The sequence below is a fragment of the Tachypleus tridentatus genome, chromosome 7, assembly GCF_004210375.1.
Source record: "Tachypleus tridentatus isolate NWPU-2018 chromosome 7, ASM421037v1, whole genome shotgun sequence".
Lineage (NCBI taxonomy): Eukaryota > Metazoa > Arthropoda > Merostomata > Xiphosura > Limulidae > Tachypleus > Tachypleus tridentatus.
In genome coordinates, this window is record NC_134831.1 from 32,618,001 (window position 1) to 32,719,189 (window position 101,189).

General features: G+C 31.5%; 1 protein-coding gene and 1 long non-coding RNA gene across 5 annotated transcripts; one reads left to right on the forward strand and one right to left on the reverse strand.

Annotated features, from left to right (window-relative positions):
• Positions 1 to 4,258: 4,258 nt before the first annotated feature.
• Positions 4,259 to 29,311, forward strand: LOC143255384 (uncharacterized). 2 transcript variants are annotated; one of them, XR_013030582.1, is made up of 2 exons: positions 4,259 to 4,350; positions 7,203 to 29,311. It is a non-coding gene; the product is annotated as an uncharacterized LOC143255384 (long non-coding RNA). The 2 variants fall into 2 exon arrangements; XR_013030581.1 differs by having other exon boundaries at positions 4,273 to 4,350; positions 6,294 to 29,311.
• A 13,658-nt stretch (positions 29,312 to 42,969) lies between these two features.
• On the reverse strand, positions 42,970 to 100,220 carry LOC143255383 (ubiquitin carboxyl-terminal hydrolase 25-like). 3 transcript variants are annotated; one of them, XM_076510953.1, is made up of 22 exons: positions 100,074 to 100,220; positions 93,789 to 93,885; positions 91,648 to 91,829; positions 90,710 to 90,875; positions 77,102 to 77,188; positions 71,927 to 72,073; positions 70,379 to 70,470; positions 69,300 to 69,391; positions 67,682 to 67,827; positions 66,842 to 66,969; positions 64,575 to 64,670; positions 63,864 to 64,007; positions 62,330 to 62,526; positions 61,416 to 61,486; positions 59,548 to 59,776; positions 53,178 to 53,384; positions 52,126 to 52,280; positions 49,009 to 49,190; positions 47,858 to 48,022; positions 46,840 to 46,969; positions 46,306 to 46,501; positions 42,970 to 44,184 (listed from the first exon to the last, which is right to left on the reverse strand). In XM_076510953.1, the coding sequence occupies exons 2-22, from the start codon at positions 93,828 to 93,830 to the stop codon at positions 44,006 to 44,008; spliced, it is 3,033 nt and encodes a 1,010-aa protein (XP_076367068.1). In that variant the 5' UTR covers positions 93,831 to 93,885; positions 100,074 to 100,220; the 3' UTR covers positions 42,970 to 44,005. The 3 variants fall into 3 exon arrangements, with proteins under 3 accessions (XP_076367068.1, XP_076367067.1, XP_076367069.1); XM_076510952.1 differs by having other exon boundaries at positions 99,852 to 100,156; XM_076510954.1 differs by lacking the exons at positions 77,102 to 77,188; positions 90,710 to 90,875; positions 91,648 to 91,829; positions 93,789 to 93,885; positions 100,074 to 100,220 and adding an exon at positions 76,277 to 76,396.
• Between the last annotated feature and the right edge of the window lie 969 nt (positions 100,221 to 101,189).

Sequence of the window (101,189 nt, forward strand, 5' to 3'; positions counted from 1 at the left end):
CCAAAACATACCCTCTTGCATTTCTCTCTCTTTCTCTCGCTCTCTTTTTGATTTTTTTTACAAAATTTACAATGTATTATATAAGTTACCAGCTTGGTAACAAACAAAAGTTAATAAATGTCACAAAAATTTCAACATTTTCCTTTTACAATAATTATAACAATAATAATAATAATTTTTACAACTTACAAGATTGTTACATACTTAGTAACAAATACAAAACAAATAAATCAAATTTCAACATTTTCCTTTTACGATAATTATAATAATAATAATAGTAAATTTATTTTACAACTTACAAAATTGTTACATGGTTAGTAACAAATACAAAACGAATAAATCAAACAAATTTCAACATTTTCCTTTTACAATAATTATAACAATAATAATACTAATTTTTTTCTACAACTTACAAGATTGTTACATACGTAATAACAAACACAAAATAAATAATCAAACTAATTGCAACATATTTTTTTCAATATATCAGTAATAATACATTTATTACCATTTACTGCTCCCGCATTTAATAATAAATTCTTAAATTCCCAATTTAAATAATTTTTAGGAAAATATTTCTTTCTTATATATTCATAATTTTTACAATATAAAATTATGTGATCTTGCATTCCTTAGCAACGCTGGCGGCCGCGCACGCGATGTACGACAACTCTTATGCTAGCCTGCTGCAAATACGCTGAACTTGGTGTCTAAATAAAAGTTCGTTTTACGACCATGTTGTGACTTTCAGATATATGTGTTTGGTTTAAATTTAATCTACAAATGTTTATTGTTGTTTATAACAAAAGAAATTATTTGTTGCGTATGTACTATATATACAGGCAACCGATAAAAACGCCGATCACTGGAATAAGTTGTGCGGCTGCTCGTAGCGCATGGAGCGCAATTTTTCAGATCAACCCCTCTTTGTGTTGTTTTGCCGCGAAGAAAACCGGAACGTGTTGACCTGAATTGATGTTAACCAATCAGAGCACAGATTTGCGATCACGTGAATGTTTGTTGTTTCTTTCTGCATATCTCGACAAAAACATAAACAAAGAATCACAGAAAGTCTACATTCGAAAACAATGTGCGGCCGCGAGATAAGCCTGAATTATCTATACTAATCTGTTCTCAAATCCTATCTGTGAACACGACACTCTTTTTGTCATAACTTTTTTATTATTTAATATTTTTTTAAATTTAAAAAGTATTATTGTTCTTACATCAATGGCTTTAAAATTGACACATTTTTCATGAAATATTTTGACCCCCCATTGCTACATTCCTATCTTTCCACAGGGACATAAATTAGATTTTTCCATAAATTCTTGATTGATATTCTGGAAAAACCCCATGATTTGTTAAAATTCGATTTATATAAAAATCTCCTTTACATCTATAAAAATTTACTTTATTAAAATATTTATCTAGAGACCTATTCTAGAGACCACTTAATGATAATTCACCCATGGAAAGTGATAATTAAGAATTTCATTTATAGCTTCATTTCAATTTTTGGTGATATTCTCATCTTTATCTCTTATTTCATTAATTTGTAAATATTCTTCTTTTTACGATAGTTTTAAACGGTGTACCAAAAATATTATTACCAGTAATACTTGTAATATAATTTCTTAAAGCTTCTTTCTCAGTGAAAATAATTAATCTTTTATATTTTGCTTGCTGTTTCTTGTATTCCAATTCATAATACTGTCTTAAATTAACGTCTTTAGTCTTTTGAAATCTTCTCCTTAAAGCTCTTACTTTACTCCTGAAGATCTTTAGCTTGGTGTTCCACCAATATGCTTGTTTATATCCAAAATTCTTTATATTATTCTTATTCCTTAAATTGTTTAAACAAATTTCTTTACCTTTATTTGTAATTTTTATTAAATAATTTTCAATATTATCTTTGTGGAGTATCTCGTCTTTAATCTCATTTATATATTCTCTTATTTCTACTTTCAGATCCAACCGATTGAGTCTATTTATATTTATAAATTCATTATTATTTATTTCTATATTAAAATTTGAAAATTTTAATTCTATCATATTGTGATCATTATTAGTAATTTGATCTGTAACTTCAAAATGAATATCAAATTCATTATTATACTTTATCATTGCCAAGTCAATCCAACTTTCCCCTCTAATTGAGGAGAAAGTTGGTATCGAGTCCAAATTATTAAGTAATATAATTTCATTTAAATCCATAAAGTTAGTAACTGAAAACCCCCTATCATTAAGTGGCCTCTGGGGCCAAGCTTTTGACTTAGCATTGAAATCATCTAAAATTAAAATAATTTCATTATTATACTTCGTGATAAAATTTTGTAACATATTAAGGTCATCATCAATGACTCCAGACGGGGAGCAGTAAATACTAATCACAATCATAACAAAATTTTCATAAGTAATTCTAACACCAACTAAATTCTTTGTACAACATAAAACATAATAATTAATGTTTTTATTATTAATGATAATCCCTGCCTTAGGGACATCACAACAAAAACAATTCTCATACTTTCAGAAAAATGAGTTATATTTTCCTCAAAATAATACGGTTCATTTATGGAAATAATATCCATATTTCTTTGTAGGATATCTTGGTTTAACTGCAGATTGGCTGCTCGGGCCACTGCCAAATTAATATGAGTCACAAAAAGAAAAGAATTTATAACACTAGCCATAATCAGTACGTGAAATTAATCGATCCATTTCTTTAAGATAAATCCTGCATTTAAGATTCTTACAAGAATGATTCACATCAAATTGCATATAAATTTTTATTATGATTATAACAATTTGTACAAAATATTGATTTTTCACAATCTTTGTATTGATGTCCACATTTTAAAAAGGTAGTAATATATTTATAATATTTTGCAAAATGCCCAAATTTTCCACGATTATAACAAATTGTGGGTCTTACGCATTCTTTGAATTCATATCTTCCCCAATTTAATTTTATTAACTTCTGACAATTTTTTATATTTATGCGGTTCAATTGTAACAATATAATTGAAACCTCTGAATGTTTTAAATTTCTTATTAACAATAATTACATCATTTTCTTCAAATATTTCTGAATTTTGTTCCTTAATACCAAATTCTTGATCCCTCATATCGTCACCTACATTATAAATAATAATTTGTGGATGTCTCTTTTAAGGTATATTTACATTAAAGTTTTCTTCCAAGTCTTTTACTTTTAATAGTGCATTTTTAAGTAAATGAATCTTCTTTCTTTCTACTTCCACCAAAATGCCACCTTTAGCTATAGTTCTTACTGTATTTACCCCTATTTTCAATTCTTTGGGTTTAACCAAACTTTGTACTTTTCTTTTAATTTCGCCTCCCGCTAGTACAGCGGTATGTCTTCGGATTTACAACGCTAAAATCAGGGGTTCGATTCCCCTCGGTGGGCTGAGCAGATAGCCCGATGTGGCTTTGCTATTAGATAAAACAGAAACAGAAACATTCTTTTAGTTTCCATAGACGTCATACTCTTTTTGGGTATGATGGTGAGTACACTTCTTTTGCTACTTTTGTTTCTTTCTCTGCTTCTTGTTCTTATCATTTTCCCTTCACTCTGCAGTTTTACTTTCATCCTTGTAACTTCTGCAAAAGTAGGCATTCTCTTCTATATTTTTCTTGTTCTGAATTTTCCCCAAGTAGATGAGAAATCACATTTTATTGCATAATAACGACTCTCACTGTCTGTCATTTTCTTTTTTAATGTCTTAAAAGTCTTTTTCCAACTTTTCAGTAATCATTGTTTTTACGAATTCAACTTGATTTTTAAGAACACAATCTAATAGTTCACTAATATCTGAAAGATTGCTAATCTCCTTCTGTTCTAAGATTTCCTCTCCTTAAGATAAAAATGCTATTATTTTCTGTTTTATCAAGCATGGTTAGTGATGTAATAGACATTTAACACAGTGAATTTTATTATTATCCACAATGTCAAACCCAGTTAACTGTGTACTGTGACGTTTACATATGTGAATATTTTTTTCTAAATTGTTAAATCTACTTAATGGTGTGAAACACTTAATAAGGTTTGCTCTTACACTATCAAACTAAATATTATTACAGAATATTATTTAAGGTTAAAGTATGTTATTTTCTGAACTGTTAATTTTATATTATTACTTTTTAGGCATTGATCATCGCCTTTACTTCAAGTTTTGTTGATGAAATATTCTATTCAGTTTTCATTTCACCAGATGGGTCACTGAATGGATTTCTGAACTTGACTCTGTCAGATTTCAATATCAGTGACTTTTCTGTTGATATGAATATCGTTTCTGAAACCTACACCAGTGTGGAATACTGCAAGTAGGTGTTAATTTTTGCTTTATTGTTTCAAAGTAACAGAGTATAGAAAACAATGTAGTGTCTCTTTAACCCTACTGACATGAGATATCAGTGTGGTGTCTGTTTAACCCTACTCACATAGCACATCAGTGTGGTGTCTGTTTAACCCTACTCACATTTCACATCAGTGTGGTGTCTCTTTAACCCTACTGACATGGGATTTCAAAGTGCACAAATCACAGCCAAAATTTACATAGATTCAAACATTAATCCTACTGACATGGGATATGAAACTGCACAAGTTACAACCATTTTACATAGATTCAGACTTTAACCCTATTGACATGGGATATCAAATTGTGCAAGGTACAACCATTTTATTGAGTTAGTTTCAAAGTTATCATCCATGAAAGCATTTTCCATCACTGCAACAACACTTTGACCACAATGAACCAGATGCAAGGCAACTGAATGCAACATGATATATTTGGTATGTGTAAGTGGATGGCAATGATGCCTAGCATGCATAGATAGATGGGTACAGATGATGTCTCTCATGTTAAATGTATGGGTGGAAATGATGTTTGGCAAGTGCAAATATAATGCTGTAGATGATATCTTGCATGTGTAGATATATGGGTGGATCAGTAAAGGGTTAATTAAACTACTTTATATTAATCAATACATATTAAACTTGGTATGAAAAGATACTTTATAACTTAGAAAATGAATATTTAAATATGTTCTCAGTCTGTACTTCTCTGCACAATTTGGTGATGCTCTGACTTTTCATTTATAAGTTTTTTATTATCTTCTCTTGTGAGGGCTTCAGATTGTTCAACCAATTAGAAACATATATAGTAGATAATGACAACCCAGAATATAAAATTTCAACCCAAATGACAAACCCTTCTATTATCTTGTGTTTTTCAAGAAATATGTGTAACTCTCTTTTATATTGCTGTTAGACAATTGGTTGTATTTGTACAACTAATAAAAAGAGTGTATTCTATGCATAAATCGGGAAAGTTTCTTTTTGTTTCGGCAGCCAAAGTCAACACTTCATAAAGCTAGCCTGATGGGTTGAAACAAAAAATGTTGCTTTAAGGAGTAAAGAATTTGATTTTTGTTTTTTTATAAACCTAATTGTAGGTTAGTTAGAAATTACAGTAGTTTTAGAATTCTATTCAAGTGCATTATGCAATATTATTTAATATTGCAATATTTATTTAATATTGCATAATTATTCATAGTACTAAACAGAAATTTTATTATCCTTCTATAAACATAAAAAATAATCACAAGAGATTTCATAGTATTCACCATTGGTTTCATTTTTTTATTCTAACAGAAGTAACATATGAACAAAACTTTAATGTATTTTTCTTTAAGGAAGATGGAAAGATTGTTTCTAGATTGTGTTTTATGTGCAGTAAAAAAGTTATACATCTTCAAGACAGAGAACTTTACTGACTTCATCTTCAGCAACATTTGAATCAACTACAACTACTATTTTAATGACTGTATTTCAGGATTGATACACAAATATTGTTTAAATAAAACACAACAGAACTTGAAGAGTGAACCCTTTGATGATGTTATTTCTTTTTTGCTGGTACAAATCTATTAAAATTTCCCAGACATCAGAGCCACAAAATTCCAACAAAATCTTCTCACCCATTAGGATTTCAAAGGAACTGTTTTGGAAGGAAACTATAGAATTAATTACTAACAATTAGATATAGCTAACAAACTTGCATATTGCTGTTCATATAAAAGCACAAAATGTACTTAGTTGTTTATGTTAGAAAGTTAAATTTTTTTAAAAATTTGACTGAGTACAGATAACAGTTTTAAGGTAAAGTTGAAATTTTATAAAATGCAAAACGTCCACAATAAAATAAGTTGTTTAAAGTGCTGGCTTCTATTTTAAGGTCATTTTATTTCATGGTTTCTTCATTTAGGTACCAAGACTATAGAGAACCCCCAACAGCAAACAGCAAATACGAATATAAGTCGATCTATTGGCAGCTTGCTACAACTTGCTTGGTTTTCGTTTTTCTTTTTGTGATTGGAAACAGTTTTTCAAATTATAGATCTTATTTTTGATTAAACTTAATAACATTTACAGTTCATTTTTAGTTTATATTAAAATAAATCAATTTACAGTAGCTTTCACTTTAGGACATAAAATATAACCTTCTTTCTTCAAAAGATAAAATATTTTTAAATGCTAATTGTAGAACTAACATGAGACTTTATTTAACCAAAGTTTTCAAAACAAATATAAAGTGTGAATAGCTTTTATTAAATCATCTTTTTTGAGGAAGCTAAACATATGTTTCAGTGTACATAAACCCACAGAACCAGTTGAGAAATGCTGAATTAAATTAACTTCAAGGGAGTTGGAAACCGTTTAATATTTACTGCGACTGAAAATGTATAAACTTTATAACTGTGTTCAGTGTTTTTAATGAAACAACTTAAATAGGCTATAATGGGTAATACATTTTAATACAGCCAGGACAATCCTAGAATGTTTTTAAAAGCTTCAGTAACATTTACTAAGTTATCCTTCACAAAATGGATAGATTAACCATTTTTGTTATAAAACTATCCTTTTTTTATTCCCCAATTCTAAAAGTGTTAGATTTTTTTGTGGCTTCTGTTCATCCAGTATAATGTTTTTCTAATTGTGTAGCAGTGATACTGTTCTGAATGACTGTATGTGCTCAATAGTAATTTAAGATATATTCACAGTTTAATCTTTGTTCATAAAGTTTTATAATCTGTACTGGTTAAACAGTGTTATGTAAAAGGATTATGTTTTAAAAACTGCTCCAGTGAAACTTATGTTTTTACTTTTTTTTTAGTGTCTTGTATTTGTCATCATATCTTTAATTTCTTGGTTGATCCCTGACATTCCAAAGTCTGTGTAACTACAGATCAAGCATGAAAATCACATCATCAGTGGTATGATTATTGAACATAAACTAAGAAGAGCGAAGTATCTTGGTATTGTTGGAAGCAGAGAAACTTCACAAATTTGGAACATTGGTAATATTTCAAAATGCAATCAAAATTTGAATAAGGCAAAGTTTTTTATTTTGTTTAAGAGGTGAGTGAACAGGTTGATAATAACACCAAATCAAATATCTATGGTCAATTAAGTCCAACAGAGAAAACAGTGTCCATACATTTACGTGCCACAAGAACAAGTAAGTTTTAAACTTTGCCAAAGTCTATCTAGAAGTTTCCTAAAAATAAAGATCTGAAGGTAAATACCAGATACTCTTCAAAACCAGTCACCAGATTTTGTACTTTAATAATGCATTTGATTAGATTTATAATAGATTAAGCTATGTATAGTATAGTTTTATTAAGTTCTAAAAACACACACTGATATATCAAAAAACTTTATGCCTGATGTAAATACATTTTTCATTTAATTAGAAACAAAAAAACATTTTATAGGACAGAATAAATCTCTGGGCACAAGAACAAGAAGTTATGAATCTTATTTTGATAGAAAATAAAAAAGACAATGTACAGAATATTTTTTACTATTATAAAGAGAAGAAATTATTTGTCTTAAAGTTGTGAGAATGTTATGTTCATTGTTTTTAACCAAACTTCTACCTATTTTTCAGTAAATCTTATCTGTGTATTTGAGGCAGTACTCAAACTGCACTATTTATACTGATGTGCTTAGTTTTCTACTGGCCCAACGTGGCCCGGTATCTAGAAAAACTGGATAGAAGTAGATGTTAAAGAGAAATGGGCCAGTCAGTTTTGAATATCAGCAAGAGCTCGCCGACACTGCAGCTAAATCTATCTGCTCTGGCACTATCACCACTGTGCCTATTTTATACATGGACTATGGTCCTGTATTCAAGACTGGGCTCTGTGCCAGCTGGCAGTCGACTTGAAGTGAACAATGAGAGAACAAGCTTTTCCAAATAAAACCCTATGTTGGACTTTGGCCGTCTTGCTTCTGTAAGGTTCGGAAGGAGGAAGTTGTGCTGACTAGACAACGCATTGGTCACAGTTTTTTAACTCATCGTTTTCTTTTATCTGGAACTGACGCACCGATGTGTAGTTTGTGTAACACTCAGATTGCAGTAAGCCACATTTCACTTTCCAGCCGTTGTTACGACTCTCAACGACGGCACCATTTTAAACATGTTCTGTCCTAAGGTTTGTTCATGATATTGGACAGTGTTATTGGTGATGGTGACACTGTCCACCTTGGTAAAGTTTTTAGTTTTTTAAAGGCCATTAATCTTTTTAATGTCATTTAAGTTTTTTAATTTATACATTAAACCTTTTTAATGTGGTTCCCTTTTAAGAGTCACAATCTCTCTAGTTCAATTTGAAATTAGAAAATGGCCGTAACATTAAATAACTCGACACCAGGACTGGAAAGGCCAACTTCAGGTGACTGACGGTGGTTTTTGTACTTACCTGTTAGTCTTCCTGGCAGGTTATGATAATTACCATTTTGCTACAGAAAGCTCTTTACGACTTTTCTTACTGTAGTTTTTCTCTTAACTAGATGTATACGTTGGTTTTATGCTATTTATGTTTTAACTCTATTTTGTTTTACCTTCATTTCCTTTTATGGATTTTACTACATTTACTTTAATTTTTCCTTTTTACCGGACGTTTGTCGCAGATAGCCTAGCTGCTTTATGCCATAAAACACTAAATCAACCAACCAATCACTGAGATATAAAAATTTCTAGATCTTAACACATGAATTATAGTAGTCAAATGCCTAGAAACCAATGAAAATATTGTAAAGAGGGTGAGGTTGTCGGTGTCTTGATCAAAAGTTTCATTTCAGATTCATTTTAGTTAAGAGCCTTTAGTGTGATGAAGAGTAATGATGGAATTGGTGTGACATTCTTGTTGTAAAAGAACAAATATTTAACCATTGACTTTGATTCTACTGTATTAAATTCACTTGTCTGGAAATTAGAAGTCACTTTGTATTGAGGTATCAAACACTGTCATGCATGTCAAGTTTCCACATTTCATCTAATTTAACACTATGAAAGTGGTTATTTCATATTAAGGCATGTGCCAAAACTTGAAATGAGTAAACTTAAGTGCATTATCTTTAACATTTAAATAAAGTGTTAAGAAAATAGTGGATAGTAATGAAGCAATGACATTTATGATGCTCCAGGCTAACAAAATGAAGAATATGGTGTCCATATTTTAAATATTGGGTGAATTAGATTTTGTATTTTAATGAATTGAACCTGAGAAGGTCTTGTATGGCTAAAAAGTCTTTCCATTTATTAGATCAAAATTGGGGGCTGAATACCTAAGACTTTAGTGTTACTGTTCACATTACTGACTGCCTTGCTCAATCAACTTTACTATAAGTATGCCACAGACAATTCACCTTGACTTTCATTACTGATCCACACATTGTAATGTGTGTTTTAGTTAAAGGTACAAGAAATACTGTGGTAAAGGAGTTTAACTTGATTATCTTCTAGATGACAGTGAAACTGTCAAAAGAGGTCCATCGGGCTTTATTATCAATATCACTTGATACAAATGATAGTTCAACTGTTTTAACTTTTATAATTCACACTTCACATTTGACATGACATTTTTATTTCTTCAGTATACCTGTGGATTGTTTTGCTAGCAATACTTAAGTGCATTATAGATCAGTTGGTAAATAATCACGTGATTGGCTGTACTAGGCAAGTCGTTATATACATGACTTACTAAGAATTAGTTTTTATTACAAAATTAGCAATCTGCTATCTTTGTAACATGTCTTAAATTTTTGAAAGCTGTGATGATAAACATATTGCAAATACAAATCACTTAAGATGGGTATTGTAAATAGCAATTTTGCATAAATTGGTTTCATAGTGTGTAGAAAAGATAAGGCACTAATAATAAACACATTTGTTTCTCAAATACTGTGTAGACTCAACCAGTTAATCTTATTGATCTAGTTTATAGAATGCCATGTCAACAATTAATGTTGGAATAACTTCTGTCATCAGGTATTTAATGCACCCCTTCCCCCTTTCATATTTCTAATTAAAAATAGGTCATTATCTCAACCCAGTAACCACAAGTGTTTCTTCAAAGGCTCCAATATTTTTATATGTTTATTTATGAATATATATATGACACTCGTAATAGTAATGGCCCTTTCACTGGTTTATAAAGTTCATGAAAATATTTAACTTAAGGTTTTGATTGAAAGTTAAATGTGTGCTACATTAATCTGGTTTCCTACCAGTTGAAAAGGGAGTATATTTTAAACTTTTGTAATTTTGTATTCTTAATTTATGATTTTGTGGCAAAAGTGACTGGTAACATGAGGTTTCTTGTGCATATGTTACTTGGTTTGTTCAACAAACCAGGTCTGGATATCCATGGCATGTATTTAAAAAAAATGAATATTATAACTTTCTCTAAATTTTATCTTGGCACAGACTGATGTTTTCTGCTCCCTCAGTGGGGCAGTGATACATCTACATGCCTTATAATGCTAGAAATCAGGTTTTGATACCCACAGTGGGCAGAGCACAGATAGTCCATCATGTAGCTTTGTGCTTAAATCTAAACATATCCTTTCTTCCTAAGTTATTTTGACTTAAACTTTAAATTTGGGAAAATAATATACAGCATTAGATTCTGATGGGGACAGTGGAGATGAGTTATTTGAAACCAAAAGCATATAAATAAATGCAGCAGTACTGAAATAAACTTTGTATGTGTTACTTGTGTATACATGTGACCTAATACTTCAGTATTAGGTTGTGCTTCTCAAGGAATAAAAACAAAGCTGTTGACTGGATAGCAGCACATATATCATAAAGTTGCATTTAATACAATATTTAAACATATATTAAATATCTTTTGCATATGATTACAAAACTTTATTCAAATTTAATGTGAAATAAACTTTTTATTTTGCAAGACAAATCATAGCTAGTTAATTAAGACATGTGTAACTAGAGGTCTTACAAAACTAATTGGATATGTGTATGAGGTATAAGTATTACAGTTTCAAATACTTTACTAAGTTCATGTGATTGTCAGATTGATTCATGTGGTAAAATGACAAGTTGTAAGTGATTTCTGATTTTTGTTTGCAAAGTTTATTTCGTACTGAAAATTGTCCAGAATGGCTCAATGGGCATCTAAAAATATGCATAAACCCATAGCTTTGGGGGAAGAGGGCTAGGTAGCTTTCAAAACTCCAGCTAATATATATATTTCAGTGAAATGTTTACTGAAAACTCACCCATGTTTATCCTCAGTTTATTTTTCCAAAACTGTTCTCTTATAAACTTTTGTGTGTACATGTAGCTACATGGTACAATTTATAAAATGTAAATCATACTGAACATACTGTATTAGCTCAAACATAAGTTGTTTTTTTCTGAAAGCATATAAGAACTAAACTTTCCGTAATTGTTGTCTGCTGTCTGAGGCACCTTTTGAGCATGTGATCAATGGGCTTTTGTTAGGTCTTTAATGTTGTTTTTCATGTTAAAACATGCTAATGTTACTGTTGGCCTCAGTTGCAGAAAAATGTATTACATTGTTTGTGATGCCTATTTTTAAGACTGTGTTGATTAAAATTGATCGTGGAGGAAGCATCCGTCAGGTTTGTGATATCCCTAGTTTGTGGTTTCCATGTATTTGTAGGTGAGAAAGAAGTTTTCATAATTAACTATAGTTCAATTTGAATACAGTTATCTATTGATCTTTTTAAAATCCAGGTTTAATCATAGGTGGTGTACCCAAGTCACTAGCTGAAAGTGTATAGTTAGAATAAAGAACTGTCTCTGAGACTTGAGATTTAAAACACAAACAATGCTTTAATTCAGTACATTTAAGATACTTGGCTACATCAAGATTACCAAAGATATAATTGAAAGTTTTGCTGTTAAAATTATAAATTCTTCAGTCTGACCAGATAATGTTTCCTCAACTAAACTTTTAGTAGCATCCATCAAGTTTCTTAACATAACCAATAAGTTATCAATTAATATATTAAGTGAAATTTTCAGGCATAACTTTCTTTAATACTAATCACTTGGCATCCAATTCCTAACAATGTAATTTGACTGAAAGCAACAGTACAAGCTACTTGTATGGAACTTGAGTGTAAGATGTTTAATTTCTGGTAATATAGATTTAAAATCACTTTTTTCATTGTGTGTGTGTTTGGCTCAGGCAGTTTCAACACCAGCAGATTGGTATCATGAACCAGAATGCTGACTTTTAGGTCAAAGACATGTTTTGTACAGATTTCTTTAATATTTTTATTATTTTTCAAATAATGTACACACGTACAAGCAAGTACATCTGTCTTAATTGAGTGAATTATGTTGATTCTTGTAATTCGTAGAACTAAAGACTAAAGCTAGTTCAATGCTTGGTTATAATTGAAGATAGTAAATTAGCTGCAGCCTACTTGCATGTGTTTCTCTTCATCCGCTTTGGAATTCTAGTTTGTAAATTTCTTGTTAATTTATTTTGTGGAATTTGTTTTCAGTCTAATAAAGCTAAATTTTCTCAGTTTTCTCTGCTATAGAGGCATTGGTTTATAGATAAACAGTTGATTGTTGATACTGCCTGAAATGTATCTTTGTTTATACTTGACTTTTCTTACTTGGTCAGGTATTGTTGCCTAACTTCATATGAATTCATTAGATATGAACAACTTTTCATATTTCAGGTATGTATGTAATACATAGAATATTATAAAATTATTTATTTCTTCTTTGATAGATTGTGTAGGCAGAGTATTCATGATGAAACTTTGTAGAATGGATGGCAACTGCCTGTTGTGGAGAAACAAGTGTAGGGGACAATGTTTCAAGTCTTCTGCCTTTCAAAACATCATCCTCTACACTTGTGTCTCCACAACAGACAGTTGCCCTGCCATTCTAGAAAGTTTAAACATATTTATTTCTTGATCTATTTGATAGTAATATAAAATGCGAGGACCATTGGGCAGCACATAATTCAAACCTCACTATATTTTTGTTTCTAATCAACCAAAACGAACATCAGCCTAAAGCTCACTGCATGTGTGTACACTTGTATACAAATCTATGAGTAAATTTTTCTAATGCATCATAGCATATTTGCTGAAACTTTGAGGTATATGTGGTTTATATAGTTATTATATTTATCTGATGTTTAATTAGTTAATCAGCATATTGAAGCTCTTGTGTGTGTCATTGAAACTACAAAAGTTTAGTTTGTATGGAAATGTGTGATTGATTATGTGAAAAGCATTCTTTAGATTGGAAAACAAACTAAAATGTCAAATTATAAGAAAACCAAGAGAAGCACCTTATATTCCACCCGGGCCCACAGAAAATGAGAATGAGTTATTTGATGGTGTACCACGGAGAATTAATTTTACTAGATATGAAGAGATTCCTGTGAAACTGAGTGGTAGTAATGCTCCTAGGCCAGTTAACAACTTTGAAGATGTGGGTTTTCGAGAAACCATCACGAAAAACATAAATAAACATACAGTAAACCAACACCAGTGCAGAAATACGCTATGCTCATCATTAAAGCAAAACATGACTCGATGGCTTGTGTTCAGACGGGTTCTGGAAAGACGGTATGTAAATCAAAATGATTTTAACTTCCTTCTGCTCTGTAAAGCAAGTAGTCCAAAGTTATACAGTTGAAATATGACATTTAATATTAAAATATGTTCATAGAAACTGATAGAAATATTCAGTGTTTGACAAATATTTTTAAATTGCTTTCAAAAATGAAAATTTCTTTCCTTTGACAGTTTGTTCTGAAAATACTGGGGATGTACTGATTAAAAAAAAAAAAGTCCAGCTGCTGGTTTACCATCTCCACGAGGGTCAAAGGCCATATCTTTACCTTTTTTGCTTCACATTCAAACTTTCATTGAACTATTAATTTATACCTACTTTATATCAATAAATTTGGTATCAAACTTTAGGTTATACTTGAAACTACTGATATTAATAAGCTGTAACATAAAATAAGAACCATCTATTTTTTCTGTTTAATGAGGTATTGCTAATGTACTGATTCAAACACAGTGACCCTACCCACCTCTTTCCATTTTTGGAAACACTCCCATACATACTTGTGTCTGACATGTGAATAACCAGTCAAAAGTTCAGAATGTTCTTAGTGGCTCTCTGAGCCATATTCAAGTATTACAGCCTCATCTCATTCTTTTGATACAAAACTTCAAGCTGGTTAGTTGAGTCTCTAATTTGGTCAACTTCATATTTTTTAAGACCAAAATATACCAAATTCTATGGTATAGATATAGTAATTTGTGATATTTTGGTTTTCAAATATATATGTGTACATCTGTGTTTTTAATTTTTTAGGTTTTATATATATATATATATTTTTTTTAATTTTTAAAAAAGTGGCAACAAGGATGCCATATCCTTGTTGCCACACTTGGCTGATTGTTGGATTTTGTTGAACATGGAAAGGTGTGTTTAATTATCTTGAATAACTTTTTCTATAATGTTATGTTTAAAAACTCTCATTAGTGTGTTCCAAAGATATTTAATATTTTTGTCTCAGAAAATGTTAGTCTTATGGATATAATTCACAAAAATATAAATTTCTAAGATTACTAAAAACATTTAATTTTTGTATGTGTCACAGTAATTTATTTTGGGGTTACTTATGTTTAACATTGTATAATAATTTTTTTTATGGTTATCCCTACATTGTGTTGACCAAGATTTTTTTAATAACCCTTTAAAATGTGGTGATTGGTATAACAAAACCTTTGACCTTATATTAATGGAAAATGGTAACTCATTAGTTACTGACTGTAACATGCACTTGCATGGGACTTGTGGGACAGTTTAGTGTCAACTTGAATTTTTGGTCAGTTAATTATTTATTGCACAATATAAACTTCTAGATAATGATTTGCTATGCTATTATGCATTGACCTACTTAACTGTTCATCTGATAGTTTTTGTACATAGACCATAATAGGGCACATTATTAGAGATGGAGCAATGGTAAATTAAAATATTAAAACTAATATAAATAGTTAGTGTTTTTCCCACTGTGTACAGAAAACTTGCATACTGTCCTTAAACTAATTTATGTATGTGTTCAAGAAATGTAACACTTTCCTTTACCTCAGAGCAAAATATGACCCTGGAATTAATAAAGTTGATAACCATAAACCAAAACTTGTTCTTGTTAATAAAGTACCAAAACAGATGTGGGGAAAGCTAGTGAGGGGCTTATAAATAATAGAAAAGCATTAGTATCAAAGTTGAATGTAGCTACCAAATGCCTCAAAATATGCTGTGTTTCACAACTTTACAGTGTGATGAAGTTGTGCAAGAAAGGGAGGTTAAAAGAAGGAAAATCTCAGGTTTCAGACAATATATTTATGATTTTGTAAATTTCAGAAAATTGAGAATCTTAGGTAAAACATGCAGCTACTTAAATTTTACTTTTTTTACATCAACTTCAATAATTCACTGATTCCAATCTGTTTGAACTTAAAATAAGCCTCAGTTGAAAGCAAAATCTATAGATTTATTACTCAGTTTTATACACTGAATAACTGTATTCACATATGCTGAAAACACTGCACAACAAAGTTTTTGCTTCTTGAACACTGTTGAGTGTTCTTTATAGATTTTTGGCTGCTGATCATGAAAATCACATCCAAATTTGCCCATTATGTACTGTTTCATCAAAATCTTCAATTTCACCAGGACATTGCTACAATGGAAAAACGATATCAGGGCAAGTGGAATCTGTCAATGCTTGCTGACTACTGTCGAATACTGCAACGTGACGCACCAGACATTGAATACAAACAAAAATCAGGAGCAAAACACTTTTAATTATGTTGAACTTAATAGCATATTAAAAACATAAATGCAGTTAAATACGTTATTGCCGGTAAACTGTCTATTTCTCAGAGTTCCTACGTGATGAAGCAAAACCAAAACTATATATGTGCATACCAAACAGGTACCTGTCACAATCAGCAAAAACTTTTCAGGAAGCAAAACTTTTCAAAAAATTGTTGTGCAGTGAAATTTAATAGTCTGTACCTAACTGTATTCACATATGCTGAAAATTTAATAGTCTCTACCATTTTGATAGATATTAGAATGGAATAAAATCAAATTATGGGCAAAAGTTTCAGTTTTTTGCTTACTCTATCTGAAACAAATGGTTGTAAAAGATCAAAAGAACTTTTAATATCTCATCATATAAGATATTTTGGAGGAAAGTTTGAGGAGATATATTAAGTTTTTCAAAGCTTAATGTTATTTTGCTCCCTGTAGTAGTAGTAGTAATAATAAAAAGGTACCAAGCTGACAAGGTTAGTTATTTACTTCTTTCAGTTAACAGTTATTCTATTATTTTGACAGGAGGCTTTTTCTCAAGTCCGTTATCTGATTTTAGATGAAGCTGACAGAATGTTAGACATGGGTTTTATGCCTTCTGTGAAAAAAATGGTGAACGATCCTTCCATGACAGTAAAATTGAAGCATCAGACTCTCATGTTTAGCACTACATTCCCTGAAGAAATACAGCGACTAGCAGCAGAGTTTCTTAAGCCAGATTATTTATTTTTAGCAGTTGGTGTTGTTGGCTCTGCTAATATGGATGTCAAACAGAATTTCTACCAAGTCCAGCAATATGAGAAGAGGCAGAAACTCATAGAAATATTAAACAAATCAGGTATTAGGAAAGGCTTGTTATTGCTCAAATTGCTTTGAATTAGGTTTTTAATATTGGAAATTATTGCAGTTTGCTACAAATGCAACAAAGAGGGACACATGAGTAGAGATTGTCCAAAAAGTAGTGGATCAAGACTGAATGAAGAAAAAGGTAAATTGGTTTATATAATGTTTTGAGAATTAGCATTTTTCTAAAATAGAAGGATTAGTCAATGGAAAGTTGCCCATGATACATACAAATGAGTGTTACTGTGACAGATTTTGTTGGAGTTGGTAATTCTCTCTTGAAATCAAATGATTGCTTGTGCTTACTGTTTAACAATGTAAAACAAAAAGTGAAAAGCAATTTAAATATAAAAATGTTTGCCTCTATATCTATTGGAAAAATACTTGGTCCAAAGGGAAAATTGGCCAAAGGTTACAGGTATTAAGTAAAATTCATGTGAGAGAACCAGAATAAAATATAGGTTTGCAGATGTTAACTTTAACTTCTTGCACACAGATAAATGGATGAAACTGTGATGTAAGACAGCTAACAGAATATTAACAACAAGCAACAGATAAAATGTTTTTGCTGTTGATTTTAGACTTTTTGATACATTCTCTTAAGTGTTTAATGGTATGCTAAAAAAAGAATACTCAGAGAGACCTATTTATACAGACAAACCAAAATCTAGATGAAGTTCCAACATAAGTTATTAGATCAGGTTACCAAAATATTGGCATTCATATGGACAATATGGCTTTGGAGATGATGACATTTGTGTGCTACCAGGCTCGAGCTGATTTTCACCTAAAAATCTTGTTTGGAGGAACTGTAATGGAGCATAACAACATGATGATAGCCCTTCTTCACTTGGAGGATGATGCATCCTCCATGCTCAGTATCTACTTTCAAGCACTTGTACTCAAAATTACTACATTATTTTCCTCTGAACCAAAAAGTTAACTCTTCAGTTTTATTGTATTGTGATGTACATTTAGTTGAAATATCTTTCGGTATGATTGCTTATGTGTTTTTACAACTTACTCTCTATATCTCTTCTGTAATCTAGATGAACTTTTGTGGGTACAAGTTTAAATTTTAAACATGTTAGTTTTGTGTTTCAACAGCTGAAATTATTTTGAAATGGTTAAATACCTACCCCCTCCACTCTCTCTGTCTCGGTGTTTGGGTATATGTTTTTCCCTGGAGGGTCAGGTTCTTCTTGACCACTTCCTCCTCCCTGTATTTATATTGGTCTTACAGTAATATAATTTGGACTGAATATTATTTTGGTCCTTTTCAGGGCAATGTCCATGTATTTTGGTACATTTATAGTTATTATTTTGTCATAACAGCATAATGTCAAGTTTGTTGGTGGAACTTTATTTATTTATTTTTTAATTTTATTTTTATTATTATTATTTTTTATTAATTTATGTTATTTTTACTTATTTATTTTCATTTTTTTGTTTAAAATACAAATTTATTGGGGAGAGATGTTTAGGACTAACTTCATCATGTATGAGGTACCTATCTAATTCGCATAGTAATTCATATTTCATCCAATTCTTATCAAAGTACATTATTGTACTATGTAGGAGTCTATCTAGTATGTTTGGTATGTTCGAATATTTATGTTTGAATTTTGATGATGTTGTTCTTGGAACTCTATCTATATGCTGTTGTAAGGAGTGTGTTTTGGATTGTTTGTAGTTTGGTTTCAATTATTTTATTGCTTACAGTTATCCATGCTGGAGCTGCATAATCTATTACAGGTCTAATATATGTTTTATAGATTTTTAGTATGTTATCTGTAGATGCTCCACTGTTTTTACCAGTTAGACTCCTAGCATAGTTAGTTCTTCACTAGATTTTATTCTTAATTTCCTTAATATGATTGATCCAAGTTAATTTAAAATCATAGGTTAGACCTAAAAATTTTGCCAATGAGGCAGTCTGAAGTAGTGTGCCATTCATATATAATTCTGGCTGTTGTTTTTTGTTTTGTCAATTTCGTAAAGATTACGAGTTGTGTTTTTGCTGTGTTTATTTTTATTTTTGACAATATTCGCTTATTCTATTTAGTTGCAGTTGTATGTTAGTGGCTGCTACTATTGGTATTGCAATACTTTTCCAGACTGCCACATCATCTGCAAACTGTGAAGAGAATCCATGATTTGGATCCTTCAATGGTAAATTAAACGTTTACTTACATGATGAATAGTATAAAGCTAACTACCCCTCCCTGAGGGACACCAGCCTCTGGAGTAAAGTACTCAGGAAAGGTACCCTCAACATTCACTCTACACTTTCTATTTTCCAAAAAGTTGGACAGCCAGCAAATAATTACAATCATTCAGAACCTTAAACCATCATGCCATACAATGTCGAATGCTTTCTCGATATCAAGGAAGCTAGCAACAGTACATTCTTTATTATTGAAGCTGTTTATTATAGTTTTGGTTAATCTAATTAAATGATCTGTTGTTTGTCTAAATTTCCTAAATCAAGTTTGTTCTTTTGGTGATTTTGATGTTATCTCAAAAAGTGTGGAGAGAGTATTACTGATTATTCTTTCGAGAATTTTGCCTATACAGCTGGTCAGGCTGATTAGATGGTAACTATTAGGTTTATTTGCTGGCTTTCCTTCTTTATGGTACATTAATATATTAGCAAGCTTCCAAGAAACTGGGATGTATCCTGAGGACAAATATAGATTAAAAAGTGAACTTAGGTGGTCAAACAATTTTGGAGTGCCCTTTTTTAGAAGGATGGCTTGTATTTCATCTTCACCTGGAGATTTGTTTTTTGTATTTTTATTGCTTCGAGTAGTTCTTGTAATGATATTTCTTTAGTTAGTATCGTGTTTTCATAGTTTGTGACAGGTCTTGTGAGTGTCTCAGTTATGTTTATTGGGAAAATTGGTTCAAATTGTATTTTATTGTTTAGTATATGGATGGTGATTCTTTTGTAGAAATGTGAATTAATATCTGGATTAGAGTGAGTTTTAAATGTATTTTGTAGTTGAGCTTTAAAAGCTTCAGCTTTTTCTTTATTTGTATATGCTATTGTATTATTTTGTTCAAGTGCAGGATATTTCTTAGTGACTGTATTATCATTGACAAGTCTTTTAAGGTGTGTCCAGAATTTTTTCAGGTCAGTTTTATCATTTAGTTTTGAGCAGAAGTTGTCCCATTTATCTTGTTTTTGTTGTTTTATTTGTGTTCTGATATGATTTCTTATATTATTTATTTGCATTTTTGTTTCTCTGTCTCTTGTTATCATATACAGTCTTCTTAATTGTCTTCATTTTTTGATTAGGGTGATTATTTCTGTGTTGCGTTTCCATGTATTATTTGTTATTTTATGTTGTTTTGGTATTGTTTACTTAGCTGCTATCTGTAGGCACTGCGTGCCTATAACTATAGAGTTTTGGTTGTGGGAAAAGATGTTATTGAGTAATGCTATGTCTAGTTGTTTATTAGGTGAACACTATATTCCTGCTACAGTTACTTTTGTTTTGTTTCTTTGCAGAATATCCACTGTAACATGTTTGTTGTTACTGCTCAATTTAATTTCTATAACTGATAATTCTCTTTTGTAAAGCAGCATAATGCCTCTATTTTCATCATCATTGTTTATTCTGTCTTTCCTTATTATTGTGTAATTTGGTATTTTAAATCTATTATTATTGTATATTAGAGTTTCACTTATTATTATAATGTGGGGGTTAGTTTCTTGTATGAGGTCTTCGATCTCGTGTTTCTTGGAAGCTATTGCACCTTGGATGTTGATATATACAACTGTGAATGTTATTTTGTAAGCATGTATCCGGTAACTATTGTTATTATATATGGAATATGAGGTGTGATGTGTTTTTTTTCAAAATACTGACTAGCATATTGATACAGTTGGAAGTTTGATTTGGTTCTGTGTACTTTGTTATAAATTCTTTACATATGTTTATGATTATGGTGGTCATAAGACTTCTTTTATCAGGTGTGTCAGCATTTGTTTCTTGGAGTGTGGTGCTAATTTCTTGTGGTTTTTGTGTTTGTGTTAAGGTGTTTTCTTGAGTAATAATAATCTGTTCCTGCTGTTTTTGAGATATGTTTCCTGTTAGCTTTTGTGCATACGTGGTTTTAGTTGTTTTGTTCAATTTTGTTGTTATATCTGTCTTTGTTGTGTATTTGTACTTGATTGTTTCTGTTCTGGTGAATCTGTTTTTATCTGATATATTTGTTGTTTTATATGTTTATATTTATCTCATCCTTTGTAGTTGGCTGTGTGGGTTTGTCCACAGTTACAACATTTGGGTGTTTCTTTTTCCCTTTTACACTGGGAGATATGGGGTTCCCCACCACAACCGCAGCACCTCGGTGTCGCTAAGCATGCAGCAGAGATGTGTCCATATCTCTGGCAATTGTAGCATTGTGTTACTACTATTGCCAGAGTTTTTAGCTGTTCTACTTGATATCTTTGAAACCATAGCATTATTCCATTATTGATGAGGTTTAATGTGTTGTAACTGTCATCATTGTCTATTTGTATAAGATTTGTGGGTGCTTGTGGTTTTTTAGAAATTACCTGTTTTATATTTGTATGTGGTATGTTTTGTTCATCTAATGCTTGGGTGATAGTGTCAATGTTTATTTTAATTTTGAATGTTATCAGTTGTTTTATCAACATCCAAGGTGTTCGATATGTCTCCTATTGCATTTATTTTGTTAAGTGTTATTTATTTATTACCTCAGTAATAGTTGCTACTTCTGCTTCTTCTTCATTATTTTCAGTCGAATTAGTAAGTTCAATAATTTTTCTTTTCAGTTTTCCTTTTTTTTTTTCTCTAGTTTTAATTACAGAACTTAATTCAGTTTTTGCTACATTACATAGAGCTAACAAGGGTGAACTTGTTACATTACTTAATGTTTGGCCACCAAAAAGACTAGACAATTTTGCTGCAGTTTCCCACTGTTTTGTGGGTGATTTCCTCCACTGATGAAGTTGCAGTCTCTTCTGTATATGTGCATAAGTAAGGAAATAAAAGTTATTTGTTCTTTAGAATTCAAGGAGCCCACTTATATACAATTTTCTATTAAAAACTTGCCAAGATCAAAAATATGTTCGCTTCCTCTCCCTCTTGCCAACAAACTCCACTGTGAGATGCCAGACTCAATAGCCTTTTATAAGCTTTAATGGAATGCTGATAACCAATAGAAAGAGCAGATTTTGCAGTTAGTCTCTCTATGTTAGAAGGAAAGTAAGTAATAGATTACTTCTCAAATGACAAGTGAATTGCAACTTCATGTTTGGTGTGGAAATTGGGGTCCTAGTGCTTGGGTATTGTTTCTCACCTTGTACATATTAATTTGACATGGTTAAGTTGCATTTGGTTTTACTTTCACATTTTATTTGTGTATTATTCATGTTTTAGAACTCATATTTGAAAAGTATAATTCTTTTACTTTTACCTGTGGTTGACTTGCTTGTGAACACTTTTATACAAAAAAAAAGTGTGCATCATTTTCAGGGCAGCAAACATCTTTGGTGCTGTTTCTCATTTTCTGGGTTGAAGTGGTCTAGCATAAATTATTTGTTGTCTTCCTTGGTTTCTTATCTTTTCAACCTTTTCCTCTTTTTCAGTCCTGGAAGTTACTCATTTACCATCTCTCCAGTTCCAGCTTCACAATCATTTCCTATCTGCCCTATCACTCCATATGTTGGGATTTTTCCTTGTCTTGTAGGTGACTACCCTGTGATGTTTTGTACCAGTTAGCACTTGTCTTTCTTCATCAGTAATTTGTCACTGTTTTCAGCTGACATCACTTTAGATCATAAACCACAGCTTTTCCCTTCTCTTTTCCTCTTCTCACATACCTTCTTTACCTTTAGCATCTTCAGAGTGCAGAGTCAGATCTCTTGGCCAGGAAAATGATTGAGAGAGTGTATATTCCTGCTCTAGATTATTACTGTCACCTTTTTGTGCTCCTCAAGAACACCAGTGTCTGGTTAGCAACTTGTCTCTCAACTGGTTTATAGTTGTTCTGTGGTTCTAGATGGAGGGTTTCTTTTCATCCATTCTGTGAGTGATCAAGGTTGATGTCTTTTCACATACTTTAATTGCATTTCCCACTCCAGATATTTTCTTCTTTTTGTCCACTGAAATTGTCTTTCAGTTGCAGTTCCATTATTGCATGGACAGTTGGTTTTTACTTATCCTTTCTTATGCTTATTCCTTTTTCAATTCCATCCTCTTTCTACCAGAGACTGGACTGGCTAGTCAAGCTTTGAAAGTTGTGTCTACCCAGTGTTTGGTGCATTTTTCTCAACTGTCATCTCAGTCAGTCTCCATCTTGACTGCTTTCCCTGTGAGTGATAGAAGATGTGGTTACTCAGATTTGTGCTTCTTGTTCACAGCCTGCATACTAGGTTATTTCTCTTTTGGAGACTAGCTTCTTGCAAGTTGCTTATTCCTTTGTGCTTCATACACATGTACCTCCTTACCTCCTTCAGTGGCAATGTAACTCGAGTGGAATCTTTAGCATTTGTTGTCCTGTGTGTGTATCTCCTCCTTTCTCTTCTTGAGGATTTATCCTGGTGGCATGATAATGCCAACACCACATTAATCATCCCTTTGTTTTCTTACCCCCTCTAATAACTGGATCTCCACCTTTCCAGACACCTCCTCTATTGGAGTGAGCCACATTTCTGATTTGAAAAACAACAACAAAACTTCTGGCATGTTGTTTCTAGAGAGTCCTCCACATCAACATCTATGAGATACATGCAGTTTCTTCATCATTTTCTCAATTCTTATCTCTTCTTGTGAATCATTTGTACATCTACTCTGAAAATTCTGTAGTTATTTCTTACATCAACTATTAGGACTTTGTTTCCACATGTTGGACTTGCTGTTTTTGATTTATTCCCATTGATATTTGCCATATGCTTATGGCATATTAACTCTCTTGGCTGGACCAGATTCTTTCCAAAGGGTGGTTTCTCCTTTTTAGGTGTTTGTAAGGTTTGCTGTGTCTCTCATGGAAGCTTTTGCTACTCCTCTCAACACCAGACTTTTTTTCTTGAGCTCTGACACTTGAAGCTGTTAGCCAGAACTGGTCTCATCATTTTCTATATACCTTTCTCACCTCTCTATTGCTCCAACTTCACACATCTTTTTCATCTGGATAATTAATTATTAACACTCACTTGATGTCATCAAGGGTTTTTTTTATATATAGCTGAAAATGAAGCTCAGTTGTTCGTTTACCATTTGTCTTAATCAACAGGATTACATTCCCCCTAATAATACGTTAAAGTAAATTATCAACATCACTATTATTTTGCTGATACAGGAAGTGAAATATCTCCAAGTATAATGACAACTAATAAAAATATGTTAAAGTGCACTTTACTGGAAAATAATATTAATAACAAACTACAGGAGCAACCCTATCACACAAATTCATCAGGTCATAAACCTGATATAATACACACTGGCTTCATTTCTATTAAGACTTCTTGAACTCGCACGTTCAGTTGAACCCACAGTTGAAAGGTAAGCATGTTTGATGTGACAGGAATTTAAATCTGCAACCCTCAGACTGTGATTCAAGTGTCCTGTCTATCTGACCATGCTGGACTAAATAATTTAAGGATATATCAGTAAATCAAAATGGTAAGCTATGCAAATTTCAAATTCTTACTTATAATTATGTTTAGCTCATGTTTCCATCTTAATGTAAATTTTAGTAGCTTACTGTTTGTGTTAGTAATATAGAACATGATATAGAAAAGTTATATCTTACAACCTTTGTTATGTTACTTTTCAAAATTTAGAAGTTAAAACTGATTGGCCAAAAAATAAAAGTGAACTAAAAACTAAATTTATTAACATAGACTCTCCATAAAATTGTGTAATTCATTTTTGTGTACAACACGGTAGGCGGTTGTGGCACAAGCCAAAGAGCAAACAATTTATGAAAGCTAATTTGTACTCATCACTAAATGTTATCATTTTAAAGTACAAGGAAAAACATATAAGTATGACACACAAAAGAATTTCATATTTTATAAAATTAATTGAAAAACTTCAGTTTTCTCTTCCAGATTATCTAATGACTCAGTTCATAATAAAGAAATTTATTTTCAAAAAGTATAAATTTAACTTATGTTTTTTTTTTCAGTAATTCTGATGTAGAGTAAATCATGCAGAAGGGAAACTAAATACATATTATGTTAAAAAATATATCGGGAAATCATTTTTTTTCACATGCCAAATGCATAAGATTCTCCTGTATTATTACTAAATCTTTTCTGCTTGAAAATAAAATCCACAATTTGAGCACGTTGGCCTGGGTTAAAGAAATCTTTCCTCGCTGGAACATTAAATCTTTAACAAGACCAGTAAAAATAACTTTTACACATATGAACAGAATATTTTTAAAACTACAATTTGAGAGCTGAGTTCGTTGGCAGCGGATGATTACCCAGCCGAGTATTTACATCAACATTACAGTTTAAGAAAAAAAGTCATGTATCATACAGCCATGTAGCCACATTTATTCACAGTCAAAATCATACAGCCATGCTGCCACATCTGTTCACAGTTGAAAGCAGTAGCTAATTCCTTGAAGGAATTGAATAAGATCCCTTTCTTGATATTTATTAACCATACGTTGGACTCTCTGATTTACAGTCTTGCACTTTTCCTTCTTCCTTGGCAGTTCATGCCCTGCAATAATTTGCTTCAGAAGATTTAGATTCATTTGGTATTCTTTTTTTCAGATGTTCAATCAATACGAAGAGGTTGGGGGCTTGGATGCCACCCTTCTATTATACTGTTCGTGTGTCCGAGGCCTCGGACTGTCCTTTCGCGCACGTTACAGAGACGAATCGGGAAGGGTGGGTTTCTCTGCCCACCTGCACGTCGTCAGTAAGGTCTACTGATCCAGGTGTTCTTGAAATAGTTCACCAGATCTGGTGCTCTCTCCCCTACTACTCAATGAAAGTCACTGTTGGCAATTAATGTTTCAAAACTTGCGACATCATCATCATCAACGTTCATCGACGTGGCACGGATGGTGAATAGTTGATGAAACAGTGTTGGTGCAGTGTTGAAGGTACTGTCAAAGCTCCAGTCAGATGAGTTGTAGAGAACTTGCAACAATGTCCTAGTGCTGAATATGAGTAGCCGATTGGCACCTGGCCCCAAGTCATGTAATATAAACAGTTCTCCTGTTTCGAGGTGAGTGAAGCGTTCAGGTAGGACCGTGGTTTTCAGGGAATCAGGCTGTTGTGGAAATATTCTTTCACTTATTTTTTTTTTGTAATAATTTCAGGTTATGGTACACAATTTTTTATTTATCTTTGGGGAATTTCTAATTTGCAAGAAAATTCAGTGAAACATTTATGTTTTTAAAAAGTGAAAATTTTCTGTCTTTTTCCATATGTGATTTTTTTTAAATGTCCTCTGTGTATTATGCATGTTTCCACTTCACTTTTCCACCTGGTGTGTAATTCAGTTTACAATCCGTGTTTTATTGAATTGACCATATATTTTGGCAATTGACAATAAAAAGCCTCTCAGTACTTTGAAAAGAATTTTCTTTGCAATATTATATACAGAAGTTGTTGAGTGGAAGCCAAATGTCACCTGTAACTTGATCTCCTCCTCTGCCCCTACTACTGTCGTGATGGTGTTTCATCTTCTGGTTCTTCTGATAGTTACCAGTTTTTTCAACATAATTTTCACTTTCTTATCAGTACTTTTTCTATTAACTATATATATATATATATATATATATATTCAGTCTTTAGCTATTGGCTGTAACATACTCGTATCCTGACTTACGATTTTGAAAGAGATGTATAATACAGTTGTAATCTGTACCTGATTTAAACAGTAAAGGATGACATTGGGATTATTCATTGGATTACATAGTCTTTCAAACTGCTTCCAGAAATTTCTCATGACGAATCTTTTGAATGTTATGGAAATGAAACTTTATAATTTTCTTGGAAGTTTTATGGTTAAAAGTTACATCATAACTTTATAACAAGATGTGGTACAGATGGACCCATGGCAGTGGAACTAGGTATAAAGAGAAATCAAAACATTTGTAATACAAAATTGTAGATTGGGAAGATGCAAATTTGTGATTACAGAAAGGTATAACAGTAATGCAGGTGCTGGGTGTAAGCCACCTTGGTTCACTTAGTGTTGAATAATATAGATTTGAAATGTAGTTGGGTGAAAATGTACCCTTAGTGGTAAATATTGGCTATGTAAAACCTTTGGATAATATTCTTAACCCAAACCTAAACTTGACATATTTGTGTTTTCAAAATGTTCCTAATAGGTCACAGATGACTACTGATTGGTCTTAATTTTGTTTTTTGCAGTTACAGCATTAGTCTTGTTTGATTTCTACCAGGACTGATCTTATTTTTTTCATCATGTTTACCCACCTTTCTTGGATTCTGGCCTTCATTCAAGACATTCTTTATCATATCCTCTTAGTGGTGCTACCTGGCTGGCTTAATCTTCGTTCCACTTTCTGTGCACCTGACAACACAACTATCTCTTCCCATGCAAATTGCACTCTCTTTCTCTTACTTCAAGCTCACATCACTTATTTCACAGGATAGTGTTTCTTTTCTTTTTTTACCTTTATGTTCAGGATTTCTTCACTCCATTGCCTGTTGAACTGGCCTTCCTAATCTGGTAGCCTTTTCATGTCTTTCTTGAACCTTCTCCCAATGCTTGTGGAAGTGGTTTGTCTTTCTCTATCTATCCATTTTTTTCATCTTCCACATGATTATCTTACTCTCAACCACCTATTTTTTACCTGTCTGTTAAATTATGGATCATCTGTCTCCATCATTTCCAGATATTTTGTGATTATGTAATTTTGATACTGCATGGTGTTTTCTTAGTTCTCTTCACCTATGTTTTCTCATTTTTGTAGTTTCTGTCTTTGACTCTACATTCTCTGGGATTCCTATTCATCCAGGGTCACAATGAACAATCTGGTTTATGAGGTGTGGGGATGCCATATATTTGTGGTGTGCATGAATTGGTTTTGTGTAGGTAGGAATGAAGTGTTTGTGAAATTGTGTTGGTTTTTTTAACTTTTAGTAGTATTTTCTTCAGTTGAATTTCGTGTGTCTTTGTAAGATTTATGTCTTGGTTTAACTTTGTTAGTGTTTGATAGGATGTTCTTCATTTTTTGGATGTATTCATTCCTGTTCATTATGACTACAGTGTTTCCTTTATCTGCTTTTAGAATATTTGTTTTTGTCTTGTTTTAGGTTTTTAATGGAATTAATGTCTCTTTTTCTAAGATTGTTTTTTAACTTTAAATTAAAAACCAATACAAAGGAACACCTTTATACTTATATTAAAAATAATATAAAATTATATATTCAAGCATCTAAGCATGCCCTCTACATTCCAACACTCAGTTACACAACCCCTTTCAAACATGTGGTCAGCTTCCGGTCAGTTACCTCTTTCTTTGTGAACCTGACGATGACCGAAGAAGGTCGAAACATTGTTCGCTCCTCTACATAAAAAATTCTCAACCCAAACAAGCCGTTTTTACATATATATTTTTCTCTACAAGTGGGTTTTCTTGACATCACTGAGTCAGAATACCTCAGTAATAAGTAGAACTTCAAGCATCAACTGATTCTATTTGGTGACATTCGTCCACACCATCTGAACAAAAAATTACCATACCTAGATTTAATAATACCAGTATGTAGAACTATAAGAATTTACTGTTTTTCTTAATGAACTGTGTGTTTATCATCTGAACAAAGAATTAACACTACTAGATTCATCAATTGGACTTTCCTGAGAAAAAACTTGAGTTATGATTACTGCATCACACTTATGTAATGTTATGTTATTTATCAGTTTATTCTTTTGCATTCTGCTGATAAATTAGCATACTGTGTTTTATATGATTATCCTTGTTTTATGTTATTTTTAAGATGCATGTATAAATTCTCATTAAGATACTGAACAAACCTGACCTAACACGTGAACATGAGTAAATACGGTGGCTGTGATATATTTGTTTCTCATGTAGTGAGAGCGAATTATTATAACATCTTCTAATTTCAATATAAAAACTGGTAATATCCATTTCTTTTAACTTTTCTGCATTCAAAATTATGTTATCAGTGTTAATTGATAAACTTAAAATGTATTGTTGAATGAATTTAATAAAGTTATGTTTTACATCTTTTTATGATGTATCCAGCATATTTTACACCAAGGTTCTGATAACAGGCATATCAAACTGTAGCAATGGAATAAAACTTACTCAATTTAAAACCTCTTACTACAGTTCACACAAAACTAAAGTGCAAGTTAAACTTGAAATGATGAATTGACTCTGGTTCTTGGATTTTATTCATTATTGAAATCACATCACAATCAATTGTAAAGATAAATATCTATTGGCAATACTGTTTAGTAAATGTTATGATTCAACAACCCCACGGATCCAACTGTGGTAATATAGATGTTGGGATGTTTCAATAAGGATAGAAGTTCTGTACCAGAAACCATAAATATATATATTTTACTGACATTTGACCTTTTAATAAGATTGTTTGTACTGTTCTCAAGCTTGAAAACAGTTGGTTTACAATATAACAGATCATGAACAGTTTCTGATAGTTCATTCAAGAGGAGATGAAGAAAGGGAAGATATTGTCTAATGGGTAACTGAGAAACAAATAAAAAGAATGAAAGGTGAAATCCTGGGACCTACTTATTTTCTGATTCCACATTTGTTGCTAGAGTTTATACTACACTTTGATAGTGTTCAAATAATTTCATTATCTCAAATATTCTAATAGAAAAATGTCAATATTTTCTCAGTTGTAAGATATCTGTTTGTTTTACTTGCTTGTGACTGATAAACTGTGGTATCCTATTTGCCTATATGAATTTACAAAGGATTTTATCTGATGCCAAAAATCAAAAGGCAAGAAATATGGCTCCTAACTTTTAGGCCTTGTTCCATATTTCTGGAAGTTAATTTTATCTTCATCACATATCAAATATCTTGACCTAATGATAATATTACTTCAAAAATGCACCTGTTTTAAAATTCATTTTGAAAGAAAAAAATTCACAAAACATTTTACATGTTAGTTTCATAATGTGAGCTTCAACAATAAAAAGTTGTCAGATTGTACTGGTGAAAAAATAAAATGAGTTTTCATGCTTCAGACTCCAAGCCCAATATCAACATAGATGATTGGTATAATATAACAAACTACTGGATATGATTTTTACATTCTACTGTGCTCTACTACATATTAAATATTAAAAACGTTTTACACAGAAGACAGTAAAATAAATGGTAAAACAAATAAAAGAAGCACGTAATTTCATTGCACACGTTTTCTATTGAGTGGAGAAAAAAAATCTAAGGTCAATATAATACTGGCACTCTAGACTGGGACACAGTAGACATGGGGATGGATCATGTTAAATACCATTTACAATGGTGGTCCAAAGAGCCAATACAATTTTTATAGCAATATTTCCCTATGATTAATCAAAGCAAGTAAATTCCAGATAACTGCCTACATGCTAAAACATAAGAATTAACAATATTTTCTGAAGATGCCCACCATAAATTACACTAAAAACTATTCATCCTTTTGTAAATTTTTCAATTGTCAGAAATCATGCCTCCTGTATGTTGTTAAATAATACAAAACAGTCACCCTTCAAATACATTTAGTAAAATTATACATTTTTTTTAAACCATCAATAACAGTGCTGGTCTTGAAATAAATATAAAACTATAATTGTGTTAACAGGCTAAGTCATATTACCTAATGTAAACAGGTTCATTTTCACTACAAGTTATAGAATTAACAGAAATACAGGCTTTTAGTTTGTTAAGACCTATTGTTTTAAAGTTTATCATATTACTTTTGTTATTTTAATGTTTAGTCATGCATTATATGTATACACAGACATGTTCTTGCCCTGGGGAAATATTATTATATAGGGAAACAAAAGTTTTACTGAATAAGATAACTATGTTAACAATTTCCTCAGAATTAGTTTTTAACTGATGTCTTGCTTGTAACTGATATATACTTGTACAAAACGTTTCTTTCCATATTTAACTTAAAAACAAACTCACTATTATTATTTTATCCATTTACCTGGAACAAGACAGCTGTCACCTGGTGTACATTAATAAATACAATAGATTCTTATTCAGTCTTTTTTAATTTTGAAATCAGTGTATCTTAAATATTCAGATATATGGTAATTCTGATTATAGCTGTAGGCAAATAAAAAAATCTGAAAAATAATAAAGCTCAACTGAAATTCATGAGAAAAAACAAACTTTAAACTACAAAAGTTAACACCTTAAGTCATGATACAACCACTCCTCCTAAACATTTACCTCTTTCAAAATTTCTCTGTAGGACAACACAAATTACAAATATGTTGTTTCTGCTTTATAAGAAGTAGAAATACAACATTAAAATCTCTTTGCCAGATTTTACAGAAGTATACTGTTACACAAGATATAACACAGAAACTGAAATTAACACTTCCATAACTGGTTTGTATATTCAACATGAACTTGTAACCATCATGTAACTAGGAATATATATGCACCATAACAGTGATAGTACCTAATGTGGCTTCACAAGACTTGGCATACAGTTTGCAAATCCTTTGTAGATAAAAGAATTGGAATTTTCGATTATGTATTTTTATTAACATTTTTCCATAAGTATATGGAGTAAGATGGTTGACTGGTCCAAATGCAAAGTAATTTTCATGTTAAAAATATTTTTGTCATCTGAAACTTTTCAAACTTTATTTGCAAAATCTCTGAAATTTTCTAAATCAATGTGAAATGAATTGTTTTCAGAGACATTTTGTATTACCTCTATTATTTTCTCTACCATGACACTATACTGGGTTGATGGACTTAACTTACCTTCATATAAAGTTAAGAAATAAACCTCAATTACATTTTTTTTTCTGGAATGATATAAAGTTGTAATGAAATACTACAACTGTTTATTTTCAATATCTTATAGCTTGTAACAAGTATACATCTACTGATACATAATTTTATTGTTTATTGCCCCTTGAATGGTATAATGTACAATCTAGTATGGGTGATTTTTCTGTGGATTTCTATTTTGAATTGTGTATCAGTTCTAGTAATTTAGGACTCAGCACATGAAACAAAACAAAAACTCAACATATTAAGAAACCAAATAAACACAGCCACAAAACTATATTCACCTGATAAAATTAATGATGAAATCAACAAAATAAAACAGCACTTCATCAACAAATTTCCTCAAAAAACTGTTAAAAAATTATACTCACACACCTAGACCAACAACAAACAAACAATAGTAAATTCCAAGATACAACAGACTACAAAACCCTATACTGCTGCATATGATATGTTTCCAACATCAGCAAAAAAAATAACCAACATTTGAGTGAAAACATATAAAAAAAAACAACATTCCAGTAAACACCAAATTTATTCAAAAACTAAGTTCAAAACTAAAGTCCATACGATGTAAAAACTACACTGACAAACTCAACACCTACATAATTTACAAAATACAATGAAGCAACTGCCATGACTTCTATATTGGAGAAACAAACAGAAAAATGGAAACCAGATTCAAAGAACAAATCACACATTTTTGAACACTGCAAATCAAATAAACACAACATAACCATAGAAAACCCCATATACTAAGTAAGGAAACAAATGCAAATTCAAAGAAGCCCTACTTATACAGCAACTAAAACCAGTATAAAGGAACACCTTTATACCTACACTAATTAATAACCTAACATCCACCTGTAATGCCCCCTACAATCCAGTAACCATTTATACTCTCGTCCCTAAAACGTGTCTGTCAACGGTCACATTCAAACTTTCTCTTTCTTGAACTGAAGATGATTAAAGAAAATATAGTACTGAACACCAGAGAGAACTCTTGGAAATATCTGAAGAAGAGGATGTGATAGGTGAGTGTTGAAAGAAGAGGCTGATTGTTTATTTTGTGGTCTGTAATCAAATCAGATTGAAAGCTTTAAAAATTATGCATTACCTCAATGACAACAATGTTATACCAAGTAATTTAAGTTAAATTTCATATTTTCCCAGAGGTGGTGAAGAAGTTAGAGATAAGAGAATGCCAAGAAAGACAATGACTCAATTATCACAAATGAAGAAAATTTTTTTAATACTGCCTTATAAAATTAAAAATTTGAAATTATTATTACACTATTAAAATATGGATTATTTGCTACATTTTTAAGCTATACTTATTGCTATACCATGAAAAAATGTAGTTTAATTACATTTAATTGTAATTTACTAACATCTTGTGACATGCAAAGTAAAAAATGTCAGTGGAGAGATGGTTAGCTAATAAGAAAAGCTCTTTACTAAAAAATGATAGCACTGCCACTATATTTTAAATTGTTAAAATGTGAGGAAAAAACAGAACATAAACTATGATCATTTAATAATAGGTGGACTAAAAAGTTATTGTTATTAGATACTGATAATCAAACTAATTAAATATTTTAAAAAGCTGTATCTGTTTTTGTCAACACACGATAGTTACAAGTTATAATTTTCCAATACTGAAAATATATTTCTGATACATACATATACTTCTCTCACATTAGCTATTCTCGTTCAGTGCTGTTCATTTGCATATAATGCATGGGACAAGCCTTTTGCCCCTCCTCCTTTTCATATTGAAGTTGCATGATTCCAATATGTGTCTCATGAAAGCCATCATGCGTAGCCTCTTCACCAATAGGAGAATGATATGCTCACATGATGCATGTGATTCTCTCTTCAGTCCTCTAATAAACCACCACTTTGAAATTTGGCAGATGTCAGCACTAGAGAAAAGTGGAGAGGAAGGGTAGGAAGTTGTAATTACTCATCAGAAACACATTTTCAGTGTAGGAAAATTATAACTTCGGATACATTACATACCTCCTCTCACAAAATAAGTTAGAATCCATATTAAAATTAAAAAGGGATCAGTGCAAGCATATGATGTATACCCCTGAAAATGAGAGATTTAAAGACAAGAAGAGGAGAAGCACACCATTTCTGAGTCACGTATACTCTTCACCCATGTGTGAAATGTGTAAGATATAAGGGTGGAAATTAAGAAGAGCACATCCAAGTAAGACAGAACGTTGTAGGAAGGTAATCCTAACCAGCAGAAGATATTGTAACTTAATCCTACAATGATAAAAGTGGTTATAGCACAGTGGACCGTTCTCATTAAGCCCACTACCTCCAAATCCTTCTTGTGGGGTACAGACATTTATGCAAGGGTAAGGAGAGGATCATATCATCTTCATCTCAAACCCAAGAACTGGGAGAGTGAAAACCATTCTGATTTTTGGGTACGACACAAAGATTAGCTCTGAGCTATCAGTCCAAATACTTGACATCTGGTATCAAAAGGATGTCTCTTTCATGTAATCAACTCCTCCAACTGTGAAACAGAATGGGGCCATCCAAATGGCAATAACATCCCTGTAAAAGAGAGGACAAGGGATAGTCTGGAACAATCCCACTTTTCACTGCTGTTACCCACAACACAGATGGAGGAAATCAAGTCAGGAAGATAAACAACCTGAAACCTGTGTGAAAACTTATGTTGACTGATTCACTCTAAATCCAAAACCTGTTCACAGAGTACAGACATCCACACTAGGATAAAAAGATGGTTCCCAATTAAAAGAGGTGAACTACATTTTGACTTCTCACTCGATTGTATGGATTATTGCAAAATTGGTGGCTATTATATCATCAACACCTGCAAAGTACCACCTACCTACTCTGAAACTGAATGGTTATTGTGTGAAGCTTGTTCAGCAGGGTGCCTCAAGGGTCCACCACCCTAGTAACTTGGAACTGAAATGATTAAAGGAGGGTGAGAATGCATTGGAGAGTCCAGAGGAATTTATCACAAGAAACAGTGCAATGAGTGACCACTAAACATTACTTTCAAAAACAGACCATAATGAGTTATTCACTCTAGGCATGTATAGCAATCTTCTTCTGCTTTACCCATGCAGTCTATGGGTGATACAATCTGAGACAGACATGTTTATGAAGCAAAATACTGCAAAGATATTCACTTTCAAGCAATAATGTGGAACCCTATCTCCACAGTGAGCATGCACAACCATTCCAGCAACTTGGAACTGGAATGTGGCAATGAATCCCATACTCCGCTTGAAGAAAGGAGGGTGACAATACATCAGATAGTCCAGAGAAATGTTATCACAAGAAACATTGTGATGGGTGACCACAAAACCTTATTTTCAAAAACAGACCTTAACGAGTTATTCCCTCTAGGCATGGACAACAATCTCCTTCTGATTTACTCACACAGTCCATGGGTAGTGCCAGTCCAAGCAAAATTCCTCAAAGTTATTCACGTTTAAACAATCTTGTGTAACACCACATCTTTGCAGTCAGTATGCAAAGCATGGAAGATAAAGTGCAAGTTGACATGGCTGTACAATGTGGATTTAGAGTCAAGAATATCTTGTCAGGCATCACTCACCACAGAGTGGAATCCATGTGATAAAAAGTAAATAAATAAATAAATAAAGTATGAATAAACACTTACCAGCTAGAGTTGCACCAAAGACTGAATAACAGCCACAAGTGGTACACAAGACTCCAGTGAAGAGGAAACCATGATATGATAAAGATAGTGAGAGATGAACCTGTACAGGTAATGGTTCATATGTCAGATTGCATATTCTCCTCCACTGAACAATGCAGATGAAAACCAATGGAAAAAGTGAGGTGTCAAATTGAGAGAACAATGTCTGGGAGGAAGAAGGTAGGGAAGAATAGGCCAACCAAACCATAGGGTGGACCCAACTGGTAAGAGTAGAGGGTGAAAGATATGAAGGGCAGAGGATTGTCAGAGGATAAAGAAGTGGAAAGTGTTCCCTGCAAGTTAGTAGTGTAGGCTATATAAGAATGAAGAACCTTGACCAGACACAGAAACACATTTGAATCTTGGTCAAAAACAAAGATGGGAATAGGAGAAAAGAAAAAACGTTCCTCCTAAGCTGCCAAAGTCTTTGAGAGAAAGAAACAATCTGAATAAAGGAGAATATGGGTAAGTTGATAAAGGATAAGTGAAACTTCAATGGTAAACAAATCTGATCTTTAGCATCCACAGGATAGGAGAAAAAAGAAATATGACTTAAAGGAAAAATTAAACACGGAAAATGAGAAAAAATGGGTTAAACAGGGGTAAAGGAAATTTGAACTACATTAATGTCCCAATCTGGAAGGGTAAGATGTCTGGGAGGGTGATGCATCTAGAAAGAAAGCATAACAATGTTAAGAATAGGGAAAGTAAAAGTCCTACAGTATGGGAAAAACAAAAGGTATGGGATAAATATGAACATAGAATCAGATTGAAAAAATAAAATTAAGGCAAAGAATAACTACTTCATGAGAAAAACAAAATCAAACATACAGCAATAAACAAACAAAAGAGCATGTCTGAGCTCAAATACTGCTGACCAAGGAATGATAATACAGTAGATGATTGCAGAGGAAGTCACATGCATCACATGATTATATCATACCCTTGCTAGTGAAGAGTTCATGCATGATGACCAACAAGAGATACATGTTGGAATCTTGCACTTCCAATAGTGGGAGAAAGAGGAGTGGAAGGCTTGTGGAATGGATAAAGAAAAGGTTTTTATATAGAGGGTACCACTGAACAAGAACAGTTTTGTAAGAAGGTAAATATGATACCAGAATATAATTATCCATCATACAACCACATCAACAGATGAAAAACATATGAGTAACTGTAGCATTGGCTGTGTTTAATTTTTATCAGATTTATCATAAAACATATTTTGGAATTTGTTTTTCAAATACTAAAATGTAAACATTATAATTAATTTCAAAATTGTCTCAAATGCATTACAAAATGATATTAATCTAACATATTCAATTACATTCCTATCTTCCAGCCTTACCACAAATAGTACCTTTAGTAACCTTTAAATTGTTATCTTCCAAAGTTTGAAATATTCCACTTCAAAAGGGATCTGGTATCATCGTATTTTAGAAATTAAGTTTTGAGCATTGCTCACTGACTTACTTTGTAATCAATTCCTTCAGAGCAGTTAAACACAACACACCAAACTGCAAATGACTTGGCTAAATATTTTACAGTTTCTGTTTTCCCAGTCCCTGCAGGGCCAGTAGCTGCTCCCCTAAGTTTAATTCAAGAACACCCATCATACAGAAGTAGCAGCAATCTTTTGCAGAGACAAAAATGTAAAATGTGGTTTCGTTAGTTATCTTATATCACTTATATCATTTTCAGTAGATTATGGGTACATCACTTTGAATACCCTTTATAACTTATTACAGTGTAATTAACAGGTTAACTTAAGAAAATCACATATATATTATAATACTTTAACTTCTGATTTACAAACTAACAAAGAAAAATAAAATGCATTATATTAGTAACAAAAAATAAAGATTTTGGATTAATAATAATTTATTTCAATGTCATATCTGTTTTATCAATTGGTTATCTTGTTAGTTGTATGACATATCTGCCACTCATAATGCAAACCATTTATCTGCATACTTTTGATAAGACATGTTGTTCAGACTGGTTACAAGTTTACATTTGGTGTCATATTACTTGATTAAAATTATTTAAAGGTGCATTTTCAACAAGTTGTAAGGCAAGTTAATTCAAAAAAAAACACACACACACACACAGAAGACTATTATACACATTTAAATGTTGGTTAGAAAGGCCTGTTATTACAGAAGAACAAACAACCTAATCTGGACTTTTATTTTTTGATTTTAATTATGCTACAGTGTTTTGGCAGACTTTAATATAAATAAGAAAGCATCTGGAGGAACGTATCTATTACTGATTCTATAACAAAATTATATATCACAGTGAATGAGACCCTAAGGAAGTACATTTGACTCTAGTATCTAGCAAAGGGGGACTGCATATTAAATAAGTATCTATATTTAGCACTTACACTAAAGGAGAAGAAAAGCTAAACAAGATCCTTACAGTGAGTGGAGTGTTCCACCAGACAAGGAAAAGAACCAAGATATTCATAGCTGTAATTATACTCATATGTTGAAATCCTAACAATACAGTTATCAGCATACACATCCAAGTAGTATCTCAATTGTTTCAACCACTCGAAACTGTCATTCCTGGTGACCTCAAGAAAATATGGATATTATTTAATTTTTTTTTACACGTGTTATACCTGCTGAATCATTTAAATTACAAAACAATTTCCAAGGACAAAAGCTGGGAAGGCAGAACAAGCAACATTTTAGATGGATTATCCATATCCTAAGCTAAAAGAAATGGCCTTTAAAATCTGGATTCCTACACCAGTGTTTAATTTTTTTGTACATAATACATACTGAATTATTTAAATTACAAGGTAATTTTCAATACTCCTCATAAAATATACCATGAAGTTTGCACAGCTAATTGTTTTTATTCTTTCTTAATATTTATTTCAAGCATGCATTGCAAATTTAAAAGTATAATAGTTTCCAGTAATTTTACTTCCTAATGTAAAAGGTTTTCTAAAATAATAAGACTTTAATTTGGTCATGGTATTTGTTAAATTCTGTTACATAATCTATATTACTATTTTGTATGTTAAAAACTGAATAAAAAAAAGCTATATCACAATCAACAATTCAACCCTCAGTAATCCAATATTAATATACTAGTTTTAAATAAATAATATTAATACTAAACAATTTTATTTTAAAGTAGGGTACATAATTTGATGTTAACAAAAATAATACACGTAATACTAATTTTTTTTAATGACTAGAACAAATCAATACACAAAGTGCAGGCTTCAATAATATTTTTTGTTTCTCACATATGCTTAAGACAACTAGAAAAATGTTCAAATTTGTATAAAAAGCCTACTAAACTATCTTAAATGATCAGGAATTTAAAGAATTGAAAAACTGTTTTTAAAGAGTGGGTACGAGACTACAGAAAATGGTGGAACAATAAAGATATGTTCATTATCCCTTATTTTTATAATCCTGAATATTATTTACATATTGATTACTGACTCCAAACAACACACAAATTTCAAGGGAACATCTCATCACATTTTTCATGATGCCTTAAACCTTGTGTACGACCACTACTTTAATCAACCAAATCTTTATAAAAGATTTATAAAATGCTTTATATACACACAAGGTTATTGACAGATAAAATATATTTTCCACAGGTGTGATTCAAGACTTTTATGAATATGTGTACATGGAGTTAGGATAAAATTGTTTTCTGTTGAAAATCTGTCATTCTATTAATTATGAAAACTTCTGACAATAATAATGCATCTTGTCAAACTATGTTCTAAAATAAATAAACCAGCTTGTGTGGAGTTATGATTAAAAAGGGACAATTATTTCAAGCACTGAATACAACTGCAATACACGAGTATACTGAACATTTGTATACATGTATGACTTGTTTTAATACATTATTTTAAAACAAGTAGACTATGTGCTGTTTGTTTACTGTTGAAAGTTATTGCTTACTGTAAATAATCTGGCCCACATACATAAAAACCTGACATTAGAGCACTTGTCCAATACACAAAAGATCTCGAGTCCAACTCTGAGCTTTGTTTGTTTGTTTTAAATTTCACACAAAGCTATTCGAGGACTATATGTGCTAGCCGTCCCTAATTTAACAGTGTAAGGCATGAAGGAAGGCAGCCAGTCATCACCACCCACCGCCAACTCTTGGGCTACTCTTTTACCAACGAATAGTGGGATTGAATACCATTGAATAGTAGCATGTTTGGTGCAACCAGGATTCCAACCCGTGACCCTCGGATTACGAGTCGAATGCCTTAACACAGCTGGTCATGCCGGGCCCCAACTCTGAGCTAAAGAAATACAAAAAACCAAAAAAAAAACTTGGATTATCACAGCCTTTTAATGTGCTGACAACCCCATTTATGTCAAGAAGTTTGGTCACCTCTTATAACCTTGTCTTTAATACATTCTTTAGTCCTATATATAATGTTATGTTCTACCATGTGCATAAATCTTTGCTTTTCCCACAGCTTAACACTTTCATTATACAAGGACTCAATATCAGCTTTTATCACACTCGATGGTTCATTGTTTCACTTAAATATTTAGCTTTATGGGCAAGATAATCAAGTAAAACATCCAACAATTTTTGTAGTTATTGGTTGGTGATTCATCACTGAGTAATGAAAACTTATTATTCTGGATATTTTCCAATGTTTTATTCTCCAGTTTTTGTTTTTTTTATATTCCATATTTCATCTTATACAAAACAGCAGTACAAAATATTAAATGTATTTGATAAAGAGACTTGAAGTTAGATGTTAAAACTTTCAACACATACATCAAAACTGGAACAGCTGTAAATAGTTGTGAACTGTTTTGAAAGTACCTTAAATAGCACACACTGAAAAAACTATGATAATTAGGTTTTCCGGTTAGATTACACATGAACTGTTAAGTGATATGTTAATAATTATTGATAGGTTAATATGACACAATATAAAATACAGTATGTATATATATTATTCATATATATTATACTGCAACATATTCTTTACAGCCAAATGAAGGGAATCAGCCTAAAACATTGAAACCTAGAAAAACAACAACTAGTGGAACAACACTCATTCAAGCAAATAAATCACAACACAATAGTCCTACCACCAGACAGCATACCATCACCTAATCATTCATTTGTTCACCTTTAGCTAAAAAAAAGTATTTCTTTCTGTCTGCATTCTGCATTCTCACAAAATCTTCTATTTTCTTTGTGTTCTGGCTAATCAATTACTTCAACAAACTGTTGCAGACTTGAAATGCTCTCCAAACAGTGTTAAGTACACCCTAGATTGTGAAACTGAGACAGGTTAATTTGGAAAATAGATAAGAAATAGGCAGAACACCTGAACTCAATAACAGAAATGTTATTATTTTTGTATATGCAGACTTTGAAATAGAAGGAAAACTGCCAGTGATCTCAAACATTGTATAAACAACCATGTACTAAATGACAGAAAAGTGTCCAATCTACAGTATCAAAAAGACTGCATCAGTTTAAAAGAAAAACATTAGTTCGATCTTCAAATATCGTCAGGAGACTGAAATGTGTTAAAAGGTACAAAAACTGGGCTGTGGATCATTGGTAAAAGATGTTGTGGACAAATGAGTCACAGTTGAACTTTTGATATTTACCTGAATACATAACATATACCATAAAACATATGAGATGTAGTGTGATTGTGTGAGGGTATTCTTATATTAAAATAAAAGATATTTGCAAAATAGTAGGAATAATGAGCCAACACAAGTACCATCAGATCTGTCACGGTATACCCAGTAGCTTTGGTAAAGGATTCCAATAGCGAGAAGATAATGACCCCAAACACTCATCCTACCTATGAAGAAATTGCTTAGCTAAGACAGAAGCTGCTGTAATCATACAATTAATGCAATGATTCCCACACAGCCACAATATCTATCCCATTGAACAAATCTTGGATTTGAAAGATCAAAAATATCACAAATCAAAATTTACTTTCCAAGAAACATTATGGGAGATTATTAGAGACATTTGGAGTAAAATTACAAAAGACACTTTTATTAATTATCTTGTAACAATGCTTAAAAGTCTGTCTGCAGTTATTAGAGCAAAATGGAAAAACATAGACTGTTTGCTGAATTCAAGCACTCCACACCAGAGAACATATCAGTATTACTACAAGTCAGACTATGTGATAAAATTAATACAGACAAGACAATGTATCAATCTTACTACAGGTCAGGGAGGGTGTCAGAATCAATACAGACCAGTGAATGTGTCATTATTACTTCAGGTCAGAGAATGTGTTAGAATCAATATAGACCAGAGAATGTATATATATTACTACAGGCCAAAGAATATGTCAGAATCAATACAGAACAGAAAATGTATCAGTGTTACTACAGATCAAGGAATATGTTAAAATCAATACAGAACAGAGAATGTATCAGAATTAATGCACGTTAGAAAATGTGTTAGAATCGCTATAAACTAGACAAAGTGTCAGTATTACTACAGGTCAGAGAATTCATTAGAATTAATACATATCAAAGAATGTATCAGTATTACTACAGGTCAGAGAATACTTCACAATTAATACGGACCAGAGAATATATCAGTATCACTACACATCAAAGAATATGTTAGAATCAATACAGACCAGAGAATGTATAAATATTACTACAGGTCAGAGATTATATGTTAGAACCAATACAGTACAGAGAAAGTATCAGTATATATATATGTCAGAGAATATGTTAGAATCAATACAGACTGGAGAATGTGTCAGCATCACTAGATGTCTATAACCCATTCCTACTATCATTTGGAAATTGTTGTTTTTTAATATTATTTTTACTTTATTTAACAATAAAAATTATTAGAAGGTTAATTATTAGAAATCTGTAAAAGCTTAAATCATATCTAATTTAATTTAATTAACCTGAATAAGTCATCGTATGATAACAACATAAAATAAAACTAAACATGTATGATTTCTATATATTAAGAAGTTGTGTTGTGACAATTGAATAAAAGTAGATTTTTTCCATCATCTGCAGAAGTTATCTTATGATGAGTATAAAATAAAAACACACACGACTTATTTATGTTTCCGAATTAGTTGTCTCATGATAACTATGGAATAAAAAATGACTGAGAACCTCATCATCCATGTCCAAAGTTTTATTTATTTCTATTTATAAGGCAAAAAAATGTTTTAAATAGCATTTGTTTTATTTCATTTTTAACACCAAGCATTTATTGTACAATGTATGGATACTAGACTAAGGGCAATAGAACTCAGTAGTGCTACATGTAATGGGTTAAATACTATTGAAATAACAGATAAGAATATTACATTCAAGAACTTTTACTGATATAACTTTACTTTCTGTGCTTTGTAATGCTAAGATTTGGTCTTCATTAATAGTCATAACATGTTATTTTCCTATAAGTAACCTTCATTATTGAATATATCCATGACTCGCTGTTTATATTTTGTTTCTTTTTAATTTGGCTGACACTAAGTCCTTTATTAAAAATTCATATAGCATTTAATACTGTGATCTTCCTTTTTAAAGGTGAAAAGTTTTTTCTTAATCAGTTCACACAAGCACAAAAGTCTTTTTGGTGTATCTGTCAACATTTAACGCTGGAAAGAGTTTATCTTTTAAATCAAATCCAACCCACTGGTTAGCAGAAGGAACTACTAACACTGTTAAAGGTTACTATTCACTGATAACTATTTTAATGCACTGATTGCTATCATAGCTTACACACTTGTCACTCACAGTATTGTCTTTCATCAACAACAAAGTCACATCAAAGAGCGAATAAACGAAGAATAAAACATTTATTGATTTAAAACCTCTGCTTTATATCTATGTAACTGCATACTCAAATAATCCTAACAAAAATCTAATTCAGTTGATGATGTAAAATGTTAAAGTTTTAAAAATAAAGGCTGTTTACTTTATTACAAGATCTCTACATAAGCAGCCATGCTTTACTTTGTCCCAAAAAGAGATAGGTGACTGTTGCTTTCTTTACAATTGATAATCCACTTTTCACTAATTGCTCACAAATGATCTTAAGCCTAGATGCTGCCTTCATTCTTGCTTTATTAAGTTCATTGAGAAACAGCCACTCATCTATACAAACATTTTTTGCACCACAGAATCATATATTTCTAACCAACTGTGTGTCATTTGCCTCTCAGAGCAGTTTCTAAGTGTCCCCTTTCAACAGCTAATTTCATAGCAGAATGGAATTCTGCCTCTAGGTCATGCAGCCGAGGTATTGGTGCTGTAGCTCGTAAACTCTGTTCGTCACTAGGATCCAAAAGTTTTCCCAAAAAATCCTGAAGTTGTTGCTGTTTTTCATCTGTTACAAAAATATTCTAATTAATAAACTTACTGTAACACTACAATTAAACAAAGGTGCCACTGTTGTTATAGCAATATTTGTAAAGTATTGTTGTTAAATTACTTTTTTCATTCAAAACAAACTTTAGCTTTCCATTTAACATTTGTTTCTGTTTGAATACTTCTGAATGAAGAGAATTCAACACTTGACAGTCAATCACAACTCTTGATTAATTTATTACATAAAATAAATCAATTATAGCACAACCACCATTCACAGAGTTTTTCAAAATCTCCAAACGTCAGTTTGTGTTAGCAAACACAGCTACACAATAAGCTTTAGGTGCTGCACTCAGTAAAACAAGAAGCAAGCATGTCTGACATGCATGCAAAAACTTAGATAAAAACTATAACTTTATCAGCTAATTCATGAATAAAAACATAAAACTAAAAACAGTCAACTAAACATATTTCCAGGAATTTTGCAACAACAATAAATAATAATAAATACTATTTATTTTTCTTATTGTATAACCTAAATACTGTCTGAAGGATTTATAACAAATTACATGCAACTTGGTTGAGTACTTTTTTTACTGTTAAAGCTAAAAACAAAAAGGAAGTGTCAGTGTGATATTATCTAGGTCTTCCCTTGCAACTTGGTTGAGTACTTTTTTTACTGTTAAAGCTAAAAACAAAAAGGAAGTGTCAGTGTGATATTATCTAGGTCTTCCCTTGCAACTTGATTGAGTACTTTTTTTACTGTTAAAGCTAAAACCAAAAAGGAAGTGTCAGTGTGATATTATCTAGGTCTTCCCTCTTTATTTTATTTACCATCCTCCTCAGAAGTATGAAATTTAATGCAAATTATTTATAATAATGTAGATATTACTGAGCAAAAGTCTAACCTTCACACCCTTCAGTCTTACAGAGCTACAATATAGAAACTCAGATCCCAATTGCCACACCCACCTGTTATATCCTCTCTTTCACAAATTATCAAGTCCTCTCTGATGTCTAATACTATATTTATAACCAAGAGAAAACCAAAGTTTAATTTATCAAATGACATATTATATTACATTGTTTTCTGAACAGAGTGCCCTATTTTGAAAACTTCTCCTGCACTATTTGCACTGACAAGCTTAGCTAAATTTTATAGGCTCTTACCAGATAGTTATAGAACCAGAAAAGTTATGATAGTTATAAGATATTATTCTGTGTTCTTAGGAGCACTGTTTATTTAAATAAAAATTTGTTAGTGTACTACTACCATTGGTATAAAAAAAAGTTTAACCTCCATTGACAATAAACAATAAAAAAACCAAAACATGTGTAAGTACCATATTTCTGGTTTTTTAACATATATTCATTCTTTATTATTATAAAAGTTAAAGACATACAAATTAGAAACTTATTATGATAGATAAAGTTAGGTTAGGTAAAATAATGAAAAATAATCATTTTTCATCAATTTTGCTCACAAACAACTTCTACATAAATAATTCAAAACAATTTGGGACATACATTTACCAAATGATTTAAAATATTTGTGATAGTCAGACACAGGTCAAAGAGCAATAAAACAATACAATTTAAGTACAAACAAATGCAGATTGTTAAGATTAATTATTAGGATAAACAACTATTGCTTCCTGTTACAATTTCCAAACACCTTAAAAAGAACAAAATGGTAATTTAGATATATTTCCTATTTTTCTATCGTGGCTACAAGGATATTCATATGGATCACGTCCATATAGAGTTAGGATAATGGACGTAATAGATAAAATACAAAATTTTACTAAAAAAATTTGATATTTATTTATAAGATTTTTGAAATTATGCAAATAGAATTTGACAATTGTCAGGTGAAGAAATATATTTTCCATCTGAACATGAAAATCAATTTGCACTCAACACAGTTAACAATCTGAATCTACGTATTCCTTGACAAATTTTCAGTAAAAATACCAAATTAAAAAATCTTATTTTTATTTTGTAGTAAAAAGTCATAATGTCTACCAGAAGCTCAACAGCTTTTGTTAAATGCTCTGAACATATTAAAAGTTATAATATGGAAACTAATAATTTACTTTGAGGGTAAAAACTCAGTAAAAAATTTAGATAGTTGACTTACCCTGGATGTCTTCTCCAAGTTTAGAACACCAAAACCCTCTAATTTCTTCTGCTGCAGCTTTATCTTCTTGGTAAGAAGAATCCATTGTGAGAAAAGCCATGCTTGGAACCAAACAGTCATTCAACAACACCAAAGCATCAGAAGCAACTTTCAGGTCATCTGACCCAAACTGAGACGCTGCCACTTTATTTAAGTTCTGTAAAAAATTAAATAAAATGTACCTGACTAAGCAACTGCATTTTATATCACACTTGCAGTATCCCACTGAAATACTACAAGTGCAGTGAGAACAACAAAATTATTACTCAATTTCCTAGGGAACAATTCTTTTTTTTGTGTAGGCTACTACTGACTTGCATTAATTTTGTACACAATAAAAAATTATTACTAATTCATCATATAACATGATTCATCTAATCTATAGCCTTTTCTTTCTTCTCTCAAATACATACTGTGTAATACAGTTTATTTATAAATCTTACAACAGAAAAAAAGTGAGATTAGCATTCAATTACAATATACAATGTGGTTTACCAACAAACACTGACGACGATAATAGGCTAGTAGTCGCTGCTCCAGCCCACGATTTTTGTCCAATTTTTTTCCAGCCAATTTCTCATTGAGATTGCAAGCATTTGTTAGATAAGGTAATGCTTCCTGGTATCTAAAACACAAGGACAAACCTCATTATGCTTTTAAATGGAAAATAATGACGTTAGGCTTAGTATGCATATACACTTACATAATTAAAATACTTCACGGAGAACAGCTGATGTAGATTTAGGAGGGTGTTGTTTGGTTAACATTGGTTTCATTAATTTTGAACTGCAGGAAAGAGGAAAGTTGCTCAATCAGTGGCACCCACCACCAGAAAAAATTTACTCCTTGCTGAACAGCAAGGGTGAGTATCACTTTTATAGAACATACAGCTAAAAGTGCAAATTACATTTGGTACTACCATGCATTGGATTCCAAGTCTAATAACTTAACTATTAGGTTATGTTCAGGTCATTTTAAAATCAAAAAGTTATAGAAAATATTTTGATTTAGACATTTTAAATTGAAGACAGTGCTTCCATGTTATTCCAAATAACATCACCGTAACTGTGTATTGTATCTATGGTACAGGATTAGTATACAACCAAATTCAACCTTCATTTGAAAATATCAAAAACAGTTAAACCTAAAGATAAGGGAATTTATAACAAGATATCTATCACAGATACTAATTATACAAAATACTTTTAATAATATTTACAAGACATTGTATTTTAAAGATAGCCCAAGAAAAAGAATACTATACACAAGTATTAAAAGTGTATTTTCAATAAAAAAACCTGTATCAGTTCTAACATTTACACAGATTTTGTTATAACAGAACATTTGCTTCAATTTAATTTTCTAGTACCAGCTTCATCTACATATAATGACCACCAATACAATTTAAACTTCCGAAATGTGTGTGAAGGTGGAAAATATAATATATTACTTTCAGTTTCACAAATAATAAACAAGGTTTGAATATGAGTATAAATAAACAAATTATTATTACCTTTCATTGTGGAATCTCTCTACCCCACTAACAAACAGAGTTACCAATTTACGAAAGTTGCTGTAGTCCCTATGCCAAGTCTGGTACGTTTTGTCCTGCCCCTCCATTAGATTACTCTTCAACTTTCTCAGAACATTAATGGCAACTTTTCTGAGCTGGCTCCCTCTTTGAACAAGATCAAACAACATAATTTTTTTCAAAGATTAAATAGGTGAATCAATCATAGAAAAAAAAAAAAAAGTCAAAAAAGATGTTTTATAATGATTAGTATGACATTTTTCAATTTACTTCCAGCAAACAATTGTAATATATGATTTCTGTTTCATGCTTCTCCACCATGTGACTAAAAAAATTATTGAAACACATTAACTGGATAAAAGAAAAAAATCTATCCAAGTGTTTAAAATCATTTAGGTATCACAGACTGAAAAGGAAGTAAGAAAAAAAAACGCATTTTATTTATCTTGCTACAAATAGAGAATATATAATTTAATTCTATGGTTGGCAACTTAAGTGACATTTTACAGTCTCAATGAAAGGATATGACTTACTCTAAACTACTTCAAAACATTTAAAAGGTGCTTCTTATGAAGACATTACTTGTTACAAAACTATGGTTACATTTTTTAAAATGCACCTGCAGCATTCCAAGAAGTATTATTACAGAGTATGTCTTTCTGTGACCATGCATTCATTTTATCTAAAGTATAACTCTAAACCAGAAATAAGACATTCTGTTCCAAAATTAGTTAGTACCTACATATACATCTACATGTGTATTATCAAAACTTTCAGATGCATATTTAGGATGGTAAATACCATGTTTTAATTCACATATGTTCATGTTATCCATGCAATGTTACAAATTGTTTACTGTCAAACTTAACACATCACACATACTAAGTGATTAATCTAAGGAGACCAAAATATTTCAATAGCAATTCATCATCTCTTTCCTTACTACAGAGTATAAAAAAACAAAAGTCACACACAACAACTCAAACACATCTTTCAGTCACAGAAAATAATTATTAACAAAAAACTTATCACAGAAATAATAAACAATTACCCCACCAGAGAAGTTTGTTTAATTTTCTGAAAATTGTTTTCCAATAAAGATGGCATTATACCCACCATGTTACCAGTCATACCTAGCATCTGATTCAAGCTCTCTCTCAGAGAACTGTTCTAACAGCACCAAGTGGATGAACGGATCAAGATCAGCTCCGTTTAGTAGCATGTAAACACCAATATGCTGTAGACGAGGGTCTTCTGTCTGGGATCCATCTAGTTTCACAAGCCTCTGCAACCTGAAAAGTTCTAGTTGCACAGCCTACATAAAAATAAAGTTTTAAAACATTACTTCTTGCTAGCTTATGCTCTGCCTAGTTAAAAATCCTTAAAGTCTACTTTTATGCTTTTAACTACATTTCATTTCACTATTCTAGAGGAACAACTGAAAAACAGAATTTCAGATATGACTTCCTTTGCTATTTAAATTCATCACCCAAAACTTTTGATTAAAAAGAGTCAATGCTTTAACAGATATTTGTCACTGCTGTGGGTTTAACTAATTCAATAATTGTATTGTGTAAATAGCCTTGAACAGTCATTCCTGAAAGAGAAAAACCAGAGCTGAAATGAAATACGATTAAAAAATAGCATAGTGTCAAATGCATGAGGAACAATTAAAGATAGAAAAATGTGTCAAAAATATATTTGAAATTTAAAGTGATGTTTTGTATCACACTTAAACTGACTTAACGAGCTTTCCCACTTACAATGTATGATATATACCAAACTTTAGGTTAAAGTTTCCTTTTTCATCATTCTCACTTTTTCACTATGGTATAGAAACAATTCATGATCATATTTGTCCTTTACTGAGCTGCAGAACAAGACATCTTCTGTGTCTTGTTGTAGTTTCTTCACGCAACTAAAATACTAATCATCATCCAGAAAATATCAGGACCCTATAGTCTTATTTTATAGCTAATCGTGCCTCTAGAATACATTATGCACTGCAAAACATCTTCTGAATCATGTGTCATGGATTACAGTTAATTGTTTCTAACTGGCCTTTACCTCATCTAGTTGTGATTCAGAGTACAGTAGCTATAGTGAAAGACTTTTATCTAATCTCCATCTTAAAATATACTAAAAAACAAATTCACTGTTCCACCTATCTGAAGACCAATAAAGAGCAGGGCCTATAACACCAGCAACTGGTAGACTTTTTAAATAAAGAACCTATGCTGCAAGACCCATTCTAGTTCACTGTTCATTTAGTCCTATACTGGAATACAAGGTTATCTGAGTCTCTGAATGTTGCATCTGTATTCTTGGAATACAGTATCTACATTTGTATTCTCAAGACAGCTGGTAAGGATATTAAAACTTTAATTAAAATAAAGTACTAAACAATGTTTAGATATTATCTTCTTAGATAAACCTGAAGATGACCTAAGAAAGTTGAAATGTTGTCTGTTCTTTATTTTAATTGAAGTTTTAATACCCATACTAGCCATCTTGAGAATACACTTTTACTTCAAATGGGTTTCTTGTTACCACCCATATCTACATTACATGGCATCTGAGTCATGCTTCATCTAGACCTGTTCTTGAGATTGGTAGTGTGTTATGCAGCAATAAAATCAGCTGCAGTAAAACTATTGTTAACAGGAATTATACTTTAGATAGTTTTTACCTTCTGTATCTCAGACTGCGGTAGTCCAAACTATTACATATTGTCATTGGATGTGCTCCACCAAATTTTAAGGCAATCAGTTAAGAAATATTGGGATATAACATCTCTAATTCTGATTGACTTTCTTCCTTTTCTTTTTAACCATCACAAAAAAAGTACAGAAAATTTATTGGATATAAAAACATATTTAACTTTCATAAATTTGCTTTAAATTTTGTACACTGATAGATTTTTATATTAAATAATTAGGTGTCAAACGGATCCAAATAAAAGCCGAATGTGCATAGGTATTTAAAAAAACAAACGTTTTGCTCACAACTATGCAAAAAGTAATATGTAAAAATATCAAAAGTAAAGTACACTGTTTTAATTTTTTGTCATTCAAATTAAAGAAAGCTGATTTAGAGCAGCAAAACTATAAGGTGAAACCACTTGCATAGGTATTTAAAAAAACAAATGTTTTGCTCACAACTATGCAAAAAGTAATATGTAAAAATATCAAAAGTAAAGTACACTGTTTTAATTTTTTGTCATTCAAATTAAAGAAAGCTGATTTAGAGCAGCAAAACTATAAGGTGAAACCACTTGCAGATACATAAGTATTGGTTAGACCAAGCAAATCAGATTAGCAGTTTAAGTTCAAGTTTTCAAAAGAATCATATGGGCAGACAGTTACCACTGATTATTCACTGGCAACTTTTTAGCCCAAATGTTAGGAAATTATCCAAATTAAAAATCATTTAGCATCATGTCATATTAACTTAAACAATTAGCATAAATAATAATACTTGATGAGGTTGTACCAAAAAGTATTGGTTAGGCAAAGCAAACTAGACTAACAGTTTCTAGTTCAAGTTTTCAAAAGAATACACGTGGACAGTTGTCACTGATTATTTATTGGCAACTTTTCAGCACAAATTTAGTAAATTTTATGAAATTATCCTAATAAAAGAGAATTTAGCATCATGAGATATATATTAGCTTAAGCAATTAGCATAAATAATGATGCTTGAAATGGCTGTACCAATTGTACATGGGTGTTGACAAAAAACTATTAATCTAGATTCCATGGCATAACTATAAAAGAAGTTATTAACATTGTTTCAGAGTGGAAAAACTACCACAATATATCTTAAACAATGTGATTGGTTCTGTAAAATATAGGTCTGTTCTGAATAACAGGGTTACAATCCTAGAGTGAATGTTAGTTACTATCAACTGTCACTTTCTTACTTGCTGTGGCTTGTTGGTGCATATTGACAAAAAGTCATCACGTTATCACAAACTCCTAAAGCGTAAAAAAAAAGAAAGAAAAAAAAAGAGCCAAAACAATTGAACCTGTAACTTATAGGAATGAAATTAAATTTGTTGGCCATACTTATAGCACTGATAAGAATTTAACAACAAATTCATTCACTAGATACCAATATTTTGTTTTACCACCATAATGCCCCAAGTTGAGCAAAATACTTACAATACTAAACATTTTTTGAGTCATAATTCATTTAGTTCTGCTTCAGGAACAAAATATTTACAATGAAAAACATTTATTAGACCTTACCTCATCCAATCCTGCTTCTGGTCCCTTGGTTGATATAGTGCCAGCTACTTGCTGGACCTTAGCAATAGTAGCTTTATGGACTTGGTAAGCATGCTCAGCTTGGAGAGAGTTATGCTCAATATGTCCCTGAACAATTCTACTTCCAATGTTTTTTCCTGTCAAAATATTAAATTAAAAACTACTAAAATTTACTCTAAAATAAGCTTACTGTAAAGGTCTTCACCTTTTTTTCTAAATACTTTAAACACTTTGGAATCTACAAAACTGAACAACAAATACAAGTCCAAATACTGGACTGCTAATTTGTAATGAGGGAAAAAATTACTCTATCTTTTTGATATTTCACGTTTAACTGCAAACACAAACTGATATACATTTTTTCAATACTGCTTTATAAAAGCAATAAATAAAATCCACTTTTCACTCTGAATAAATCTATCTGAATATTTTGTATGTGTCCATGAACTTCACATAAACCCTTTTGGTTCCAGTAAGGTTGTAATAGCAGAACACAAGTTCAAATAAAATATTCTTATACAGAGTAACAGGTTGCGTTTTAAAGTTTCCTAAAAACCAAAACTTTCTGAAGATACATGAGGCCTTAAAACGTAGTTCTAAAGATTCATTTTTACAGGAAATACTGACTATCAAATCTTGCTCATTTTTAAGATTATAAACTTAGCCATCTGGAAAGCTGCTGTAAAAGACAAAGCTACATTTTAATTCCAACTTCTCAACTTTAAAGGTTGTACTTCTTATAAAAGATAAAACAGGGAAAATTTGAATGTTCAAGATTAAGATATAAGCCTAGCGTAATTCAGTGTAGGTTTTGTTACATAAGACAAGCCAAATATATTCAGTGACTTTCTATAATACTTAAGAGGTTAATATTATATTGTGCAACTCATATTTATTGGATTACAACAGACATGCTAAATTTGAAAAAATTAATAAAAATGCCATTTTAAATTTCCCTCAAAATTTTTTTAAAGAAGAAACAGCTACAACCAGCTTTTGGTAATGAATTTAAAAAACATGGAAATCTTGTTTACCTATACTTTTTTCTTCTAGAAGTACATCATCTCCAGATTGTCCACTGGCTACTGTCATGGTAGTTACATCCTTCTTCCATGTTTGTTCAGTGTCCCATTTTTCTATTTCTTGTTCAAATAATCTGTTGTCCTGTTCAACAAAGCTCTTCAGATCATCAGGAAGTATGTTGAGATTAGCTGGAGGATAACTCAGAACCTTTTCCTTATCTGGTTTGTCAAGAAAATTGTTTGCAGTGAAATTTATAACTAGAATAATTAAATATATTTTAAAAATTCTTAAGTAAGAGATAAAAAATTATTTCTTTCATTCTTTAAAACGTTTACAAGCTTAAAATATTTTTGAAACCAACTGTATTCACTGAACAGGATATCCTATCATGACTTACAGCTTAACTCTAAAATCATGAACAGTGATGCTTTGGTACAATTTTCAATAATAGAAAACATGTCATACCAAATTCTCATAACAATATTTGAATAAGTTTAGTGTTCTATCTCTTGTTTTGAAAACATGTAATGAAACTTTCAAAAAATATATTCAATACTTTGCAAAAAGAAAGTTTTCATCAAAACCTTGATAGAAATAGAGAAAAAACTTGTATTTGAACGATTTGTCTGTAAAATGTGAACTGACCAACACAAAACTTACATTATTCAAAGGCTCTAAAACTACTTTATCATTGTAAAGCAATTTTTGACATTTCTGTTATTTGCCATATATTGTGATGGACAAACAAACTGTGTAGTTTTATCATTGAAATTTCAATGATAAAAATGTCACAGACACCTTATAAAGAATCTTGCCTATCCACACATAAAAACCAGACATTAATAAAACTATTATAATTTAAATGGCTTGTTAATTAGGATATAAATTAGTTTGAAAAATTCTACTAGTTGGCCAAAGTGAACTCAATAACAGCAAACAATAAAACTGGGGACAAATAATTGAATACTTTTCATCAGAAAGAGCCAGGCTCATAAGTAAATCCATAAACCTAGAATCTTCTCTGGTTAAAATTACACAACAATAAAAGTCAAAGAGAATTATGGACATTTTTTGAGAGACAGGATGTGAAATGAGGGCATGTCATAAAAATCTTGACATTCTTGATTTGAAAAAAGTTAATAAAGCAAGAATCCTGGAGGTTATAGATTTATATCATATTTTAGTAATATCTATGATATTAGTGTGTAATATATATGTGCCAAATTCAGACATCAAGTGATAATAAAATTGTTTAATGAAGTAGTGAAAGTATCTCTGTAAAAGGTTGGAATATGTACAATTAAACCCCCACCCAAATGAAACCCGAATTAATAAGTCTGATAATAACACATAAGATAGTTTTCATAATGCAGTATGCTTTAAAATAAGATGCTACCTACTAATGCAATGTTTAAAATGTGTAAACATATTGTGTATGTACTATAAACATATTTTATCCCAATTACTATAATTTCATGTAGAAGTAAGATCAAGAGATTCAAGTAACTACTATAATTACATGTAGAAGTAACATCTAGAGCAGTGGTTCTTAACCTCGGTTCAATCGAATCCCAGGGGTTCGGAGTAGGTCAAGACTCACACATTGTGTGTGTGTCCGTTCCGTTTACCCCACTTGTATGATTTGTGACGTCATGCTCCACTTGGCCATCATTGGCTATGGCTGATCATGTCACATCACTCTGCCTTAATATCAGTGCTGCAGAGAACTTTGTGCGCTTAGCAGTCGACTTGTGATTGTAGTAATCGTGCGTCATTTGTGATTTTCTTCCTAATCTTTCAATCCCTTCATACTAGCTATGTCAAGCAAAAACAAAGTGGTCAGACGAATACATACAATATGGATTCATGTGTATAACGGAACATGATGGGGTCAGCGTCATCAATACATGATTTGCAATGCCAAGTTGAGCAATTTTAGTCTAGCACTGGCAAAACTAAGATAACACCCCCTAAAGCTGCATGGAAATGGGAAATAGGGGAACACAACGCTTGCTGAATTCAAGGTAAAGAGAGCCGGGTTCAATGAAAAGGTTACTTTGCCTGTTCTCGGCTTTGTACTCATCAACAAACCAATCCTCACAGCATTGTACAAAGTTGCGTACTTAATTGCAAAGCAGGGCAAACCACACACCATTGGTAAGCACTCATAAAACAAGCTGCATTGAAGATGCCAAATATCATGCTGGGAAAAGCTGCTGAAAATAAGTTATCCCAAATTCCTCTTTCAAATGATACCATCAGCAGCAGAAGAGATGACATGAGCAATGACATCTTGGCTCAAGTAGTTGCAGATCTGATTTCAAGCCCAGAAAAATTCAGCCTTCAACTCGACGAGATCACCAACGTTTCCAATCTAAGCCAGCTTGTTGTATTCGTGCGCTATGTGAAGAACGACGAGATAAAAGAAGATTTTTTATTTTGTAAGCCTCTTACAACAACAACTAAGGCAGCTGACATGAAAAAACGTGAACACAGTGATACTGTGTGCAACTGATGCATGATTCATTTTGTGCACTAATAAAATATTTACTTATGTTTTGAATTTGAAAAAAATCATTTTTTATTTTTTCAATTACGAAGGGTTCAGTGAATGCAAGTACAAAACTTCTGGGGTTCAGTACCTCCAACAAGGTTAAGAACCACTGATCTAGAGACTCAGATAGCTACTATAATTACATGTAGAAGTAAGATCTAGAGACTCAGATACTTAAGATAATCACATGTAAAAGTAAGATCTAGAGACTATGTAGCTACTATAATTATGTAGAAGTAAGATCTAGAGAGTCAGATAGTTATTATAACTACATGTAGAAGTAAGATCTAGAAACTCAGACAGCTACAATAATTACAAATAGATGTAAGATCTAGAGATTCATAGTTACTGTAATAACATGTACAAGTAAAAACTAGACTCAGATAGCTACTATAATTAGATGTAGAAGTATGATCCAGAGATCGAGATAGTTACTATAATTACATGTAGAAGTAAGATCTAGAGACTCAGATAGCTACTATAATTACATGTAGAAATAAGATCTAGAGATTCAGACAGCTACTATAATTACATGTAAAAGTAAGATCTAGAGACTCAGAAAGTTACTATAATTATATGTAGAAGTAAGATCTAGACACTCAGATAGCTACTATAATTACATGTAGAAATAAGATCTAGAGATTCAGACAGCTACTATAATTACATGTAAAAGTAAGATATAGAGACTCAGATAGCTACTATAATTGCATGTAAAAGTAGCATATATAGATTCAGATAGCTACTATAATAATGTAGATCTAGAGACTCAGACAGCTACTATAATTACATGTAGAAGTATAAGATCTAGAGAATCATTCCTGATGACAAGAAACCCACTTGAAATAAAAATGTATCTCAGAATGGCTGGTATGGGTATTAACATTTTTATTAATAAAGCAGAGAACAACGTTTCAACCTTCCTAGGTCATCTTCAGCTTACGAAAGAATGAGTTTGAATGTGACCATTGAGAGACACATATTAGGGATGCGAGTACAAATGGGTATGGGATTGTATGGGGCATTGCAGGTGGATGATAGTTTGTTAATTAGTACAGCTATAAAGGTGTTCCTCTATATTGTTTTAGTTGCTGTATGAGTAGGGCATCTTTGATTTTGCTTTTGTTTATATTTGTTTCCCGAATTAATATCTGGGTGTTTTCTATGATTATGTTGTTTTTTTGATTTGCAGTGTTCAAATACGTGTACAGGTCTTTTTTTTTTTAAAATAGCTTCCATTTTTCTGCTTCTCTCTCCAATATAGAAGTTGTGGCAGTTGTTGCATTGTATTTTATAAATTATGTTGGTGTTGTGTTTATCAGTGTAGTTTTTACATAGTATAAACTTTAGTTTTGTACCTGGTTTTTGAATAAATTTGGTGTTTACTGGAATGTTATGTTTTAAGTTTTTTCCAAATGTTGGTTATTTCTTCGCTGATGTCGGAAACATATGGTATGCAGCTGTATAAGGTTTTGTAGTTTGTTGTATCTTGAGGTTTATTGTTGTTTGTTTGTTGTTGGTCAAAATGTGTATACGTATGATTTTTTCCTTGGTTTTTAAGGAAATTTGTTGATGTTGATGAAGTGTTGTTTTACTTTGTTGATTTCATCATTAATTTTATTGGGTGAACATAGTTTTGTGGTTGTGTTTATTTGGTTTCTTAATCTGTTGACTTTTTGGTTTTTTTCACGCACTAAGTCCCAGGGAATGTATAATCCAGTATGGGTGACTTTTTTTGTGGATTTCTGTTTTGAATTATGTATCACTTCTCGTGATTTTGAGGTTACAAAATGCTATTTGGTTAGTTTTTTCCTGTTCACAGGCGAACTTAATGTTGGGGTGTACATAGAGTTAATGTGATTAAAAAAAACTAAGTGTGTGTACTGTAGATGTGAATCCAGCAATTGTATCATTAACATACTTGTACCACTATAGTCCAATGCATACAAAGCAACATCAATCAACTCAATAGTAAGAACAACAAGGAAAAGAAAGTCCGCCAGAACATGAAACTAGATAAATTAAAGTGCCAACAACTAAAAAAATGCCAACACAACATACCACCAACAAACCTTGTAATTAACAGATCCGACTGAAAATTAAGGAATAAAGATATATGTCTACTCAACGAAGGACTCAGTAACACCTAGAAATATTCCATCCATTGAAATGAAAGCCTGCCTGGAAAACAAAGCTGGAAGACTGGTGATCGATTCTACACAAACTGAAAACACCAATAAAACAATTTCACAGAAAAGAAATCTGAAAAAACAACCTCACACAAAAAGATATTAATTCTATAAACAACTTAAAATAAGACAACATCAAAATTCTAAAAGGAGGCAAAAGCAATGCTATAGTTACAATGAACACAATGACTACATTAAAAAATGTACAACATCTTGTCAGATACAAACAAATTTAAACTACTAAAACAAATCCAACGAAAACACACAAAAACCAGTTAAACAAAATGCTACTATACATAAAAAAACCAACACAATCATAGAAAACATTTATTCTTACCTACGAATGACCGACTCACGCACACCACAACTATGTGGCGCCCCAAACCTCACAAACCTGATTGTCCACTACGATCCAGAATGTCGACCTACAAATCATTTAACTACAATCTCGGTAAATACATAGCGCGAGCATTTTCTAAATATGTAACATCAACTGGCTTCTTTTCAAACACTCTTTCAACCTTAAATATATATATTCTAAATCAACTAAATCATAAAGCCTTAATTGCCAGTTTTGATGTAACTTCCCTCTTCACAGATATCTCAACAACTGAAGCCTGCAAGATAGCTTTAGAACTTTATATCCAAGACACCAACCCATCATAGTTACTATAATTACATGTAGAAGTAAAATCTGGAGATTCAAATACTTACTATAATTACACATAGAAGTAAGATCTGGAGACTCAGATAGCTGTTATAATAGTGTAGATGTAGCGACTGAGGCTGCTACTATAATTAAATGTAGAAATAAGATCTAGACTCAGATAGTTACTACAATTACACGTAGAAGTCAGATCCAGAGACTAAGATAGCTACTATTATGATATGTAGAAATGAGATCTAGAGACTCAGATAGTTACTATGATTACACGTAGAAGTAAGATTTAGAAACTTAAATAGCTACTATAATATGTGGAAGTAAGATCCATGGACTCAGATAGCTACTATGATATGTAGAAATAAGATCTAGAGATGCAGATAGCTACTTTGATTACATGTAGAAGTAACATCTAGAGACTCAGTTACTATAACTACATGTAGAAGTAAAATCTAAAGACTTAGATAACTACATGTAGAAGTAAAATCTAGAGACTTAGATAACTACATGTAGAAGTAAAATCTAGAGACTTAGATAACTACATGTAGAAGTAAAATCTAGAGACTTAGATAACTACATGTAGAAGTAAGATCTAAAGACTTAGCTAGCTACTGTTATTACATGTTGAGATCAAGAATTGAGACCAAGAAATACTGGTATTTACTGTTGTGGTTATATATTAAGATCAAGAGGCAAGATTTAGATTGGCAGCTACCACAAGTACATACTTCCTTGTACATTAGTTTTCACATTGTATGTGTACAAGTTTTGAATTCATTCACACTTCTGTTTCACTGTAAGCTACTTTAAAGTATTTTAAATAACTTAAATTTATTGTTTTTATCCAGTGAAACAAACACACGAATTTAGCATCAGGCAGGCTGCACTCATTACAAAATAAGAATGAGTTGATGTATTATTTCATACAGTCATTATAGGACATATTAATCCATTAATACATTATTAAATTCATGTCTCACCAGTAAATAACTCCTCTCGTTTACTATCCACATACAACAGACAATATGCAGAAGCATGGTGAAGACCACCCACTGAATCTTTCACTAACTCTGCCCATGATGCTTCAGACACAGTTACATCATTGTATTTCAGCCACATTCTACGTTCTGGACAAAAAATATATGCCCAATAGTGGCCTGAAGCTGCTTGACCTTCATGAACAAGCACAGCATGAAGTCTATAAGGAACCTAAACAATAACAGAAACAAGCACCATGAATTCATCAAATTTAATCCTGTAACAAACTTCATATCAAGAGAAAACAAAGTACAATACTATAAAATCATAGGATAAGAGATAATAATTATTACTTCATACAGTCTTTAAAGAACTCAAAAAACTAGAAGTATAAGCAAATATCACAAGAAGCTTTCCCACAACAATGGGAGAAAAATATATATATACATATACACACACACATAAGCATTATAACTTTGCAATTATTCAGATATTGTAACATTTGTAATAAATTACAATATTTTATCAGTAATGTTGAAATACTGATACAAAAAATTAATAGTTAACAGATTTAATAAAGAAATTATAAGAATGTATAAAATAAATATAAAGAAATAAAAATTAGAGAAATTTTACTTTAAATTTCTAATAACTATTTTTAGTTATGAACAAGGTCATTTAACAACATGGTACTACTTTATATGGATGTACACCTTACCACATGTAAAGGCTTGTTTAGAGCATGATAGTCACAGTAGACTTAATAAATGGGTGTTGGTTAGGAGCTGCACTAGCTTGTTTAGCTAACTGGATGGGATGCTTCATACAAGTATAATTCATCTTCTGTGCTATCAATTAGTGCCTTTCTACCATACTGAGGGCTGGAGCAGTAATTTCAAGAGTGAAGTTTTTAACTTATTTACCCCCAAATGGTAGTACATATTTTTATTTCAGTTTATTTTCTGCTTTACTTAGGAGAGCAGTCACCTTCCCACAACTGTCTGCAAACAGTGAAAAGCAATATAGATGTTGAACATTGTTGACTTCATCTTGCCAACATCTTGCTGTCCTAATTTCTATTTCTATATTTGTTGCTACTCTTATTTCTTATGTGAAACTGGCAAACAGAGGTTAAGACTGATAGATGGTGTATCCCCATCACAATGTGGGTCCTATATCTACAATCACCTCCAAAACATGGGGTACATTTTATAATCCCACATTATAGTTTGTACCCTGGGATCTTTTCAATTAGTACATTTTTTTTGTTTAATTTATTTTTGTTTTGGCTTGTTTTTTAAGTTATAACAAACTTATACACACACACATACACACAAGACCATGATAATTAAGTCTTCATTAATTAAAATACTATGATAAAACACATGCACTTCATGAAGCTCATATAAATAATAAATGAATATTTACAACTTTTACATGTAAAGCATTAACTGAACCTTTTAGTTATTCACCCACTGAATTTTGGTTTATAATATTCTTAACTAATTCCATAATTACAAACACATTTCTTATGTGACAAATATTAATGTATGTCTCCCTCATAAACTTCACAGTTTCTTATTAGTTATTTAGTATTATACATTTTATAAAGCCTAACAGTTGCATCAATCTCTAATGAGTGTCTATTACATACTTATAAACTTATGATCTCACCTGCTGAAAAGTTGAATATTTCACACTTATTGATTTTTTATCACCTGTCGCAAAACTGACTTGCTACAGAAGTCTCTAATAATGTCTATTTCATACTATTAAATTCATTTATTATCTCACATGGTGTACAGCTGACTATTTATGTAGTTTCTTGCAACTACATACTGCATAGTTGCTAACACATTTGTCATCTCACCTGCTTTAAAGAGGACTCATTGTATATCTCTCTGATGACTTTGTCTATTCTGTCAATCTTTTGCTGGAGTTCTGTAGACAAAGAAAAGTGAAAACAAATCAAATTATGATGCAAATTTCAAACAAACTGTACAGCTTCTGACACTCTGAAACTACTATCTTACATGGAGCTAGCTTAACCTTCTATCTTACATGAAACTAATCTAACTTTTCTATCTTACAAAGTTTAAATGTCATCCAATTTTTATCTTAACTTTGAGTAATCTGTCATGTCTAGACACCTAGAACAAGATGTCAGAAATAAACCAATGAGTTACATACATATTTTAATGCATTATATAGTATAATATGTAGCATCTAAATTGCAAGCAATAAAAACACTATGAATGAACCTGTTCACAATCATAGTAACTATATGATACAGAAGAACATGCAATACAACTATTAATGTCAGAAGTCATTTTAAATATCAACATACATTACACATTAAAAATAACATCCATGAAGAATTTGTCACCTATATTAACAGAAATCAGAACAGTAAATACATTATTTTTAAACATAATCTTGTTTCTTATAGCAATAGTTGCTTTACAGATTTATAAATATATACCCAACATTTGTAGTGAAGGCAAAATAATAAATTATAAAAAAGCTAACTTGAAATCAATAGACTAACTTTAGAAATACACAGAAATTTCCTTAATAAAATAATAATAATTTATATTCCACCTAATTCTATTCTTAAAAAAAACCAAAAAACTAATGCAACCTATAATAAAACATTAAAATCCAGCTTCAATACAACAAATACTGTGACTCCTTTAGAAAAAGTAATTATTTTTGACCCAAGCATTTTGGTTTTTACTTAATATAAAGTTGATGATTCTTGAAACAGTAGCAACCTCAAATTACCTCGTACATCATTTTCAACCTCAGTTCTCCATCGTTTCAAACACTGTTGAAGGACTGAAAGCTCAACATCTGATACATGTCTTGGGGTTGGGGAAAGGCCACTTTGAAAAGCTTGGTCAAGTTTACTTTGCCCTGTAGAACTGTTCCAAGTGGCATCGTTTTTTGTAGGGGATGTGCTTGGCGAGTCACCTATTATGCTGAATCAGAGAAACACAGGCTATGCATTACTTTTACACAACACAACATTAGGTGTTAACATTGGAGAAGAATATTCACACAAGCTCCTGCAGTTTAATGCAACATGGTGCAGATATTGAACAGTTCCAAGTTTCTTGGAGCAAACTTTAGGATATCACATTAACTTACTTTCAAACATAAGTGTTGTAGAAATAAATGAATATTTCTTTTCTTTGAAGCTTACTTTCTTTGAAACTGAATGAATAAGTAGTATAACAGAACTGATAATAAGGGGTTCCTATTCAAATGGCCAAATATTACTTTCAATTAGAGTAAATATGGCATAAAGTTGTGTGTGATACTACAATGGTTTATTGCTGGGTAACAAAAAAGACAATATGAAATAAGAACCTCAAACAATTGCTACATTAGACAACATATGAAAAAAGCAGCAGTTATGTGAATTTTGTAAACAGTTATTAGTTTATGGTTAAGTTCCAATTCAACTACAAAAAATATTTAATATGGTTTAGTAGTTAGGACTGAATAATATTTTAACTTAAGGTTTCAATCATTTTTTGCTAGATGTGTATAACTACCCAAAGCAATATTCCACCAGTTAAATTAGAATGCCTAATCAAAATAATGTCCTCTGATTCCATTTCAAGGTCTGATTAAAACATTATATTCAAATTAGATTGGAAATTCTGGTCAAAACATTGTCCCAATAATTAAAGTATGAAATATGGTCAAAACTCTGTTCGAACAATCAAATTAGGTGGCCTTGTCAAAATATTGTTCAAACAATCAAATTAGACAGTCTGGTCACAACACTGTTCCAGCAATTAAATTACAAAGTCTAGTTAAAGCATTTATATTAGATCATTTGTTTAAAGCTATACAATAAAAATTATATTAGAAACTGGTAAAAACACTGTCCAAATAATTAAAATAAAATGCCTGAGAGAAACATTGTTCCAACAATAAAATAAATATACTAGATAAGTAACTTTGAAACAGCTAGCTGGCCAACTAATACTTTACTCTTCAGTACACTGGAAAAAAAAAACTTAAGGATTTAGAAGAAAATCAGCACATTTGGTTTCATATTATCTGTTGAGTCTTTACGAAATTACCTAGACACTTATCTTTCTCTAGCATTCAACAGTTTGCAGCATTTAAATAATATAGTGTATTAACACAGAAAATTAAAAAAACTAATCGTAGTGAATGACAAAATTAAATTTTTAAGATGAATTATTTTAAAGTTATGTACTTTCTACTTAAAGTTCTTGAACATTTTGTTTTACATCCAGAGATCATGCAAAAATAAACCTTTAATAAAAACATGAAATACCTGGATGCTGATGATGGAGAAGTCATGACAACATCTTCAGCTGTATGATGAAAATTATCTGACTTGCTCTCCACAAACTCAAGAGTATACTGCAGAACATCTTGTAGAGGGACACGTTTAGGTCCTGACCCATAATTTAAATACCTAAAGAGTGACACTTGTACAAGTTAAAAGAAAAATTAAAAGCTGTCATTCCTGTTTTAATTGAAGTATTTCAACATTTTAAATACTTACTTCTTCGAAGTATCAGGTCATTTAACGTTCTATTAAGTGCAAATCAATCTTCAACACTTACATATAAACAATATTGTTAAAATTAGCCCCATGCATTATTTTTTTCTACCTTGATATTAATTAAAGTACTGAACCAGTCTCAAAATATCTTAATCACCTGTTTTAAGGACAATTTAAAAATTTTAATTCAGTGTCACAGCAAATTAAAAAAACTGGAACAATAAGAAATACTTATTACCTAAAATAAATTATTCTATATATTCAAGTCAGATCAATTAAAAAATATTCAAAATAATATGACAATAAGAATTACTTAAATAATACAACAATGCTATGTGATGACATTTTTGTCACAAGATAATAAAGTAATACCACTTTTTTTATGATTACCAGTTATTATTTGTTCAGTTGAATGATAATTCCATGCACTTTCCACATCAATCATCACTCAATGAAACTATATACTAGTAAACTCACTTTTCTAAATTTTTCTGTAACTTCTGACGCTCTTCTTTCAACTTCCATACCTCTTCTCTCTTGGACCTTATAATATTTTTATTATACTCCATATACCTGAAACCACCAATAATATTTCAATCCTTTAACATTATTACTTGAAAGACTATTCAGGATCATGTTTATTCTCAAGATCAATTCTTAACAAGAACTTTATATCTATAAAACTGCCCAGTGAACAGTATCCAGACGAACTGCTGCAAAACTTATAAAAGAACTTAACTGCTAAAGAGTCTAGATTTAATGCTTGAATTACATATTCACCATAATGATGCTGATTAAAGAAACAATGATAGAAATGTAACTGTTATCAATCCAGTTGTTTTTGGCCCAGACAACATAGCTTCAACCATTATGATGTTACCATTAAAAGAGTCAGAAAATGGTACATTGGCTGACAAAGAAACAAACAACAAAGATTCCAGTTGTTTAATAACAAATGACACATACTTGCACCTACAGCTGAATTAGTGAGATTACCTTATCAAAATACAGTGCCTGAAAATGAACTTGATCACTGGTATAATGTCCATGTTTGTAATTCCATGTTTTGTTGGCTTTATGTTTATATGAATAATTATGAAACTGAACATACACAATGATCATGGGATAATTGTATTCATATCTTGGACAGGATTCAAGAAGCTTCACCTCAGACTTCAGCTGGAAGTGTAGATACAAATGCATATCCTAATTTTTCTGTCCTACACAATGCTCATATTTTACAGCAATTTCAATCTTTCTTATGTTACCTTGTAAGCATAAAATAATCTGATTGAGCAATACATTATAAATTATTGAAACATATAAATATTTGAAATTATATCACTTCAAAAAATATAATAATGCCAAAACTGTCAGTCTAACAATTTAAAGCCCACTGACTGGTATAATGCCACCTCTGCTCTTACATTTACAAAAACTATTAACTCATAAAAGTCATCATGTATGAAATGTAGACACTTGAACCATGTAGCATAATAATTATGAGATGTTTTAAAATATAATTTTTCTTTATAATACAATAAAGAATACTGTGTAACACAGCTATTTATTATATTGTGACATGAACCACGTACTTTTTGATCTAAAAGCCAGTTTTTGTGATAAAAACTCATTTAAAGCATTAAAACTAAAAAGAATAAATATTTATCTCACTATTTTTCATATATGTCCTTCTTTAACTAAGTTATGTAACATGTTCAAAAAGAGAGATGTCATGTATAACTTTGCCGGAAGATAAGATACAATTCTACGTACCAAAGATGGCCTACATTTACAAAACTTGAGTTATTGTAAACAGCCAAAACCATTACTTAGCAAAATAACTAAACACAGCAAGATCTCTAAGTTAATTAAACACCTTTCCACAGAAGACCATTTTTAAATTAAAATACAAATGCCTTACATAGCCTCGAAGTGCCTCAGGATGTCGTAAGAAAATTTTCAACTTTAAAATGCAATGTAGTTACACAAGGAAGTTAGATCCAAAGAAAATAAACTGTGAGAAAAAATAATTCTAGATTTCAGATGATATATATAAAATGTTGTTAACTTCAGAAACTTGTTAGGCATAAATACAAAAAAGCAGACAGTGAAATTTCTTACAGTTCCTTCCATTACAAAATTAAAAAAAATTCACTGTCAACCATTTTAGCTAGAAATAAGATTCAAATGGGTGTACAAAATTACAGATGTGTGATTTAATTTTGCCAATTGGCAAGCTGTACCTGCACAGGTAAGAAACTTAATTACTTCCATTATATCTATTACTGTCCTAACAGAGGATAAAAATATAGAATTATAGCTAGCAGTTTTGATTTCTTTTTAATTACTTTATCAAAAATAAATGTTAATAAAACGTACCTCAAGAGAAAATTTAAAATCTCAATATTCAGTTATAATTCTATTTTGGAGGTCAACTGAGAGGGGGGATACATCACATTACTAATCAAACATAAATGTCTTTATTTACCTAGGTACTGGGATAGAATAGATGCATTTTCTTATAGCAAAGCCACATTGGGCTATCTGCTGAGTCCACCAAGGGGAATCGAACCCCTGATTTGAGTGTTGTAAATCCGAAGACATACCAATGTACTAGCGGATGACAGGGATAGAATAGATCAATTTATGGGGAATACCAAAACACATATTTTGGACAAAAACCATTTGACTGAAACTTTAGAAAATTAATTTACATGCATGTAGAAACTGAATTTACTCACCTATCCATGTATATGAGTTCAGGAAATTCCAACTTGTGGTGAATTTTCTCTGGCAGCCCCAGTTGCTGATTAAACTGAAATCTGGATAGCTCAAACAAGAGAACTGGTGGTAATTGAGTGAACCAAGTCTACACAAAGAAAATACAAGCTACTTACAAATAAAACATTGGGTATCTAATAACAACAAATGTATGTATCATTAACCATTGTTATTAATAAAGTAATTTCTACCAGATTTAGGAAGTTCAATATTTGTAACTTTATCTTCTTTTGTCACTTCAATGGGTCAAAACTTTGTTACCAATTACAATATATGGCAAAAAACAGCCTTATAATACCTCTTTTTTTCATCAAAAACTACACCATAAATTAATATGTATTTTCTTTTTCATTCTTGCTTATTCTCAGCAACAATTAGCAGTCTCCAAGCACCTTAGAAAGTAGATTGCAAGAATTATAATTCAGCTTTCTTTATTAGCATACTGTAAGCATAAGCCATTTGTAATCAACAAGGTGTGCACTTGCATTTTCAACCTGATTCTACAAGCTCAGTTTTGAAAAGCACTTTATCCTTAATTCTGAACATTTGTGACTCCCAGCATGCACTGCAATTGATTTGATTGCTCTACATCAGATTTCATGCTGTATTTCTATAAACTCACTATCTATCCAATAACATTTTGAATGGCAGATCTTAACATTAAAGTTAGTGTAAAAAAGACTGAAGACCACTGACCCACACCACCTGTGTTAACATCTCAAAATGGCACATGAACAGGTAAGATCCTAAAAACATGCTACTTATAAGGAATTATAAATATTTTAATATATTACTCTTACTTCTTGCCCAGAATTTGTCACAGAATCTCCATAGCAGGACTCTATCTCTTGTGCCATAGCAGCCTCTAGGCTGTCATGGATGTCACAAAAACCAGTAACTTGAAGAGGATACTGGCCAAATGCCTCTTCATTCTCAAAGGTGTGTCCTGAAGGAATATTAATAAATGTTTCTAAGTAGCATGTATGCCTACAAAATTTGTAGCATTTAACAGTACATGAAATCAAATGATGTTTAAGTGTTCTAGTTGAATGTTACTGATAAGTAATTATTTCTGCCATTGAACATTTTTAAACAGTGTATCTTTAAAAGCACAACTCAGTAAAAAAGAAAGAGATAAAATTAAGCATTTGAAGTTTTTTTCTTCCATAAAGATAAACATAAAACAAAATAATGAAAAATGTTTGTCTGTTTGCTAGGTTTTGCACAAAGCAACTTGAGGCCTATCTGCATTACCTATCTCTAATTTTGATGTGATAGACTATAGGAAGGCAACTACTCATCATCACTTTTTGGGCTACATTTTTAACCAGTGAACAGTTACAATAACCATCATATTATAACACTCTCACTGCATGTCCAGTGACAGTTTTGAATTCTGTAATCTACAAATTGTGAGTCAAACAACCTAAACAAATGGCCACAGCAAGCCAAAAATACAGGAAAACAACGAACCAAAATAAGTTTACCATGAAAACAAAAGTCACACAAATCTGTCAACATAAATGATGAAGTCTCTGATCAACAGTTTTACCAAAAATGCTGCTCAAAGCTGGAAAAAAATATATACAACAGGATATCACAAAGGGAAAAATAATATGTGTAACTTATAAACATGGGTGCTTACAACTGGTTGGGAGAGAGATTCATTACACAAACCAAGAGCAAATCTACAAGGCCAAGCCAGTTAAGTTTTGGTATTTCAAGAAAACTTAACATTATTCAATATTTTTTCAGAATATATGAAAAAAAAACTCATTATTTTGACTCAATTAATGAGAAAAGTGCAGAAAGAAATTTATGCATTCAGTTTAGCATTTGTGTCATGTATTCATGACAAACTGTGAAACTGTCCAGTTAGTAAGACTTACTTCATCAGGCCAACATCAGGACAGCAATTAACAAACCATTCTTATAAGTCACTAGAAACAACAACCATGTTATTGATTATGCTTTCATCTTACTGCACTGCCTATAACCAGAAAACTGCTCAAGATGTTAATGACTGACATTCGTATCGCACATAATCAAAAGTCCTTTTTTCCAACAATCCCATACAAAGTGGTAAATACATTTTTATTACCATATTGTTATAAAATCTGTCAAAAAATGATTATATTGAAACTTTTACTACTGTAACATTCTAAAATATGGAAAAAACCAATGGTTATGTTGAAACTTTTACAACTATATTATTTAAAAAATATGATAAGACAATGGCTACACTGAAACTTCTTCTACTGTGTTTTACTAGTTGTGATAATAAAATCCAATGGTTATGTTCAAATATTTATGCAGTTGTTCCCAATATAATGAAAAATTCAACACTTGTAATTAAACTATAATGATTACCATATTCTTAAGCATATGAAAAAGTACCTTGCTCTAACCAACACTCACCTTCATTAAGTCCTTCAGACCTGTAATGTCCATAAAAAAGGTTCAACATGGGATTTTGACAATGGGATGAATTCTGATCAGTTGGTGATGCACTGAGATAAAAGAGATAAGTATCATACAAGCACAGACATTATCAACAACTTCACATGAGCTTCAGTAGTTCTAAACTGCTGCTTAACTTTAACAAAATAAACATGTTGTGTATCCAATTTCACAATTTCTTGGGGTTACAGAAAGTATGACAGAAAATATTATGTCAATGAACAATAACACAAAAGACATAAGACCTTGCATGTGGAAAAAGCGAAAATAATGTAAAATTGATGCTAATGTAATTGATATTTCAACTTCATTTCTTTGTTGTTGTTCTTGCTACATCTGTATTTTATGCTATATTTAATCCTAAAATTATTCATTTCTTTTTAAATCGTTCACATCCTGTGGGATTAAATAGGGTAGTTTTTACTATTTCAAAATTTAGTAATTAAATAACCAAGGATATAAACCATGCAGTTTTTAGTAGTTTGAAGCCCAACTCAAACAGTTTCTGTGTCATGCTTTTGTTTGTTTGTATGTTTTGTTTTTTACAACGAGTAACATAACCCTGTAAAATGGTAATCATCATTTGGTTTGCAGAGACCAACTCAGTGACTGATGTGTAGTGTAATTACAGTACAGGAAAGAAGTATGAAAATTAGATTAAAAATATCACATATCATACATCAAGATGATGGATGCCATCGCCACTGTAACTGTGAACATGTTATATCAAACATGGACAGAAATCAAATATCGGTTAGACGTGTTAAGACCCACTAATAGTGAACACGTACAAGTCTACTGATATGTCAATAACAACTGTTTCAGTTGGGCTACAAGATAATGAAAACTACAAGGTTGTATTTTATTTAGTTAATTATTAAATTATGAAATAGGAAAGATAATTTTGGACCACAATGTATATTTCTAAAAATTGTTTTAGTATTCTATATCTGAAACAAAGAAAAAGCTCAAGATGAACACAGTTAGTCTTAGGATATGTGTGACATGAAAACCATAAAAGTCTCTCTTTTACTCACTCTTCTTGACAAGAATCCAGGTGCAGTGAAGAATCCAGTTTGAAAGCATCTTCTAACCAGTCTAATAACTTGTGAGTAAATTCACTAGCATCCTACAGAATAATGAAAACAAAAATCAAAATTTTTGTTTAAACAAAATACAGGATGATAAAAAAGTTAAACTTCACATTTAATTGAGCTCATCACACTCAACAGAAATTAAAACACTTCTGACACAATCAACAACATGAAATGTTAATTTAAATGTTCAAAATATTAAAAGTTTTATATCATTTTTGTGACCATTTTGTATATTATTAATACTCAAGGTAATTTTCCCTTCTAATTATACCATGGAAACACTTATATCTATTTACCAAGTAAAGATTAAATAGTTTAGTAGTACACTGAATCAAATGACTATTGGACAGTTTTATCACAAAAATTAGATTAAAATGCACACAAATACTCCACATTTATGAAACTGGTGTGACTAAAAAATAACAATCATAATTGAGCTTCTTTTCAATCTTTATTCTAAAAAATTAGCTAACAAATGTGTTATAACAAACAATAATAACCTATGATCTACAACAAACAATAATAATAACCTGTGTCCTACAACAAACAATAATAACCTATGTTCTACAACAAACAATAATAATAACCTATGTTCTACAACAAACAATAATAACCTAAATTCTACAACAAACAATAATAATAACCTATGTTCTACAACAAACAATAATAACCTGTTCTACAACAAACAATAATAACCTGTTCTACAACAAACAATGATAAACATAAATTCTACAACTATCAATGATAAACCTAAATTCTACAACAATGATAAACCTAAATTCTACAACAAACAATAATAAACCTAAATTCTACAACAAACAATAATAAACCTAAATTCTACAACAAACAATAATAAACCTAAATTCTACAACAAACAATAATAAACCTAAATTCTACAACAAACAATAATAATAACCTGTGTCCTACAACAAAAATAATAACCTATATTCTACAACAAACAATAATAATAACCTATGTTCTACAACAAACAATAATAATAACCTATGTTCTACAACAAACAATAATAATAACCTGTGTCCTACAACAAACAAAAATAATAACCTGTGTCCTACAACAAACAAAAATAATAACCTGTGTCCTACAACAAACAATAATAACCTATGTTCTACAACAAACAATAATAATAACCTATGCACCAACAAAAGAAAATCTTGATAACTAAGGTTTAGTGTGATAAGTTTTAAGTGAAAATATTTCTTAAATATTTTAAATTTTTTTCTGAAATAACACCTCTCTGCACAAAATTACGTACATCTATTTTTTGAATTACATTAATGCGTCTTGTTTTTTTGAAAATTCACATAAGACAAAAACAACTGGTTAGTAATTATTCCATATAATATCAACTGTTAATGATTACTTACATTCCCAGCTAGAAATAGGATAATTTAAGTTAAACAGTGCATGTAGTTTGGTTGTTCTACACTTTGTTATTATAACTATTACATGTTCTGGGGCACCACATACCTGTTGACTGTCTGTACTGCTACTATTTGGAAATGCTTCACGTAGCACATCCAGAGCTTCAGAAGGATCTACATATTTTCTCTTACTAGCCACCATCAAACCAAACAGTTTTCTTAACTCACGCATAAATTCAAGATTCCGTCTATCCTGAAATGTATTAACAATTGCCTCACAGAGCATCAATACATCTTTCTTAAATTAAATTAATAACTGTATCACAGAACTCCACAACATATATCCTGATATGTGTTTATAACTGCATTACAGAACCTCAGAACAACTATCCTGTAATGTATTCACACTTGTATTACAGAACATCAATAACTTATAATCTACCACTTTTTGTGAATTTGTTTTTGGTCCAGAACTTCAATTCTTCAATTTGTCCACATAACAAAAAGAAGCAAAAAATTAAACAATTCAAAAACATGCAGTGTTAAGCTTCTTTCAACTAAATTTTCAAGAACACGATTACAAGACTTAGGCATTATTAATTTCCAAGTGTTCACTTTAATGCATTTTTCATGCAGAATATAACATTAAATAGCTTCATAATGCATCCTAAGGGTGAAAACTGAAATTACCTTTACGTTTATCTTTCATTCCTGTTCACACCATCTCACAGTTTTCAATAAGATTTAGATCATTTACATGTAATTTGTTTTGATTCAACACTACAACATTCATAATCTTTCCTGTGGCATTTCAAATAAAAAGGTTCAGTTCTGTCTTACAGAATTTGCCACATGGACAATCTAGCTTGAATTCTGTACCATCTATCATCAAAATTGCTACTACCTGAGGAATAGGACTTTGTAAAGGGATAAGCAATGAGACCATCATGGGCAAATTAATGGAGTCTAACAAACTTCCAAGTGTTACATCAGTTGTTACATAAATGATAAAATACCAAAATCAGGATATTTTTATATTTTATGTAGAAATACAAGTATTCTGTTATCCTGGAATTAAAAAAAGAAAATTCACATGCAAGTATGATCACTCCTTTCACTTTCTACAACCTTTACATAAAACTTAATTAATATGGAAAAGATTACGCATTAATTCATACTGAATTTACATTAAAATAATTTATGAATATCTGAATACTGTTATGAAAGTAAGTATCCATACTTCATCAAACATTCTTCTTTGTGACTTAATGCAGTAGTTAAATCCTGATCAAAGACAAGGAACTGAATGAAAATATCTTTAAAACTGTGATTTGAAGAACTGCATACAGGTATTCAATTGAAATTTTAAGAACATCTCCAAGATGCAGATCAGAAATATTATTCAACACAACAATTTTGCCTTTCTTTAAATTTTCCAAAAAGTATAACTTTTCCATAACTCTCATTTTAACACATTAATGATCTGCAAACAACCAAGATATAGAAAAATGAGTAATGTATGCTGTTAGATCACTATCCTTTACTATATGATGTATGAAACAGGCAAATAATGTTTTGACTATCCTATGAGTTGTTAGAGGATTCTAATTACTAATTATTGCCCTTTAATGCTTCACATGTTACTCTACTATAGACTTTATAACATATTAAACTGGGAACTTTTCATTACTGAGTGAACTATACACAAATCATACAATACAATCATCAACCATTACAATTTTAAAGTTGATAGTACTCTGGTATAAACTATGTAAGATACTAAACAAGCACTTTTAAGCTTTTCTGTACTCAGTGAGTCCTAAGAGAATTTATTATTTTAATTACCACTCCATGATTTGTTACATCATTCTGTTATAAAGTACAGACACAGCTCACAACAAATGATACCTCCCATATATAATATTTCAGAAGAGCTAATGGCACAAAATGATAGGAGTCATGCCATCAGCTAACATTTTACAAAAACAGGCCTACAGTACAATCTAAAATGAAAAAAAAAAAAAGTTATCCAGCCTATGATTATATGTGAACATTGGGTAGAGCTTGGTTTCTGACATCCCCACAGTTCACTACATATCGATTTAACATCAAGTGTTCAACTTGTGAACAACCTGACACCAATACTACATGCTTAAAGTCAACATATTTATATGGTCTTGAGATATTCTTTACCACTTTTCTGGGGATGTTTTGAAAGTCTAGTCACTTGACAAAGAGAAAGTATTTCTCTAAAGTGTGTTCTGCATGCACTCAACACACATGAAGTGTGATGAGCACACTGGTTATTTCATTCCATAAAACTCTTCTTCAAGAAATGTGTTGACTAGTTTAGTATGGTCTTGAATAGTGGTATCAATCATACCACCAGCATATGACACTTTATCAAAGGGTCATAGGATGTAAGATGTGGTTCCGAAAACATGCAACATCTTGAGATGCTGAAGATGAATGATGGAAGACTTCCAAAACGTCATCCTCTAGACTTGTTTTTCGTCTACAACAGGTGTGTGCCACTCCATCCATTTTATTTATCATGAACACTCAGCCTAAACGATCTATCAGAAAAAAAAGTACTACTACTTGAAAGGATGAAGAGTTTTATGCCTCTGGCAACGCTTATTACTATCCACACCATACTTTCAACATCATCTTATGCACCACGTTCCATTAAGAAAAGTCTGACTGGATTTTAATACCTCACTTCATGAGTGCATACACTACTTGCAAAAAATTTTCTTAACAAGCCATTGGTCTAATGGGCATGATCTTTGTATATTACACATAAATTGTTTGGTTTTTTGCTGTAAGTAGAAGTCCCTCACTAGATGTCACACTAACAGGTTGGTCTTACCAAGTTTTGTTTCTAATTGGCCATTCTCAAATACATCATTCATGTGCAACTAAAGCATCCGATTCAGTGTTGCAGTAAATTCTGTATAATCAAAGTAAGGCATATATGATAAATAATGGTAAGGTACTTGTGTTACAGATAATATTCTGTCCCAATCCAAGTGTTTAAGCAAATATACCATTGTTTTGGAAGCATCACCAAATTTTACTAATGACATTTTGGACAATTTACAACATCATGCTATTATTGGTTGGTTTTGTTAGGATGACTGTTATACACATGAGAGAATCATTCAAATGTCTTTTTAGCATTTTTCCATGTTTTATGAACAACTTGAAGCAATGATGATCTGTAACATACCTACCAAACTGATGAGTAAAAAGGAAAAACGTTTGTGTGATGTCACTAAGTACAGCGTATGCAAAACAATCAACCATTTATATTTCAGATCACATATCTGATCAACAGATACCCGACTTTCACAATAATGAACTGATGACTGACTGACATTTTATAACAGTGGTCTTGCTTTGTAACCACAATATTAAACATCTGATAATCCTTCAACTTTGTGTAGTGTATTAAGCATATTTAATCTTTCATAACTAAATGGATCAATGAACATTTATACAGAGGATCCTTGTTATGTATGCTGTGATACATTCCTTGAAAGTGGGACATATATCTGAAACAATGTTAAACAACACAATCTTTAAATGAAAATGGGACATATATCTAAAACAACAATAAGCAACAAAATCTTTACATGAAAGTGGGACATATATCTGAAACAACATTAAGCAACAAATCTTCATATGAAAGTGTAACGTACATTTATGACAAATTTTGGTCCACTCTTGAATAACATTTTTAAAGAGTGTAATATGGCTTTTTAACTACACTGTACAATACAAAACAGGCATATGAGAAAAATAAAAAACAAAACAGTTCAATGCTAAAGTTAATTATTTCCCTGGGCTTCTTGACAAGAGGTGCTTTACTATCACTTAGTGATTGCTTTTAAGCCATATTGAAAAGGACTGAAACCAGGCTTTTCTGCAACAGAGAAAACAAGGTTTTGAAATAATTGCACATGAACACAATACGCTTAGATTCAACATCGTCGTGGCCAGTGGATGACATATCACACTCCACTCAGTAAATTAGTCCGATAACCCTAGCATGTTCTAGAAACAAAACATGGCAACATTGTTTCACACAAGTTGGTAGTATATTGCTGTACAGTAATTAGTAAATACAACACCTGGTAAAGTAGCCCAACAATGTTAACACAAGTAATGAAACAAAATGGCATTATTTCAAAAATATTGGTAGTAAACTAGAAAGGTAATCAATGATGTTGGAAAGCTTTACTAATGAAACAAGGCAATGTTGGTAATACATGGGTAATAATTGATGAACACTCTGAGAATGAAATAATTCAGAGCAATGCAACGAATAACGGAATCTCAGTGTACTTTGTTTCTAATGTTTTGAAAACTACATTAAGAATTAACTAAATTTGCTAGTTTAGTCTCACTTATGCCATTTTAATTCACATAATAACTCTATTATAAACTGTACATTTAAAGGCTGGTTTCCACAAGGCAATTTTTGTCACTTGGAATTGTATTCCACTTAAATTATGCAGGAGTGAGTTCCAAGTATTTTCCTGCACATCATGCTGACTTTGACAAGCAGGCACTAAAAGAAACAATTTGTTTTCAGTTCAGTAAAGTAAACAAACAGACATTTTCTACACAGTATATATGGTTTATTTCATTTATTATAAATTTACAATCAGTTGTTTTCATGTTTGTACTGCTTTTAGTAATGACTTCTCAGTTCTGATTTCTGAAGAGAGAAAAAAAGTTAAAGAAAGCTTCTTTATGGTAGTAAATGCTCACATACAATACAATAAGGATGCTGCAATGTTATTTTTGACAAACCTCATGTTAAAATTATTGTTTACATGTACATTGCACATTTTTTTAATCCCAAAATAAATCTTTCCATGAAAAACATGTAAAAGCTGAGTAATTCTTGCAGTTCATGTCTCTTTCTTGAAAGCTGTGAAATGAAAGTTGTAATGATGATGTGAAAGTCTCATAATTGATTGAGAGAAGGTGCTAAACTGTTTTCTAACTTTAAGCAGCTTGTACCCCAAAGATTTTGAGGTATGATGAGGTAGTTGAAATTTTTTAGGGCAACACACAAAACATTCAGTGATATCAACTCGAATGCAGTAAAAGTAACTGCAGGTAAAAAGACCTTTACAGAGGCACCTTTAACCTTTACACAACTCAGAAGGTCATTACACGATTATACTTTCTACTAGACAGACAATTTTACTCAATTCAAAAAGAGTCAAATCTATAAAAATAACTTACAAACAAACCTGACACTTACCACTGTATTTTGAGTATCACTTTCCCAATCTATCTTTGGTGAAAAATGTAGAACTAACCTCCTAAAAACTGGCAAGTGGAAGAGAGACTATAAAAGAAAAACACCAAAAATTATAAATCTACCCACATTTGATACACCCTAAACATCTGGTGTGTTAAGTATAAAATTCTGTGATTTATTTTTCAGCTGAGTAGACTTACCTACACCTTTGTGCAAATTAATTGAAACAAATGGTCATTTTACAATATTTTGAGCATAGCAGCCGGCGTAGGCTCGCTTGACCCACCGATTTCCTTTAATAGTCATTTTTTTACACAGACGGCATCATTAGCTGTGTTTTGCAGTTCAGTTGATCTATTTTTGGGATATATGACGAAATTTTGAGGAATATTACATCATTCGAAATTGTGTTAGAAGGGCAAGGAGACCAATCAAAAACAACTTCTTACCAACTCAATGAAGAAAAAAACGGTATCAATGGGGTCTGAAATACAAGAACTTGATGCAAGAACAATGGAGGAAGAAGTTATTCAGTGACAAGACTCATTTCTTCGTACAGGGTCAAAGAAGTCTGCATGTTCGCAGATCTCCAGGTGAGAAACTTTGAAAATCTCACATCAATCAGTTTGTAAAAGATCCCTTAAAGAAGATGTTTTGGGGCTTTTTCAACTACTATGGCATCGGAGTCTTACATATCGTAGGAGGTATGATACAAGGACCAAAGTACATCAAAGTTTTGCAGAGAAGAGTAGTTCCAAAATTAAAAAAGAGATTTCCAGATGAATCTGGCATTTTTCAGCAAGATCTAACTCCGTGCCACACATTGAAAAATTGTGAAGAATTTTATGACTACAATGCAAATAAAGGTGCTGGACTGGCCTGGAAACTCTCCAGACTTAAATCTTATTGAAAATCTTTTGGTGATTTGTAAAGAAAGACTTCATGGAAAAGACTGTACTATAAAAGATAAGCTAATTGAGGCCATAATTGAGGTGTGGTACCGCAATCCAAATATTAGTAAAGATTGCAGTCAACACGTGGACTCGATGCCAAAACAGATTAATGATCTTCTGAAAAATAAAGGTGGTCATATCATGTATTAATTTGTGAGTAATTTTTTGGATTCTCAGAAATAAAATGCAAAAAATTGAAAAAATCGTAATTTTCCGTCTTGTTTCAAATAATTTGCACAAGGGTGTATATTGTATTATATAAGAATTACTTTTACTGTTTTGTTCTTCCCTGTTAATTAAAAAAATATAACAATTCTACATTGTATAATTAATTACCACTAACTGAAACAAACAGTTAAGCTTTTGCATACAAACTTTTAAATCCAAATTATAATTACTTAATAATTCTAAGTAATCAAATGCAGCTGCCACTAATCAACAAATTTCAGCTTCGCATAGGTGTTTTTAATGTGCTTAACATCAACAGTAACTCAACAGCCCAAGACAAGTAAGAAACTACATTCAAACTTGTTATAAACATGAAAATTAGTCCAATGGAACAAGTATCCTTATATCAAGAGTCTGTTTTACTTTGGAGTTTGATGTACTCACACAATTGATTCACTGCTTGTTCACTGCAAAATGGTGAACTAAATTCTCAAATTTAGCATGCTCATATTATTTACTTTTAAAGGCAAAGGAGGAAATAATTTAACAGCCAATTATAAAGTTTTTCTTTCTCTGTAGATCAACATCATTATGTTGTTAAATTTGTTGTTTAAAAAACCCAATAATATGGTTTCATACCAATCAAAAGTATCTTTTGTGGATAAACATACGTTATAATTACAAATTTACAATATTTAGACTGTGAACATTACAATAAGTACTGATGTACTTATAACTGAAAAGTGTAAAAAAAAATACTACTTACAAGTGTCACATCATATCTTATGCTTAAAATATATGACTGAGTTATTGCTTCAACTTCTCAAGTGAAAGCAGTTCAATTAGAATTTCAATCTTTACTTTCTGAGTGCCAAAACAAAACTGATTTTATTCCTTATTTTGGTCATTATGCACAGCAATTTTTAAAAGTGAGTAAGCTAAAATTATGCCTTTAGCTTTTACAGGGCTTTTGCATTGTACAGTGGTCTACAATTATGTTACCTTCCAACTTTTACCAGAGATTAAACTCACAATAAACATTGACTGTGAGGTTTAGTATACAAATTATAAATCTGCTGTAATTTTACCTTTTAATGACTATCATAAAAACAACATAGTCTTGACTTTCACAATAGTTACAGATTAATTTATGAAAGGGAAGATACAATAAGAAGAACAAATCTTCGTGTTTGGTGTACATGTTGTTTTATTCCCAAAAGGTTTCTGTGTAATCACCCTTGCATAAGTGATTTATCATTATTAAAAATACTTCCTACTATTTTTAAATTTCAATTACAATCCCATTTTATTTATCCAATGGCATTATTCACCATTTTCAGTTACAAACTGTATATATATAAAAAATATATGTTGAAAAGTGATTTATCAGTAACCTATTACCAGTTCTCTCACAACAGCACCAACAAGTTAAGTAAACATATTTTCGCTAATCAAATTCTTGGTCACGATCAAATTATAAATAACAGATTTAATGTATTTTCAACCAATTGTAAACAATGAATAAAAGAACTTATTATTTATGAAAAGAAATTGGGTTTATTAAATATAAATTGATCTAGTTTGACAAATGTAATGGTGATGGAATTGTGAAAGGTCAGGATGTAGGTTACTGATAAATCTTTGTCAGTTTTTGCTGTTTTTTCACAATTTATAGCCAGAAGAGATAAATACTGCAACTGGCAAAATAAAGTATCAAAAGAAATATGGCATGAAAAAAAAACCAAAAAACAATCAAGTAGAAATTCACTGGATATGTAAAATGGAATTTACTGATCAACAATAAAAAAAAGTTAACATTTTCCTGTATTGAAATATATTTCTAACAGATACTGCTTTACACATAATTGCTATCTTTATGCCTAAGAGATTTGCATAACATTAGCCTTGAGCTAACACCTACCTAATTCTAATGCTAAGATATTCCTCTGCATGTCCCCACCTGAAATACTCACTTCTATTTTGTTTTTCCTTAAAAGTAAAAATCTTCTTATACTTAAAAGATGATATCTCACATCCATGCCAAGAACTACTGAAGTAGTAGAGGTTCTGGTGCAACATTTAAACCTGGATGAGCACCTTCAGAAAGAACCCAAAGGGAAAGTCCAGGGACTGTGACACCTGATAGCAGGGCCTCAAGAAGAACACATCAATGGAAGGCCACATCTTTCCAAACCCCGATAAATTCTTGGTCCAAAATGAAAGTGGAAAGATGCAAAAGAGCCACACATATTGCATGGATCAGTGGAATACAAATATAGCCAACAACTACCTGTGATTCAATATGTTTAGTGTGGTTAGGGCATGTTCAGACCATACAGTATGTGCTCATCTTGAACCTACTGAAAAGGTTCTGGCTGTAGGAAAAGGTTACATTAGCTGTGTGAAAAATGACCCATGCCGCACTAACAGTCACCACAAACCTTATTCTCACCACATTGCACTAAACCCAACTAGTGGGAATTCTCCAAGATTTCTAAACCTCAGTATCTAAAAAACAATAAGTTGCATGGGAGGGAGGCAATTTGTTCTGGGAAGACCTGAAGAAAACATCAGGATCCCCAACAGACTGATCAGAGAAAAAAAATTTTTTACTGGACACAAGTGCAACAAGTGACAGTAAAACCCTTTTTTAAAAGAGGACAAGCCAAAAAAGTGGCTTGTTACTTCCATGATGCTAGTGTTTCAATGACACGCCAAGGAATTAATAAAGTCTGGATCAGACAAGTGAGTAAAACTGTACACCACAAGGACACCTCTTGTGGTCTTGTGGAACACACAGTTTTACAGTGAACAACAGTAGAGTGAACTGGTTTAGCAGTTTTAGTTACACCTGACCTAATGCAGATTTTGGGAAATATGCATTCTCTGGGAAGCAATAACAGACAACTGGAGGGATCCAACAAAAAGGAGAAAGGTATTCATTAAAGAAAAATGTACTTCCCTTCTCAAAGATATAGTAAAGAACAACAAATGGAGTGAATCAAAACCCTAGGAAAAGAAACAGCCTGATGACAAAGATAAAGGGAGGCAATTGTGTGCAGAATCATCTGTGTGCCAACCCAAAGGGCCTCATCCAAGGGCAAGTGAGAATGAAGTATATGAAAGTAAGACAGCTGATGAACTTAATATGATAAAATGTGAAAAGTAGCTGAAGTGTTAGGAAGAAATGTCTGGTCATCATAAAGAAAAGAAGTGTGGTGAAAGAGAGTATAGGAAACATAAAAGGCACAGACATCCAAATGACAACAATAAAGCAAAAGGAGAATAAAGATAAAACAATAAATGTGAAATTAATGGATTGAACAGAACCTGCAAAAAAGCATGCAAACTGCAACAAAGTCCCAGCTAAACATGAAAGTAGGACAAGAAGGCCAGTGAAGAAGGAAAGATCAAAATAAAAAGGACTGAAAAAGAAAGCCAAACATCAACTGGGAATGTAAAATGTGAAAGATAAAGCTGATTGAAGAGCAGCAAGAGTAAAAAACTGGCAAACCATGGTCAAACAATCAAGTGAAAAGGGCTGAAAGATGGGTCACACAAAATTGGCTCAAAGGAAAGAAGAGGCAGATAGACTAAGAAAAATCCTGAAAAAATTAAAAGATGAACAATGGTAAAGGACAACAAGAACAAGATTAAATCTGCAGAAAATGAACTAAAGAAAGCTTACACATGAAAATATAAGTTGGTTGTTTGTTTGGTTTGGTGTTTTATGATGCAAAGCAACTAGGTTATCTGCACCAAACATTCAGTACAAAATTAAAATTAAAGTAAAATATCAATAAATCCAATTTTTATGTCTAGTCTACAGTGGTGAAAGAAAAACTACAGTAATACAAGTTGTAAAGGACTTTCTGTAGCATAATTGTAATTATCATAACTCACCAGGATGACTAACAGGAAATTCAAAAATCAGCATTAGTCACCTGAAGTTGGGATTTCCAGTCCTGATTTTGAGTTATTCAACGTTATGACCATTTTCAGAAAGTAAAGTAATACAAGTTTTAAAGGACTTGTAGCAAAATTGTTATTATTATAACTTGCCAGGATGACTAACGGGTAGTTCCAACAGCAGCGTTAGTTATCTGAAGTTGGCCTTTCCCATCCTGGTTTCGAGTTATTTGATGTTACAGCCATTTTCTAATTTCAAATTGAACTAGAGGTATTTTAATTCTTAAAAGGGAATCACATTAATATATAATTTATAAAATAAAAAACTTAAATAGCCTTTAAAACACAAAAAACATTTCTAAGGTGGAGAGTGTCACCATCGCCAAAAACACTGTCTAACATTATGGATAAACTTGGGGACAAAACACATTTAAAATGGTGCCATCACTGACAGTCATAATGACAGGAAGACAGTAAAATGTGGCTTACTGTGACCTGAGTGACACACGGACAACAAATTTGTGCATCAGTCCCAGAAAAAATAAAACGATGAGTTAAAGAACTGTGACCAATGCATAGTCTATTTAGGACAACTTCCTCCTTCTGACACTTATGGAAGAAAGATGGCCAAAGTCCAATAGAGGGTTTTACTTGGAAAAGCTTGTTTTCACATTTTTCACTCCAAGTTGACTACCAATGGGCATGGAGCTGAGCCTTGACTACAGGACCATAGTCTATGCATGGGATAGCCACAACAGTGATATTGCCAGAGCAGAATGATTTAGCTGTGATGTCAGCAAGCCCGTTCCCACAAATACCAACATGGCCTGGTATCCAGAAAAACTGAATAGAAGTAGACGTTAAAGAGAATCGAGCTAGTTGGTTTTGAATATTGGTGAGAACAGAGTGAGCACTAATATGAAGATATTCCAGGGCCAGGAGAGAACTAAGTGATTAAGTAGTGCAGTTCGAGTACTGCTTAGTTTCAATGTGATCCAGGGCAAGAGAAATGGCATACAGTTCAGCAATGAACACAGAAACTGTGGAGGGTAGTCAGCACACAACCACCTAACCACAAAAAACCATGGCAGAGCCCACAGAGTCACCTGATATTGAACCATCCATATAGATAGGAGTTGTAGGATGGTTCGAAAGACGTTCAGCAAATAACAGGCAGTACTTCCAATCGGGAGTATCTGCTTTTCTCGTATGACATAAAGGTAGGTCACATTTGGAGATTGTAAGAAGCCATGGTGGGATGGGCTGACCAGTTGATACAGCAATGTTATCCAAGGACAGGCCCAATTCATCCAACTTCACCTGGATATGAAAGCCAAAAGGAGCAATGGCAAATTGTCTGTTCTGAAAAAGCATCCCCTAGGTGGGATGTTGCAAACGGCAGACATGTAGAGGAGGTTCATGAGACTCTGTGCATAAGCTCTGAACTGGGGAAGTGCAGAAAGCCACAGTGTTTTTAATTTATCTGTAGGCAAATTGGATGGAGAACCATGTCTTTTTTCTTTATTGTCTTCGTTCGAGACCTCCATGGATCCTGTCCTGGGTTGATTAGGCAAGTCTTTGTCATTGGAAAAGGATTCCAGAGACTGAGGACATGAATGAATGATCAATTTGCATCTTGAGGTGGGAAAAGACAATGTACCCAAGGAAATGCCCATACCCAGAACCAACGGAAGTGGATCTTGGGGTTTGCTGGAATGAATGTTAGGGATAGAGATAGGTGTTAACATTGATTCATCAACTTTTTAATCATGGAGGTCAAAAGACTTTTCATTTGGTTTGAGCACGAATCTTTTACAACCACAGAGAGATCCTTCTGCACTCCCACTGCAGTAGGGGAACATAGTGCAGCAGCAAACACCCAAGATGAAGTGGTGGACAACAATTTTCGAGCCTCAGGGTAAGTAACGTTTTTCATTGCCTTCATATGCTGCATCTCTTTTTCTTCAAACCATTTAAAGTAAAAACAAAAGTATGATGGGTGAGAGTCATTGCAATTGATGCAATGAAGGTCCATTAATACTCATAGGTATCACAGTCCTTGCCATCACAACAAGCACATATCAAGGAACCACAATATGATGTCTTTGAATGACCAAACTGCTGATACTAGAAACATCCAAGAGAGTTTGGAATGTATAGCTGTACCTTGCAATTTAGATAACCTGCCTTGATGGTGGCAGGTGGATGCAGTGATGTAAATGTTAAAAAGAGGACACTGGTTGGCATCATAATTCCATCCCTGCAAGTGGAGATACACCTCACTGCAGAAATTCCTTGGGTGGAAAAACCGGTGAGAATCTCTGGCTCGGGGATGTTTTTCAAATCCCTCTCAACAATAACTCCTCATGACAAATTCAAAGTAGCATGAGGCATAACCTCATCAGATACATCCCCAATTGCCTATAAATGCAAGAGGAGTTCACTGTGTTGAGATGTGGATGTTTCCTCTAATATATCACCAGAGCAAAGCTTTTTGACCAACAGGAGAGCCAGCAAGTCCCTCTAGTCCCTTCTGAATGAAAAAGGAAGACATTTGCCCTAAAGGTTTGTCTGAAAGAGAATATAAGAAAATGAGGTACAGGTGTTACAGAAGTTGAAAACTGCTGCTCAGAATCTTCAGCATGTGTTTGTTTACCTATGGGCTGTTTCTTCATTATTTTATTCAAGTTTTTTAGGATTTGTAGGATCCATAATAAAAAAAAGAATTTTTTTGGTGCCCACTGACCCCACTACCATGGAATGCAATACAATGCCAAACAAGGACTTTGCAAAAATGTCAGGGCTTTGTGAACACTTTACCCAAACACCAGTATCAGATACAATGTTCACAAGACATGCTGAGAACATCCAACACTGGTACTTGGTTGACTCTAGCCCAAGTGGAACAGTCAATTGACCCTAGAGGAGCCTCCCAATGGCCACCCGTCTACAGGAATTCAAGGTCAAAGTGGTGTGTTAAGAGTTGTACACCTCAACCACCAGGATCCTCTCCTCCCCTTCATGGGTAACCATGCATATCAAACACATGGTTGGATGTTTAGATTCCTGAGGAGGTCAACTGAAAGAACTGAACTTCCCTTGGGAGGTTCCCTCACCACATATAGGAGTCACACCAAGGGGAAAATGAAAGTACCATACCCCTAGCAAAGTGATGTGGTCAAAGCCAGAGAAGTGTGTGAAAGCAGCTGGGAAGGAGTAGGCCAAGATACCAAATGAAGTAACAGAGGAAATGTAGTCTGAGCCTGCCAAAGAGACACCACCAACTGTAACTGACAAACAGTTTTGAGTATCAAAGTGAGGACATGAGACAGGAGACAACAGAAAGCTAGGCAGGAAATTCACAGTGGCCATAGTGGCAATTGCTACCATATTTTTAAAAAAGCCATAGTGCCTCCACAAAATCACTAAAATCTATGATCACAAAGACCACCCTTCAGTATTCCTTTGACTGTTGTGCCCTCATGACCTAAATTTGTATTGCAAACAGCTGTAAAGGGGAAAACCCATCAGGGATCACAAATACTACACTCACAACTTACAGAAACTATCTTGAAATAAATATGTCACATAAAATGCACATAGTGTAAGGAGCGAAGTTTTTGCTGTGATCAGCAATAAAACATTAATGCAGTCCATTGAGTCATATCATAACTCAGGCTCTTAGCAATAGCAAGCAATTCAAACTGGCAATCTAACAAGAAATCTTCAGAACTTACACAAAGACCCAGAGCAGCAGCAGTACATGACAATCAAAGTCAGTGTGTACATATGCTGGTCAGAGTGAAACATACAACTGCAAATACTCCCTGCACTAAATATGCCAAAAAAAGAAAGAGCAAGTTAATGGAAGAATGCCATGAAACTTTTTCTAGTACCAGAAATGTGAACTTTTTCCCCCATTGATAAATATGAAATTACATTCCAATTTTTTTTATAAAAGAAAGAGAAAAAGGAAGTTTCAACGATTCAGTTTGATCAATTTTATGTGCAAAACCACCAAAGGGTCAGGCCTACTACATAAGCTAGCTACAGTTAGTGTTACCAAATTATAAGTAGCAAGTTGTGCAATGCATGACCATGTACTGTGCTGTAGTTTTTGCTCAGTTTGCTGTTTATAAGCACTACCCCTCATTAGAAAGAAGCAAAAAAATACCAGTAGTAATATTGTTTGTAAATGGGATGTTGATCTTATATTGTAGCAATACATCTTTCTATCTATCTATTTGCCATCAAGATTTTCAAAGGGCTGCTGTTTGGAGACCATGTAATTGATTTTCATCAATCTCTATTACGTAGAGAGGCACAATGGTGTTGAAGTTTGTTGGTAGAAATTCGGCCTTTATACTTCTCCTCCCATAGATTTTGTCTGATTGTTCTCAAAGTTAGACAAAGTAATAAATGGAAAGTAATAAATGCATAAAAGTTGTATGCACTTCTTAGGCCAAAGGTCATTTGTAGTCAGGAGAGGCAAAAGCTAGAAATCTTATAAAAGCACTTGTTCTCTTTATGTGTAACACTGATCTTTATCAAAATTGGATAAACTAGTAAGTTGATAGAGATGCCTGAAATTTGTAAAGTCATCAGATGACCAATCCTCAAAAACCTCCAAAACACTTTGCTTTTCCTCCCAGAGATTTTTTTTTTATTCTTCTCAAAGTTAAACAAATTAACAAGTGAAGAGAGGTCAGGATGGGGTAAAAACTAGAAATCTTATTAAGGTCAGAGGACATTTTAGATCAGTATACTACCTCTTTTTCTTTTATCTTAAAGCTTTGTACTACTACTTCATAAATCTCACTGGTTACCCTTTCGCAACGACCTCAGTACCACATGTACGAATTCATATACATATACACATTAAATATTTACACCATAACTTCTGATAAAATATGTGCAGTTCACAAAATTTTTATGAAAGATTATAAGCGTTCTGTATTCAAAAATCATATTTTTTAATGAAATATTTTGCTGAAGATTTGTTTGTGAAATTATTGAGTCTGTTTGGTTACTAGTCCAAGCATGAGGTGATTTCATGTTATGATTTAAAAAACTATTCTTTGTCCCAAAAAACTCAAATGTTATTTGTGTAATCTCTAAAACCTCCTAAATACATTTCAAATATTTGTTTTCAGTAAAACTTTATATGTTTGAACCCTCTGTGGGGTCTGCCAATTGATTGAACTCATAACCACCATAGAAAATTAGAAAATACATTTTTGTTTTCATGCTAGAATGCCTATACATTATAACATTAAAATACAAATGTTTAGTCTAAGTAGTTTAAATCTTGCATTGATGCAGTGCACATGCACTTATGTTATCATATCCAGTAACATACAACTGACCTGATCTTGGCAATGTTAGAGTGGACTAGTATTTTGTATTATACAGTAACATTTAAATTATATTTTTACAGACATGTGCATATAGATTATTACTATTTCCAAAGAAGTTATGAAACTTTTAGCTACAACCTCTGAACTCAGTTGCTGCCAGACATAAATTGCTAAGCCTTTTAAAATTTGGCATGTGGAGGATATAAAAACAAAATTTTTTTATTAACAGTTTAATAACCAAAAATTCATAACTAACTAGACTGATACCACAAAATTCTGCTATAAGCTATTAAGCTTAGTAGCTAAGCTGTATTTAGATATACATAAAGTAAGAAACTTCAAGTAGACTAATTACACAACCTACTTCCATGAAATCTTGGTTTGAAAGAGCATCATAGCCTTTTCACAGATTAAAATGGCTGAGAAAATGACTATGGGAACATTCTGAGCTGTAAGTTGTTTATTCACATTATATATTGTAGTAAGTGTGTACAAGTGACCATTTCTAAAAATGGAAAGATGTGAACAGGGCCACTGTTTGATTAAAGTACATAAGCAAAACAAAAAGATGAAAAGATATAAGGTTCTTATATTTTATGTTCTAACTTCTCAATATTGGTCATTTTAGTTCCTAATTTGTACCAAACTATGGACTTAGATTTTGACATCACAAACAACTAATTTTAACAAGTACTGCATTCAACATACCACGTCTCACAAAAATCAACATTTAGATGTGTTTTTTTAATATTTACTTCTAAATTAAGAAATTAACTCATATATAATATTAGAGTTTGAATTATAACCTACGGTTTGATACCTAATATATTAATAAATTCATAAAATAGTAGTTCAATCAAAATTTGAATTCAAATCAACAAACGTAATGACATGGCCTTTGACCAGTGACCTGTTGCAAAAGGGTTAAAAAAGTTAATACTCACCTACCTGATAAATATAACCTGAAAGGATAGGCCAGCTTCCCAAGTCACCAATGAAAAAATTAATGCCATATTTACTAAACTAATTAAGAAAGTCATTTCTATTCCATTAACATTAACGTGCACTTGGTCATAGTGCCCTCCCAGTGAATTTTTTCTGGCCTTGCACTAAAAATCATGAATTTCCTGGCCTGAAGGAGGACAGGTATAGAAAAAAAAGTAAGATTGGTCTTGGCTAAAAGGATCAGCCAATATGGCCAAAGGATAAAAAAACTGAAGACCAAAAGACAGTGATGAGAAATGTGCCTCACTGAGAGAATTCCCCCTCAAAAAAAAACAGAGTAGAGAGACCACATCACAGGAAGAACCCTTTCAGAGTGAGAGGCAGGCACTATAATGGGCACTAATGGCAAGAAAATCTCATAACTGAATGTACCAATTGTGTGTATGTGAAGGTATGTTCTTAAAATTGAAATTTTAAATCAAAATTAAGTATACTTATTTTTTCCAAAAAGTACCTTCTGACAAAATTCTGGAAAATTTACAAATGAAGAATGCAATAAAAAACAATATTAAACAATATGAATTTTCAAAGCTGAAACTAAATGCTATTTGTTTTAAGTAAGGTAATACTTAATAGTAGGGATTGACAAGGATTCCAAATGATTGACATGCCTATAAACCAGCCTATCTATTTCCCATGTGAAAAACTGACCATTCAAAGTATTGGTTATGATATATTTTGCACTCATATACTAACAACACACTAAACAGGTTGTTCACATTTTGAGTATAAAAATTCAAACATTTCTACAACAGCAACATTTTTATCTGCTACCTACCCACCTAATCACATCAGTGGGGTTAATGCCTAAACAGCTAGGATTATATCTATAAGATGTCTCTGGTTTACTTAAATGGTCAGAGTTTCCACTTCTGATACTCCAATAAAAATCCATATATAATATAATATAACTGGTATAATATAAACAGGTATAATATAAATGGTAAACATATCATGCACATATTTAAATATCTTTTCAATCCAATTCAACCCAAAAGATGGAGCTATATATTACTGGATAGACACGTGACACTTTACAAAGGTAAAGTACATACTTTGTACAGGTTTAATGTGAAAAGAAAACAAACAAGAGTATTAAAAAAAATTATAAATTTTAAAATGAAGTAGAGATTCTGCCACAAACAATAATGGAACAAGAGTTAAAACTATGACTACAAGTTTATAAAACCTAATCCCTACTTTGGCAGCTTACCTGTAGGTCAAAGTAAGGATTACATTTTACAAATTTTTAATTGTTGTTTTAATTATTGTAATCGTTATAACTATCAGGGATATGACTATACTGAAAGTTTATATATGTTATGTTCATTCCATGGACACACAAAAATGAACAAATAAACAGAAAAAATAAATCAATTTTAACAGAAAGTAGTGATCATTCGTTATTCATAGAATTGCTATAAAAAGGAAACAAAACAATTAACCGATTCCTACTTTCCATTAAAATTTAATTTTGTTTTCTATTTTTGAAGAGTAAAATTACCATACTCCTTTACACATACTTTTCTACTACTACAAATACTAAAAGAAGTAATCTATCTGGTTAAGCTCATATACTATATACCGTACATCTTAAGCATACAATGTACTATATTTATATACATGTACAAGGTCAACAACATGCAATGGTGTTACATGAAATAAAGAATTAACTGAAAGTATAATGCATACAATATACTGAAGCAAAATACTCATGTCATTATTCAATTTCCTTTCTAATACATGTAATATTTTAATTTCAAATGTTATTCATTGTAGTACCTGTATGCATTTTTACATTACAAAATATACCCTAGCATTTTGGTTTTACTAACCACTTTCAGTATTTAATAACCAGTTTATAGACTTTTTGCACAAATGAGTATCTGTAAATACTTTTACATTACAAAATATTACTGTATTCAATAGGAAGTTTACAGACTTTCTGCAGTAATAAATCAGACTTTATGTGAAACTCTACATGGTTATTGGGCAAGTTGTCTTCTATCTGGTTTCATTTTTATGTTGTTTTTTCCTTTTTGTTTAGACTTGTTTTTGATTATTAAAAATACGATTAATTAGTGGTTTGGATTGGCTCTTTTTAACACAGTCCTTCTTTTTGATTTGATTTTAAATTACTTGACTATTAAGTATTAATATTCTATACACACACAAACATATATATCACAACAAGTTATAATAACTATAAAACTTACCTGTATCACAGCTGAAAACCAGCAGGTGTTCCCAACATTCTTCAAGCCTACTGGCCAATTGCTATTTCTCTTCCTATCATGAGGATTAGCAGGGTCTTGCCACAATTCTCCTCGCTTTCGTTTTGTCCCTGCCACCTTAGTTTCAGCCAAACTTGCTTCAAGGACTCTATAGAAAATACAGAACAGTGTTCCCATTAAGTCAGAGAAACTCCTTTCCATGTGGAACACACTATAATTCTAAAATCATAACTTTTGTGTACATACAAACATTTCATCATCTCCTAAGAAATAATCCCTTGCTACAACTGACTGTTGTGCCCACCATGGGTAATGAAACTCAACTTTCGATGTTATAAATTACCAGACTTACAGCTGAGCCATTAGTGGGCCAGCACCTTCAGTTATTTCACAAAAAATAACTTGAATAATTATGCCTCAGCCATTCTTCTGCCAGCAACAGACAGCAAATTAAAAGTGGCTAGTTTTATTGGATTAAAACCAAGTGTTAGTTAAAACTAAACTGGAAAGCTGAAACATTCATAATACAAATACATGAAGGATTAAAATTTTTACATCACTTAAATACCTTTTTAATAAAAAATCTTAAATTTTATCTTGTTAAAAATAACCAATCACTTCAGCTTAGTATATACATACTCATGTATAGATCACAATGGCACTACAACTTCCATTAATCTCATTATACCAAATAGATATTCCATTATTTTATTGAAGTTGTGTTTACAAATTAATAAATCAAAAAAACTTTTAGAAAAGAGTGATTTATGTTTCTTTTCTTTTCCTCTTTGGTATGAAAAAACTGAAAAACACACTACATTGCTACTTACATCATTCTATGTAACTTGCTATTACTCCACAATGTTACAATAAAATTAATAATAATTTCATGTAGTAAACTTTCTTTAGACACTGCTCACCTACTAATATCTTGTTCTTCCATTGATATCTGTCCTCCTAACACTCCCTTTTGATCTTGAAGAGAGAGAGCGATGGCTTTTTGCAAGTCATCTTCCTTGTCACTCACCTCACTGGTCAGATCAATCACACTTGCACTACTTCCTGCTTGTTTTGGGGTTTCTTGTGGTTTCACCTGTTTATCCTTACAATAAATTAACACAAAAACATGTGTATTAACTTTAATTAGAAAAAGCTACTTACTTAGCTTGAAACTAAAATTCAACCCAGTAATGAGTATAGTTAATTCAATATATTGTTAATATTTACAGATGATTATATAAAGCAAGAAAGCACATATAATCTGGTGAAATTACCAAACAAATCTGGAAAACAAAAAAAAAATTGAGATCTTTAGTTTCTGATCTGTAAATTTCCAAGATTTAACTATACTTGAAATTTTAACAAAGAATATGTTCTGTATGTGACTAGTTGAAAGAATAGACAATTTATCTGGATGTGTATAAGGGAAATGGTCAAAGAAGCTCAGCAGCAGCAAATAAATATATGACATAAATAACAAACATAAGACTGACCTTCAAGCTGGTTGTGGTTGAAACACCCTTAAATTTACAGCATAAAGTAAGCAATACAGTAATTCATCAATTTCAGCTAACTAAAGTATAACCTTTCAGCATCAAAAGCTTTGCTGTTTAAAGAGAAAAAAAAGACTCAACAGCTTTTCACAACTGTTTAAATTTTACAAATCCCTGTTGTGAAAGCTGATACCACTATTCATAAACTACAAAGAATCTGAATAATCTTTATTAACATTAATAGCAGAATGTAATTTAAGCACACCATTATAGACATATTGAATATTTTATAATAATTTCCAGTACTAGAAAATCAACTCATTTTATAAAGCACTACTGGCTTACAGACAACTGTGTTTCAATGTAATAAGTACAAAAGGTAAAAAAATAAAACTGTCAGATTCTTAGGTTTTAGGCCTTCTACATCCAGAGCTATACAATGGAACTGTACTACAGAATTTGTTATAGAGTTGGTCCATCTTGGACTCCAAAAACTTTCATTTAAATATATATTGCTTACGAGTCCCTTTTAATCAGTTTATCTGTAGTTTTGAATAGGCATGGCACATTTGAAAGGACCTCTTTACAACTTAGTGTTACAATTTGAAGCCTGTAAACTGTTCTAGCAGGGTCCCTGGGAATGTAGAAGGCACTTCCATATGCACTTGTATCACAAGGAAACAGTCATAATTAATAAACAAGAAGATTACAGCTGTAGTGAATAATTTATTACTGAAGTTGGCTTACAAATAAATGAAATTCCACCTCATACTATACCTTAACTACATTGTTTGACAAAAAGTAATAAACCAATTTAGTTTTGAACCAGTTTATGAATTTTTAACCTTGACAAAACAAATCCATATTTCATATTTTGAGAATAGCATTAAGTTTCTTACACTACATATTTGTAACTTTTATACAGAAACTACGTGCAACTGAAGTTGTAAATAAATAAAACATTTAAACAACCTCTATACATACCCGATGAAACTTAACACAAAGTATAATTGGGGCATATTTCCATTTACCGTTATTAAATAATATAGAAACTAAAAAAATAACTCATGCACAACTTCTGGTTGTTAAATAATTGTTCTCTTTCTTTCGTGATACAAGATATGCTCTGGTTTTACAATTTTGATGAGGAGTTGTTTTCTTTATGAATGGACATGTATAATAATGTTAAAAATATAAAAGCTAATTTTTATTAAAGCATGTCTGACTTAAAAAAATTAAAATAATTAGATTATTTCAAACAAAAGCATGTTACCATGCTATCTCCAGACCATGTTTAAACAAAACCATGACAAAAACTAAGAAAAATTGTGTTACAATGAATATGGTAGCTGCTATAAGTATAAAATTGTAGTTCTTATATTATAAGTATAATTTGAGTAAATATTCTACATGTATTATTTTCATAAATACAATCTTAATATGATCACAGAAAAATAAAATATCAAATATGAAATTATATAGATGTTAGTGGTAAGGAAAACAAGAATTACATAGCACATATCATATATAATACTACATCTGCATAAAAAAAGAATTAAATAATATACCTGGTGAAAGTAATGTTCTACAGGAGACTGTTCAACAGTCATGTTCAACTACAGACTCCCATTAAACATAAACAGGAGGTAAGAATTATCACCACTTCTGCAAAGAAAAAAAGTACAAAATGAGAGATCCATAGCATAACAGATGAACACAAAAGTTTGTTTTTTTACAGTTCTTTCTTTATTCAAAAAGTAAATGTTATGTGAAAAATATAGATATTAAATCACATGCTTTACCAAACTCTCCACAACTCATAAAAGCTTTTCACTACAAGAAACTTTTAAACTATCAGACATTTTCCAAACACCATCTAAGATTATTCATTGGCTGCATAATTTCAAAATGCTTCAAACAATATTTCCTGGATATAAAAGATATATACAATACACATACACACACAATTATTCTAACACTTTTGTGTGTTACTTAACAGTAGTGCATTTTCAGCTCCCTCATAGCATTTGGAATGAATTTTACAGTATTTTTCACTTTATTTTTGAATTAACCGATTCTACTATTTATTACTTGCATCTTTTTACTGTAATTTTCACTGTGTTTATTTTTGACTTAATCTATTTCACAGTTTATTATTTGCATATGATCTGTTGATTTGATCACTCCTTTTGAAATTAATTCCATCAAGTGCTACCATGCGACTACAACATTTATACTCTTTAATCTGAAAAAAAAAAAAAGAGTTCAAAATAATTTTCAGGTACATTTGAAGATGTTAAGGGTTAAATAAGTTTTTTCAACTCTTTCATGATAAGAGAGCTCTGTCTGCCAAGATATGGGAAACAGGTGTATATAGGTAGTTTTGGAACAGTGAGTACCTCAAATGAATTAACAAATATATTAGTTAATAATGAGCAACTTAGTTTTAACAAGAAGTGATTAGGGCAGCTATTTTGAAAAATTATGCATTTATAAAAGAAACATTCTTGTGAAGACTAGACAGAAAGAGATCTAGGTTGTAGGCCTTATTTAGTAGGCAGAGAATGTGATAACATTTGAACAAAAATGATATAAAACTGTAAAACTAAGTTAAAGGGCCAGTAAATGTGTTTTCCTGTAAATCTTACTATCACCAAACTGACCTTAAATTTATATTATTGTTTTCAAGGAAAATCCTTCTCATCACAAAAATATCAACTTATTTACTACTTCCTAAGGCTTGGTAATGATTTTTTGGCATGCACCATAAACACAGTTATGTAAATGCTTTAGACAAAAAAATATCTCATGATCAATACTCATTTTTCTTAAGGAGCTGAAGTTATTGTGCACATTAAAAAAAAAAAGAGATGAAAGAAAACATGCAACAAGATAAAAAATTAACATCAATGTTATCCATTTTTATTTTTACTTTTTTACAGAAAGACTCGTATATGAGCAACACTTAAAATATACCACATTAGAAGGTACAAAGGTCATTAAGCCTATTTCACAGTTGCTACAATACTTTGAACTTTATCTACTAATTTGTGTTTCTCTTTCTTTGGCCAAAGTCCCCTCATTTTCATATTCATTACTATTACTGTGTCTCAGACACAGTAGAATGATACAGAACAGCTGAAAAATTGTAAAAAAAAACCTCAATATCCAAAACGTGTACTCCTCTTATCTAATTATAAATACAGAACTTAATATTTTGTTTGGTCAAAAACAAGAAAGATGCCACTGCTGACATCAGAAGATGAAACATCACTAATGCTACTACTCCTAGTTCTTATATTTACCTGAAACTGCTTTGAAGACAATCCAAGTTGAATAAAGGAATCAATCAAACTATAAATTAATACATATATAACAACAAGGCATTTCACATGAAGTGGAAGTTTCAAAACTAAATTACATACTATTAGTTATAAATATAACAAGGCCAAACATTAAAAGTTCAAATGAAGTGGAAGTTTTGAAACCAAACTACATGCATTGTTTATATATATTTGTATCCAGCTGAAGATTAGCAATGACAGACTAAAAGTAGATAATAAAGTTACCCCCTGAATACCAAAAAGAGCACTTTCTCTGTAATTGATAATTTTCAGCATTTTCATCAAATGGGAAATTAATGCTTAGAAAATCAATAATGCACTCTACACAAAATAAGCAATGCAATGTGTTCCTTTCTCTCTCATAATACTGCACTTTACTACTCAATACAGAAGGGTTCCATAAAATAAAAGAATAGTGTAAACCCAGTATATTTGAAACTCCAATTTTTCAGCTGGTCTCATTATAGATTTTGTTATCTAGCATTTACCTAAACATTTTCATATAACAATTTTTTTTCAAGCTTAACATATAAAATAGAATCAATATGCTTTACTCTATGAAATATAATGAATCTGGTCCATCAGAATCTTCCACAACAACACATCCATACTGGTCTTTATCTCAATGTATTTTAAAGTGAGATTATTACTAATATCTACTTACCATTCATCTTTCGTATAAAGAACATACCCCAATATAAAACATTTTGGACAGTTCTGATTTTCATTAAAAGCTAGAACTTTGATCTGTACACACTTATCACAAAGTATTTTAGTCCTGGAAGCTACGACAGGACCACAGTACTAAGCATAACATGACTGACTGCCTAGAGTATAAATTGGTGTGTCATTCTATAATTGGTTGGGTGATAGAAATTAGGGTGCAAACGACCAACATTTAACAGTACTCTTATACAATTCATTTCCATTCAATAATGAGGTGCCATTCTCAGCTTTGGCCTTTGATACACTTTACTTAACAGTTTCCATAATTATTTCTAATGCTGTACAAATAAAATATAGTTCCCTTCAATGAAATACAACAGAAAAAAATGTTTCATGCAATTCAAAATACAATAAATAACTTAAACCTTACAATAAGCTGGAAAAATTGTAAGGTGTGCCTTAATCTCATCATAAATTATTAAAACAACCTTAGAGAAAGAAATATATTTAAATGCCTATTGAATAAAATAGCTTTATACATTACCATTAAATAGACGAAAAACAATTTGTCACACAGATTAAAGACGTTTTTGGTCACAAACACCCTCGTATTCCTAATTAATATTACAAAGATGAATGATAATTAATTTATTTCTACGGAGAAATCTAGGTAGAGCAACCCATAGCATCAGGTCTCATTCCAGTGAGGCAGTAATTTGAAATATAAACAGTAAAGGTTATAAGTGAAAGGAAGAGAAATGACTAACTATAAAAACTTTTAAAAACTGCTTGAAAATTCAGTAAACTACACTCCAAGAGGTGTTCTGTTTGTGAACTGAACAAACTCCCAGTTAATTAAGTTGAAGTGACAGATTCATTCACTAAGAATCAAAGTTTAACAATGAACTACAAAACAGCAGCAGCAGCAATGAACATTTTACACACATATGTAGAGTAACACATCTTTAATTCTTAAATGTTTCAGAATATACATACACCATCAACAAGCTACCCAGAACAAAACAGATTATTAGGTACAAATATTCATGAAGTATAAACATTTTTTAAAAATAACTAAAATTCAGAATAAGAGAATGAGGTAAATTAAAGAACAACCAAATAAATAAAGAATACGAGAATACAACAAGGTGATGATCCTGCTACATTTTTGGTACTGAACATTTTAATAAACAATGCCTTTCCCTTGCATTTTACTCAAGCCCTAACACAGAAATTCCTTTCTTACAAATGTGACCTTCCAATGAAACCATACACTGTTGATAAATACCAATTAAGATTGATTGCTTCTTTCTGAAGTAAACAAAGTTAAATAGTGAAATCAAAAATTTTAAGAATAATTAAAACATTTTATAAAGAAGTTAAACTATAAATGGGTTTTAAATCATCTTTCAAAATGCAAAATCTGTTCAGATCTAAAAGCCTATTACCAACCCCTGTGTGTTCCAGGATCGTATATAAATACACATGGTGGCTGTTATAACACTTACATTGGAAAAAAACTATACACCAATTACACCTGCCAATATATGATAGTATCAAGTACAACTGGTAAAAAAAAAATATCAAATCCACCAGACTCCACAATCCCCATCCACAGAGAAAACACCAACCACTCTGTCTTGATTACAAACTTCAGTAACTTCACCTCTATCACACAGTATAGAACATTTAATTAAAGGTTTATTTATCATATGTGAACTCCAAACTTTAAATAATACTGTAACTTCACTACAATCAAGTCTGAATACTTTTATAATATTGTTGCATTACTGTGTTCTTTGTTTATTTGGTTATCTTTAAATTTATGTCATCCTTTTATTCTTTATTTTAATTACTTTTTTATAATGTGTTTAAACCTTACAAATATTTGTACCTAATAATATACCCTATTCAATACAGCTTGCTGAAAATGGAATATGTATGTTCTGAAACATTCAAGAATTAAATGTTCATTAATGAACATAAAACATGTCAAATGTTCATTGTTGCTGCAGTCATACTGTTATTCATCATCAACTTAATAATTCTAAAATTTACAGATGACAAACATGGATAAACTATAACCTTAAAGCTGACAAAAGCTTTCCTAAAAAGCCACTGTTGGATCTGAAACATAATGCATTAGCTTGTTCCAGGCTGTCTCAGAGATACTGTATTACAATAAATAAATACAACTTTAATGAAGGTAGAGATAAAATTATGAAGTCTAATATCTTTACTTCAAATTTATTTTCAAGACAACTGGTATGGGTATTAAAACTTTAATTAAAATAAAATTTTAATATCTATACCAGCTCTTTTAAGAATACATATTTACTTCAAGTGGGTTCCTCATCATTACAAATTTTTACTTCATAATGTGGAAGGGTTAAAAAAATGCAAAAGAAAAATTTTGGTTCAAAAATCCTATAACAAAAAGTTGGTAAATCAACTTGTGTATTACAATGAACCATAACATTATACTCACATTCACATTTCTATGTTTTAATCTTGCAAGTGCATCTTTACACTATACTTGTATAATAAAAACTAGAACAAAAAAATTTTTTTAAAGATTAAGAACAGCATAACATACTGCTTTGTGTTAAACTTATCTTACTGGCTTATCACTATAGCATGACAGCATAATCTTACATATATTTTTACAGAAATGGTTAATACTGTGGGGTTTTTCTGTATAACAAATAATTCTACAAACTTAAGTTAAAAAAGTGCACATATATAAAATGTGTATATTTTATTTCCAAACTAATGAATGAATACATGTGCCACTTCTGATTCCTGAAAAAACATTAAAGCTTCATATGAAGTTCAAACAAATCCAACATATGAAAATATACAAAGTATGTTTAGCTTTTTCATCTGCTTATACACTAACTTGTTAACTTATATTGGGGATGTACAAGTATGTTCCCACACATTACAATAAAGCTACCAACATCAAACCTGACATATTTCTCTAAGAGTTTGATCTGATGACAGGGAAAGTTGTTCCCTGCTAATAAGCAAAACTAGCTCTGCACAATCACCTGTAACCAGATATTAACACTGTATAAACCTACATTTCAGCAACTACATAATACAAATCTCCAACCAAAAGACTCAGTCATCAATGAATAATTGTAACACCCAATATTACTGAATAAAAGGCTATATACTTTAAAGCAAAGTCTGAATACACAAAAAATGTCTGATACTAAGTGATAGTGATAGTTTAATCTCTCACCAGCATCTAATTAAGACACCTATAAATTACTCTGATGAAACTGGTTACACAAGATTAATATGCTTTGACTCTGAAACAATTTTATTGTATGACAGATTTAATGTTGATCTTTACACTGGTTTATTAAAGCCTACCTCAGTCCTGCTTCACGTTTAAAATAACTTGATCAAAAAGCTCGACAACTGAATCAGTAAATCAAGCCAAAATATTTTAACATTACTGTCTTAAGTTTCAATAAGAGGAGCGTATTTTTCTTTGCAAATCAACTTATCTGTTAAATCTTGCATTTGTGTTTTATACTAAAAACAGCACAACGTTTTCGCTATTTTATAAATTTTAATTAATAAATAACTTAAATATTTAATTAGGCTTACATAGCGAACTGTTACTAAACGTTCTACCATATATCTGCTGGCCTCATCTACCAATAATTAATATATCACTACATACGGCGATTCTCTAAAAGAGTTGATTCTTCTTATAACATAATTAAAGTAATATTTCTTTCCTTGTTAGTTTATATACATTAGTTAGTTTGCTTGTTCTACTATTACACAAAACATAGATAAAACGTAAGTTAAAAATCAAGTAAATACTTTAAAAGTTCAACCCTGCCGCAATTTAGATAAACATTTTCAACAAAACTAATTCCAGTTGCGACACCAAGCTGAAGTTGAAATAGTATTCGTTCTTCCTCATTCCGCTAAATGCATATATGATATAATATATATCCATACTATGCCCTTTCATAATAAAAACTAACAACTAAAATGTACCAAGTTCGGCTCTGACACCAGAAGTTATCAAAATAATTTTTTTAAATGAATTCATTTAATTCATTTAAAAAAATTTAAATTTAATTTTACTTTAACGTTTCACTTCTTGCTAAAATGTACATTAACCTAAAAATGACTCTTTCAGACTAATATTTCAGGTGTTTTTTGTTCTGTTTTTTATTTTGCCTATGGGGTGACGTGGATAAGCATAATTGTTCCTGAATTAAAACCAAAAATGGATGTCCACGAACGCTTTTCAAGATACATTAATGAACGAGACTCGTAAAGAATAAGCCATAAACTTAAAGTAAATAGTTTGTTTGTGCTAATAGTCATTTTCTTAAATATTACTCTTCTTTCACCGTATGCCTACATATACAAGTCCTTATATTTCTTCAAAATATTATAAAACATGCTCAAACTGACCATAATGTTACTCGAAAATTGATTTATTTTAAATAAAATGACCTATTTTGTTTTCTATTCATTATACACACACTCATGTGAAGGGAAGAAATTGCAAATATGAACTAAATATTCTTCTAGAATTTTACGCAAAACTACACGTGAGATTTATTTGCAAAGTCGTGACGAGTTTTGAGCGTATAGACAAAAGAGGGAGTTTTGTCTCTTTTGAATGCTTGCATCAAATCAACACAAATATTATTCGTGATGGTTGTTCCTAATTTGAATTGAAAACTATAGGGAAAAGAAAGCATGTCAACAGCACTCGTGGCCAACTCTTACGCTACTTTATTGTGTGTTTTTTTTAACGCACCTCCTAGCCAAAAGTGCGGAGGGCAACTGACCTTTATGACTACTCTATTCGAAACACTGGGTCCCCCAGTGGGACAGCAGTAAGTACTCGGATTTACAACGCTAAAATGAGGGGTTAGTTCTTCTCAATGAACACAGCAGATAGCTCACTGTGGCTTT

What these genes read in the sequence shown, in the direction of transcription:
- LOC143255383 (XM_076510953.1), bottom strand. Translation starts at nt 93,830, where the DNA reads ATGACTGTTGAACAGTCTCCTGTAGAACATTACTTTCACCAG. An exon ending in ATGAGTCCTCTTTAAAGCAG is followed by an intron (nt 59,777 to 61,415) that starts GTGAGATGACAA and finishes GTTATTGTTTAG; the next exon opens with GTTCCTTATAGACTTCATGC. An exon ending in GAGAGATTCCACAATGAAAG is followed by an intron (nt 46,970 to 47,857) that starts GTAATAATAATT and finishes CTTGTGTTTTAG; the next exon opens with ATACCAGGAAGCATTACCTT.